The following is a 118668-nucleotide window of genomic DNA, read 5'->3' as shown; positions in this document are numbered from 1 at the left end:
GCGGGACATTTTGGATTCAACAAGACCTTGGAGCTTATTTCCCGAGATTTTTGGTGGCCCCAAATGTGGAAGGATGTGAAAGATTTTGTCCTCTCTTGTGACATCTGTTCAAGATCTAAGAATCCTCGGCATCGCCCTTATGGACTTCTACAGCCATTGCCAATTCCACATCGACCATGGTCTTCAATTTCTATGGACTTCATCACGGACTTGCCATCATCAAACTCATTTGACAGCATCTTTGTCGTGGTAGATCGGCTTACGAAGATGGCACACTTTGTTCTTTGTAAGAAGACATCATCCAGTGAAGTCACAGCAAGACTCTTTCTCGATAATGTGTATCGATATCATGGACTACCAGATGATATCATATCAGATCGAGGTACCCAGTTCATGTCAAAGTTTTGGAGATCTCTCTTTGGGATATTGAAGGTGGATATCAAGCTTTCTTCACCTTTTCATCCTCAAATTGATGGCCAAACGGAACGGGTGAACCAAGTCTTGGAGTAGTACTTACGATACAGCATCAACTATCAGCAATTCAATTGGACTGCATATCTACCGCTAGCCGAGTTTGCATATAACAACACCCTCCATGCGTCGATTCAACAAACACCATTCTTTTCCAACTATGGGTATCATCCGAAGCTTGATTTATTGAGTCCGTCAACAAATAACAATCCAGCAGCTGAAGGATTTGCGAAGCAACTATCAGAGCTTCAAACTATGTTGAAGCTTCAATTATAATCCGCTCAAGAATCCTATAAGACGTCTGCAGATAGATTTCGGAATCCAGCACCTACTTTCAAAGTTGGAGACAAAGCCTGGCTTCTTCGATGAAATATCAAGACCAAGCAACCATGTGATAAGTTGGACTATCGAAGATTGGGACAATTTATCATCTAGAAGCAAATTAATCCAGTGGCATACCGGCTAGAGTTACCGGCTTCTATGAAGGTACATCCAGTCTTTCATGTTTCTCTGTTGGAACCTTATCGAGAGTCATCTTTTCCTGAAAGAGTGCAATGTTTGCCACCTAGTATTGAAATCGAGAACCACGAAGAATACGAGGTTGAAAAGGTATTGGATTCACGGCGAAGGTGGGAAAAGTTAGAATATCTTGTTCATTGGTGCGGCTATGACATTAATGAGTGAACGTGGGAGCCAGCTGAAAATCTTGCGAATGCGCCACAAAAGGTACAGGAGTTTCATCAACGACATTCCGATAAACCTAAATCAATTCGATGATAGCTTCTTTCTGAAGCTTGTTCTCCCAACAATATAAGAAAAGGGGAGAGCACCAGCAAAATTCATAGTTGATGGAGTTATTTTCTCCAAGATAGATCGTAGTTTGGTCTTTTGATATGGATAGCCAAGAGATAGATACTATGCCAGTCAGAGTATCGCAACCGAGTAGCTCACGAAGGCGACCTCGAGATGAAGAACTACATGTACCACGACGACGACGGAGGATACCGAGTAACCGATCACTGGTGATCATATTGGAGATCGAGCTTACTTACGATGGTCAGCCAGAAGGCATGTTTGCAGGACAATTTCACAATGAGGACACGGAAGTTCATGCTTGGTCAGAAGTCGAAGGTGTGGGCCACTACCGTTGGCTTCAAGGGTCGATGAACCACTTGCCTCATAAACAATAGTTGGAGTTCATAGCAGAAGTTATGCTAAAAATCTTCATTTTCTTGCGTTGGTACCGATCAACAACATTGCTTCTCAGAGACCTTGAAGCTAAAGGAGGGGGTGATGTTAGGGACATATTCCTTAGAACTTATTAGAGAGAAGTTTCTAGAACCTTCTAAAAAACAAGCCTCTAGAACCTTCTAGAAGAGAAGCCTCTGGAACCTTTTAGAGAGAAGTTTCTAGAAGCTTCTAGAAAGGAAGTCTCTGGAACCTTCTAGAAGAGAAGTTTCTAGAAGCTTTTAGAAAGGAATCCCCTGGAACTTTCTAGAAGCTTCTTAGTTAATAGAAGTAGCTCGAGAAGCTTCCTAAGTAGGAATATATATAGGGATCGAGGCTGAAGAGTTCTTCAGTCTCGACAACACATCTCTTAGAGTTCTAGCTCACCTTTCTGGTGTTGTTCTTGTACTCATCTGTTTAATCTAGTTCTGCCACTTCTTCTTGAACTTCTTGTTAGATTTCAAGTCTGTATTTTATGTCTGTGATAATCTGCAAGAAGAAGTTGTGCAGTTGAAAGAAGCAAGTAGATCAACGTCACAACCAAATTCAAAGAGTTTTTGTTCTACATGTATGACAAAGATAAGGATTAGTATGCCTAAGAAGTTTGATAGAAGAAGATCAAAAGTTCGAGGATTTTTACAACAAGTCAAGGTCTATCTAAGGTTGCACTCTTTCCAATATTTTGATGGATTTACTCAAGTCGGATTTGTAGGCGCACTACTATCAGGAAGTGCTTTTTTTTAGTTTGCACCTTTGATGGAAAAAGATTCACCTCTCTTTTATGATTTGAATTCATTCTTAGAAGTATTTATGGCTACATTCTGAGAAAGTGATCAAGAACGAGTAGCAGAGATCAAGTTTTTATCCTTACGGCAAGGATTACAATCAGCCACTATATATGCTACCGAATTCCAAAACCTTGCTTGCGATATAGAATGGAACAACAAAACACTTATCAATCAATTTTGATATGGATTGGAGGATAGCATCAAATATTTGTTATTAACAATGCTGAAAGTAAAATCTTTGAAACAATTTATTACTTAAGCCATTGCATGCAAAAATCGTTTATATGAAAGGTGTCAAGAACAAAGATTTGGTTGGAGAGGAAGAAGTCAAGTAATGGCGACTGTTCCTAAGTTTTTTAAAACGTATTCGTCAAAGCCAGAACTAATATAAATTAATATGATACATTTTAAACCTCTTACAAAGTAGGAAAAGACTGGACGTTGTCGTGTTGTAATACGAGTATACAGTGAAAATAAAAAAAATAAAAAAAAAAGAAGAAGGGGAATTTTATTAATATTCAGTTACCTCGAATATTGGGAGCATCGACCAACTCCAGCGCAAATACTGAGTGGTCAGGTTCAGTCACCTCGTTACAGTCAGCCGGGGCATACTGAAATGCTCCGTTCGATTCTAATAACGGGAGTTAGCAGGATGAGAAGGACCAATTCACACGACGGGTTTGAAGAGCCAATTGGATCCAATTTCGAGAATCCAATCCGAGTCCTCTTACCCAATATGAGACCTGTATTGGTGGGGCAATCCAATGCAGTCTAGTTACGGGAAAATCCAGGTCTTACTACGGGCCTCAGCCAGTCTGACGCGAAGACCAATTTGACCCAATTACGCGAGCATCTAGGTTACTACAGGCATCTTACCTAATATGGGACCTGAATTGGTTGGGCAACTCAATGTGGTCCCGATTACGGGGTTTCGATTCTATTTCGGGCTGTCCTGTTCTCTGTGCCGTTTCAGAGAACGTTGTTTACGATAAATGAATCTCTTAAAGGTAAAAACAGAGGAGAAGGCCTTGATGACGTGAGCCAATTTTGGATCTAAGCTCTGACGGCGGGAGCCAATTCCGGATCTAAGATAGAAGATTGAAGAAATTCAGAGGATAAGGTTAGGGGAGAATATAGTTTTAGAGAGGGAGGTTTTTTTTTTTTTTTTTCGGGGAATCGGGGGGGAGCTAGTTTTCAAGCTTTTGCAAGGTTACCAGTTCGGTTTTCATTGGAGGGTTTTGAAGATCAAGGGAATAATAGAGAAAGGAGCTTCATGCTTCGGGTCGGGGAAGGAAAGACATAGAATTTGGATTTTTCTTCTTCGTAGAGTTTTGGGAAGACTGAGGCAATCGCTGCTGAAGTCAGTGTTGTAATGGTGAATCGGGATTTTTAAATGAAGTGGGTTTGAATACTCTTGACTGTTTTGTAAAATCGAATTACGTCTGTGATTGAAGGATTAAAAGGGTGTCTATAGGATTGAGTATGCGGAGTGAATGAAATTTATTGGGTTAATCTAACAAGACAGTCAGTGGATACAAGATCGTAAGTACAAAGCAGTATTGAAGGTTAACAGTTTGGGTTGTACAGGGTTCTCTGTAACGTCTAGAGACCTACCAGTTGGAGCAAAAAAAAAGACTTCGACAAGCAGTCGAAGAGCATCCGTATAGATTTACGGTACATTGTTGCAGTCGTTTATATTCCAGCAGTCAAAAATTGATAGACTGCTTGACTATCGGCGAATCTCCATACTACCTTCTACAACCAGACGCCCGGCGCGTTCTCGAGCAAGAAAGCACGTAATACGACATAAGTGGTGAACCCGACGTGAAAGCTTCAGGTAGAAGGTATTGGATTTCGCTTGATTTTATCTTTATTTTTATGGAAAACGAAAATAAAAATTTTGAAGGATTTTTGGGAGAAGTTTCTGGTGGGGAGTCTTCTAAAGGACAAGGTATGCACATGGATCCATCTATTGCTAGTTTGTTTCAAGCCTTCTCATTTTCAATGCAGCAACAGCAAAGCAATGATCGAAAGGAAGCTTTGGCAACCAAAGCATTGCAAGCAGTGGTCAATAAAATTGATCAATTTGATGGGAGGAATATTTCAAGGTATTTAAGATGTTATGTTCGTGAAATGGAATTAAATCGGGTTTCTGAGAAGAAAATGGTTGCACTATTTGGACTTGCCATGATACCGGAGATAAAGGACCACATTACATCGATTACGGATCGTTGTGGGAATTCATGGGAGGATTTTTCACATGCATTGAAAGACGAATATTTCTTGAAAGATGCTGATCGCGTTACTAAGAAGCTGTTTTTGGAATGGATTGAACGGCCCAATAAGAATTTGCAAGCAACAGAGCTACTAAGGGAATTTGAGAGGCAGTACTCTCAATTATCGAAGGTAGAAAAATTGACATTGGAGCCGAACAAAGTTGATCTATTTCTTCAAGCTGCTGATGGAGAATTGCAAGAGAAATTAGAACCCCTTTTTGAAGACAAAGAAGAAGATGAAGGATTGACAACGAAGTGGAAGAACGTTGAAGATGCGGTGGAGTTGCTTACAAAAAAAGAAAGGAGGAAGGATAGGAGCAATATTCCGAAAACAGTACAAGCACCCAAAGCTCCAGTACGTACAACACCACCGACAATGCCTACAGTTCAACCTTCGACATCCTTGTCAAAGAAAGCAGATATGGGTATGGAAGAAATTATACGAGGAATGCGAGATCTTCAAATCAAATTGGCAAGACTTGAAGAAAATACTTCTATAACCAATTCGAAGAATATTTCAAAACAAGGATATGTACAAAGATGCATTTGGTGTGATGATGCTTCACACACTAGAAAAGATTGCAATGAATTTAATAATATGATACGGCAGGGAATTATTTGCTGGAAAGATGGGAAGATAGCATTGAAAGATAGGGAGGATCTTCTTCAAACCAATTTTGGCAAGGGAGGAATGAGAGCATTAGTTCAAGATTACTTAAAAGAGCATGAAACAGAAGTACGAGAAAGTGCAAGTTATGGTGCTAGAGTAGATGATGAAATTGGTGGAAGTACGGAAACTAGTGAGTTTTGGACTTCTGCCGTTTCTACAATGCAAGAAGGGAAATTACCTCGAGAAGCGTTATTGAGAACTGCAGCTACAATACGAGGTAGAACAGGTTGAGAGGATCCTGTTGAGTCTCTTTCAGTTCATGCATATATTGCTAAGAGCCAACATGAAGCTTTGATGGAAGAAAAGTGACGAGGAAATTTTGATGATACTAGAGAAGGAAATTCTTTTAAGAGGCAAACTCGAGGAGACAAGGCTCGGGAGGCAGCTTCACAAGAATTGCCTATAAACGATACCTCAGCATCATTGGCAGAAAAAACAATGGAGACAAAAGATAAGGGCAAATCAATTGCTTATAAGCTACTTTCTGACATTGAAGCGGCAACAAATTTGAAAGGGGTGTTGGAAGAATGTATATTAAACGCTAAGGTGGAATTCACATTGAAAGAAGTCTTGGAAATTGCAAAGAAGGAGTTTCATGATGTCATCATTGACAGCATTAAGCGAAAGAGGCAATTAATGGGTGAAACTGGAATGAGTCATGCTATTGATGCAAGAATATATAAAGATGAAGAAGAGGTTGATATTGGTTACAAGCAACCAACAAATGGAAAGAATGGGTATAATCAACGAGTACGTTTTGAATATTTTAGTGATAAGGAAATGGAAACTTTGAGCCATTATACTCGAAAGCATTGGGCAAGGGCAACTACTGAGGTATTGGTGAAAGTAGGAGATATAGAAGAACCAATTGTTGCTTTAGTCGACCATGGTTCTGAAATAAATCTCATGTCTAAAGATCTTTATAAGAAACAAAAATGGCCAATTGATATGGAACATGGATGGGCAATACGAGCAGCTAATAACACACAAGGCGAATTAAATGGAGCTTGTCCAAATGTCAAAATTCGGATTGGGGATGTTGCGACGGAGCAACATTTCTTCGTTCAAGATACAACGTCTTATCCGTTGATTTTAGGACAACCTTATATCACAACAACACGGATGAAAACAAAGGTACTTGACGATGGTTCTGCTTATGCAAGGGTACGGAGCGAAGATAGGAGAAAAGCTGTACAATTTCTAACAGTACCTCCTAACCATGAACGGAATCAAGATAGGTTGAGGGAGAAACCATTGCCAAAGATTGTTGAAGGATTTAAGGATTTTGGGGAGGTACCATTGTAAAGCGAGATTATGGAGGTACAAAAGAGGAGGTACTCTCGCGAGATGAAGGTGCCTTTGATGTGAGTTTTATTAGTATATTGGAGAATGGAAATATTATGTATAAGAAAGTTGATGATTTTAAAAGAAAAGAAAGAAAAAGATTATATGATATTGAAGGACAGTTACGCAAGATAGGTACATTACAAGATGATGAGAGGATTTTGGGTGTTTATGAAGAAAATGGACTGGAAGATTCATTGGAATTGATTACATCTATTGGATTAGGGGATAATGATAAGATTGTTGAGATTCATTCAAGAGAGGTTTATACCATGCTTGAATCTTTTCAAGCACCAGAAGTCACTGTAGAGACGAGATATAAAACGGCAGATAAGAAGGTAAAGCCTGTTGCCGGACCATTACCAGAGGATTCTAAAGAACAAATGGGAGAAGCATCAAAAGAAGCAAGTTTAAGAGATCCAATGAGTATTGGACATCAGTTTACTAAAGAGACTTTTGAAGAATTGAAGATTAGTTCTGATGGTTCTTTATTGCCGGAGGAAATTACTTGCTTCAAAAAGATGTTGGCTAAACAAGGTAGATCGTTTATCTTCGAATCTCATGAAATTGGGTGTGTGGATCCAAATATTATAACACCTATGGTTATCTTCACTGTACCGCATGTACCTTGGAATCTAAGACCGATTCTAGTACCGAGGGCACATTTACCTAAATTGGTGGAACTATTGAAAGAAAAGATAAAAATGAAAATATAAGAACCTTCATTTGCATCGTATTCTAGTCGATGGTTTACGGTACCTAAGAAGAATGGGTCACTACTGTTTATTCAAGATATGCAGCCGGTGAATGCTGTAACTGTCAGGAATGCAGGAATTGGACCTATTATGGATGAATTTGCTGAGGCGTTTGCTGGAAGGGCGATCTATTCAATGGGTGACTTGTATTCAGGTTATGATCAATTTCAACTTGCCGAAGGAAGTAGAGATATGACAACGATGAAGACACGGCTTGGATTGGTTAGAATGTGCACTCTTCCTCAAGGCGCGACTAACTCAGTTGCGCATATGATGAATGGGATGAATAAGGTATTGAGAGATTTTATTCCGGAAAAGACTATGCCTTTTCTGGATGATGTTCCTATAAAAGGGTGCAGAGAAGGAGACAAGGATGAAACTTTAGATACGAGGGGGTGTCGCAGATATGTTGTTGATCATATATAAGATTGTGAAAAGATTTTAACTCGGCTTGGAGAAGTTCATCTTACATTATCGGGTATGAAGTCCGTATTTGGAGTGCGAGAGGTTGTAATTGTTGGACATTTATGCGGATCTTACGGAAGAAAACCAGATCCGACTAAAGTTGATGCAATTGGAAGGATGAAAGAGGATTGTGGTTCTTTAAGAGAGATTCGCAGGTTTTTGGGTGCATGTGTATTTCATCGAATCTGGATCCCTCATTTTGCTCACATAGCGGATCCATTATATGAACTGTTACGCAAAGGTTACCGATTTAAATGGGAAGAAAGGCATATTCAGGCAATGCAAAGATTGAAGAAATTATTGATGTCACCTCCAATATTGAGGAAGGTTGATTATAAGTGCAATAGACCAGTGATTCTTACTGTAGACGCTAGTCCAATTATCGTTGCATGGGTTGTGGGTCAAGATGATTCGAAAGGGAGTAGATTTGCAGTTCGATTTGGGGCTAAAGTTTTAAGTATTCGTCAGCGTGCATATTCGCAAGTCAAAAGAGAACTTTGGAGAGTCGTTTTGGCTATGAAAGCTGAAAAGGACTATTTGATTGGGGCAATAGTAGTAATTGAAACAGATTGCTTGCCATTGCTTGGAATGATTATTAACTGTTCAACGCCAGATATTGCAATGTTGAGATGGATTACTTATATTAAGTCACTAAATCCAGAATTTAAGCATATTACTGGAAAGGACAATTTAGTAGCAGACATGCTATCTCGAGCAAGATACGAGAGGGAGGATGAAATGGTTGAAGACATTGATGATGTCGGATTGAAATTCTATTCAATATCAAATCTCAACAGAGAAGACAAGCTATTTCTTGAAGAATCTTATGAAGGAGAATTATTGGATATTGATCATTACTTGAATACCTTGTCTAAGCAGGGGAATTGGTCTACAGAAAAATTCAAACAAATAAGAAAAAAAGCATATGGATTTTTACTTCGAGATGGATTCTTATGGAAGAGACCGAAGAAAGGAATTGAGATGCCACAACGAGTGATAGGCAAAAGGGAAGAAAAACTAAAATTATTAAAAGAGTTTCATGATAGTTTATGGGCAGGGCATAGAGGAATCTGGGCTACTTTTGCTAAACTCAAGGAACGATATTGGTGGAAAAATATGTATCGAGATGTGCTCTCATTTGTAGAGTCATGTGAAATCTGTCAATCGTATTCTAATATCCGACATCGAGATGGTCTTCATCCTACGTATCCTCTGGCTATTCATTTTAAATGGGTTGTTGATTTGGTTATTATGCCGGTTGGGTTATAGCAGATGAGATATTTGGTTTTAGCTCGTGAAGATTTATCAAATCAAGAAGAAGGAAGAGCATTGAGGACAAAATCTACAGAGGGGATTTGTAGGTTTTTGCTTGAAGATGTCATTTGCCGTTACGGGTGCGTAGGAAAAATCACTACAGATCGTGGAGAATTAAATGCACAAGAAGCTCGTAAGTTCTTTGAAAAATGTGGAGTTAAACTATCACTGACTACTGCTTATAATCCGGAAGGGAATGCGAAAAGCGAATGCGGTCACCCGCCGATTGAAAAAGCATTGGTTAAAGCTTGTAATGGGAAAGTTAAAGAGTGGCCACGGCTTTTGTCATTTGCATTATGGGCTGATCGAACAACACATAGTTCGGTGACAAGATATATGCCAGTAGAACTTATGACAGGTCAAAAACCAATTATGCCAATTGAAGAAAAGGTACTTACTTGGAGTATGCTACCATGGGAAGATGGATTGATAAGAGAAGAACTTCTGGCTATTAGGATTCGACAATTGGAGCAAAAAACGGAAGATGTCCAGATAGCATTGGAAAGATTAAAAAGAGCAAGGTTACAAAACAAGGCGCAATTCGATAAGCAACATCGATTGAGACCAAAAGTAATCGAAGAAGGTGACTGGGTACTTGTTTATGACAATAGTCTGGATAATCAACATAGTACTTTGCGGAAATTTTCAAAACGTTGGTTTAGACCATATGTTATAACAACTGTTCATGATAATGCGACTTACTCATTACGGGAGTTAGATGGTACAAAATTGAAAATACCAATTGCAGGGAAGCGAGTAAAAATATTTAAACGAAGACACGCAGAGATGAATATGGAAGACCTTAATGAAGGTACAGAGATTCTGCAGCAAGAAGATGAAAGTGATTTGGATAATGAAGGTGACGAAGACGAACTGGACAAAGACATAGGGGATATATTCTGAATCAAACAGCAATTGGATAAATTGGTGCATACCGGAGGATGCACAGATTCAGAGGGGGTGGATGTCGTGTTGTAACACGAGTATACAGTGAAAAAAAAAAAAAAAAAAAAAAAAAGGAATTTTATTAATATTTTGTTACCTCGAATATTGGGAGCATCGACCAACTCCAGCGCAAATACTGAGTGGTCAGGTTCAGTCACCTCGTTACAGTCAGCCGGGGCATACTGAAATGCTCCGTTCGATTCTAATAACGGGAGTTAGCAGGATGAGAAGGACCAATTCACACGACGGGTTTGAAGAGCCAATTGGATCTAATTTCGAGAATCCAATCCGAGTCCTCTTACCCAATATGAGACCTGTATTGGTGGGGCAACCCAATGCAGTCTAGTTACGGGAAAATCCAGGTCTTACTACGGGCCTCAGCCAGTCTGACGCGAAGACCAATTTGACCCAATTACGCGAGCATCTAGGTTACTACAGGCATCTTACCTAATATGGGACCTGAATTGGTTGGGCAACTCAATGTGGTCCCGATTACGGGGTTTCGATTCTGTTTCGGGCTGTCCTGTTCTCTGTGCCGTTTCAGAGAACGTTGTTTACGATAAATGAATCTCTTAAAGGTAAAAACAGAGGAGAAGGCCTTGATGACGTGAGCCAATTTTGGATCTAAGCTCTGACGGCGGGAGCCAATTCCGGATCTAAGATAGAAGATTGAAGAAATTCAGAGGATAAGGTTAGGGGAGAATATAGTTTTAGAGAGGGAGGTTTTTTTTTTTTTTTTTCGGGGAATCGGGGGGGAGCTAGTTTTCAAGCTTTTGCAAGGTTACCAGTTCGGTTTTCATTGGAGGGTTTTGAAGATCAAGGGAATAATAGAGAAAGGAGCTTCATGCTTCGGGTCGGGGAAGGAAAGACATAGAATTTGGATTTTTCTTCTTCGTAGAGTTTTGGGAAGACTGAGGCAATCGCTGCTGAAGTCAGTGTTGTAATGGTGAATCGGGATTTTTAAATGAAGTGGGTTTGAATACTCTTGACTGTTTTGTAAAATCGAATTACGTCTGTGATTGAAGGATTAAAAGGGTGTCTATAGGATTGAGTATGCGGAGTGAATGAAATTTATTGGGTTAATCTAACAAGACAATCAGTGGATACAAGATCGTAAGTACAAAGCAATATTGAAGGTTAACAGTTTGGGTTGTACAGGGTTCTCTGTAACGTCTAGAGACCTACCAGTTGGAGCAAAAAAAAAGACTTCGACAAGCAGTCGAAGAGCATCCGTATAGATTTACGGTACATTGTTGCAGTCGTTTATATTCCAGCAGTCAAAAATTGATAGACTGCTTGACTATCGGCGAATCTCCATACTACCTTCTACAACCAGACGCCCGGCGCGTTCTCGAGCAAGAAAGCACGTAATACGACAACGTTGCTAAGAGGGATTGTATTTATATTATGGAGAAGCTAAGCATACTGCTCAATATTGTCCAAAGAAGCAACGCAATTACAAAATAAGGAGTACAATTACCAAAGTAGATAATGTGTCAAAAAACAAGTTTTTCTAGCTACAATAAAGTTCATGCGACTAGAATCATGTGCAACACCTAGTAAAGGTCCTATCATCTCCTTAGATCCCTCACCTTGTTTTATAATAGAAGTATATTTAGGACCTAATAATCACAAAGTCTTTCGCTTGTTAGATTTAGAAGCCTTAGAATGTTTTATAAACAAAGATTTTACCAAAAATCAAAAAATACCTTGAGTGAAGAAAGTTAAATCCATACATGTAGAAGTCATAGATGGTCATTCGTTATCTTCTAGAAATGTCATCTATGAATCTATTCTTTTAGATGTAGCAATTAAAGATCATAATATCATAGTAGTATTTAATATAATAAAATCTTCTTTTAATCCAGTTATTTTAGGATTATCATGGCTAGAAAAATATAATCCTCAAATAGATTGGAATTTTTGTACCTTTAATTTTTTTGATAGTATAATCCAAGATTGCATTAGTAAAGTAGAAGTACATAAGTCCAATATGTCCAAACCTTTATTAGTTGCTGCAAAAGAAGGATCATCTTTTGCTATATATGCTACACCTATTTCTAATGGTGAAATAACGTCGAGTGGTATTCCTAAGCAATATCAAGAATTCCGAGACGTTTTTGAAAAAAAGAATGCAGAAATTTTTCATGAGCATAGATCTTATGATTATTCAATTAATCTATAAGAAAGAGCTCAACCACCATTTAGATCAATCTATAGCTTATCGCAAAATGAGATGGTTGCATTAAAAGAGTATATTAATGAGAATTTGGCAAAGAACTTTATACAACATTTTAAATCTCCAACTGGGACTCCTATCTTATTTAAGAAGAAAAAAGATAGATCTCTACAAATGTGTGTATATTATTGAGTATTCAACAAGATCACCATCAAAAATAGATATCTTTTGCCTTTGATTTTAAGACTTCTTGACCAACTCAATTAAGCAAAGATTTATACCAAAATAGATCTACGAGGAGCATACAACTTACTTCGTATCAAAGAAGGAGATGAATAGAAGACTGATTTTCGAACTAGGTATGGACATTTTGAATATAATGTCATGCCTTTTGGACTCATGAATGCATCAATTACTTTTCAATATCTTATGAATGATATTTTTTGTGAGTTTTTAGATGATTTCATTGTTTGCTATTTAGACAACATTCTAATCTACTCTAAGAATATAGAAGTACATGAGCATCATGTTTGTCGTGTTATAGAAACTTAGAGATGTAGGATTATATGTCAAGTGGAAAAAGTGTGTATTCTATATTATTCAAGTTGATTTTTTAGGATACATCATTTCCAATCAAGGCTCTATGATCCCAAGAAGGTTCAAACTATCATAGATTGGAAGATTCTAAGAACAGTACAAGATGTGCAATAATTTTTGGGCTTTATTAATTACTATCGAATCTTCATCAAGAATTTTTCTCAAGTTGTAGCTCCACTTATACATTTGACTTGTAAAAACAAACTTAAGTGAGATAAAGAAACAAAAGCATCATTTGATGCTATAAAGAAGGAATTTATTTTTGCACCAATCTTATATTGCGTTGACTTCTCTAAGATATTTTTTATAAAAATAGATGCGTCAAATTTTGCTATAGGTGTTGTGTTGTCACAAATGGGGACAGATGACAAACTCTACTAAATAGCTTTCCATTTGAAGAAATTTTTAGCAACTGAGATTAATTATGAGATCCATGACAAAGAGCTCCTTGCAATCGTGGATTCATTTCAAGAATGGCATCATTATCTAAAAGGCATTTCAAGTCCCGTTACCTTATATACAGACCATAAGAACCTCAATTACTTCATGTCAATACGTATCTTGAATTGTCGTCAAGTCCATTGGAGCATGTCTTTATCTAGATTCAATTTCAAGATCATTTATCGACTCAAAAAATAACATGGACTATTGGACACTCTTTCTAAACATTCTTATCTTGCACCAAAAGAACGAGATGCATCTTTTGATCAATAAAGATCAATTCTCTTGAAGCCTAAGTAATTTTATCTTCAAGCTATAAAATCAACATTAATTGTTGATTCAACATTTGTGAAGCAAATTTAATCAAGCATGTCCTCTAATTCACTTGTTCAGGATATCAAGGATACTTCTTTTAAGTCCCAAGATACTTCCAAGTTTGAATTCAAGAATAATCTATCATATTTTGAAAGATGCCTATATTTTCCAGAAGGTGAAGCTCGTTTATGTGTTCTTTAAGCTTGTCATGACTCTCCTAAAGCAAGATATTTTAGTTACAATAAAACTTTACAACTAATATCCAAGGATTTTTGGTGGCCACAAATATAGAAGGCAGTCAAAGATTTTGTACAATCTTGTGATATTTGCTCAAGATCAAAAACTCTTCATCATTGACCTTATGGACTTCTTCAGCCATTACCCATTTCATAACAACCATGGACTTTTGTTTCTATAGATTTCATCACAGATCTTCCAATCTCAAGTTCTTGTGACTTTATATTTGTGATAGAAGATCAATTTATGAAGATGGCACATTTTGTACCATGTACAAAATCTATCACATGTGAAGAAACAGCTAAGCTTTTCATTGACAATATCTATCACTATCATGGATTGCCAAAGGATATTATATTGGATAGGGTGACTCAATTTGTATCAAGATTCTAGAAAATCCAATTTAAGTTTTTAAAAGTGGATATAAAGCTTTTTTTAGCTTTTCATCCTCAAACTGATAGACAAACGGAACGAATAAATCAAGTTTTGGAGCAGTATTTGAGATGTACCAATAACTATCATCAAGATGATTGGACAACTCTTTTACCATTGGTAGAGTTTGCATATAATAATTTGGTATATTCTTCTACTTAACAAACACTTTTTTTTGCCAATTATGGTTATCATCCATATCATGATACTTTTAACTTTTCAAAAGTTGATAATCTTACAATGGAAGATTTAGCAAATTACTTGTCAAAGCTACATACAACAATAAAGATACAATTAAAGGAAGCTCAAGAATGACAAAAGACAAATGTAGATGCTTATCGAAAGGAGCAACCACAATATAATATGGATGACAAGGTATGATTACTTCATCGTAATATCAAGACTACTCGTCCTTGTGATAATTTAGATTATCGTAGGCTGAGAATTTTTCCTATTTGTGAACAAATCAATCCTATTGCTTATCGATTAAATCTACCGGTGTCGTATTACGTACTTTCTTGCTCGAGAACGCGCCGGGCATCTGGCTGTAGAAGGTAGTATGGAGATTCGCCAATAGTCAAGCAGTCTATCAGTTTTTGACTGCTGGAATATAAACGATTGCAAGAATACACCATAAATCTATACGGATGCCCTTCGACTACTTGTCAAAGTCCTTTTTGCCCCAGCCGGTAGGTCTCTAGACGTTACAGAGAACCCTAAACAACCCAATCTGCTAATCTCCGATACCGCTTTGTACTTACGATCTTGTATCCACTGACTGTCTTGTTAAATTAAGCCAATAAATTTCATGCACTCCGCATACTCAATCCTATAGAAACCCTCTTAATTCTTCAATCACAGACGTAACTCGATTTCACAAAACAGTCAAGAGTAATCAAACCCACTTCATTAAAAAATCCCGATTCACCATTACAACACTGACTTCAGCAACGATTGCCTCAGTCTTCTCAAAACTCTATGAAGAAGAAAAACCCAATTCTCCGTCTTTTCTTCCTCGACCCGAAGCATGAAGCTCCTCTCCAATTCCCTTGATCTTCAAAAACCTCCAATGAAATTGAACTAGTAACCTTGAAAAAAAGAACTTGAAGCTAGCTCTTCGATCCAAAAAAACCCCCCGATCTGGAAAAAAAACCCCCCCAAAAACTTCTTCTCCCCCTAACCTTATCCTCTGAATTTCTTCAATCTTCCATCTTGGATCCGGAATTGGCTCCCACCGTCAGAGCTTAGATATGAAATTGGCTCCCGTCGTCAGAGCTTTCTCCTCCGTTTTTACCTTTAAGAGATCCATTTACCGAAAACAACTTTCTTTGAAACGGCACAGAGAATAGGACAGCCTGAAACAGAATCGAAACCCCGTACTCGAATCCACATTGAGTCGCCCGACCAATTCAGGTCTCATATTGGGTAAGATGCCCATAGTAAGACCTAGATTTTCCCGTAATTAGACTGCATTGGGTTGCCCGGCCAATTCAAGTCTCATATTAGGTAAGATGCCCGTAGTAAGACTTGGATTTTCCCGTAATTAGACTGCATTGGGTTGCCCGACCAATGCAGGTCTCATATTGGGTAAGATGCCCGTAGTAACCTGGATGTTCCCGTAATTGGATCAAATTGGTCCTTCGCATCAGACTGGCTGAGGCCCGTAGTAAGACCTAGAATTCCCAGTAATTACACTCCATTGGGTTGCCCGACCAATTCAGGTCTCATATTGGGTAAGAGGATCCAGATTAGATTCTTGAAATTGGATCCAATTGGCTCTTCGAACCAAGCTCACCTGTCGTGTGAATTGGTCCTTTCTCTTCCTGCTGACTCCCGTTATTGGAATCGAACGGAGCATTTCAGTATGCCCCGGCTGACTGTAACGAGATGACTGAACCTGACCACTCAGTATATGTACTAGAGTTGGTCGTTGCTCTCAATATTCGAGGTAACTGAACATTAATAAAAGTCCCCTTTCTTTATATTTTCATGGTATACTCGTGTTACAACACGACATCTACCCCCTCTGAACCTGTGCATCCTCCGGTATGCACCAATTTATCCAATTGCTGTTTGATTTCGAAAATATCCTTTACGTCTTTGTCTAGTTCGTCTTCGTCACCTTCATTATCCAAATCACTTTCAATCTATTGCTGCGGAATCTCTATACCTTCATTAAGGACTTCCATATTCATCTCGACGTGTCTTCGTTTGAATATTTTTACTCGCTTCCCTGCAATTGGTATTTTCAATTTTGTACCATCTAACTTCCGTAATGAGTAAGTCGTATTATCATGAACAGTTGTTACTACATATAGTCCAAATCAACGTTTTGAAAATTTCCGCAAAGTATTATGTTGATTATCCAGACTATTGTCATAAACAAGTACCCAGTCACCTTCTTTGATTGCTTTAGGTCTCAATCGATGTTGCTTGTCGAATCGCGCCTTGTTTTGTAACCTTGCTCTTTTTAACCTTTCCAATGCTATCTGCACATCTTCCGATCTTTGCTCCAATTGTCAAATCCTAATAACCAAAAATTCTTCTCTTGACAATCCATCTTCCCATGGTAGCATACTCCAAGTAAGTATCTTTTTTTCAATCGGCATAATTGATTTTCGACCTGTCATAAGTTCTACTGGCATATATCCTGTCACCGAACTATGTGTTGTTCGATTAGCGCATAATACAAATGACAAAAGTAGTGACCACTCTTTAACTTTCCCATTACAAGCTTTAACTAATGCTTTCACAATCGTTGGGTGATCGCGTTCGCTTTTTGCATTCCCTTCCGGATTATAAGCAATAGTCAGTGATAGTTTAACTCTACATCTTTCAAAGAACTTGCGAGCTTCTTGTACATTTAATTCTCCACGATCTGCAGTGATTTTTCCTACGCACCCGTAGCAGCAAATGACATCTTCAAGCAAAAACCTACAAATCCCCTCTGTAGATTTTATCCTCAATGCTCTTCCTTCTATTTGATTTGATAAATCTTCACGAGCTAAAACCAAATATCTCATCTGCCATAACCCAACCGGCATAATAACCAAATCAACAACCCATTTAAAATGAATAGCCAGAGGATACGTAGGATGAAAACCATCTCGATGTCGGATATTAGAATACGATTGACAGATTTCACATGACTCTACAAATGAGAGCACATCTCGATACATATTTTTCCACCAATATTGTTCCTTGAGTTTAGCAAAAGTAGCCCAGATTCCTCTATGCCCTACCCATAAACTATCATGAAACTCCTTTAATAATTTTAGTCTTTCTTCCTTTTTGCCTATCACTCGTTGTGGCATCCCAATTCCTTTCTTCGGTCTCTTCCATAAGAATCCATCTCGAAGTAAAACTCCATATGCTTTTTTTCTTATTTGTTTGAATTTTTCTGTAGACCAATTCCCTTGCTTAGTCAAGGTATTCAAGTAATGATCAATATCCAATAATTTTCATTCATAAGATTCTTCAAGAAATAGCTTGTCTTCTCTGTGTCACGGACATACATATAATTACCTATATGAATAGATAAAAGTATGTAAAAGTAGATTAATTGTGTAATATCTTCTAGAGAAGCTTCTTAGAAGCTTCATAGACGCTGCTTTGACTTTATAGGAGTCTATAGTTGACTTTTAGGTTAGAAACTTGGTCAACAAGTTAGCCATGTGCCACACATGTTGGAAGCTTAAAGAACAAGGTAACTACGTGGTCCATCCATAGAAAACTTGCCTTGCAAGCAAAGGCATGTGGCCTAGAAAGTCAACATATATTGGAGGTCTTATAGAACATCGCCACGTGGCTTCTAGTTAGATAGTATATATAGAGGCAAGAGTGAAGCCCTCTTCACTCTTGTCAACTCCTTTCTTGCTTCTAGTCTAGTTTCAAGGGTCTCTAGTTTTCTTGTATTTTGGCAATAGCCATTCCAGTTTCTTTCTTAATATACATATTTCTATTTTGTCCTATTTCTTTTTGAGAAAAGTCTCACTTACTCTTTAGCTTTCATCGAGTTCTTGTCCCTGACAGATTGACAAGAGTACACTTACAATATCAGAGCTTTGTCTTTTCTTGATTAAGAGTGGATTACCCCTTTTTCTTGATAAGACATAAGCGCATTAGAAGTTGCGGATTACCCTCTTTTAAACTGATATTGTTCTTAGTATTTTCTTTGTTATCAATTCCTCTCTTCTATTTGTTTTGAGCGTTGTTAGACATCTTCTCTTTTCTAAGTGCTACTATGGCAGAGCTTGTTGAAATGAAGAGTGCAATGGCACAGATGCAAGAACAATTGAGGGAGTTAATGCTTGCGATGCATCAACTCAATTTACCACCACAAGGAGCAACAAGAATGGTAGGAAGTGAAGATATAGAGATGATTGGGGCTGCTTCAACATCTGCACCAAACCATGTCCCTTCTTCCAGAATGGAACACCCTTCGAGTGTTAGAGAACCGAGAGTTGCCTTGCCCGAGAAGTTTGATGGTACCAGATCCAAGTTTCGAGGATTCATCAATCAGGTCCAACTAGTGATTGAACTTCAACCCCAGAGCTATCCAACTCCAGGGTCACAAGTAAGATTCATTGGTACACTTCTTTCAGGTTCAGCATTGTCATGGTTTTCATCTTTTCTTGAACGACGAGATCCAATATTGGATAATCTGGAGGCTTTTTTGGCGGAGTTTCGATCCATGTTTGGAGAACATGATGCAATTCGTGTTGCAACCAACAAGATCCGTATTTTGCGACAAGGCAATCGATCAGTAACATTATATGCTTCGCAATTTCGACAACTTGCAACTGATATGAAGTGGGATGATGCCGCACTTGTGAGTCAATTTCTCTACGGATTACAATATGAGGTAAAGAAATTGATGCTTAATTTACCTGATCCTCAAACATTGAGTCAAGCAATTGACTTTGCTGTGAAGTGCGACAATCGACTTTTTGAATTTCGATCCGAGAGTCGCACAAGTGGGCCTCAACGTTACTACAATTCAATGGCAACACCGACGTCTCCTCAACACATACCTTCGGAAGTAGAGGATATGCAAATTGATGCGGTACGTTTCAAACCTCTTACTGAGCAAGAAAAGTCTCGTCGTCGACAAGAAGGATTGTGCTTATATTGTGGAGAACCTAAGCACACTGCTCAACATTGTCCAAAGAAGCGACGTAACTACAAAATGAGGAGTACTGCTGTCAAAGAAGACAGTATGTCGGAAAACGAGTACGTCCAGCTACAATAGGGACCGTGCGGCTGGAATCTTGTACAACTTCTAATAAAGGTCCTATCCTCTCCTCAAAACCATCTCCTTGTTTTATAATAGATGTGCGTTTAGGACCTAATAATTACAAAGCCTCTGCCTTGGTAGATTCAGGAGCCTCATCTTGTTTTTTAGATGAAGAATTTGCTAGATGTCATAGAATATCATTAATACAAAAAACTAAACCTGTACACGTAGAAGTCATAGATGGTCGTCCGTTGTCTTCTGGAGATGTAACTCACGAAACACTTCCTGTAGATGTAGTAATAAATGGTCATAGTAGTTGCGTAATTTTTAATATAATTAGATCTCCCTCTAATCCAGTAATTTTAGGCTTATCATGGTTAGAAAAGTATAATCCTCGAATAGATTGGATTTCTCGTAAACTTGATTTTCCTCAGAGCATTAGTAACAGTTCTATTAACCAAGTAAAAAACCATGAGTCTAGTATAGTAAAACTTGCACCTATAGGTGCAAAAGCATTTATACACGCAGCAAAAGAAGGATCAACTTTTGCTATTTATGCTGCACCTATTTCTGAAAGCGTAAAGACTTCAAGTGGCATTCCAAGTCAATATCAGGATTATCAAGACGTTTTTGAAAAAAAAAATGCAGATATTCTTCCTGAGCATCGCCCATACGATTGTTCAATCGATCTCAAGGAAGGAACTCAGCCACCATTTGGACCAATTTACAGTTTATCGCAAGATGAGTTGGCTGAACTCAAGACATATATTGACGAGAATTTAGCGAAGAATTTCATACGCCATTCAAAATCTCCAGCAGGAGCTCCAATTTTATTCGTAAAGAAAAAAGATGGATCTTTACGAATGTGTGTTGACTATCGAGGACTCAACAAGATCACAATCAAGAACAGGTATCCATTACCTTTGATATCAGGACTCCTTGACCAGTTAAATCAAGCTAAGATCTATACAAAAATAGATCTAAGAGGAGCATATAATCTAGTACGGATCAAAGAAGGAGATGAATGGAAGACTGCGTTTCGAACCAGGTACGGGCATTTTGAATATAATGTCATGCCTTTTGGACTCACGAATGCACCAGCTGCTTTTCAACATCTCATGAATGATGTATTTCGTGAATTCTTAGACAATTTTGTCGTCTGCTACCTAGACGATATCCTGATTTATTCTAAGAATGTTGAAGAACATGAAATACATGTTCGTCAAGTATTACAAAAACTCAGAGATGCAGGATTGTACGCCAAGATGGAAAAGTGTGTATTTCACACTACTCAAGTTGACTTTTTAGGATACATCATTTCAAATGATGGTCTTATGATGGATTCTAAGAAAGTCCAAACAATCATGGATTGGAAGATTTCAAAGACTGTGAGAGATGTCCAATGTTTCTTGGGATTTGCCAATTACTATCGGATCTTCATCAAAGACTTTTCACGAGTTGCAGCTCCACTTACACGCTTGACTAGTAAAGATAAATTCCAATCGAATCAAGAAGCGGAAGCAGCATTTGAAGCCTTGAAGACATCGTTTGTCTCTGCACCAGTCTTATATCGTGTTGACTTTTCCAAGGCATTTTATATGGAAACAGACGCATCGGATTTTGCCTTGGGTGCAGTTTTATCACAAATGGGAACAGATGACAAACTTCATCAGATAGCTTTTCATTCAAGAAAATTCTCAGCAGCCGAGATCAATTATGAGATCCACGATAAAGAACTTCTTGCAATCGTGGATTCCTTTCAAGAATGGCGTCATTATCTAGAAGGTGCTTCTAGTCCAGTCACTGTGTATACAAATCACAAGAACCTCGAGTATTTCATGTCAGCACGCGTGTTGAATCATCGTCAAGCTCGTTGGAGTATGTCTTTATCAAGATTCGACTTCATTATCACTTATCGGCCAGGAAAACAACAAGGTTTGTCCGATGCCCTGTCTAGACGTTCTTATTTTGCACCAAAAGAAGGAGATGCAGCTTTTGAGCAACAAAGAACGGTCCTCTTGAAACCGGAGCAATTTCATCTCCGAGCAGTGAAATCAACATTGACTGTTGATTCAACTTTTCTCAAGCAAATCCAGTCCAGTATGTCCTCAGACCCTCTTGTTCATGATATCGAGAATAATTCTTCCAAGTCTCATGATTCTTCTAAGTTCGAGTTCAAGAATAATCTATTATATTTTGAAGGACGCCTATATGTTCCAGAAGGAAAAGCACGTTTGCGTGTTCTTCAAGCACGTCATGACTTTCCAGCAGCAGGGCACTTTGGATATAATAAGACTCTGGAACTCATATCAAGAGATTTTTGGTGGCCACAAATGTGGAAGTCAGTCAAAGACTTTGTACAATCATGTGATATTTGTTCAAGATCAAAAATTCCTCGACATCGACCTTACGGACTTCTTCAGCCATTACCTATACCAGAACAACCACGGTCTTCTGTTTCTATGGATTTCATCACAGATCTTCCAAACTCAAGATCTTATGATTCTATATTTGTGATAGTAGATCGTTTCACCAAGATGGCATATTTTATGCCATGTACAAAATCTATCACAGGTGAAGAAACAGCTAAGCTTTTCATTGATAATATCTATCGCTATCATGGATTACCTAAAGATATCATATCGGATAGGGGAACTCAATTTGTGTCGAGATTCTGGAGGACTCTTTTCAAGATTTTAAAAGTGGACATAAAGCTATCTTCAGCTTTCCATCCTCAAACTGATGGACAAACAGAGCGCGTAAACCAAGTCTTGGAACAGTATTTAAGGTGTACCATCAACTACCAACAAGATGATTGGACAAACCTTCTGCCATTGGCAGAGTTTGCTTATAATAATACGGTACATTCCTCCACGCAACAAACACCTTTCTTTGCCAATTATGGCTATCATCCACGACTTGATACTTTTGATTTTTCAAAAGTTGATAATCCTGCAGCAAAAGATATGGCAAATCGGTTGTCAGAGTTACATGCAATAATGAAGACACAATTGAAGGAAGCTCAAGAACGACAAAAGATAAACGCAGATCTATATCGTAAGGAGCAACCACAAATCAACGTGGATGATAAGGTATGGCTACTTCTTCGCAATATCAAGACTACTCGACCTTGTGACAAGTTGGACTATCGTAGGCTTGGCCCCTTTTCTGTTTCTGAACAGATCAACCCAGTTGCATATCGGTTACATCTACCGGAGTCAATGAATATCCATCTTGTATTCCACGTGTCTCTTCATGAACCATATAAGACAGTGGATATACAAAGAAGAAGACAAATGCCACCGCCTCCTATAGAAGTAGATAATAATGAAGAATTTGAGGTGGAAGAGATATTAGACTCAAGGCGGCGCCGAAATAAGCTGGAATATCTTGTTCATTGGTGCGGATATGATATTAGTGAGCGCACATGGGAGCCATCCAGGAATCTAGCAAATGCATCAGCTAAAGTCAAAGTTTTTCATCAACGACATCCATCAAAACCAAGATGAAAACCTCTCTTATAAAAGAGACAAGATTGAGGCAAGATAACATTCAATTTCCTATCCTTGTTTGTAACTTCTTTGCATTTTGTGACGCTAATTAGATGGAGAGCTAACAACCAGCGGATTCAACTCAAGAACCTTCGTTTGCTGACTTACCGGATGAGACATTGCGATTGTCACAACCTTCAAGATGACGCAACCGAAATGAAGACCCTCAAGAACGACATGTTCTTCCTCGAATAGATGGTGAGATACAACGCGTTTGGTATCACGACCTTGGAAGAGATTCTCGATGTTTGGTGATATTATTGGAGATAGGAACGACTCCTCATGGTGTTTCAAATGTATTATTTGAAGGAAGTTATGAAGGCCTCAATAGTGATCAAATAACAGGGTGGTCTTCTCGCCCTGGAATGGGACACTATCGATTGCTAAGAGGACCCATCAACTATCTTCGAAGAGAACAAAGATCAGAGTATGTAGCAAATACAATTCGCCGCATATTAGATTTTCTCAATATATAATCACCGCTCCTCGTGGAACTCGTCCCTAGAAGGGGGGGTAATGTCACGGACATACATATAATTACCTATATGAATAGATAAAAGTATGTAAAAGTAGATTAATTATGTAATATCTTCTAGAGAAGCTTCTTAGAAGCTTCATAGACACTGCTTTGACTTTATAGGAGTCTATAGTTGACTTTTAGGTTAGAAACTTGATCAACAAGTTAGCCATGTGCCACGCATGTTGGAAGCTTAAAGAACAAGGTAACTACGTGGTCCATCCATAGAAAACTTGCCTTGCAAGCAAAGGCATGTGGCCTAGAAAGTCAACATATATTGGAGGTCTTATAGAACATCGCCACGTGGCTTCTAGTTAGATAGTATATATAGAGGCAAGAGTGAAGCCCTCTTCACTCTTGTCAACTCCTTTCTAACTTCTAGTCTAGTTTCAAGGGTCTCTAGTTTTTTTGTATTTTGGCAATAGCCATTCCAGTTTCTTTCTTAATATACATATTTCTATTTTGTCCTATTTCTTTTTGAGAAAAGTCTCACTTACTCTTTAGCTTTCATCGAGTTCTTGTCCCTGACACTCTGTTGAGATTTGATATTGAATAGAATTTCAATCCGACATCATCAATGTCTTCAACTATTTTGTCCTCCCTCTCGTATCTTGCTCGAGATAGCATGTCTGCTACTAAATTGTCTTTCCCAGTAATATGCTTAAATTGTGGATTTAGTGACTTAATATAAGCAATCCATCTCAACATTGCAATATCTCGTGTTGAACAGTTAATAATCATTCCAAGCAATGGCAAGCAATCTGTTTCAATTACTACTACTGCCCCAATCAAATAGTCCTTTTCAGCTTTCATAGCCGAAACGACTCCCCAAAGTTCTCTTTTGACTTGTGAATATGCACGTTGACGAATACTTAAAACTTTAGCCCCAAATCGAATTACAACTCTACTCCCATTTGAATCATCTTGACCCACAGCCCATTCAATGGCAATTGGACTAGCGTCCACAATAAGAATCACTAGTCAATTGCACTTATAATCAACCTTCCTCAATATTGGAGGTGACATCAATAATTTCTTCAATCTTTGCATTGCCTGAATATGTCTTTCTTCCCATTTAAATCGGTAACCTTTGCGTAACAGTTCATATAATGGATCCGCTATGTGAGCAAAATGAGGGATCCAGATTCGATGAAATACACATGCACCCAAAAACCTGCGAACCTCTGTTAAAGAATCACAATCCTCTTTCATCCTTCCAATTGCATCAACTTTAGTCGGATCTGGTTTTCTTCCGTAAGATCCACATAAATGTCCAACAATCACAACCTCTCGTACTCCAAATACAAACTTTATATCCGATAATGTAAGATGAACTTCTCCAAGCCGAGTTAAAATCTTTTTACAATCTTGTATATGATCAACAACATATTTGCGACACCCCCTCTTATCTAAAGTTTTATCCTTGTCTCCTTCTCTGCACCCTTTTATAGGAACATCATCCAGAAAAGGCATAGTCTTTTCCGAAATAAAATCTCTCAATACCTTATTCATCCCATTCATCATATGTGCAACTGAGTTAGTCGCGCCTTGAGGAAGAGTGCACATTCTAACCAATCCAAGTTGTGTCCTCATTGTTGTCATATCCCTACTTCCTTCGACAAGTTGAAATTGATCATAACCTGAATACAAGTCACCCATTGAATAGATCGCCCTTCCAGCAAACGCCTCAGCAAATTCATCCACAATAGGTCCAATTCCTGCATTCCTGACAGTTACTGCATTCACCGGTTGCATATCTTGAATAAACCGTAGTGATCCATTCTTCTTAGGTACCGTAAACCATCGACTAGAATACGGCGCAAACGAAGGTTCCAATATTTACATCTTTATCTTTTCTTTTAATAGTTCAATCAATTTAGGTAAATGTGCCCGCGGTACTAGAATCGGTCTTAGATTCCAAGGTACATGCGGTACAGTGAAGATAACCATAGGTGTTATAATATTTGGATCTACACACCCAATTTCATGAGATTCGAAAGCAAACGATCTACCTTGTTTAGCCAACATCTTTTTGAAGCAAGTAATTTCCTCCGACAATAAAGAACCATCAGAACCAATCTTCAATTCTTCAAAAGTCTCTTTAGTAAACTGATGTCCAATACTCATTGGATCTCTTAAACTTGCTTCCTTTGATGCTTCTCCCATTTGTTCTTTAGAATCTTCTGGTAATGGTCCAACAACAGGCTTTACCTTCTTATCTGCCGTTTTATATCTCGTCTCTACTGTGACTTCTGGTGCTTGAAAAGATTCAAGTATGGTATAAACCTCTCTTGAATGAATCTCAACAATCTTATCATTATCCCCTAATCCAATAGATGTAATCAATTCCAATGAATCTTCCAGTCCATTTTCTTCATAAATACCTAAAATCCTCTCATCATCTTGCAATGTTCCTAACTTGCGTAATTGTCCTTCAATATCATATAATCTTTTTCTTTCTTTTCTTTTAAAATCATCAACTTTCTTATACATAATATTTCCATTCTCCAATATACCAATAAAACTCGCATCAAAGGCACCTTCATCTTGCGAGAGTACCTCCTCTTTTGTACCTCCATAATCTCGCTTTACAGTGGTACCTCCCCAAAATCCTTAAATCCTTCAACAATCTTTGGCAATGGTTTCTCCCTCAACCTATCTCGATTCCGTTCATGGTTAAGAGGTACTGTTAGAAATTGTACAGCTTTCCTCCCATCCTCGCTCCATACCCTTGCATAAGTATAACCATCCTCAAGTACTTTTGTTTCCATCCGTGTTGCCGTGATATAAGGTTGTCCTAAAATCAACGGATAAGACGTTGTATCTTGAACAAAGAAATGTTGCTCAGTCGCAACATCCCCAATCCGAATTTTGACATTTGGACAAGCTCCATTTAATTCGCCTTGTGTGTTATTAGCTGCTCGTATTGCCCATCCATGTTCCATATCAATTGGCCATTTTTGCTTCTTATAAAGATCTTTAGACATGAGATTTATTTCAGAACCATGGTCGACTAAAGCAACAATTGGTTCTTCTATATCTCCTACTTTCACCAATACCTCAGTAGTTGCCCTTGCCCAATGCTTTCGAGTATAATGGCTCAAAGTTTCCATTTCCTTATCACTAAAATATTCAAAACGTACTCGTTGATTATACCCATTCTTTCCATTTGTTGGTTGCTTGTAACCAATATCAACCTCTTCTTCATCTTTATATATTCTTGCATCAATAGCATGACTCATTCCAGTTTCACCCATTAATTGCCTCTTTCGCTTAATGCTGTCAATGATGACATCATGAAACTCCTTCTTTGCAATTTCCAAGACTTCTTTCAATGTGAATTCCACCTTAGCGTTTAATATACATTCTTCCAACACCCCTTTCAAATTTGTTGCCGCTTCAATGTCAGAAAGTAGCTTATAAGCAATTGATTTGCCCTTATCTTTTGTCTCCTTTTTTTTTCTGTCAATGATGCTGAGGTATCCTTTACAGGCAATTCTTGTGAAGCTGCCTCCCGAGCCTTGTCTCCTCGAGTTTGCTTCTTAGAAGAATTTCCTTCTCTATTATCATCAAAATTTCCTCGTCACTTTTCTTCCATCAAAGCTTCATGTTGGCTCTTAGCTATATATGCATGAACTGAAAGAGACTCAACAGGATCCTCTCAACCTGTTCTACCTCGTATTGTAGCTGCAGTCCTCAATAATGCTTCTCGAGGTAATTTCCCTTGTTGCATTGTAGAAACGGCAGAAGCCAAAAACTCACTAATTTCCGTACTTCCACCAATTTCATCATCTACTCTAGCACCATAACTTGCACTTTCTCGTGCTGTTGTTTCATGCTCTTTTAGGTAATCTTGAACCAATGCTCTCATTCTTCCCTTGCCAAAATTAGTTTGAAGAAGATCATCCATATCTTTCAATGCTAATTTTCCATCTTTCGAGCAAATAATTCCCTGCCGTATCATATTATTAAATTCATTGAAATCTTTTCTAGTGTGTGAAGCATTATCACACCAAATGCATCTTTGTACATATCCTTGTTTTGAAATATTCTTCGAATTGTTTATAGAAGTATTTTCTTCAAGTCTTGCCAATTTGATTTGAAGATCTCACATTCCTCGTATAATTTCTTCCATCCCCATCTCTGCTTTCTTTGATAAGGATGTCGAAGGTTGAACTGTAGGCATTGTTGGTGGTGTTGTACATACTGGAGCTTTGGGTGCTTGTACTGTTTTCAGAATATTGCTCCTATCCTTCCTCCTTTCTTTTTTTGTAAGCAACCCTACCACATCTTCAACGTTCTTCTACTTCGTTGTCAATCCTTCATCTTCTTCTTTATCCTCAAGAAGGAGTTCTAATTTCTCTTGCAATTTTCTATCAGCAGCTTGAAGAAATAGATCAACTTTGTTCGGCTCCAATGTCAAATTTTCTACCTTCGACAATTGAGAGTACTGCCTCTCAAATTCCCTTAGTAGCTCTGTTGCTTGCAAATTCTTATTGGGCCGTTCAATCCATTCCAAAAACAGCTTCTTAGTAACGCGATCAGCATCTTTCAAGAAATATTCGTCTTTCAATGCATGTGAAAAAACCTCCCATGAATTCCCATAACAATCCGTAATCGATGTAATATAGCCTCTTATCTCCAGTATCGTAGCAAGTCCAAATAGTTCAACCATTTTCTTCTCAGAAACCCGATTTAATTCTATTTCACGAACATAACATCTTAAATACCTTGAAATATTCCTTCCATCAAATTGATCAATTTTATTGACCACTACTTGTAATGCTTTGGTTGCCAAAGCTTCCTTTCAATCATTACTTTGTTGTTGCTGCATTGATAATGAGAAGGCTTGAAACATACTAGCAATAGATGGATCCATGTGCATACCTTATCCTTTAGAAGAATCCCCACCAGAAACTTCTCCCAAAAATCCTTTAAAATTTTTATTTTTGTTTTCCATAAAATATAGATAAAATCAACCAAAATCCAATACCTTCTACCTCAAGCTTTCATATCAGGTTCACCACTTTTGTCGTATTACGTGCTTTCTTGCTCGAGAACTTGCCGGGCATCTGGCTGTAGAAGGTAGTATGGAGATTCGCCAATAGTCAAGCAGTCTATCAGTTTTTGACTGCTGAAATATAAACAACTGCAAGAATACACCATAAATCTATACAGATGCCCTTCGACTGCTTGTCAAAGTCCTTTTTGCCCCAGCCGGTAGATCTCTAGACGTTACAGAGAACCCCAAACAACCCAATCTGCTAATCTCTAATATCGCTTTGTACTTACGATCTTGTATCCATTGACTGTCTTGTTAGATTAAGCCAATAAATTTCATGCACTCCGCATACTCAATCCTATAGACACCCTCTTAATTCTTCAATCACAGACGTAACTCAATTTCACAAAATAGTCAAGAGTAATCAAACCCACTTCATTAAAAAATCCCGATTCACCATTACAACACTGACTTCAGCAATGATTGCCTCAGTCTTCCCAAAACTCTATGAAGAAATAAAACCCAATTCTCCGTCTTTTCTTCCTCGATCCGAAGCATGAAGCTCCTCTCCAATTCCCTTGATCTTCAAAAACCTCCAATGAAACCGAACTAGTAACCTTGGAAAAAAAAACTTGAAGCTAGCTCTTCGATCTAAAAAAACCCCCCCCAAAAACTTCTTCTCCCCCTAACCTTATCCTCTGAATTTCTTCAATCTTCCATCTTGGATCCAAATAGGCTCCCACCGTCAGAGCTTAGATCTGAAATTGGCTCCCGCCGTCAGAGCTTTCTCCTCCGTTTTTACCTTTAAGAGATCCATTTACCGAAAACAACTTTCCCTGAAATGGCACAGAGAATAGGACAGCCTGAAACAGAATCAAAACCCCGTACTCGGATCCACATTGAGTCGCCCGACCAATTCAGGTCTCATATTGGGTAAGATGCCCGTAGTAAGACCTGGATTTTCCCGTAATTGGATCAAATTGGTCCTTTGCGTCAGACTGGCTGAGGCCCGTAGTAAGACTTGGATTTTCCCGTAATTAGACTGCATTGGGTTGCCCGACCAATGCAGGTCTCATATTGGGTAAGTTGCCCGTAGTAACCTGGATGTCCCCGTAATTGGATCAAATTGGTCCTTCACGTCAGACTAGCTGAGGCCCATAGTAAGACCTGGATTTTCCCGTAATTAGACTACATTGGGTTGCCCGACCAATGTAGGTCTCATATTGGATAAGAGGACCCGGATTGGATTCTTGAAATTGGATCCAATTGGCTCTTCGAACCAGGCTCACCCGTCGTGTGAATTGGTCCTTTCTCTTCCTACTCGCTCTCGTTATTAGAATCGAATGGAGCATTTCAGTATGCCCCGGCTGACTGTAACGGAGTGACTGAACTTGGCCACTCAGTATTTGCACTGGAGTTGGTCGTTGCTCCCAATATTCGAGGTAACTGAATATTAATAAAAGTTCCTTTTCTTTATATTTTCACGGTATACTCGTGTTACAACACGACACCGGATTCTATGAAGATCCACTTTGTATTTCACTTGTCTCTTCTAGAGCCATATAAGACAGTGAATATCTTAAAAAGAAGACAAATGCCACCTCTTCCTATAGAAGTAGATAATAACCAAGAGTTTGACGTGGAAGAAATCTTAGACTCAAGGTGGCACCAAAATAGGTTGGAATATCTTGTTCATTGGCGTGGATATGATATTAAAAAAATATACATGAGAGCCATCAAAGAATCTTGCAAATGCAGCAAAGAAAGTTGAAGTCTTTCATCAATGACATCCATCAAAACTAAGATGAAGAATAGCAAACCTTTGTTATAAAAGAAACAAGATCAAAGGAAAATAACATTCTACCTTCTATTTTTCATTATAGCTTTTGTGTATTTGTGATGAGATGGAGCATGAACAACCAGCAGATTCAACTCAAGAGCTTTCATTTGCAGACTTACCAGACAAGACATTGTAATTGTCACAACCTTTAAGACGATGGAATCAAGATGAAGATCCTCAAGAACGACAGGTCCTTCCTCAAATAGATGGTGAGATACAATGTATTTGATATCACGACTTTAGAAGAGACTCTCGATGTTTAGTGATTTTATTAGAGGTAGGAACAACTCTTGACAGTGTTTCAAATGTACTATTTGATGGAAGTTATAAAGGCCTCAACAATGACTAAATAATAAGGTGGTCTTCTCGCCTTGGTATAGAATACTATAGATGGTTGAGAGGACCTATCAACCATCTTCGAAGAGAGCAAAGATCGGAGTATGTAGCAAATACAATTCGCCACATCTTGGACTTCCTCAACATATGAAGACCACTCCTCGTCAAATTGTTTCTTAGAAGGAGAGGTAATGTCATGGACATATATATTTACCTCAATAGTTACTTATATGATTAAGTAGAAGTAGGTAAATATAGAATAATTTCATAAAATCTTCTAGAAAAGCTTCCTAGAAGCTGCATAGATGTAGTTTTGACTTTAGATGTGTTTGTAGGTTAGAAACTTGGCCAAAAAGCTAACCATGTATTCGTAGCTTATGGAACAAGTTATCTCCGTATAGTATCTTGTGGAACAAGTTATCTCTGTATAGTTACTTGTGGAACAAGCCAATTACATGGTGCATACATAAATAACTTGTCTTGCAATATAAGATATGTAGCTAGCAAAGTCAACACATATTGGAGGTCCTAAAGGACATCACTATATAGCTCTTAGTTAGATAGTATATAAGGAGGTAAGAGTGAAGCCTTCTTCACTCTTGTCAATGTCTTTCTAATCTTAGTCTTGCTTCAAGACTTTTTAGTCTTCTTATTTTTGGTAATAGCCATTCTAGTTAATAATACATCACCTTTTGAGTAACTTTCTAGTTTTCTTCACTGATACAAGAGTATATTGAGGATTCTCTTTCTTCGAGATTCATATCCTTGACACCTGCAAATAAAGATTTGATTATACTAAACCTTTGACTTTTTAATTATTTGAAAAAAATCTTAATCTTATTTTGAAAAGAATTTAAATTATAATAAATCTAAATTATTTTAAAATTATATTTTTATAGCCATGATAAATCTAAAATAATTAGATTAAAAAGAAATCTATTTATATTAAATATCACAAAAGTTATTTTAACTATTAGTCATTATTTTTTATAAGAAGATTTTTATAAGTTATATCTCCAAAAGAAAATGGACAACTTTCTATGACTTCTACATGAATAGATTTAGTTTTCTTCACTAAAAATATGCTATGTCTTTTAATAAATTCTTTAATCAAAAAATAAATTGGCATTCATGAATCTAACAAAGTAGAAGCTTTGTGATGTTGAGGTCCTAAACTAATATCTATTCTAAAATAAAGAGAGGATTTTAAAGATAGAATAGGACCTATACTAAGTATTGCACAAGATTCTAGTTGCATAATCTCTATCATAGCTAAATAAACTTATTTTTTGATATATTATCTTCTTTGATAGCCATACTTTTTATTTTTTAGTTGTCTTGTTTTTTCAAAAAATATTAAGCAATGTGCTTAAATTTTCATTAATACAAGTACAATCCCTCTTAACAGCATTAAGTCTTTTCTTGCTTAGTAAGAATTTTGAAATGTTAGAAGTAGCATGATTTGGTATAGATGTTGAAGCAGCTCTAATCATCTTTATATCTTTAGTTCTTGCTAATCTTATTACTTTTTGTTGTGATAAATTATTTGATATATCACAAGTATCAAGTCCCTCAATTGCTCTTATATTTATGCCATTATACTTTTTATTTTAACAATATCTACCATGATAATACTAAAAAAAGATATCTAATATTATTCAAAATAAGTAAGATTGGAGACTTAAGAACAAAGAAAATACTAAGAACATTATTAGTTTAAAAAAAAGTAATCTATAACTTCTAATATGCTTATGTCTTATCAAAAAAAAAGGAATAATTCACTCTTAATTAAAAAAAGACAAAGCTTTGATATTACAAGTATACTCTTGTTAATTTATCAAGAATAAGAATTTAATGGAGGTAAATAAATAAATGAGAATTTTTTTCAAAAAAAAATGACAAAATAGAAATAAGAAAGTATATATATATTCAAATAAAACTAGAATATTACAAAAAAAAGACAAAAAATATAGATCTTTAAAATTAAACTAGTTGCAAAAAAAGAATTAATAAGAATAAAGAAGGCTTCACTCTTACTATCATATATACTATCTAATTAAGAGCTACGTGGCCATATTCTATAGAAATTCTAACACATGTCTAATTTGTGAGATATATATCTTAACTTGTAAGGTAATTTTTTTATATGTCCACAATATGGTTAACTAGTACCACAACCTATCAACCCATGGAACATGTGGTTAATGTTTTGGCCAAGTTTTCAATCTACTGATTAATTTTAAACATGTATAAAGATAAAACCACATCTATGAAGCTTGCAAGAAGCTTTTTTATAAGATATTATCAAATTTATCTAATTTTATTTACTTCTACTTATTTATATTATCTAGATAATTATTGATATAAAAATGTAAGTCTGTGATATTTTGTCTTATCAATAGTTTCATACTTTGTTGTCTTTATATCTCTCAAAGAAATATTTCATCTTTGCTTATTGTATGCTTCAATACTTGTCTTATTATAAGGTTTTACTTATTCGATTTTAGTTTCTATGTCTTGTATTTGTCATAGTAATCGTGAAGAATTATGAATTCAAAAAAAAACTTCAATTATTACTTTAGTAATAAGATAGTAATTATAAAATAATCAAATTTAAAAGATATCACTTCAAAAATTCTATATTATTTTTTATGGTTTGCAAATTAAAATTTATATTAATTAAAAAGATTGTAAGTAATAGATTGATCAATACAATAGCACAAAATATAAAGATTTTTGAACTTGTAAAAAAATAAAAAATAAGTATATACTCTTTTAAATAAAGTTGCAAATTTCATCAAGTGACATGAGATCAAGCTTATATCTATACTTCTTAAATTCAAATCTACTCAAATTTTTAGTTAAAAAATTTATAGGTTGAATTATTATTTTATTAAGCCCTATTTTAATATAAAATCTTTAATTTTTTTATATAAAATATTAATTTGATTTTAAATTTTTTATTTTAACATGAAATTTTGGATTTTTTTTAATCTCAATATTTCTTTAATTATCATAATAAATTATCATAGATTTATTTTTTTCAACTTATAATTTAATAACTAATCTTTATAACCGAATGACTTTATATATAAATTTTTTAAGAGCTTAATATTTAGATTTTCAAAAAAAAATTAATATTAAATTTTTTTTTAAGCACTAAGATAAATATATAGAATTATAGATAAAAAAAAATAAGTAGTGGTAAAAATTTGGTAAATAGACAAGTATTAATAAAAAAAGATGATGGTAGTAGTGGTGACAAAGATGGTTCTTTTGCAAGTTTAAAATTGTCATTATTATTAAAGATTATAATAGATATGGCTCATCTTAATATCTTAATGGTTTTTTCAAATAAAAAATGTAGTATAATGAGTGAAGTAATTTGTAAAAAGCATACAACTTTTAAAACCATAATCCATTTTTGAATAGGATTTTAATAATTTTTTTTTTCTAAACATCGTTTGAAAACTTAGATATGAGGTTGACTTTTGGATTTTGATTTACTTAACTCTAGAGTTGATTGATGGACCAATATTAGCATGCCAAAGACTTAAATTGTTGAGATATTAGGTTTTTTTTTATAAAATATTTTTTAGGAATCTTATGAAGAAAGAGTTAAGAGAAGCGTAGATTGGCAATATGGCATTTTCTTATAAAATAATTGGAACTTAGAAAAATATTGACTTTTTATTTCATGAAAATATACTAATTCTTTTTATAAAAAAATCATCAATGAATTTCAAGAAGTATAATGTTTTACGTAAAGATTTGAATCAAAATGGTCTTGCCACATTACAATTAATGTTACAAACACATATTTTTATTCCAATATTCATCTATATGATTAATTAGAAGTAGATAAAAGTAGATTAATTTCATAATATCTTCTAGAACAGCTCCCTAGAAGCTTCATAGATGCAACTTTGACTCTACATGTATTTGTAATTGATTGATATGTTAGAAACTTGATCAATAAGTTAATCATATATCACATATATTAATAGCTTTTGGAATAAATTAATTATGTGGAGTAAATATAAAAAGCTTATCTTACAAGTTAAGACATGTGTCTTACAAAGTCAACACATGTTGGAAGTCTTGTAGAATATCTTCACGTAGTTCTTAGTTAAATAGTATTTGTAGAAGCAAAAGTAAAGCCTTTTTTATTCTTGTCAATGCCTTTCTAATCTTTAATCTTCTTTCAAGTCTTTCTACTCTTCTTATGTTTGATAATAGCTATTCTAATTCAATATATTACTATCTTTGAATGACTTTCTAATCTTTTCAAATCACAGAAGAGTATATTGAGTTTTTTTTCTTTGAGATTTATTTTTTTAATAATTAATTAGTTAAAATATTTCAAATATCTCAAAGGTTTTTACTTTGGATATATTCTTTTAACTCTCTTATATTAAGAGATAATTGGAATAATTTAGATTTCTAATAGAGATGTTTAAAAATTCTTTTATAGATTTTAAACTCATCATTTTGCATAGTTCTCAAGGATAAGAGTATTTAAGTTAACAATTCTAAAGAATAGAACTAGAATTGTGCTTTGAGTTAGAATTCACTATATAAATTTCAAGATTATACTTAACATCTAAACATCCATTTAATATATCCCTATTTAATTTATAAAAGCCAATACATGTGCTTCTCAATGTAATGGCTATTACTGTTCTTAATATATTTTTAATAATTCATTTGTTCATATCAAATGTTAAGATAGTTTTTTTTTCAACTAAAAATCCTACTAAAATGAGATTTTTTATAATACTCAAAGAATAAAGAACATGAAATATCTTTTTTATTTCTTTGATTTACAAGTGAATTACACTATTGACTTTCTTGATTACACGATGTCTATAGCTTCTTTTTAAATTAATTTTTATTCTTTTATTAAGTATAAATAATAATAAAATTAATAAATAGCATGAATTGATAAATTGCTTCAATTATAAGAGCAACATATATCCTATGTATATGTGACATCAAGAGCTTTGAATTTATTTTTGGATTTATTATTTTTCTTATTCATTTCTTCATTCAAAAGTCTACCTTCTAATTCAAAATATAAAAAAGACTTTCTTTCATTCAAAATAATTAACTTGATCATATCATAATCAATATTTTATAATTCATAATAAAGAACTTTTTTAAGTAAATCTACATCTACTACTTCATTTAATTTGTTGTTTCTTTACCATTTGCTTAGTAAGCAATCATACTATAATTTTTTTCAAATAGTAAAGAACATGTCTATTAGCACATTTATCAAATAATATTTTTGAAATTATATTGGTATTTTAATAAAGTAAAGTATTCATAAGATTTGAATTATTATTTTACTAGCTTCAATGATATGTTTTTTTTATGCTATTATTGATAGCACTCAAGGCAATTTAATTGCCAAACTTTTTTACATCATTCATATAAGCATTTGATGCATTAATTTAGAAATTATAAAGACCATATTTCATGAAAATATTCTTCATACAAAATACCCATGATTAATAGTTTTCTATTATTATCAATTGATAGGCCTAAAAGACTAAGGTTTGATTGGTAACATTCAAACTTAATATGCTTCTTGATATACTCATTATTTGTGTTTGTAATTATGTAGAAATTCTTGGAAATTTGGCTCCTTATGGAATGATATTCTTTGTCTATGTGTATTCAAACTCTTTGTTTGACATAACTAAAATATACTTAACATTCTATCTACCAAACCTTCTATCAATATATATTCTTATATCATATAAAACTATTCAAGTGAAAGAAAAATGGAACTAATTAATATTATAGATAGCATAATTCAAGAATATATAGAAGTCATTTGTTGAAAAATAAAACTAATAAGCTCTATGGAAAAATGACAATAGATATTATCTTCCAATATTTGTATTATCAATCTACTTGCATACACTAGATTAATGACCCTCTAACAAATTACATTACAAGTCTAATTTTATGGAATCTCTTTAATACTTTATGATGTGTTTCCTAGACAATAGATTATATTTGTCACAAATTTTGCTACAACTAGAATTACAAGATGTGTGATTATTTGTTTCTGTGACAATTGATGGATAACTTTAGTAATCAATGTGGTAGGATTGAAAAAGACTTTTTTAATCTCAAAAAGCTTTTTCTATATGTATTAGGCTAATTTGATTTAGTATTTCCTAGACAATTTATGTTTTATATTGTTTGTATTTGTTGAAAGTAATATTTATTTTATATTTTTGAGCTGGAGGGGGAGTGAAGTATGATATGTGTTTTTAAGTTAAGAGCTAGAGTTTTGTATTTAAACATTCAAAAGTAAATGTGGAGGAAGGATATATTGTGAACAGAAGAGTATTGTGGAAAAAATGATTGGTTTTGCATGGAGAGTGAGGAAGGAGAGAGTATGTGTTGTTCAACTCAAGTTTAGGGCAGCTTGTGGTTGCATTAATAAAAATTATGGTAGTATGTGGTGTATATCAAGTTGTGGTGGTATTAACAAAACTTGAAGTATTAATAGCAACATTGTAGTTTTAATGTATTTTCAATGTATTTTTTAGGTGTTTTTAATGTATTGATGATATCTATATAAATAAATAGTAAAATACTAAACAAAAATGATATTTAAATTAGAAACATAATTTTATTTTATAAAATTATTATTGCATTTTTAACATAGTATTAATTTACATAATAAATCTGACAATTATCTTACCGACAAATAATCTAATTTTTTTTGAACTCTTAATTTTTACAAAGTATATATTTTATTTCTTTATTATTATTATTATTATTATCATTATTATCATAATTAAAAATATATAATTAATATTTTCAAAAAAAACTTTAAGATGTAGAAAATGTAAACAAACATGTAAAAGTACTCTAGTAGGGAGGATCGAAATAAATTTTATTCAAAGATCCTCATATCTTCACATAGAAAATAGTGTTTACGAACAAAAACTGTTTGCTTATGATAGTATAAGTGCATGGTACAAACCATAGATAAACAAAAAGGTAAAAGAAATACCAATACAGTGGACTATATAGTAATCGGAAAATGACATATTTTGCAGTGAATCTGTTCAATGTTTAGGTCATTCGAGGATAAGGCATAGTCCAGATGTATCATGGTTTGAAGATTTTTTAAATAGTTTAAAGAGTAAGTGTAATGCTTCTGCAGAAATGGCACACTGCGATATCACCAAAATGTAAGTTGCGAAAACTTAAGAATTGTATGCATACAAAAGTGACATTATGGAGGTGACTAAAGACCATATACCTCCAGTTTGATAGGATGTGTTTCTACTACTTGTATGTTGATTTACTGAAAAATCAATAAATAGCGAAGCCCCGTAAAATGAAAGTGAATTTGGAGTGACAGCAAAAGAAAGAAATAAATAAGTATTCAGACTTGGAAAAATCAAACAACAAAAGAGTTCTAGTTGCATGAGTTCAACGAGAAGGGGCTCATTGATCAACTAGGACTGAAGGAATTCTAATCCTATGGGTCCAGAGGCATCTACTAGTTGCGAGAGCATGTACAGTAGGCAATATGGGTCACTCCTTCGTTGTGTCAGTTCCATTCGTAAAGCATGGGTGCCGCGGATTCCAGACCATGTGTAATTCTCCTTCACACCCAAGTTTACACCGTCTCAGAATATACAGAGCATCTGCATAATCTGGGCGAGAGTGTACGTTGGATGTGATTGACGCAATCGGAGCTACTGAGTGCCTCGTTCAAGTTTCGACCACTTCAGAGCAGCTAAGCCGGGTCGATTCCCGGTTTCTTCATGGTGATTAGAGCAGGGTTAAGCTATTTACACTTTCCTGTGCCTGATCGCGATAGGTCAGACGTCATGTGAAGTAGAAGATGCGTTTTAAATGTAAGTCACATTGGTGACTTTACGATACGGAGGGTGTATTGAGCGTAGCAGCTATGACTTGGCATCAATCTGCTGCAAGTTTCATGTGGCAATCACGTGGGTTCAGCGTGTGGAGGTGAAGACACTGTTAGCTTATTTCGGTAGTTGGTAGCAGTATATCATTGACAACGTAAGGGGCCAATTATTGTTTGTTCAAGCAGATTGAATGGATTCTGCTCTTCAACCTGTGCTGCACTTTGATTAATTTCTGGCCGATTTTGTACAAGATTATGTCGTACGCCATTTACTATCACGCGTAAGTACTATGCAAGTATAGCGATGGGTACGCTGAGATGTTCAGACCTGCATTTAATAAGTAGCTGAGGTGACATTTCACATCACTCGTCTGCAGACTCCACATTCTTCTCCAAAGAGAAAGCTGCGAGGCTACCTGCGCCTTAACTTCGGTACAACATCTAGGTTTGTGTCCACACTTGAATCCAGGATGCGGGCCGAAAGCGCTGGGAAAACGTAGGGAACGCGAAAAAAGTGATATTACGAGGGAAGTGATTGGCAATCATATACGGGAGACATACGGCAGCGCCCTTCTTGAGTTAGCAAGCTATGCCATTGCACCAATGAGATTCGGTTAATCCACCCGACACTTAAAATAATTAAAACAGCCGTAGACGATATCGAGTCCCTTACCTGCGGTGTTAGGGCTGGAACGACATTTTGTCCTGCAATTCAGGTCTATCCACTAATAATTCCCGAGCCATGTCCAGACAGACCGAATCAAGAACACCAAAGACACTTCCTAGTCAATACTTACAGAAACGATCATCAGTGCTTAATCACCACGATTTAAGATATACTCCAAGAGAGTAGAGAGATGATAAGACAATACGAACGGGCGGTGTTATGAAACACCATTATAGTTGTGCATCCAATCACGCAAGGCACGAATCGCTCACTCTTTAGAGGCCTTTTCACCCTTCACTTTCTTCTCCTTCTCGGGTTTGGCAGGCTTCTCTGTACCCGTTCCTCCGGCCGTCTTCTTGGGAAGAAGGACACTGTGAATGTTAGGAAGCACGCCTCCATAGGCAATAGTCACTCCTGAGAGAAGCTTTCCTAGCTCCTCATCATTTCTAATGGCGAGCTGAATATGACGGGGTATAATTCGACTTTTCTTATTATCCCTGCTAGCATTCCCGGCCAACTCCAGGACCTGCACAAGATCAACTTCCCAGTCAGACACGAAAACCACTCAAAAGAACGCACGAGAAGAAAACAAAGAAACTCCACCCTCAATCGTAACCTCGGGTCTCGGATGCTCACCTCTGCGGCTAGGTACTCCAAAACAGCAGCCAAGTACACAGGAGCTCCGGAGCCTACGCGCTGCGCATAACGGCCCTTCTTCAAGTATCGCCCGAGCCTACCGACAGGAAACTGCAGACCAGCCTTGGCAGACTTAGTAACAGATTTCTTCCTTGCGGCGGCACCGGCTCCCTTGCCTCTTCCTGACATGTCGACGAAACCCTAAGGGAAAAACAACGTTCACCAACAGAAGTAATGGAGCAGGAGAAAGGAAGAAGAGTATGAGTGGTAGAGACAGAAAGGAGAGATGAATGGAAGGAGGAGTGATATCTGCGATGCACCCTTCCCTGCTTTATAATTCCCCTGCCTTGCTCCCCTTGGGAACTCCCGGGAACCTTTGGGAACAGGCCCGGAATTCAAATGAGAGAAGGCTTCCCCGTTCTCCCCCCATTTTCAATTTTCGCGTCCCTGGCTGCTGTTTCCCGCCTCTTTTTGCCCGCGCTTCTGCCTCGTCGATGAAGTGTGGATGAATAGTGTGTCGTCGTCGACGTAGAGGGGTCCTTGGATTCCATGTTGGACTAGTGGGTGGAGTTTTGGGGCCATGCGTGACAACACTCTCTCTTCACAATGTGCTGATTTAGCATTTATGTGCATTACAAGTCCTTGGATTCTTTAATTGATGTCCACAACATTTCACTGCAGCAATTACAATGGTGTTCTTGATATTATGCATTCAATTGGTATGAGATATTTACATGAGTGATATGTGTGATAATAATGCTATTTCGAAATAAAATTTTGTTCTTTGCAACTTTGCAAGTTAATACAAATGGGGTTGGTATTTTTTAGTTGTTGCACTTCATAATTACAACGCACAATAACAATTATCACTACATGTGCTGTTAACAGTGTTTTCCTTTTTTTAGTAAGCACGTGTTATAATGGTAATAATAGTAATAATAAATAGAGTATTTATTTATAAATCACTTATGAAAACTAATACTTTTTAATGCTTACTTGGTGTTATTATTAGTGTATATATATATATATATATAGTAGTCATATCTAAAATGCAACAACTTATGATATTTTTACAACCAAATTTTTTATGGATGTTAAGAAGCATAGTTTCATTTAATGCATAGTAATTATTTATAAATAAAATAAAATAAAATACGAAAGCATCTTATTTGAATACAATTATGTACTTTGTTTTTAAATGAGTTGTAAATTTTGAATATAAATTACAAATTACAATATCTTTTCAATAAATAAATATTTCAAAATAACAAAAACATCTATAAGGAAAATGTATTATATATACCAAGTGCAATTATGTCTCAAACACAATGTCCAAACCTACTTCATTTATATTAAAGTTTAATCTTTGTAGGTACACTAATTGTTTTTTTTAATAATAAAACCAACCATTTTGTTTGTTTATATCCTTTTTTTTCTTCTATCATGTAAAACCACATTCAAATGTCATCTAGTGTTCAATTTTTGTCAATGTTGTTTTTTAAAAAGCACTTGTATAATATATCATGTTTGATAATATGATATTTTGTATTAAATATATTTTATATTTTTCTTTTCTTTTCAAACATATAATACTACCAATCCAAATTATATTATTCCAAACAAAAAAAAATAATATCTTAACATCCAAAATTTGTAAGTTGGTTACTTAGCAACTTTTATTTATTTTTGAAGTAGTGAAAAGTCTATGGATGTATATGTTAACCTAATGTACATATATTGACACACAATTATAAGATTATAGAATTTTTAAATATATTGATGTCATTTTATAATTAAAGTTGAATCCTAAGGCACCACAAAGTAAAAATTGATCAATCATAAAATAGAAATTAGTCTATTATACCCACCCTTTTAGAAAAGGTGTCACACAATTAAATGCTCATTTGTTAACAACACTCTGATCAAAGCATCTAATATATTTGAATTGTTTAATTGATATATACATAGAACAATAGTTGAGTGTATATTTATGTAACTTTACAATTGCTTGTTTACATTTATATATATATAATTTATACCATTAAAAATGAACTTAACTATATGATGTAGTTTTTAGTTTTATTAAAATTAAATTAAATTAAATTACTGAATTTGGTTATTTTATATTAAAAATATTAAAATATATTAAGTTCATTTTGAAGTAATTGATCAATAAATATTATATATATATATATATATATATATATGAGGGACAAGGTGAGAGGTCTTAACTTTTAAATGTTTTGATTGGTTAAAATTGAGTAGCCTCTTTAAGGTAGCTTTCTACTTACTAAAAAGAAGTTCAAATGCCCTAATAAGAAGAAAAAAATAAGATGTAATGCATTTTTTTTCTTGCATGACAAGTATAGTATTGTGCTTTGAAATTTACCTTTGGCCCTTGTAACAACGATGGTTTGTAGAAAAAAATCAAAAAGTAGGTTCAGAAAGTGCTTAAAACAACCATTCAAAAAATAGAGTTTTTTTTAGTTACATTTTTATTTATAATTCTTTGAATCAATATATTGACAAATATATTTTATATTTTTAGTAAAAAAAATGATTTGGTTCTTCTCATGATCTCTTCTCACTTTATATAATATCCAAAAAACAAAGATTCAAAAGGAGGGATTTTCTTCACCAAACCATGACATTTCGAAGCAAGACAATACATTCAACATATTATGCGCCCTTAAATGATGAAATTATAATCCAATAAATTAGACAAGACATCACATGAAAAACAAATTATTGCCTATACGTGTTTGAAGCGTTCTGAAGGCAGCATTACAGGTAGACATACAAAAGTAATGACTACAATAAAGTTAAGTATTATAAAGATATATATTATGTAAGAATAGATTCAATATGGTGGATTAGGGTGGATTAGTCTAATGTGAGGATAATCAAGTGAGAGCAAAACCCTAATCACGATAAGGGGGAGGATTAGGGTGGATTAGTCTAATGTGAGGGTAATGAAGTGAGAGCAAAACCCTAATCGCGACAAGTGGGAGGATTATGGTGGATTAGTCTAATGTGAGGATAATCAGGTGAGGGCAAAACCCTAATTGCGACAAGTGGAAGGATTAGGGTGGATTAGTCTAATGTGAGGGTAATCAAGTGAGAGCAAAATCCTAATCACGACAAGTGGGAGGATTAGGGTGGATTAGTCTAATGTGAGGGAAATCAAGTGAGAGCAAAACTCTAATCGTGGCAAGTGGGAGGATTAGGATGGATTAGTCTAATGTGAGGGTAATCAAGTGAGAGCAAAATCCTAATTACGTCAAGTGAGAGGATTAGGGTGGATTAGTCTAATGTGAGGATAATCAAGTGAAAGCAAAATTCTAATCACGATAAGTGGAAGGATTAGGGTGGATTAGTCTAATGGAAGGGTAATCAAGTGAGAGCAAAATCCTAATCGTGACAAGTGGGTGGATTAAGGTGGATTAGTCTAATGTGAGGGTAATCAAGTAAGAGCAAAACCCTAATAGCGACAAGTGGGAGGATTAGGGTAGATTAATCTAATGTGAGGATAATCAAGTGAGAGCAAAACCCTAATCACGACAAGTGGGAGGATTAGGGTGGATTAGTCTAATGTGAGGATAATCAAGTGAGAGCAAAACCCTAATCACGACAAGTGGAAGGATTAGGGTGGATTAGTCTAATGTGAGGATAATCAAGTGAGAGCAAAACCCTAATCGCGACAAGTGGGAAGATTAGGGTGGATTAGTCTAATGTCAGGGTAATCAAGTGAGAGCAAAACCCTAATCGCGACAAGTGGGAGGATTGGGGTGGACGAGGCGGGTGATGGCGTAGTCGCTGAGGAGCTGGAGAGCTATGGAGGAGGAGGGAGAAGGGAGGAGGAGCTCTACAATGCAATGCTCCCTATCCTGCTCTACGCAATCTACGCCCACAGCGGTGCGGCGAACTCGTTTCATAACTAACAACACTCGGGACAGACCGCTTTGCTCTCTCTCTACACGGAGAAGGAACCATGGCGAAGCTTGCATTGCTGCCGAAACATTTCACGAAGAACTTTACCCTCCTTCACAGCACTCCGCCTAGAGTATACTTACTGCGCAGCATGTTGATAGCCGAGGGCAGACTGACTACGTATGTGCTGTTGTCGCACGCGAAGTAGTCGCTCCCCGTGCTGGGAAAAAAAGATCACTACACTTCAAATTTTGGTGAACAACCTAAACTACATTACGGCCAGAATAGAAGTGTAGCATATCTGACGACCTACATGTATAATGTCGTGTGGTTTTTGAGCTGCCCGAGACATTGGAAGGAATAGAAGCAATTCTACGTACCAAACAATATTTTGCGTCGGATCTCACCAACACGACGGATTTGAATGAGGAATTGACCATTTTGATAACGTACCTGAAAAATTCTGAGAACTCAAACATGCACAACACAGAGGTCACTGCGTGCCAACTTCGAAAGATGCGGGTGTGCGTTCGAATAAAATTGTGGTGTCTATAATTACTGAAATCGTGAGCCACGAATTCCGTGGAGATACGGTGACGTGGTGGTCGGGGGATCCATACGTTATCTGGATATGTCGATGTCACCGGGGTGTTTTGTGCTCCCCCCCTACATCGTCTACTTTGCATGTTCTCTTCCATCTACCAGTTGTGTGGAGCTCAGTTGCTACAGTTTACATTGGCGTTCTGGGACTGCAGGCGGTCTTCTTCAACGCAGTACGTTGCTCTCGGGAAGTTTAATTTTGTAGAGAGATGGGGTCGTTTATGGGATTGAAGATGCCAACAAGCTTTAGCGCTGCACCTCTGATTGGCGCAGGAGGAGCTCGTATGGCGCCAGTAGTGGCTGCTGGGTTTACAGTGGCGCCGGAGTTTGGGTACGTGGTTTTGACTGCTTCTGCGAGCGTCATCCTCACTCAATGGCAGATGTTTCAGGTATGAGATTTGTGGCTGGTAAGTTCTTGAATTGCTTCTCAATTTGCATAAGTTGGGTCTAGGCACAATTGATGAGGTAGAAGAAGTCTGCATTGTGGTTCGTGAGGAGGGATCCGGTGATTCGTCGTTTTGACTACGACTTGATGCGCATCATGTGTCTTCAATCCGTCTGGTGTATGCCAATATTGAAGGCTTTGACCTAACCCTAAGAGTATGCAAGCTTAGGATGCCCATGATCAAGAAAATACGGAAGAGTCATATAGGTTTTTTGCTTTGAAATCTTCCCTCAAGTACCGTTATAGTTCTATATCTGCACAGTAAGATTTCGAAGCTTTTTGCTTATCAAATTGAACCTCAAGAGTTGGACGTGTACTTAGAATTTAGTTGAGGAATTACTCATAGTTGGGAATGTTAAAATTTTCAGTCTTCTGCAACGTGGAGCTCGTTGTTTTTATGAATGTCTAGCTTGAATATCTTCCGCAAATGCAGGTGGCTTTCCAAAGGAGGAGGAGTGGTTTGAAGTATCCTAAGGTTTTTTTCTCAAACCGTTTCTCGGAACATCTTTGGGTTGATTCGTCCTAGCTGCTTGTTGGTAATAAATTATGTTGTTATTAGTTCAGTACAGTGAACGTTGCCAAAAGTAATGTTTTGCTGACCTTTGTGCTCACGGATTTATTCATCTCAGATGTACGAGGACGCAGAAGATTCTCTGTTCAACTGTTACCAGCGAGCACATCAGAACACTCTGGAGAGTTACCCTGCCTTCTTGACATTACTTGTCATCTCCGGACTTGCTTACCCAATTACCGCTTCTGTGTAAGCTATACCCCCCCTTATTCTGTCAAGTTGCAACCATCCAATACTTTCGCTCGTGCAACACCTCTGGTTTTCGAACCGATGCGCTTACTCAAGATTTGCACGGTGCAGATTTGGCATGCTTTGGGTGGTCGGACGCGTGGTCTACTCCCTCGGGTTATCTTCGCAACCCATGACTTTTGAGACACGTTTTTCTTGACAGGGTTCGAAGATGCTTCTTGTGCTGCCTGAATTGAGCTTGAACATGGGTCCCTCATACTTTGTGGCTGTTGGCAGGTATTACACTGGAGACCCTTCCAAGAGATTCAGGGGCGCCTTCCATAACTTCGGATTGTGGGGCTTGCTGGTTACATCCATAGTGTTTGGAGTCCGCACGGTGATGCCTCTCTTGTCTGCTTAAGGGATTCCGAATCCCCGTTCTACCTAGTCTTCCTTTGGCAGAGCTTTGGAGCATTGGGGTTATTCTTCTCAACGTCGATGAAACTTCGACGAGGAGTCTCTGCAAACTGGTCGTTCTGCTACGACAAAAATGGGTGCGATCAGGAGAGGCGATGCAGTGAGGTCGGACTCTAACTCCATCTTTTAGAAGTCTTCGTCGAGTTCGTGAAGAATTTCTGATTGACGCAAGTAACTAGAAACAAGTTGTTGAAGGTTAGGCAGGAATGTGGTGCATTGTAGATAGTAGATGTTGGTAGTGGGCCGGTAGGAATCAACATGTGTTGAAGTTGTGTCCTAGAAAAAAAGTAATAAAACCAGTGCTCGAATTATAATTACATGGAAACAAAGTTACTGTGTGATGAAAATATGTGATTATGGAAATATGCGATAGAGAGATGTAAGAAAATCAAGCAATAATTTTCTTAATCAAATGTCTTATGTGCAATTTCTATGCGGGAGAAGAGTAATATGAATGCTGGATATAGTATTCATGGAAAGAACATTTGTTTTCATTGATTGTGTATTGAGGTGGTGTTTTTCTAAAAGCAATCATTTGAAGTCACTATTACCATTTTGTAATAATACTGCAACTGTATCGTTACTTCATATTAGAATAAGAAATCAAAATATATTGATCATTGAATTAATTTTAATCCACATGCCAGTAAATCAGTTTTTAATATTCCACAAAGTTAAACATTGCATATCTGGGGGGCAATGAACTCCTAGTCAAACTGTTTCAAACAAGAATGTGACACTAAATGTAATTCTTTTCATTCTGAATATCGAAATGCCAGTTGCTAAAGCAACACCCCCATATTGTTGATGTGACACCCCCTTGGGTATTATCTATTAAATATCACTAGAATAAAATAATTATTTTTAAGTTTAAAGATAAAAAAGTAATATATAGAATTATTACAAAACTGCTCTGTATCATTTTTTTTTAGCAACGGGAATTAGAAATACTTCATGACTGCTTCTAAACTTTGTTACTATAATGTTTAATTGATGAATTAGTTTGTTTGTAAAAAAAATGTATACTGCAGTGTTTCATTTTCATAAAAAATATCATTATGTTATTATCATTACTATAATTATTAATGATATTACAAAAAATCAATGTGTTGTATTAAGATGTCTTATATAATACAAAAGTACTAAAAACTTTACCTGACAATATATCTAAAGTTCTCTCACACAATAATTTGAGACCTCAAATAAGAACTTTATCATATGTAACCAAAACTTAATAATAATAATTATAAATGTATGAGATCCATCTATAACAATGGGTTTTAGATTGGAGACTGTTTTAGATTTTAATATTGTTTCAGATTAACATTATGATTTGATTTAAAAGACATGTATTTCTTTCTATCTTCTTGCTCGTTAAATTGCTTTTTTACTTGAAAGAATAAAATACCAGCATTGTTCTTAGTTATAATTTTACAAATATTTCTAGTTCAATATTAGAAATCTTACTAAAAAAAAAGAGATGTGGCTTTAATATGGTGATTGTGATATTGAGTATTCTTCTGTCAATCAAATCATGTTGTAGCAATTTATTTGATATGGTTGAAATGCACTTTAAATCAAATGAGGATTTGAAACTCAAGAGATGCCCCAAAATTTACAGAGTTTTTATAAAAGTTGTGGTTTTTGGAATAATAAATGCCATTCATTGATAATGATTTCTAAAATTTGGTTGTTATTGTTTTTGAAGAGTATGCATTTGATTCAAGAAAATAAAGAAGAAAAAAAACATTATGTCTTTGATTCTTAAATAACACATTAACTCTTTGTTAAGTCCTTGCATAAAATGTATTTTTTTTGTTTTGTTTTGTTTTTTTTTACATATTATGAGACTGTCAAATAAACCACGACAATTTCATTCAGTTTTAGCTCTAGTCTTTAGATTGTATATTTCTAATATTACCTAATATATTACAAATTTTATTTATTTTTTAAAAAATAAAATTTAAAATCATAATTATTGTAATGCTGTTTTTTTTTCCTGTAGAAAAGATAATATAAAAATTCAAATTAAATTTTTATAATTAAAAAATATATAACTGGTTTAAAAATACTTCACATATTTAATGTTTATTGACATTTATTTTGGAATCACATAACAATTATAAATAAATAAATAATTAACTAATCAAAGTTGTTTTACAATGTTGAATAGGTGAACCTAAGAGAATACAATAGAACAAAAATAAATTTCCAATCCACGTCACATGAGGCAAGTCTTCCATTCCAAGACACCAACCTCAAGCAAGTGGGAAAAATGAAAAGTGAAATCTAATTCTGTCGATAGGGATGAATGTTCAACGATATTCATCTATCAGCCCGTTAACGAGGACGCTCGACCAATGGAGGGAAGTCATCATCCCACCGACTTGGCTTCATCCGAAGCCCCCATCGGACGAAACCTGCATCTTTCCAAGAAGGGGAACGTCCAAAACTGAAATCTTTCCAAGAAGGGGAACGTCCAAAACTGAAATCTTTCCAACACCCAAAAGGAAATAAGGATGGGCTTGGAGATGAAGGAGCATCCGCAGTCATGTTTATATTCAAAGAATGAAGAATAAGAAGATACTCCGCATCCCCAACAAAGCGGCGAAATAGGAGGAGGAGGAGGATCAGGGCGAAATGCTGCTGCCAGTGACTGCCTCTCATCGATGGAAACAGAACAGAAAGCAAGCAAGAAAAGAAGGAAGGAAAGGAAAGGAAGGTGAGCCAAAGAGAGAAAGGGAGTGAGAGGGAGGAGGAGCAATGTGGCCAGGTTGGCCACATTGATTGCATCCGGTGAAGGAAGCGCGACGCTTTTCCGGCATCACAATCTTCGTGCTGCGCGACGAGGGAATTGCTGTCCCACCTCTATCGGAAGAGAGGGGTGGAAAGAGTTGTCATCTCGCGTGGGGTGCGATGTCCTGCACTGCCTGCACTGCCTTGTATCGGAGATCTCGTTGGAAAAGTATGCGCCATCTGCGTTCCGGGACGGCGCTTACTCACAGCAAGTCGGTGGTTGCCCCCGTCTTTTTCATTCTTGGGTGCCGATCGGATACGACAAACAAGGTTGGCGGGGGGGGGAGATTTGTCGCTGCCAGTTGTCTGGTTGCGAGTGGCAACACTGCAGGTGAGGAGCTTGCATTGGATTTTGTTGTTAATGACGAGGAGCTAAGTTTAGAAGCGTGACTAGTGTTGTGATGTTTGGATTATGAGTCTGGCGCTCGGAGTTTGCTCTAGATGAGGAGTTTGCGCGGTGGTTGTGTTCAGATGAGCGGTGCAGGGGAGAGAGCCAAGTGCCTTTGAGGGGCTGGGAGCTGCGGCTTTAGTTGTTGAAGACTTTCGGATCGTGTGTTGACGGAACAACCGAGAGCAATCATGTTTCGAGGTATGTTTCAACTGTGGTGGTTATGTTGATACTTTTGTTGTAGTTGGAAGCATTTGTCTTTCCGTGGTACAACAATGCGAGTGAGGGCTGGAGTCTGATTTTTCTGTCGCACGAAAACCCAATTATTGCATGCCAGAATGTGATCTTCACTTGAGGATTTGGAAATCCATCCTCTCAGTACGAGAATGGATCTGTCCACCTTTTCCCCATCATAGAAGGTTTCAATTGAATCCCTTGTCCTCTAGTACCGGTCAATGAGACGCAAGGGTATCATATTAATAATTTGATTTCAAGGTTTTGGGATCAAGAGAATCGGACTTTGTTTTCAAATTGAGCTTGGGATTGAGGTTTACGCTTCTCCGTGTTTTCGGTGATAGGAAGTGTCAATAATTTAGACATGGTTGCTAGACATTTTATCATTAAAGTTCATCGGTACACAGCTGCCGTCAGAGCTAAAGTCAGAGGATTTTTTAGTGTGAGTATATATTGTTTCTCTTCCTGGAACCCTTTTCCCTTCCCCTGCTTATTACTCCGCGAACCTGTACTTGTTTCTCCACTTGCCTGGTTACAGTATCTCCGTGATTCACTTCTAATTAGAGCTTGACAGTTTATGGATCGGTTGGTGGTTTGGCACATCTGGAAATTTGTAATATAAAGCTGCACTTGAAGATAATCCATAAATCTACGCATGCAAGTAGGTCTTAATCTGCCGCATACATGTTGAATATTTGAATGCAGGGATTCGTAAATTTGTGCATGAGCTGAAAGAGGATATCTTGCACGATCATGACCATCCTCATGCTTGTGAGCAGCCTCACATCGCTCAACAGCCTCATATTCCTCACCACCCGCATACCAGCTATTCCCCTCATGCAAGTGGATTCATCGGCGCCAGTATCTCCCTCGTTGAGCAGGACAAATACGTACACATGCTATCCCTGTAGCTTATTTCTGTTTCCTTCGATATTCACATGTTGTGTTCTACGCTACAGATTTAGGGCTTCGTGTTTACAATGCCGTGATTTCTAGGGGAATGACGTTTCAATTCGAATGGAAATGAATGGTTCAGGTTATCTTGGACAATGGGATAGTCGAAATGACACTCACCAAGCCTGGTGGGATCGTGACCTGCGTCAAATATGGTGGAATCGAAAACCTCCTTGAAACCCATAACAAGGAAACCAACAGAGGGTAATTTTTCCTGTTCTTGTCTCTGCGCCTCCACTTACCCACTATTGGATACCAGCGAGGTTCACTCTTGCCACGTTTTTAACACGAGGATATGCATTGCAGATACTGGGATTTGAACTGGAGCCCAGTCGGTGGAAGGGATACCTTTGACGTGTGAGTCTGGCGACCCAAGCAAGCTGAGATGTTTTCCTTCATGTTCCTGGTGGAAATTCCATTCGCACTTGCATTTCACCTCACACGTTTTTATTTTTATTTTTATTTTATTTTTTTGTCTTTCGGTGCTTGCAGCATCAGTGGAACCAGCTTCAGTGTCGTGTACAAGGACGACAACAGAGTAGAGGTTTCATTTTACCGACCGTATGACCCAAATTGTGGAGGCATACCTGTTAACATCGACAAGCGGTGACTACCGAAAACCCTCAAATACTGGCTGTTTTGCTGATCAGGAGTCTTCCTCCCTTTATGTAGTCCATGCCGCCCATAGGTCAATAGTCCCAGCCTTTGTTTTTCCCTGAAATGAAAACATATTCTTCTACATTAACTGGCATTGAGTGCAAGGTTTAATTTGTGTTGGCGTGAGTGCCTCACAGATTTGTACTCCTGCGAGGGGTTTCAGGTTTTTACACTTACGGAATATACGACCGACCATGCGGCTGGCCTGCATTCAATTTCAATCAAAATCGAGTCACGTTCAAGCTCCAAAAAGACAAGTAAAAACTCCACATTCATACTGTAGTAGTGAATGTCTCACTATAATGTAGGACGATTCCTTTACTGCTCATGCTGCCATTTTATCTCTCTCTCTCTCTCCATTATCACTTGTGCACTGAACACCCCAAAGGTTCCATTTCATGGCCGTGGCAGATGACCGGCAGAGGGTGATGCCTTGCCCTGAGGACTTGACTCCGACCAGGTGTGAGCAGCTCGCTTACCCTGAGGCACATGTGCTTACGGATCCTGTTGATCCCGATCTTTGTGGTGAGGTATGTCATCTCTTTCACACGGTTGTCTTAAGTTTTAATAATTGATGTGCTACGCGTTGGCTTATTCCTACTTGTTTTGTTTTATTGACAGCAGAGTGATGAAGGTGGGAAGCTTTGGCTGTGCCACTGCAGGTGGACGATAAGTATCAGTACACGATGGACAACAAAGACATGAAAGTGCATGGCTGGGCGAGCGACGACCCTAGGGTTGGGTGGTGGATCATCTCCCCTAGCAACGAGTTTCGGAACGGTGGTCCTACGAAGCAGAACCTAACATCACATGTTGGCCCAACATGTCTGGCTGTGAGTTTTCTGACACTCTCTCGAAATACCTCTCGTGGTCATATCAAATACCTTTAAAACGATATTTGATGGTTTCTGGTGTGACGGTGTTCAGGTAGATCTTGTTGATTCTGAAGGTGAGATATGCGTGTATAACAAGGATACCACTGATCTGCGCAGGTCTTCCAAGGTGCACATTATGCTGGGAGTGATCTGAACCCCGGTTTTGAGGAGGGGGAACCGTGGGAAAAAGTTTTTGGCCCCGTCTTCATCTACCTCAACTCGGCACCGCCGGGTACTCCGCACAGTGCCTTGTGGGAAAACGCCAAGGCTCAAGTAAGTGTACATCTTCAACCGTGATTTAATTGCACATTCTTCATTAAGCTCTAGTAATCTCAGTAAGTTATTTCAGAGGTAGCTTAGATGTGTGGCTTGTGGTCTATACTCAAACGTCAAATTGTGTAGAGAACTGTATTCTGAACAAATGGTTAAAAAGAAATTCCTGCGACTTAGTCATGCTTGTTGTGGGTATCTTGTGGTGTAGGCAGCAGAAGAAGAGTCAGCATGGCCCTACTCCTGGGCTGGTTCACCCGCCTTCTTGAAGGCAGAAGAGCGCGGTACTCTGAGTGGCCGGCTTCTTGTTTCGGATCCGTAAGAACATACAATCTTACACAATCAGCTCCTTTGATTGAATTGGGGATGTACATCATAATACTCTCGCAATTTCTAGCTCACAGACAAGGATGGTTTGAGTATAAACCAACTACATTCATGTGTCCAACAGGTTCCAACCACCCTACACATGGGGAGCTAAGGACGCTTATTTGGGATTGGCGGCTCCAGGCGAGGCGGGGTCATGGCAAACTGAGAGCAAGGTACAACACTAGTCATGTTGATCTGCTTCTTTGCAAGCACAGTTTTGTAGACTGGGGTTAATTTTTGGCACTTGTATAAGATACTTGGAAGTGGAAATGGACCATCAATCACCTCAGAAATACTTGACTCTCTGTTGATTCATCTTTCATGACAACGCTTGGTGTCACAGGGCTACCAGTTCTGGACCCAAGCCGATGCTGATGGGTGCTTTTGCATACGCAATATTCGCCCTGGAGTGTACGACCTTTACGGATGGGTTCCTGGTGTTCCGGGAGACTTCAAATACGCACAGGGTTCCATTCATATCCAACCAGGTTAGTCTTAATGACACTGGTTTAGAATTCTTAATTTGTGATTTTCTGATCGCTTAGTGGGAGATGCAATGCTATCTGCTGGCTCCCGGATTGTTGGCTTTGTTGTTATCCGATGGTCTCTAAGTTCGCTGAATTGGGACTGCATGTATCAGGCGCGGTGGTTGATGTCAGTGACATAACTTACTCTAGTCCTCGAGACGGGCCTACCGTGTGGGAGATCGGCTTCCCTGACCGCACAGCGAAGGGCTTTTTTGTCCCGGATGCGAACCCTAAATATGCCAACAAGCTCTTCCTTAACCACCCAGAGAAGTAATAATTCATTTCTCCACAGTGGTTTTTACATATCAAATAATTGTAATACGAATAATAAGTCACCCTTCACCGGAACGATAGTAATAAGAAATTCCCCTCCGCATTCAACTCTCATATGCAGGAATCTGACATGAAATGGGTGCAGGTGGCGTCAATACGGCTTGTGGGAGCGATATACAGATCTTTACCCTACAGAAGACTTGGTTTACACTGTGGGCCAAAGTGACTGGCGAAAGGATTGGTTCTTTGCACATCTTACGAGGTACGCCAATCCATCCAAGTATTTGAGTTACACGTGTAGTTACTCTTTCTGTGAAACATTATGGCTTTTCCGGACCTGGAGTATTACACCCAACTCGGTGCGATTGAAACAGAGGTACCTATGTGAGTCCTCATCACAAATACTTAGCGAAGGAGAAGCCTATCGGATGTGTGTGATTTCTTATGTGAGGCTGATTGCAGAATGAATCCTGACGGCACATACTCACCCACAACTTGGGAGATTCGTTTTGAGCTTCCCGATGTAGTCACCGGCATCCCTTACAAACTCCGAATCGCATCTGCAGCTGCCAACGTAGGTGCCATTCAGGTGTTCGTGAACAACATGGACCGGACGAAGAAACCTTTGTTCGACACAATGCAATACGGGAAAGACAATGCTGTTGCACGCCACGGCATCCATGGACTCTACAAGCTGTGGAACATCGACGTGGATTCAAACCTTCTGCAAGCTGGCCCCAACGTCATATACTTGACGCAAAGGAAAGCCACAGGGCCTTTCAATGCGATCATGTATGATTATCTGCGCCTGGAAGCTCCTGTTCGTGGCTGCCATTCAGATGTGGATTCAGATTGATTACCCACAACACACTCTTCACTGCCACAGCTTTCCCAGAAGGTCTGTGCCTGAGTTTTCATCATCTTTATATTCCATCGTTGGGTGCTGCTCCTCGTTGCGGCTTCCCCCTCCAGCTTCTTTCATCATATACATCAATTTATGTGAGAAATGAGTACTATTTTTTATTTATTAGCACATTGCAAAGCAGGAATATGATGCTGTTATGTTCCTCTCATTCCGAGTTAGTGGGCGATTGTTGCATAAAACAGTAGAATAGAATTTTGTGATGTGCTTCAAACAACACAAGAAAAATCTGATAAAGTCGGCACTTCTTCGTTATGTTGTAACCCTCTTTGGTAACATAAGTGAAAGTCTAAGGTTGGTTTTTATTTGGGATACATGATCTTTAGCTGTCTGTTCATACATGTGCAGAGTCTGTGACGTGTGCGTTCAACCCAGATGATGTATTCTGTCAAGGACACAAAGTTGCACACATGAATATTGTACATCTGTCGCGGCGTGTCTTTTCCAAAAACGGATATGGTTGGTTTTACATTTTAACAACTTACTGAAACTTGAGAAACTGGATAATTTTATCACAGTATTTTATCTTCGTCCTATACACTTGTGTAAATTTCAATTTTCATAAATAATTGCTCATAGCAGATTAAAGTGCTAAGATGAAAATTTACCAATTTAACAATACAGGTATAGATTTATTTTGAGAAAGCTGGTCTATTCAGTTAACATAGTTGTTCAACGTGCTACATTGTCATTAAATTCGTTCGATGTATACATGCACATATACATGAAAAAATATGCTTTGAATCATTAAATGTTGAAGTGGAATATTGAATATGCTTTTCCTCAATGTAGATCAATTCTCCATCTGTGCTTCCTTATGATGACATTGATAAGCCTGTTCCTATCAGATTTTCATATTCACTTATCGTCACATCCACATATTAATACTTCTACCTGCTGGTTTTCCACCTTACTCAAATATCTCTCAAGAACTCTACATGAACTTTTTATATCCTTTTCTGTACGTCATCATGGAGAATATCGTGGTTCTGATCACAAAAAATAACTGATCGCAAGTTTTGAAACAGACCTGGAGAACACTAATGAACCAGGTGATTTTATGTTTCTAGAGCACTCTTAGAAGAGAGTGGAAAGAAGAGCACACTCTGGTGAAGAGCCTATCTCTACAGCGAAGACCAAGATCGTTGTACAGAGATGTAGGGGAAGAGTCTGCTGATACAATGCCCAGTTATCTTCATTGCTGAATGGCTGCTGCTAAGTTACACTAGAATACAAGATCTTGCATTCTCACTCGGCGAGACTTGAAAGCTCTTTTCCCAATACCGAGAGGATTGCCGAAATTTGGTAGTGAGGATGGGACACCACTTGCAGCATCTCGCCCCCGTCTGACTGACATTTGGTGGAATGGGGTAGACATTACTCAACCCAATATATGGACCACAAGGCATCTTCGAAAAGCTCTGTACATAATCGACAGCTAGACTGGCTACTTGCTACAAAACCGCAAAGTTCACTCGCTATGTGAAAAACTCAGGTTAATTAGTCCCCCGTCCCGATTCCGAATGAACTGCATTGCTACCAAGATGCCAAGACATGAAAGGAATCATAGCTGATAGAAAAGCACCCGGACATTCTTCGTGCGGTAAATGCCCACAATTCTGTATTTCCAGAAGTCTCTGCAGAAACACCATAAAATATGATTAGTGCCATTCCCAATGCGGCAAATATTTTGGTCAGGTCAACACGGATGTGGAAGTTGCAGCGACTGTTTGCAGCAGATACCACGTGTACGTACCGAGTTAGGGAGCTGTGATGTCAAGAACCGGGCATTCTTGATGGGTACCACCTTATCCTGAACCCCAGCCACAATCAAGGCAGGCACGCTTGCTATGGATCCTACCAACTCAGCTGCAGTCGAGACGGGCAATACTGTAGCAGCCGAGGTGGCCTTGTAAACCTCGGACAAGGTCTTGTCCCAATTCTCAACGCAAAGAGGCGCCTGCACCAAAAATTAGGCTAAATCAGGACCAGAGCTTCTGACAAAGATATTATCAACAACTGCCAGATGCCTGACAATCAATAAGAATCAAACAAGTAAAGCTTACCTTGTAAAGATCCAAAATCTCAGAGGTCAATTTTGAGGCATCATGCCAGGCGCGGCGATTAGTGACCTGCGCAATTTCTGAGCGTAGGAGCGGTCTCAACATATGACTACCAAGGCGGGTATGCAACAACGCTCGGGCAGTTGATGAGACGACCTCCTTGTCAAAACTAACACCCACTAGAACCACCCCTTTCACTTCCACCTGCAAAGCATGACACGTAGGGCGTCAAAAAGTAGGCCACTAGTTCATACTTAAGTACTGAAACTACAAAGTCACTGCAGAACTTTGTCAAGACGAAGTACAACACGTCAGCTGGAAATAGATAAAATCTCATTTCGATTTCAATTTTCAAGAAATTTTATTCAATTTTAGATTCTCTTGATTACTTACAAGGAGTTTGTAAGTAAGAAAATCGAAGATTGGACAATAAATCAATACTTTTAGAAAGCAACTCATTAATGAATATCAAAATTTCTCACATGTTACGTGATATTAGATAACTCGACAACACAGTGAAATAGGAATTTATTTTGGACAAATTCATGATGTGCGTCAGTCATACATTAGAGACAGCATGATTGAAGGGACTTGTTTCCAAAGAAGTTGCAGGCTTAACCTGGATATATTCTTTTGATTTCAAAGCCTTGGCGGCAGCCATAAGAGCAAGCGCGCCTCCATCCGAGTGGCCCACAAGAACGACTGAGGTCAAACCTAGCTCTTGGCAGAAGGCAAGGAGCAAATCAACCTGTACCCATGAGAACGTGTATGAAAATATGTACCACTACTAAAATTTCAGAGAGAGCGAGAGAAAGATACAAACAAGCGATTTTCCATGACAAACATCAATAAGCTCTGTTCACGGATAGAGTACCTGGAACTGCAACTCGTAAGGATTTGGTAACCCTTTTTTCTCCCATTCATATCTTTGAAGACGAGTTGTCAAACCCCACCCAGGTCGATCGAAGGCAACAACCCTACAACCAACCTCTCTAGCCACAGTGCCCATGACATTTCTCCATGAAAATACCCCACCTCCAAAACTATGAATAAAGACCACCCCTGATGATTTTTCTTGAGTGTGTCCTTTCCTTGACGGCAAAGACCCTTGATGGGTATGCTGCATAATGGCAGGCCATCCATTCAACGCCGGGGAACTACTCCTCCAGGATGGAGAGCCATATCCTGAGAAGTTCTCGCCTGAATAGCTTCTCAAAAGTGGTGTCCAAATAGTAGTATGTCCAGATCCAGAAATATAAGGGCGCTTATGGGGGTCCCATGCCGAAGAACTTGCTGAACTTTTCGCGGACAAACTCCGTGTGTATGAAGGCAATTCGGATCTTTCGAAAGTATTCTTTAACGGCACTTCAGCAGGCACTTTGCCTTCCACAGACTTGTAGTGTACGCGAAGCCCTTTCAGATTCATGAACAGGCTATCATGATCTGCAAGCAGGTGAGCAGCCAGATCCTTGTAATCTTCCTGTTGAGGATTCATCATCATATTTCTCTCTAAATCGTTCAACCTGGAAATTGTCGGCGAAGAAACTCGAGGAATATGCTGATACAGGCAGCCCATGGACATTAATCTCCTTGGAGATTCTACGTTTGGTCTATCAAAGCAGATCTTGCGCCGGATCTGGCATCGAGCCCTGTAAGCTACAATAATGTGCAGCAATGCGAAAACAGCAGACGAGGTAAAGAGCAATGGCAATGTGGTCCTGTGCCTCCTTTCGCTGAGTGAAACAGGTGACGCCGTGGAAGCTACGAAGTGATCGAGCATAGAAGCCTTCACAGAGAGAAAAATTGTGGAACAAATCCCAGAAATTACGGTGATGCCCAGGTATGGACCATGGCAGAGGTTCGGTGCACCACAGACGGTATAGGCGCCTGAAGATAAGAACACACTATGAGTGGAAGTAATACCGAAACATATGAGGAATATTTCAAAAGCTTCAAATAATATACGAAGCACATCTTGTACAAACTCAAGATAATTGAGGGAGAATCTGATCGATGAGAAAGTTATTATATAATGGTAGAATACGGGTGTTTCTAAAGAGTGGGAAAACGTACAAAGAGCAGCAAGAGAGCGCCCCAACGATAGTAGAGGGATATCGACGAGGGACCCCCGAAAGCTGTATGTTGCCCAATCAGCTCTGAAAGAGAAACACAATTTGCAGCAAGTAAAAGCGGAGACGACGGTGAAGATGTCTGCGATGCAGAGAAGGAGAGGACCGGACGACAAAAATAGTGACCCCAACATGTTAACAATGAAGAACAGAGTCCGCCCAGCTCTTTTCAGGTTTTCCAGGCTGCCCCTTCCAGAACCCTTTCCTGCACCCATGATGAAAGGTGCTCACGAACACCTCACAATCACATCGACACCAAAACTCTGACGCAACTTGCTCTGCAACCTGCAGCTTCGAAAGCACCATAAAACTTCATTTCTAATGCAACCCTGTGCTTCTCTCCATTGCGTAGGGGGATGTGGGCTGCAACTCTCCGAAATCGTTTAGAAGGCGAGGCTCGATTGCCTGACTTCACTTAGACCGATTAGTCGACGTTGGATGCTGAGAGAATAGCCAACGCCAGAATGCCACCACCCTGTACACACCACTTAATGTTAGCCTTGTGCTAGCGTCCAATCAGAACTACAAATTAAAATACTTAATTTCCACAACGGAAAAGCTAATGTTACTCTGAAAAAACCCACCCCTTCCCCTTTTAACAATCTCAGACACCTGCTTTCGGTTAATTCCAAGACAGCTCCTAAGTTTTCACAACTAAGTTGTGCAATAATAGAACTATACACCGTAAAGAATCTCCTCGCACTGCGCCTGAAGTTCAGAAAGCACCAATCAATCAAGAGGAAAAAGAAGAGTACGAAAATAAACGGCACTAAGACTCTTCCTTCCTAGCATTTAACCCCATTGCAACATTTTAACTGATCGAGTAGATAGAACGCGACAACGTCTTTCCATATTCACAGATAGAAAGGAAACACCAAGGTCGGCTGGAAGAGCGTTCGAACGCGTTTCCGTGTCTAGGAGATCAGACCACCTTCTCAAACAGGCCCGAGCAGGATAATTTCTCCTCCGCCTGACTACAAGACTACCCAGCTGTGTCGCCGTCTATGAACAATTCAAAGATGCTTGGAACTATCAATATCTTAAAAACGATTAAACATGTAGCTCGAGCACAACCACCTCACAGAATGAGCTTTCACGGAATTAAACGGCGCAATTCTTTCCAAGGCTACGACCACATTGCAGGATCCTAGTCATATTTTCACTCAACGATAGAAACAAACCCTCACAGCATGCAGTCCCCATACATTGCTGGACAGGTAATCGATAAAATTGGGTAGATAAGAACCTCCTCGGCGAATGAGGAGATGGAACAACACAGCAAAGCGAGGCGTTATTGAAACCTCACGTAACTTCAATTCATTCCTGCTACCCCGTTCGAAGTCAAAAATATGTATAAGTAAGACAAGCGTCACATGGATCTCCAACTATTTGGGCAAAAACATCACGACTAGATAACAATTGGCAATTATCGCAACCAGCTCCCCAGAAACCTGCGTCAAGCAGGCGATTCACAACAGCACTCATTTGCATTCTGCAATCGCAGTCACTAAGGTTCAACTCGCGTCGAGAACCAACAAGGAGACGACCATGCTCGTCAAAAATGAAGCCAGTCTCATTGCATCCGTCAGTACCTCTCCCTTCAGTGGGTCGCAACCGCCACCAGATCAGAAATGCTCGACGCTGCCTCCGATCAACACAATGCCCGTCTTCCTTGCAAGTCGAACTAGCGGAGCCACCTCGAGGGGAGGAGAGAGGGAGGATACATAAGGCGACTCGCTTGCTCTTCTTCACTGGGGGGGGGGGGGGGGTCTTCGACATCCAACCGCTGAATCAGAACTCCATATCGCAGGAAAGAATGAGGAGGCCAGAAGGGGGGATTGAAATCGAAAAATACCAAGGGATGATGACAGAGCGACAGCAGGGATGCAGCCTAGCGCCCAAAGCTGCGAAGCTGTCGCGCTAGGCTATGGAGCCATGCCCCGCCCAACCTTTAGTCCCAGGTGGCGGTGCTGGATCTGCGCGGGAGCCCCAGAGGTATGAAGCTTGCAACAAAGGTGTAAACAATGCGCAGCGCATGCGGTCTCTTCTTATTTTCCAGAAACCTTCCCCTCGCTCTTCCGTCGCCGCAGGAAGCGATCTCCCACCTGCCAGTGGCTGCGCGCGAAACATCCAGCTCGTCAGTTAATAGTGCGCAATTCCCCTTCCAACCGTGTAATTTGAGAGGAGCCCATCTGGTTGCTATTCTAATGAGCAGGGTCCAAGAATAAATAGCTCACCCGGAAGCCGTCCCAGCCGCTCGCGTTTGCTGTATCGGTGTCTTTTAGTTCTTTAAGTGCGAGCCCTCACGCACATGGCCATAGAGCCCGGCTTCTTCTCGGCATTGAGAAACCTTCCCCTCCTGCTGCCAGTGACTCTAACAATCTCAAGTCTGTCCGTTCTTCCGGGAATACTGCAACCGAGGAGATGGAGGCGCTAAGAGAATGGATTTAGAGTGGAGATTCTGACAACACTGACACCGAGGGCGACACCAGGCTAGGATCGCAGCAATCACAGAGCCTTGCAAATGGATTATTGATTCATTCCAGCATAGTCGTGTTGGTTCCAATGCTTCCGAGGAGTAAGAATTCTAGCTCTTCCAAGATTCGCTAGGGGGCTGTTTCCATGGAGCTGTCGACACGCTAGAGTCGAATGCGTCACAACGGTAACAATGCAGTTTCAATTTCGACACGGAGGACATCCCTTTTAAGATTTTCCTCTGTTTAGTTTGTTTTCTTCCTTCTTTTCAGTTTTCGGAAACTACAAAATAAATAACAAGCAAATAAACACAGACTGAGCTCAGCCCAGTCTCGTGGGAGACAGAGATGGGGACAAATGGAGGGCGCGCATCGATGAGAATGGATGATAACGATGATGGTGGGTTTTAATTCATCCATCTATCCATCCATTCATAGCGCTCCGCCTGGATGCTCGCTCTCCCCACACGCAACCAACCCCCGTTCTGCAGCCGTGATCGGTGTCGCAACTCTCCAGGTACGAGTTTCATCCGGTTCTCAATCGGGATGCTGGTTTGTGTCGTCGGTTGACGTGGCCGTTTCTTGTTGGTGTGATTTATGCACATGGAACTCAACTAGTGTTTATAGATTGTGGACAGCTAGATTCAAGTAAGTGTTGTAAAATTAACCAAAAAAATAGATTGTGAAGTTTTGTCTCCGAACTTGACTTTAGGTCAACAAGTAATAATAAGAAAACGTGGTTTAAAAAGTCAATAGTTATTTTAAGTTATGAAACCTTGAGATTTACAAATTCACCTCACAAAAGAAGTACTTTATGGATATATTATTAGCACAAACTCGTGTTATTGTGCCCAAAATTGGCTTAAAAGTGGTTCATGCAAATTTCACATGATTTCTTTCTTTGAGGACATCTTTTGTGAACTACATTCTCTCGCATCGGAGTTTGTTTTTAAGAACTTCCATTAATCACAATTTGTTGGCCAATGGAAATGCAATTTCAAGTCCTTTATTTATCTCTTCACTATTTGTCTTTCACATCGGATGCTTCCTTCGTTATTGTCCACATACACACAAAAAATATATATTTTATAAAAGTAAAAGTAAAAAAGTCACTGTACGAGGCAAAAGAAAACAAAAAGTAGTCTCAGTATGAAACGACGAGTATTTACTTTCTCGAATGAAGAAACATGCAAAAAAAGGACATGGTAATGAAATGTGGGGCACTTCAACCCCAGGCTCGGAAACGGATGTTCTTGTTCCCAACAGTAACCACAAAGAAGCACTGGTAACCACAAAAAAGCGCGGTTACAATTTGAATTTGAAGAAAGGGACGCAGAGAGCAGTTATTACCGTGCCGCCCTTCAAAGCCTCCGCAACCAAGCTCCACACAAACGGCCTACACCGAGGTGTGATAGCAAAACAACATTCGCAGCACTGACGGAACACATCCACCCGATAGACAGCTACGATTATAGTTCGAGATTGGTTGGTGTAAGAGGAATCAATCAGTCAGGGTGTTCTAGGGCTAGCAAGGCGACCATTGCATTGTGCGAGAGGAGGGGCTCCGACACTCTGAGAGAGGCTGTTGGAATGATTGACAACTTCGCGTAGTAATTGAAAGCGTATGCACTGTAACCTAGATGTGCGCCGTCGTGGTTCGGGAGGGTAGTGCGAATGTTCCGAGATCCGATGCAAGCGTTGGATTCCTTAACCCTGGGAATAGGAGTTCGGTGTAACGAACTGGCTGAGATGACGCGCAACAATAGCTCAACAACACCAAGCGCAGATCCTCAGGGAATTCTGGGAGTTTGTGAACCGGACAGCAATCAGCGGCCCTGAGTTTTTGGTCCCCGTTAATCAGGAATGCACCATCCACAAATAGATATTTCCATTTGTACCGTTCTCACAAGTTTTGGCTAATTTGCATCGTCTCGCTGGAAGCTTCACCTCAATTGCTGGCATCACCGCTCCAAACGGAGTTTATGCGCGGATTTGGTTTCAGTGATTTCTGAGGTTCGTGATAGAAATTTGGCTAACTCTGTTAAGAACTCCAGCTTTTAGGGGAGACGATGGACAGCTTAATCACGAGTTAAGCAACGTAATTGAAATCCAATGCATTTTTATATGTTGTTTGTGACATCTCCTTACAATTCTCTCTAATGAAACCGTATCTAATTCTGAAATGTGCTCGATCGAGAGAGCGCGGTTATCTTTGACAGAAAACGGGAAAGCAATACGGTTTAAAAGAAGTTGTATACACAAAGGAACATCTGTCGTGTTTCATGGTCAGTTTTTCATACTGGCTGTACTGATTATAAACTATAGTAATACGTTTCCAAATCCGTAAAAATACTCCGTCGCGGAGCTAAAACATCTCGACAGCATTGGATAGACATACTTTTGACCATTCAGGAGTTTGTTTAAAAGTATAGCACCTAACTGCGAACTTGTATATTATGTTGTTTTTCGGAGCTTGCAATGTTTCATACTCTGTTACTTTGAATATGTGCTTAAAGGATAAAGTCCTTACAGTACGGGCCTTGTTGTTTTCAGTATCATAACTAACAAAAAAAAAAAAAAAAAAAAAAAAACTGAATGTGAAACATTTCACAAACATGAGGTTCGAAAACAACATCAAACTATCCTAGGCATTGCTGCTCCGACAATGAGATTCCAAGCATGCATGCAGTGGAAGATGATAAGAAAATAGTAACATGAGAGACACTTCATTGTTCTAAAACATGGTTTTATAAATCCACAAAACCCGTTATGATGAAGAATAGAATAAATGAAATCCACAGAATCAGCTTAAAAATGCACAAAAGGAAACAAGAGGTGGTAGCGCTAGGAGAAATCTTGTGGCGATAAAATTTGTATGCGTACCCATATGTGTGTGTGTGTGTTTTTTTTTTTTTTTTTTTTTTTCATTCACACGAAATATTTGTATACGTCAATTCAAACAACCGTGAAATGAAAGTGCATTTGTATACGTCAATTCAAACAACCGTGAAATGAAAGTGCATATATTAACAGACAACTGAGGTATTTACGCTCACACGTTAGTAATCATACCAATATATATTTAAATTTATTGTACGATTTTAAGTATACAAACGATAGATAGATCAACTATATACAGAATATTATAAAATTTCATGAAAGATGAGCTGTCACAATCTGGAAGAAGCATACAACATGCAGAGTAGGGAACAACTGAAATGATAAAATCTCACAATGCCATTAACATGAACAGATTGGGTAGTGATTTAGAATGTTTGATGGGTACTACTTGAATGCGACATTTTAACACCTATTTATTAATGTAAAGGAACTGAAAACTTTATGCGAGAAGATTATGATTTCACAACCCTAAGGTCATTCGATAATTGTTATGCACAGTTTGCAGTTGTATGAATTCAAAATAGATTTTTTAAATATCTAACCAGATCATTTTCAAGAGTACGGACCTATTAGAAGCACGAGAGTCTTGATAAATCCATATCATACAATTCAACAGAAAAGAGCATTGATTCTCTCGGTGCATTGCAGTTAATACACTTTAAGCATTCGTTCACTTATCTTAATGCAATTTCTCCTTGAAAATAGCATTGTAACTCATTCAAACCGAAACCTGCTTTAAGAACATGGATGTAAAAAGAACTCTAATCTATTTTTCCCATTATGAGCATCAAAAGAATAAAGATATGAACGCCAACCTCACCACCATGAAAATCACACATCATCACTCCCCATGCACACTTAAAAAAAGACAGTGGAAAGAGGAAACAGAAGAGGGACGTAAGGAAGGCACAGATGCAAAAGGAAGCACAGTATGAATGAAATGCTCCAGAATAATAATAATGCGCGACTGGGGAGGCAACAATCCTCTGCGAGTAACCATCAGTGTCAGGGAGGAAGGGAGCTTCAACAGGACACACACACACACACACAAAAATAAAAATAAAAATAAAAATGGTGCAACCATGAACAGCAACGGAGGATGCCTAGTGTGCGAGGGAGAGAACGGGGAGGGGATTAGCTGTGCAGCTTGCTGTATTTGCAAGAGGTTTTGAGGCAAGTGGACGGAGTTTTCCAGACGGAGGTGAAGGTGGTGGGGGGATTGCGCCACTGCAGGGATGCCATGTTGATCTGGCGCCCGTCGGGGTCTCGCCCGTTGTAGTCGAAGACGATCGACTCGAAGCAATTCCACCAGAAGGCGGACGCATTCCGGAAGCGCGTGAGGAAATCCTGGGAGCAGTGGTCGCAATTGTTGTCGCTCTGGATGAAGACGTGGGGATTGAGTTGGAATAAGAAGTCGAGGAATTTGTCGCGCGGGGAGAGGCGCGGTGGTAAGCAGTTGGTGTCGGGCTCCTCGGATAGCCGGTGGAGACGAAATTGGCAGATGACTGCTAGAAGCTGCACAATTCAGTACCACACTTCAAAGTTCAGAAGCCTCACCTCCTGAACCTTACCATAGACATTGGCGAATACACTAGTCTGTACACCACAACATGGCACACTGCAATTGGAACATACAGACGGGGGAATATGAGGATTGGTTTCCTTCTGTAAGATTCACCTCGCCGTCATTAAGCCTCCTGAGTGACGCATTCGAGCGCTTTTCGCACCATATTCACTTCCACATGCAAACCGAGAAGGCCGGGAAATTTCACCAGCCTCGTCATGAAATCACTACTTTCGGAGTTGAGTTGACTTCGCAAGTTGTGCTCTTCCCGCTGAAGATCCCTAATCATGGTCATCCTCAGAATGGACGGTGGTCCACCCGAGCGGCTGACGAGGGCGTCGATGAAGATGGGCCATTCGATACCTTTGCCAGCGCCGATGTCAATGATGTGCAATCTGCTCTTCCCCGCGCAGACTTCCAGCAGGGTTTGGCTCATGATAGAGTAACAGTTTTGATGCCAAGGGACGTGTTCGTGAAATTTCACAAGAGCACGGTGTACCATTTTGGGTCCCAAACTTAGCTCCTGATCATAATGTTTCGGACGCAAATACGTCTTGGCGGCTTCCAAACTTCCTGTAATCCTACAAAAAAGTGCCCGGTGCCCGTAAGCTGCGATTCGCTGGTTGGCATCGCCAACTACGGAAGCAAAATCGTTCAACACCCACATGAGATGCTGCGTTCTGCTGACGTTTTGGCTCTCTATGGCGGCTGCGCAGAGATTTAGCAGCTGTACAGCCCAACTGGATTCACCAAGGCTTTGTAAGCCTGACCGGCCGGGTGCCATCAAGGTGGAGAGATCATTGTCGACTGTGGGATCGGACTCATTGTATGAACTACCCCCAGAAGCGCAAGCCACTTCCCCATCATCTAAAACCTTACGATATTGTTGATGACTAGTCTGCATCTGATCTTCGAAATTGCTTTTCGGTCGGGAAGACCGTTGCGCAGCTGCGTGGTTTCCACCTGTGCCGGTGGTGGAAACGGTGTCGGAGGCTGTATCTTCCATGGAAAAATCCATGCAGTCCGATCTGACTTCCATAGCAGGAAGTTAAAATCCTGGATCCGAGTCCCGGACCATTTCAGAAAGACGGCGAACTTGGCCCTGCCCAGCAAACCCGTGAGAAGGATTAAATTCCTGCGATTGCCTTGTAGACGTGGGAGAGGAAGTATTGCCGTATTCAGCTGGGACGCTACCAGAGCTCTCGGCGACTCCGGGTATGGGATGCGAGGGCATGGTCCAGGCTCTGTGATCTGCCACCGGCCTAGAAGTAAGCGGTACTTCATTTGACACTGAAATTGAGATATGTGCGGGGGGGTCATGGAATCCATGAACCACCTCAATCATATTGTTGTCCCCCGGAACATCGTTGTATTGCACTGACGTTTGAGCAAGAAAATCTGATTCCAAACTCTGCCAAACGTTGTCATATTGCTGCAAGTTATTATCGCTCAGCGTCCCATAGGGTTCGTGAGAGACAGGCGGTTGTGCTGGTGGTAAATAGCGGTAGTCCATGTGCGGGGCGCTGAATTGCTGTACAGGGTTGAGTTGAGGTAAGAAATTGCTGTCGGGTCGCACCATGTAATTTGGTTGCGGGACGGGTCCGCAGCTGAGATTGCTGTATCCATTTTCTGATAGCGTCTGTCACAAGACATTTACAATCAGTATCTTATCTGTAGATTTGAGAAAAATGCCGTCAATCAGTGACAGCAGACGCAGAATACAATGCATCACGATCACTTAAGCAAAGAGGAGATGAATCAATTTACTTGCAGGAAGTCAGGGCTACTCTAGGGAAGGAAGCTGTCGGGATTACTTACGTGCGAATTCTGAGGCGAGACCTGAAATCCAAACCAAACTCGTTAGAATACTTGTTGTAAACTACATTTGCGCAACTGCAGTGTATCTTAAAAGGTTGTATGACTCACCAAATAAACGTATTCAGGTTCTGGGTTGTTATATGGATTAACCCAGGGTTGTGCGGCACCGCACTGAATCGGATTACCTCCACTTAAATCCATGACTTGCTGGCCACCTCCTATTACATCATTCCCAAACATGGGAAAATTGGGGGCCGCGAGTTCGTATGCATTTCCACCGGATCCGACAGAACAAGTCGGTCCCAATTACGTAACTAGCAATCCCTCAATTGCTGTTTACGTTGCGGCATGTAACTTCTCCAGACCTAACGTATATAAATCCACTGGCCATTCTCATTACAGGTCAATGTACACCGTCTATTGTTTCTCGACACAATAATACAAGGCCACGTTGAGACACGATTGAAGTTCGAACTCTTACAGATCAGCGAATACAGGAATGGAACTCCAGGATGTGGAAGATGAGCCGCCGCAGACCTCTGAGCCACATGAAACCGTGCCACACGCAATTCCATCAAATTCATGTGACAGTCAAATAGAATTGAAGATCAGACGATTCAAAACTCCGGCATACTGATAAGAAAAGGGGCAGTGGAAGTACCTGCATTTTTGTGATAATGGATGCCGAGGGACATCCACTTGGCGTGATGTCTGCCAGTTTTGGTCAGGTATTAGATGTCATCAAAGGTGACACTTAGTTTCCGCAGTAAAGCCCTATATCACAATACGGTTTATGTAAACTCAGCGCTGGTGAAAAGAATATAGAATGCCCACCCTCATCACAGTAATGCTTGGGAATCAGAATCAGCTGTCGATCGTGCCTCCTCCAATGGGTCTAGGATCAACCTGGAGGAAGGAAAACTCAGGAAGCTCCGAAAACCATGCTCATCCATGCTTCTTGCCTTATCGTTCATGCATCGGGAGCTGCGCTTGCCAACGTAGAAACAACTTGCTTATAGTCTTACGACGGTGACAATCCTAATTTGTATCATCTTATTGCCCCTCCCACGTGACTTCCTGCAGACTGCCTCTATTACCACTTGGGTCACGCGTTGCCTCCAAAGTCTGAGTTCAGTCTAAGATGGCTAAGCTCCGCCATACAAACACTCAGTGCTCTGAGAGCACAATGGTCTCCCCGCATCAGAATCTGAGATATACCATCTGGGCATCGACACGAGGTTGGTCCAGTGCCAATTTCAGCCATCTTCAAGAGGTTCTCTGTTGGTAATTCCTGAACCGTATTTCCAATCAGACAGATGCAAATCGGATGGTCTAGTCGCAAGAGTTGATAACTTCCCATGCACATCCGAAACCTTGCGTGCACCGAGCATATGCTGGCGCAGAGTTCAAGGCAAACCCAATCTGGACTGAAAGCTTCAGATCCGGGCATGCAGAATGTCAAACCACGGGAAAGCAGATACCAACCTGAGGCTTCGGATGAGTGAGTTCTCGAATACTGCAGGGCATCGTGCCAAAAGGACCCAAATGAATCGCCAATTTCGACTCGATTATCTTTCTCGCATGAGCCTTCTGTTCCGGAACCGACGGATGAGCAGTAGAACCACAGTAGCACATTACCAAGTGCCGCAGGGATAGCCCCCACTGCGTTCGTACGTCAGGGAGCTTTGATGGCGAGTCAAAGGGAATCTTGAAGGAAGGATGAAACGTCAATTGTCGGCTTCAGAAGATGCGACCATTTCCACCCCTAAAAGCTAGATTCCTACCATGCACATCCACACCCACCCCTCTCCGTCGTCTTGATCCCTGAGCATTAGGCTGGAGCACTCCAGATATGGAGAATGCATGCTTTCATTGACAGCCGACTGTTAGCAAGCCCCGCTCCTGCACAGATGAGGAGCTCCCAACGAGGGCTCCTTGTAAGCGTCATTCAACGAAACCGCAGGATGAAAACAACCAACATCACCAAGACGTAGAGTAAAAAATCCCTGGGGCCCCCCCACTGTAAACGGCAAAGCGTCACACAATCGCAAGGGGGTACATCCCGCCGACCCAATAAAGGAGGTTAAGCTTATTTGGATGGAAAAACCGCACAGTGCGAGTCGGGCGTCGTCCTCCAACTGTATGCATGATTCCAAGGAAGATTTTGGCCGAGATGAAAAAGGTAAAGCAGGATCCGATCAATTAGCTGTTGCACCTCGAGGCTGTGCTGGATACAAGTGGGCGAACTGCCGTGCCCCGGAGGCTTCGATTCAGCATCCCCCGTAATTCCCTGAAGAATCCCAACGAATTCTGCATCTGCGTTGTGGAGATAGATTCCACCCCATCTTTAAACCCCTTCCTACCCACCAGAATGATCCCACATCCCCACCCATCGTCACCAGACAGCCTCCACACTCGGGACCTACGCTGTAAGTTTTTCAAGAGTAATTGTATTTATAAAAATGCAAAGGAAAACTTGATTCTTAAAGAATTCGTGGTTCGTGCAATACGACATCCCTTCAAGATCTGAATGCAAGATCCATCAACAGGGAATGCAGGAAAGCGAGTCACATCCGTGCGCTTGGTTGCAGGACAATACAAGTAACTAGAGTGCGATCACTTGCGCATTCATATCGAACATGCCTTCCATTAGTCTCATGGTTCACTAGGCATTTTTCAAGTGGATGTGGCGGATCGAAAATCATTCTAGCAACTGTCAAGCTCCGTAGTTGAAACGACGATTGGAAGTGCGTGCAAATCATGGAATCTAGTTCAGGTCTTGTTCATCCAAACGGATCACCACTGAGGCGGTACATGATTTGCGTGAAAAACGAGGCTGCTGCAGGCTCGAAAATCCGGTACTCAGTTTTATTATTAGAGGAGAAACAAGCCAAGTCGATTCATTTACCCGTGAAACCTCGACAATCCACTGTTCGGGAGAAAGCGGCGAGTATTTGGGCGCTCATTTCGGACCCTGGCAGGCAGGAATCTGGGTCGTGGAGGGAGGGCCCACGCGTGTCCCCCGAATCACCAATCCAGGCTCAATGACCACCAACGCCTGCCCTTCCCCCTTCCCTTGTTTTAGCGCCTCCTGCTTCGCTTATCCATCACCCAAAGGATGGACTGGATCGTCACCATTTCTACTGAACCTCCATCGCCATTTCTAGTGAATCTCCACTCATTTGTCACTACTTTCATTTGCTCTTTTGCATCCTCCGAAGCACTGTACTACTTCTTCTGTTGGGTGGGTGACTTTACCTTGACCCCCCCCCCCCCCCACACACACACTTTTCCTTCAAAAGTCTTCCATACAAGCACTCGTTCTTCTTCGCTATCTCCCTTCGGATTCTGATCTTACAAGCTAATCTCTAAGAATTGCTACTTGAGGACTTTGTAGTTTTGACCCACTGCAATTTCACTTTAAAGAGAGGTTTGAAATAGGTTGTGACTTTAGCAATGAAAGTTGTTACAATGTGTTGAAGCTGTGTTTATAGTGGTGACGGCAATGGTTTTTTGGTACCAATATGGCTGCATTAGGGAGTGCTGAGAATCCAATTCAACATGATGAATTAAACTTGGTAATAAAAATAATCAAACGTGACTAAAGAATAAATAATACTTTTTGCAAAAAATCCAATGTATTATTAATCCATTAACTGTGTATGACTGTTGGAAGAATAAGCAAAAATGAAATATGTATACATATACACATGAATTCTGTTGTTATATACATTTAAAACGTTCTTAATTTGCAAACTCCACTGAAAAATGGGTATTGATAATATGAACCACTTCGATGAATATTGATTCAAATATATATATTTTTTCATTCAAAGCTTTCTACGTGTGGTGTGGTCATAAATGACGATTTGTTCATATTCTCCAGACTTGATCTGTAAAAATAATTTTAAATTAGCTGTTTTAGAATATGTTTTACTACCAACTTGAATGACATCAAAATATGATATCATCATAAAATTAACAAAAATATTATATATACATGTTCAAAAATTAGTGTTGACAGTGTTGCTAGAAATATTTCCGCATATGTATCATTTTAATTTTTAGTATATACATTTTTTATTAGTTTGGGATGATTTTCGATGAAATATTTTATGATACTTATGTCATTTGATACACAAAATAAAGGTTCTCACTTCTATTTTCCATTTCAATATCTACAAATAGAAACAAATATTAAATTGAAAAACACATATTCATATTTTGAGTGTTTTATTTTATTTTTATTATCCAGTTTACTTGTGTGGAATATGTACATACAATTATGTTAACTTTAAATAAATTTATAATTTAATTAATAAATTAATAGTTTCAAGGAACGGTGAAGAGGATTTGTCGTACCACAGTGCGTGTAGAGTTGTCACCAGGAGTAGGAAGCTTAGGATCCATCTGCACAATGACGAACTAAATGTGTATGAATACTGATGGATTGATGTCATATTTATTACAATAATGTTGGCACTGAAGAGAATTGAATTGATAAATTGACCAGCAGTTTTTACCATGGACTTTCTTTGTCATTAATACTTAAATCATACAAGTCAACAGTATGACACATTTCACAGAATCAACTGTAAACAAATAAGTATACTTATATTTACTAGAAAAAAATCATCTCACAGTAGTCTTGTTTTTTTGGTATTTTAAGGAACACATTACAAGTTTTAATTTAACATTAGTTTGACACCATTAAAAAAAACCATCAAATATTAAACATAATTTGACTGAAATATATTTGATGATAAATTTACTTGTGTCTAAATTATCCTTGTTTGAGATTTGAAGATTTTTTCGAATTAAAATACTCCACAGTTAAAAATTAAATTAAATTAAAAAGTTGGTTGTTACACTCATGACTTTGCGATCAATTTTGTTTTTGAGCAGCATCCCGTTCTCATTCTCAGCTATCACCTTCATTTTGCGACCAAATCATGAATAGGTCCGAGTCAAGATAATACAAATATGAATTTGCAAGAAGATAATTTATAATATCATTCTAAGTAAGTAGAGGCCAGCAACTTTGAGAAATGAAATGAGAAATGTACATGCCAATTCGATGTTGAAGTTGTATGAGAAGTATTTGTTGTCCTACACACATCATACATTTTAGCTAAATTTAAAGAAAGTGGTTATAGATCTATTAAAAATCAAATCTTTTCATTTTCTAAATAGGACGAAACATTAATAGAACGGGGGAATGAATCGGTGCATAATTGCTTCGGGAGGTGAATGAAACTCACCTTTAAAAAACATTTGAGTGTCCAATATATTGCTAAAACCAACCTGAAAGCTGTCCAGAGAATGTGCACTACCAATTATAGTAAGAAAGATCGTAGATTTCTGGGAGGAGCTTGCGCTTGAGGAGAAACACTGGTTTCAAGTCTTGAGTCCTCATTCGCTCAGCAAAATCAATGTATCCCGACACCTAAAATTCATTCACCAAGTTTTGGTGCGACAAAAGAAAGAAAAGAAAGAAAAATGTCATGTAAAAAACAAAGATGAAAAGGAAGAAAAAGAGGCAATTTGCACTGTTCGATTGTTTTCTTCTCTAAAGTTTCAGCGTGTTTACCTCGTGGCCGGCTTTGGTGTAGTCTCGGATGAAGACCACTGTCTGCAGTGTTTGTATCGGAAAAAAAAGTATTGTACATATATGGAATAACAGAGGTTTGTCTAGACTTGTGCCTTTAATTTCAATGAATGATCAGACGAAGAAAGGATACACACAACTTGCCTTCAATTATAGGTCGCTCTCTGTCTTGTAAGGCCTGCACACAACAGCTTTTGCTTTAGTAGAGACCCATCAAACCCACATTTATTATATGAAAGGCTGCAAGTACCACAAAGGAGTTATACCTCGTTGAAATATTGAAAACTTTCACACATGCGAATGATTATAAACTCGTAAGTAAATTTAGACACTTTATAACCTGATTTGTAGAACCCAAAAATCCAAAACAAGCATTTGTTTACTAAAGAAACAGACTCGACAAAGATTCGGATGTTCGATTGAGGTGGCAACAATTGGGATGGTAAGATTTTGTGGAGTTTTGAACGAATTCTGCAGTCACGAAAGTGGGAGCCTATGACTTCCTCACACAAGGCTACATTCACAGTTTACTAATCAGTTCATTTTCGGCATCACCTATGACAACTTCTGAATTTTGTAAGCTCATTCTAACCCACAGAAGTTGCTCATGTCATGGTCAGTGCCAATAACACAGTGAAGTAGACATGGAGGACCCATAGGGAATTACGGAGCTTAGCTCCATGCAAACATTGAGCCGGAGAACTGGTAGCTCGAATAAACTGCTGCATTGATTACCTTGAGAAACGGGTAACCAGAAACATCCTTTCCGGCACTGAACAGCTTCTTCGGCACTTTGACGATTGTCTACAACATGGGATTTGATTTTGTACTGAAGCTTGAGTGCAGGCAATGCGGGGTTACTTACAACAAAGAAACACATTGATTATCCAAATGACATTGTTCAGCTGACGTCATTCATTCCTCTTAAATTGTTAGAATCTGGCAAACGATAACATGTCCTGTAAGAGTATCACTCATCAAAACCTGACATATGTTTTTTTTTTTTCTTTTTTTTTTTCTTTTTTTTTTTTTTTTTCTTCTTCTCCCTTCATTTTGTTTTTCATTTCTGTATTTAGTGGGGGGGGGGGGGTGTGGCGGAGAGCAGACGTAATATTTAAAGAAGTTAGTACTCACAGGAATGCAGTTTTGTAAAATAGACTACATTAATGCCCCAACAGTAATCTGCAAGTCACGATATCTTGGTAGCAAAATCTCAGAATTTCAGTTAACTTTGTGTGATGCACTTTCCCACCTAAATCCTTCCAACTCATGCAAAGAAATTCAAGGTGTCTGGCAAACAAACCACGATAAATCCTCCGTCTATGTCCGTGAAGAAACCCTTTCCTTCTATTGCCAATGAATTTCTTTAGAATGAACAAACACATCCTATGTTAGGTACAACAAGAAAGTTCAACTTTGCACTACCGCTTGACGAGCAGCTTCAGCTTTTACTTTGTACTGGGCAAAATCATCCCTTGACATGACTTCTGCATTGCTTCTGTACCTGTAACAGTTTTACAAGGGCCAGTTGGTAAAATTTGGTAACGGCCTATATTTAGTCATACAGCTAAAACTCGTTTATGGCATTGTGGTTGTTTTCTTCGTCACTTCCATATTCTTACGAGTTTCATCTTTTTGGATCCTCCACAATGAAGTGTATGGAACGAGGAATGAAGGCAACTTTCAACCTCCCTCTTGATCCGCACATGAAATGAGCTTTCGGCAACGGAATTATTCGCATGAACCAGTTTGTATGAATGCACAGTTTCTTAGACTTAATCGGTACGTAACGAGTGACGTTCCCGTACCCTATTTCGACGAGCTGGCGAGCAAGCTCCAAGTCCTCCAGATAAAACAGATCCGTCAATGTGATTTGACTGTCCAAGTAGTCCTCATATCTGCACCATCCCCATCTCCACTTTTTGTGATAACATCTCCAACACATCCAGCAGGTCGTCAGGTTGGATGTTCTCAGCACAAGCAAATCCAAGCCTCCAAGCCCGAATAATGCCAAATTTTCGAACTTTTCGCGCTATCAAACTGCAAAAAGCTCATCACAATTGCCCTCTCGAAATCCTATTTCCGGTGGATCATGTGAGCAGCATCAGTAGATGTGATTTGTCGCTAGGGAGGGGGAAGACTCACGATTGGAATTCATTGACGATGGCAATGCCTTGCGTGGTTGTGAAGGCAGGAAAGTCTTCCTTCTTGGTACCCATCTTGAGGGGTTTGCGTCCTGATGCCGCTGCCATTTCCATCGTCTCTCTCTGCTGCCAGTGCCAGTGCCAGTGTTCTTCGTCACGCCGAATTTCTTACCTTGACACCGAAACCTGCCCATCCATCGACGCCATTCCAGCAATCTATGCGTGATTGTCTACCCATCCATCAATTCATGCTTTCTATCTGCTCCAAACTTCATGTTTTCCTGGTCTCGAACCCTGACATTGCCGAAACCCTAATTCTGCTTCTTGTTTCGGTTCATGTGGGTGTTGGTAATCTCCGCTCGCTGCAGCATGAGCTTTTAACTACCTCGGAGAGTGTGAGTTTGTATTGAGTTTTGTTGACGTGGTTGCAGAGTTCATTTGTCAGTGTGTGTGTGGAGATGCATTGTCTATAAAAACAAACACGGAAATATTAACATGTCTGATAATTACAACTTGCATTGGTAGAATGTAACTATTGTTGGTGTAGTATCTATCCATGTTGTTTTTGTGATTTTCCTTTTTCCTCTGGTTAAACATCAAATAGCATAAGGGAAAAAAAATATGAATACATGTAAAATTTATAAAACACTGTGTATGCATGTATTGTGAAATAACTACTGTGTGTGTTTTCCACAATTGTTCAATTCAACCACTTACTGAACATGTAATCAACATCAATAAAACTAACTTGATGGGGTTTGCATGGGAATAATATGTTGTATGATTAATAGACTATCAATGTTAAAATCTCCTTTATTAAATAAGAATTGATGGATATTTGTTTTGATGACGAATTATACGACTAAAAAAGTTGTTTGACATTTTGTAATAACACGATGGTTTATCTTGCTGTAACAATGTGCTCTCTTTTGCTACCACTATTCCTTCCGTATCTTGCTCTGGTTGTGTTCTAATTATTTTGTTTTATTTTAAATCTACATGTTAGTGTATCCCACTGATATTTGTTTATCAAACATAAAAAAGTGTACATCCACTTTGAGTTGAATGATGAGGTTGAAAACCTGACAAAAAATGAAACCATAACACATACTCATATGTGTACATATATACTTACTGTACAATTTCTAGTAACTCAAAATTGAAATTGTTTTGGGTGTATCTTGAGGCGTCAATGACCTTTCAACATTAGACAACACATCTTTATCATGCTTACTAATGTATCCTATTGGTCCTTTGCATGTGTGTAAGTATACATACATGACTTTATTTGACTTTTCTTCTGTTGGATTTGTTACAAGTCTATTTAAAGCCATGGTGTATAACTGTGGTGATTTGGAAATTGACTTAGTTTCCCAACAATGCTCCTCCAAACAACCCAAACATCAGATCCGGAGCTACTTGGCAATGCAAAAGTGGTGACTAATCTGTTTGTTTAATAATAGTGTCAGTTGTACAACTTTCCCCTGCAGATGGTACCGATACACCCTGAACACTCGGCCTCTTCAGCTTTCAATGGGGGAATATGGACGACAGCCTCTCCCCAGCTCCGGGTTCCGTCCTTCCTACAAATTCTACTAACAACTAATTGTTAAGAACTACAAGATCTGCTGCAAGTCTGCATCTTGTCGTGCCAGCTCTAGAAGCATAGGATCGTCGAAGAACTTGTTGATGCTCACATCTTCACTCATTCCCTGCACGCGCACAGAAATAACGTATATTCAACAATGCATCTCCGAAGTTATGAGTAAGAAAAGCAAAAACTGAACCCAAAGAGTGTTCCGCCAGGAGTTACTTTGTTATTAAAAGCCGATAAACTCACACAAAATACACACTAATCATAGCTCGAAGCATCAGTTCAACAACAAAAGTTAGCTGATTACACCTGGTGATACGGAGGAGTTAGCAAACGTGACAATCAATCGAAAATCGATAGTTGGAGGAGAGACCAAAAAGGTTCATTACCTTTCTACGCCTCGTTTTGACCATAAATTCACGAGCCAGGTGTTGAACTGGAGCTGGCTCCAGAGGTCGCAGCACAACTGACTTGTCAAGAGGATCACCAGGTACAATCGACCAATGATCAAAAACAGATACACAGAAAGCTTGTCCTTGTGTATGATACCGAAGGTCAGTTTCGAAACCAAATGATTCAATTACTGGTAAAAACGCCTGCAGTCCCACACCAACAACCATAGAAGTACTAAATGGCTGGCACGAGAAGAAACACCCTATGTGGTTCAAAGTAGCAAAATCGTAGCTTCTGAAATTCGTCTAATCGATTGAGTGATCATAAAGAAATACTACTGAAGTGAAGTTGACGATTGAGCAACACACAGGAAACACTACGCTACTGCTCTACACATGATTTACTACCCAAGTTCAATCAGTAGTGGCACGCTAATGATCAGATTCGATCAAATTGACCGTTACGTTCTATAACTAGAGAATTTCAAAGCTGAGACAAGTTGCTACCTTAACGATATATGCTGGAGTGCCGGGTTTCGGTACATCTGCAGTGACATGCCCTCTTCTCCTCGAAAGGACAGTGTAGATTGCTGACATGCAATCTGCGGGTGTTTGAATCTGTGGTAAATAATATATATCAAGGTTAGAAGCCTTCCTATTGCAGAAATCAGCCACAAACCTGTTTAAGATAAACATTACTAGCACATTCAGATAGGACCGACAAAAACACTCAAGTACCTCCACAAAATAGACAGGCTCCATGAGCCGGGGAGTCGCCATAAGGAAAGCTGAGTATGCAACACGTCGAGAGGTTGGAATTATCTGGCCACCGCCCCGATGTAGTGGCTCTTGAGCTATAGCGGCATCTAGAATTTTGAACTTCACATTGCGTATTGGTTCATCACACAGAGGTCCTTCACGAGCTCCCCATTGAAACCTGCATAAATCACTCATCTAAATAAGTCTATATTGCTTTTCCTAACTAAAAAACTTTATCTCCTCTACTTATAGCAGTCGCAATGCTGATCTTTGGAGGAGTTGCAAAGCACAAGGAAATCTAAGCAGCTGACATTAGATTCAAATTAGCCAATGTACGGCACATCGAATTAGAACTTCACTTCAACTTGGAATAGCCTCCATAAAATACCGGGTGGAAGATATAAATTACAAGACGACCCAAAGTGGCAGTTAACCGCATGTATTTAGACTATGGCTTACCCTTGGACAATAGAATCTTTCACAGAATTCAGAAGGCCTTTGTCCACTTCACTTGGTAATGTATCGTCCAGCAAAATGTTTGGTCCCTAAAAAACACAAATTGTACACCCCGGCATTACAAAAAGAAACCTAACATTGCTGAGGATTCGAACATAGTAAAACTTTAATCAAGCACAAGATCCAAGAAGTTCCTCATCAGCTCTTGTGAAATAAACAATGGTCATCGAAGAATTCGCAGATTGTCTTCAGCTTACTAAAATATGACAACAAACTCCAAAAGGTAAATAAATTGCCCCAAATACCTGTTTATCTGGACCGAAGGCCCAAATTGACCGGGCTGCTAAAAGATCCCAGTCGTACTTTGTTTGGAAAAAATCACCCAAACGCTTTCGAGGCCAGTCTAATGATACTACTCCACTTTCGATGTCTTCTGCTAGCCCCTTCTCTAACGGCTCAGCTATCTGGAGACATAAATGGTAATTTTAGTACTTCATAAGCTTTATCGTCATGATACATAGAATTCGAGTTATTTATTTCATAGAAAAGGAAAAGAAAGTAAGAGGAACATAAGGTATACCATAGTCAATTTGTTTTTCTTATTTGGCGTCTCAGCAAAACACTTCAAAGAGGACGTCTCCACCACAGTCTCACAAAAAGTAACGACTGGATCGGCCACCTGGTTGCCACATAGTAGCAGCACTGTCAGAATGATAAGCTTCAAAGAAATTTCAACCTTAAACCACTTCCAAAAGAAAGCATCTAAAGGGCATTCTCCCGACTCTCAACCCGAGAGAGAGAGCGAGAGAGAGCGAGAGAGAGAGAGAGATTAAAATTTCCTTAAGGATATCACAACCAGAAAAGCAAACTTGGATCATGAAAGAGCTTGTATACAATCAATGGACTAAAGAGAGATAACGTACTTTGACTTCTACTTCTGAGTACATTTCACGTAGATCTTTCATAATAGAGTCCAGGAATATTTCGCCAGTGCCCAATATTGTATGCTCCCCCGACTCCTCAACCTTGGTGATAGCGAGTGGGTAACTCTTGCTAATCTTCCGGAGTCCTTCCACCATTTTAGGAAGCTCACTGGGATTGAGAGGCTCAGTCGCAGTCTTCACCACTGAGAGAGTATTGAACTGTAATGGACGGAAAATATATACATCCTCATCATGAAATTCATTGCAAAGAGTTGCTGTTTTGATAATTGAAGCATCGACTCCTTCAATGAGAACCCAGGACCCCGCTGGAGCTTCCGTCACTGGAATGCGGTAGCGAGCTTGATAAACCCAAAGTTTGGTGACTTCCTTAACAGCCATATCTTCTTCATCATCTGGAGAATAACCTTCACCTAGAACCCTCACACATTGCCCCGTGCGGATGGTACCACTTAATATTCTCCCAAATGAATCAAAAAGGCTGCAGTCAGCTTTCGGGTAAAGCTTGGTGACGTTGACCATCAATGGTCCCGCCGCGTTGCAGTCGCGCATAGATTGTGCAAGTTCAGTATCTTGAGGGCCAATATAGGTGTGCTCAACTTTCGTAACCGCAGCATCTTTAGCTGAAGGGATGTGCTTCACCAGCATGTCAGTAAAACCTGTCCCAGATCCAAAAACTGAACTGCATGCTAGCTTAAGAAGTGGTTTCACATTTAGCTTGTATGCCGCATTACTTAGGGTAACTCCCAGCTCTGCCAAAGTCCTTTCCACACTCTTACGATGCTCCCCGATCACCTATGCAAGAAAAAGCTGAAATTTTAAACATAAAGATAAAAATAAACGAGCAACATCAACTTGAACTCGAGGTTATTTTAGCAACTGAACCTGTGTACAAAGTATCTTCCAAACCAAAACAAATAAATACAAAGATTATATGCCACTTTCTGCACCTGAAACATCAAATGACAAAGAGCAAACCTGGCTATAGATCTTGTACAGAGGTTCCAATATGAACTGCACAAATGCACGCTCTCCTCCACCAGGAGGGGGTTTTTTCCTAAATGTACGAGTATCCGGATGGTAATAAGTGTCACCCCAAAGTTTTGAAGCAAACTTAGCAGGATCAAAAGGAATCCCGTGAAGCTTGACGTAGAGTTTAGCAAATGACAAAAGCGTAAACGACCACCCAGCAGTGGCACTTGCAAAGCACACGTTTCCAATCATTGGATCAATTAATGGCACCCCGTCCACACCAGATGAATATAGGGATATGAGGTTATTGATCTCTTCAAGGGTATGACGAAGCTTGTGATATGCATCTGTGGGAGGTAGCTTCAGCTCTGTAATCAACCGATCAACCTGCATACACATACACAATCTAAATACATAATTCATAAGTTTGGTAAAACTAGCCGCTACGATTATTCTAAAAGAGAAGTTATTGATGATGGAAGAAGGGATAGACATTATTATCCCAAGTTCAATGTGATCACTAGTGACATTACTCTGGGAATTGTTCTATTCAATTCAGGATACTGGTTTACAAACTACATACAATTCAAGGTATTCACGAATTTGAACAATAGAGAATACTTGGAAACACAAGAAAAGAGGTTGAAGATGACATGCACCTTATTAATAACAACCACAACAGGAAGTCCCTCTTGCATAGCATGCCTGATTGATCTTTCTGTATTAACCTACTCTCCAAAATGAAAACATGAGATCAGTATCATGCAAGAATAAATGGAAGGCCTCTAACTAATCATATCATACAATTTGTATATCCGCTGAACACTCACCAGGGTTTAGAGTTTGAGACTTCAACTGCATAATTAAGCAAAATCCTATAAGCACCAACACCAGAAGAAACATCTCCTAGATCACCTCGGAAAGCTATTCATGACCAAGACACAATAAAATACAGACAACAAATGCTACTCCAGCATTTCCCATTCTAATCCTATGCAAAAAGACCCAGCCATGACGCATAGGAGCCACAAAGCTCCGACCTTAACTGTATTGTGGCATTTAGAGATAGAGTTCAAAACACTAATACATAAACCAATATCTTATGTAGAGTTGTGATAATCATATTAAACTGCAACCGGGACTATTCATGAAGATTCAATTGAGTGAAAACGTTTTCATTTCATCAAGTATCTTGTTCACTTAACGTGGATGATCGCCCTCAGGTTCTTGGTAAACACAAAAAAGAGCCGCTTACCATAACACCTTCGACTGCATCAACAACAAGAACTGCGCCATCCGCGAGGCGAAGAGCAGCGGTCATTTCATCTGAGAAGTTCACGTGGCCCGGCGTGTCCATTATATTGGCCAAGTATGATTTTCCCGCACTGTCTTCCAACACAAGCGACATAGGAACGGTCTTGATTGATATTTGACGCTCTTGCTCATCGATCCTAGTGTCCGTGTACCGCAAGTGCTTTTCGCTAGTAGGGTCCAATGTGTTCACAGCGTGGGTTTGTTGGAACAACATGTCCATCATCAACGTTTTCCCGTGCTGCAAATGCCCTATCAATGCCACATTCCTGATCAACGTAGGGTTTGCCATCAATCCTATCAAAAATTCCGTCGATACATATGTCTGCACCTCCTTCGCTACCACCTCAAACTTCTTCAGGTTGATAGGTTTAATGATAGGTTCTTCGAGAGGTTGCGCGTCCTCGTCCATAACCAACGTCTCCACCCCCTCGCCGTACACTTCCATGGCAGTGGGATAATACTTCTTGTCTTCCGCCAGCACCACCGCCCCCTCGGTATCCATGGCATCGTCCCCACGGTCGTCAATCCCATTCTCCAAATAACCATCATCATGTCCATTCTCTAATCCTCTCTGCTCGTCTTCTTCCTCCTCCTGCTCAGAGTCCTCCTCGTCTGTGTCCAACTCCGGCCCAATGTAGTTTCCAAACTCATCATACAAGCTGTCATCCATGCTTCTCCTCCTCCAAACCCCTAAACCTCCCACAAATTAACACCGCTTTCACTACCTCCCCAATTCACACAACCTTCAAAACACTCAACAACATGCATCAAAAAATAACGTAAAAAAAAAAAAAACAAAACAAAAAACAAAACAAAACAAAAAAACCGAAAGTGCAGTCACGCAACGTCTTCAGATGATCAGACAGGCCCGGAAAAAACCAAAACCTCAAAAACCCGTAAATGGGTTTTCTCAGACGTGGCAAGCCAACACTCTCATTCAAAGAAGAGCGGGAGAACACAGACATCCTCAGTCCAGCACATATTCGACACTGCCGAACATCCTCTCACTCACAATTCTCTCCCTCTGTGCAAAGGTTTTACATCCATCCCTGAAGTGAACAGTTCTTTTGTCCATCAGGGATATATATATATTTTTACTGTTGCTCAGTCTGATTCTGCTTCTCCAAGCCCAGCTGCTCTTGTATAGCTCGTCGTCAGAATTGGGAATCAACTGCGCCTCCTGATTCTGTCCTCTTTTAAGCTTCTTGTTGCACGCAGATGAGCTTCTGGGTATCGAGGGGTTTTTATTTTCTGCAATAATGAAAACATGGAACCATCGCACGATTGGTTCATGAAATTTGTCCGGTTTCTGAGCAGGTCTGTGAGAATTGTTGCGGTTGCCAGGTAGAGCAGGTTTGGTGCCCAACATGAATGCTATACCGTAAACTTAAGAGGCTTGTTCCTGTAAAATCCAGCATTACAAGAAATAATCGCCAAGGAAAAAACTATCCATGAAGAATAAATACTTTCACCCATTCTGTTACAAGGTCATCAAGCTAGCATCTTTGCAAGGAAATGCAACATATCACACAGAAAAATAAAATTTTCCCGTTCAACATATTTTATCTCCATCAAAAAAAATTGAAAAATCCATTTTTCCAACCATGTAAAGAAAAACCCTTCAAAATTCTCCAGAAACTAAAAAAGTGAAGTTTTCAGGTGCATGGAGTCGGTTTCACGGTGGATTTAGATGAGAAATGACGAAAGAAACGAATGTCCTCATTCATTGCACAGCAACACAGAGGACAGAGAAAGAGAGAGAGTATTGGAGAGAGCAGAGGCGGAGGCGGGGGTTCGTCATTTTGCCTGTGAAGGGATTTGGGTGCGTGTGTGTCTGTCTGTGCGGCGGTGGACCCGAAGGCATGCCATTGCGGGTTAGGTTGAAAGCAAATCGATCTCTGCGTCGCTGTGTGAGGCGAGTGTGAGTGAGCCCGGACCATTGGAGCAGACGCGAGGTTTAGGTAAGAAACGAGGACGACGTAGTGGCAGGGATGGCGAGTATGGCGATGGTAGACGAGCCGCTCTACCCCATAGCCATTCTCATCGACGAGCTTAAGAGCGATGACATACAGCTGCGGTTGAACTCGATCCGGCGATTGTCTACCATCGCCAGAGCCTTGGGAGAGGATCGTACACGCAAGGAGCTTATCCCGTTTTTGTGCGAGAATAACGACGATGACGATGAGGTTTTGCTGGCCATGGCCGACGAGTTAGGGGGGTTCATCTCGTACATAGGCGGGGTAGAGTACGCGCACGTCCTGTTGCCACCGCTCGAAAATTTGTGCACCGTGGAGGAGACTGTGGTGCGTGACAAGGCCGTGGAGAGCCTGTGCAAGATTGGGGCGCAAATGAAGGAGCGCGATGTCGTGGAATGGTTCATTCCGCTGGTTAAGGTCTGCGTCGCTGTTCCCTCTACGTCTTCTGTTGCGCTGGGTTTGTGCGACCTTTTTATTTATTTATTTATTTATTTTTACCCGTGGTTGTACGATCTCGGAAGTTTTGGTTGGAACATTCTTTTCTTTGGGGAAAGATGGTTTACCAGATTTATAGTTTCTGATCTCTGTTTTAGGTTTCGTATTTTTTTGTGGGGATTAATCAAACTGAAATTCTACGAGAGTTACTCTGTTTCGAGTATGAGTCCTCGCTGAGGAGGATCAATGCAGCGTATGCGAATCGACTCATCAATCGGCATGTGTTGCTGCAACTAGCAAGTTTTTTGATCATTTCGACCCTATGATTATTGGCCTTGCTTTTGTTGACATGTTCTGTGGACGATAACAGAGACTCGGTGCTGGAGAATGGTTCACTGCAAGAGTTTCAGCCTGCGGTCTTTTCCACATTGCTTACCCTAGCGCCCCTGATCTTCTTCGAGCTGAGTTGCGCTCGGTTTACAATCAGCTCTGCCACGATGATATGCCCATGGTGCGACGATCCGCGGCGCTGAATTTGGGAAAATTTGCGTCTACAGTTGAAGCTATGTACCTGAAGACTGATATTATGACCTTCTTCAGGGATCTCACACAAGATGGTATGCATGCATTTCGAGAGGGTTTTATGTCTTTGTACAATCTTACCAGATTTCCTAGTGCTGAACGCCGAGTATGGTAGGTGGCTTAGAGCAAGGCATGGATCAGCTATGGAGTCAAAATTGCAGTTGGTGTATTGGTTCGACGAATTTCTATTAGATATGAACTGATCAGCGATTGATATAGCGAAATCTTACTTGCAGATCAAGACTCAGTGAGGCTTCTAGCAGTGGAGGGTTGCGCTGCATTAGGAAAACTGCTGGAGCCGGCTGATTGCGTGGCAAATGTTCTTCCCGTTATAGTGAGCTTCTCACAGGTAGGGGATTCGTAGACTATTTCTCCACACACCTACTCCTGTCCGGTCGTTCTCCTGAAATTATTCTCAAATGGCATACCCATTCTGTAATTGGACATATATAGTGCTAATCAATGACATCAAGAACAATGTGGTGAGACAAAATGGAGTTGCACATGAGTCGTACGACTGCGTTTGGTTCATCTGAAATTGTATTCCATAGCCATCTCTTGGCTGCTCTTGGCATCGCATTTTCTTAATTCTCAATTCTTCGTAGTATTGTTGTCTTCACATTTGAGAACTTTGAGTAGACATGACGTCCTACGATGTCAGCAGGGTTTTCCTAGAAAATAATACCTGAAGTGGGCAGGTGTTGGTGACTAACCTAGAGTGGGACACCTTAAATGAAGAATGTTACTCCGTTGCTAGTTTTTGAACAAATTGAAAATTTTCTTTCTGAGATGGTTCTCTGCAGTAATTCTTCTGAAGAAGTCGTAGCTTTCGTATGGTGTTCGCTTTATTGTGTTCTTTTCAATGCTGTAGTCCTCAGCTTCTTCTATTTGGGAAGATTCCAGAGTTCCTATCGGATTTATCACACTAAGTTCAAATGTAGAGTTATCTTATTTTAGTTTCTCGATTGCCTGTGGACTTCCAGGACAAGTCATGGCGTGTTCGTTACATGGTAGCTAACCAGTTGTACGAGCTATGTGAGGCGGTCGGGCCAGAGCCTACCAGGTGCTCATCTAGAACTTTCTTCTGCAGCTATTATATTAGTGCAGGATGAGATTTCTTATTTCTGGCTTTGTAGGCCATGCTGGGAGATGTTTGTCTGCTTGTCAGGTTAATGTTTCCTTCGTTTTTGTCTAGTAAGGACAGAGTTGGTCTCTCAAAGGTGGAAAAGCTTGCACTCAATTTTTGAGAAAGGGAATTCAATCATTTTTAGCACTTCACTAGAGGCTTGCTTACGATCGTGTCGATGTTTGTTGACGACTGAACCTTACATTCGGAAGTTCGTTGAGATTCGGTACCGATGCCTGTCATTTTTTCTCTATCTGTAGAACGGAGCTTGTACCTGCATACGTACGCCTACTGCGGGATAATGAAGCTGAGGTGCGTATTGCGGCGGCAGGAAAAGTCACTAAATTTTGCGGGATCGTCAGCCCCCAAGTTGCCCAGCAGCATATACTTCCCTGTGTGAAGGTATCTCTTCTAAGCTCAATTGAGGACGCTACTTTCTGATGCTATCTGCTAACAGATTGGATGTCTAGTGCTATTCAACCCTTTGTCGCTTTTTAACTCATACAATCAATGTGGAGATTTCAGGAGTTGTCAACTGATTCATCGCAACATGTACGAGCTGCACTTGCATCGGTTATTATGGGAATGGCTCCACTGTTAGGAAAGGTCAGAGAAGTTAACTCTTGGATTTTCCTGTTAGTACGACAACCTTGTATTTTATTAACCTTGCGAATCAACTTTGCCCTAGATGACACTTCGCTGGCAATGTTTGGCAGTGTGGTCTATTTTCTTTCGAACCAACAGTTGATACGGTGTGTTCTCTTTGTGGTGACGTCAAAGCTCTAGACTAAATGTCGTTTAATTTTCCATCAACTCATTCCTGGTGTCAATTTCACAGGAAGCCACCATTGAGCAACTTCTGCCCATTTTTCTAGCTCTCTTGAAGGACGAGTTTCCAGATGTACGACTTAATATCATCAGCAAGCTAGACCAAGTCAACCAAGTAAGTAGTTAATTCTGTCAACAAAGGATATTATGATACATGTCGAGATCCTTTCATTGTGATGGGTGTGTTGACTTCATGTCTCTCCGGTTTGTTCATGAATGTGGTTTGCTCTATTCTGGCGCCGACGGTCTTTGACAACGGGGAAGAATATCCGGGAATCTGAAGTTAGTACTTTTTGTTTGCAGGTGATAGGCATTGATTTATTGTCTCAGTCACTGTTACCAGCCATTGTCGAGTTGGCTGAGGACCGACATTGGCGCGTTCGTCTGGCCATAATTGAATACATACCTTTATTGGCCAGCCAATTAGGCGTTGACTTTTTTGATGACAAATTGGGAGCACTGTGCATGCAGTGGCTTGGAGACCAGGTTCAAACTTTACCATCTAGTAGTACATTTGTGGATTTGTTACGTGGGATCCATTCTTCCAAGTTGTAGGAAGAGTCTTTCCTTGGAAAAGATGGTGTTATATGGACACAGAGTGAGACGCCAGCTTATCATTTTAAATATCTACGTATTTGAGCCCATTTTAGTCCAATCTCATTAAAAGCTAAGCTGCACAGGTCTTTTCTATCCGAGAGGCAGCGGCCAACAATCTAAAACGGCTTGCAGAAGAGTTCGGTTCGGAGTGGGCATTACAACACATTATTCCGCAGGTACTTGTTCACTTGGGGTTTGATCTTGCATCGAATGGGACTTATGAGTTTCTTATTTACTTCTACTCACTCCAGTCTAGTTTTATCCTTGTGGACCTGAAAGTTTATAAACCTTGGATGGGAAGGGTGTATTCAAGTGAAGTTTGTATGTCACATGGAGCCAACGGTTTTTGATTACGTGGTGAGTGCTGCAGGTTATGGATAAGATTAATAATCCTCATTATCTTTACCGTATGACGGTACTAGTTGCAATTTCCCTTCTTGCTCCTGTAGTTGGCGCAGAAGCCACTTGCCAGACCATGTTGCCTGTGGTGATTAATGCTGCAAAAGACAGGTACACTTGTATGTTCTTTTTGTCGTTGAATTATTCAAATGTTACATGAACATGTATCATGTGTACATGTGGGGCATAGGGTAAATCTTGAGTGTTGAGCTTACTCTTTTATCTTTTGGGATGACAGGGTTCCAAACATCAAATTTAACGTCGCCAAAATGCTCCAATCTATGATTCCTATAGTTGAATCCACAGTAAGTCCACAACATTCTTCCTTCCTATTTGCTTGTGATAGTTGTTACTACCGCACCAATTCGATATAATGAAATGGTGATATTAATGACGTTAAGTGCTTCGGTTTTTCACTCATATCACAGCAATAATTGGTCCCTCTTTTTCCCGTTCTCCTCCTCCCTCCTTATTGGGTCTTGTCGAATCGTCAAATTAGCCTGATCTTGTCCTTGCGATATACTTGCAGGTTGTGGAGCAAACAATTCGGCCATGCTTGTTGGAACTTCAGGAAGACCCTGATGTGGATGTTCGGTTTTTCGCTGGGCAGGCCCTACAAGCCTGTGACCAAGTTATGTGTGCTTAACACGATTTATATACCTATGACTTCATTCGCTCGATGGCTGCAGTGTTGTTTCCTGCAACCTCGGGGTAGTGTTAACGTGATGCTCTTGTTAGTCCCTTTGTTTTCCTGCACCGGTTTTCAAGTGAATCGTACCAGATGTGAAGTGCAAATTTGGCTTCTCAAGGGACCCATACCAGTTGATGAACGAAATTATCGTAAAACTAGGCAACCAGCAGGGGTCTCCCTCAGGCCTTCATCTACTGTGGGCACATTAGTGAATGTGCTTTTATCAAGTCTGATCCACACTTGTTTTTACTGTTGTACGCGCATCTACAGGAGGGAGCTAGTGAAATGAAGCCTGACCTCTCAAGTTGAGACTTGTTTGAGGATGATGATTTTGTGGTCAGTCTCGGAATAGCTGTATCTGTTAGGTGATTTGCCAATCTCTGATTGGGTTGCCCAATTAGCATTGACCTGGCTGAATCAATCAGTATATAAACATTTTTCTCAGTGTGTACCCTTGTACTTCTTTGTCTGTTTGAGAAGCCACTTCAGTGCTGGTTACGAGACGGAGTGAATACTGCAATTGAATTGGCAACACTTAAGAAAGCTCTTATTACCCCTTGCGTGCATTTGAAACTACAAGCAGTGTATTGGTCAATAGATCGCGAGATATGTGTTACAGTTCTGGAGGCTTGCATGCGAATTCTTACACGGTCACGGATCCATTCTCAAGAGGTGCTTCGAGTTGGGCTGGGTGGAAACTGCAGGCAGAGGGAACCAAATCAGATGCTTTACAATGGCTTATCAGAATTGCATAGCTTTGGTAAGAGATGATCCAAGAGGTTTGAAGACCTGCTTGAGAATTGCGGTTCACATGTTGAAAACCATGGAAAAGGAAACTTCTTTGCGGGTCATCTTAGGAAAAGGATATGGAAGAGAAAATTGTCAAGTACAGATACTTGACATTGTACTATGTCAACTTCAAATCTTGACTTTGAAGTAATGGAGACAGTTAAGTACAAGACTAAATGAACAAAAATAAAGATGAAAAAATGATTTAGAGGCAATGATAAATAGGTATGGAAAAAGGGATGAAGAAAGCAATGTTGGAAAATCCATAAGGACAAATAGATGAAAAGATCCAAATTGCATTGACACCCCTTAATGAGCATATGATATCTTGCATAAAATCCAAGTGTTTTGCAGTTTATGGAATAGATCTACAATAAGAATTTTTGTATCAATTAATCTTTTTAGAATAATTGTTCTTGTATTCACAATCCAACTTCTTTTTTATCCCATAACTTATTACTTTCTACAATAAGCAACAACTTAAGCGATTTTTCTGTTTATTTTGTTTTTGTTTTGATTTTAAATTTCTTTACAAGATTTTTTCAACTTTTTTTAATTGAGTTTCATTTATCTTTTTTTTTTTTTTTTTTTTTTTTTCCTTCTTAAGAGAATCCAAAATTTGTAAAATTGATAGAAAAATTCATATTAAATTGGATAATCTTGTAAGTTGTTATGATACTCTTATGTTAGGTTGTTAATAAGATGATCCACAAAATATTGTGGTTTGTATTCTAAACTTGCAAATGCAAAATTCTAATAAACTTCAATACTGTTATTGGTTAGTATTCGATTAAAAATGCTTCATGCAAAAGTTGTTTGTCAAGTTAGATTGCACGACATACATTCCATTCATCGTAGTGACGTTGCTGTTGCGTAAATGCATGTTCGGTGAGGTTCTCCGCATGGGCTTGAACCTAAGCTTGGAGGCGCTTGGCCGATGTTATTGCTGATCTTGGCACTCATCTTCCCATCTCAAACCAGGAATTTGATCGTCTTTTGATAGGTTTTTTCAGGATTTCAGATACATCTCTGCAGTAAATTCAACCGGAGAAAGTACCAAACGTGTCTGCTAGATTATCCTTTTGATAAATCGGGTGAGTTTAGAATTCCTTAGAATCCGCATCGGACAATCTTCAAGCTTACAACCGACGATGTTAAGTCCTGCTCTTCTGTTGTTGATGATCTGTACCTACGGAGTAGTCTGATTGTACCCTTACAACTGTTACTCGCTGAACCTCATGAAGTACTGATGAGATGGCTCTGATGTGGCGGCAGGTTCAAAGGCGGCGAATCAACCCCCTTGAAACCCTCTTGATGAAACTGTTTCCATGAACTTCCTAATTAGAGTGCAAAACGACCTGAAATCGCTTGATAGAATGGGATTGTCTTGAAGGATGATACGTGGGTTACATGCCAGTGATGGTAAGGGTAGTTATGTGGTGCATCCAAATTAGCGTTAAGGCGAACCCAAGTTCTGCCAACTTCCGAAGCTTGCACTGAATTCAGACACGAATCGCATCTCCCTTTGTAGAAAGCGTAAGAAATCGTTGATTTGCATTCGAGCAATTTTGTTTAGGTAACCACGGATTCGAACTTAACCGTAGAGTTTTTGAATCGGGTGCAGGCAACAGAGCTCTCATCTTCCACAATTAGAAACTCTTGTCGCTACATGAAGCAGACCGTGTAAGTTAAAGAGACTGCGAATGTCTATCTAGCGCTCAGATATACAACACTGATAAAAACAAATCACGTTCTTATTAAGTATGCTTTTAGGAATGGTCTATCGTCAAGGTACCAACACGAGTTGCAGATAGAATCAGGATATTAGAAGACGGTGGCATCGTAACAGCGAGCCTTGAACAAGACTCCGACAATAGATTAAAAACTCATTTACAGTCCATCCGAAGATTGATCCCATCACAGGTACGCCATCAACACACACCGAATCCACTTCACTCTACTTTTGCTACAGATTTTTTTTTTAATTGTTTATTCCAAATCTGTGAAGCTCAACGAGGTTCATCGAAGCGTTGAACAATTTATCGCAAATGAGAGGATATTTTTATTCTATGATTTATTATTTATTTATTTTGGGAAAATCAAACATATTAGTTGTAAAAGAATTGCTATGTAATTATATATAAAAATACTATCTATCCAAACCATTTCAAAGGCATTGAAACACTGTGCTTTCAACACTATGTGCTACGAACCAAAGGAGTCTTGAGACTTTAAAGGAATTGAACCGTCGTTTCCACAGAGCACCCCATACTTGTCTTTTCGTGTATAATTTGTGCATTCAAAGCCCAACGTTTGCGACAAAAGTTGTTGGATGTGGTTCGCAACTTCATACGAAGATTTCCCACCGGCACATGTAAGCTCAACCGGTAATTCGTTGAGGAACGTAACCTACAAATCCCACCATTCCAACGATGTTGCCAAACACAGACTGTGCCAACTGTCTAGTTTGCATTTAAGACAAACACACACACAAACAAGTCTTTGTTATGAGTAATAATGAACTAGTATGGTCTAATTTTCAGAAACATGATATATAGAAGGCTACCTCATAGATAGGGTTGGGATTCATGAAGAAGTAGAAAGGGTCCAAGCATTTCCACCCCTGCGCGGTGGTGCCGTGGAACATGCTCATGCGCGTGTTCATCGCCACAGGTACCAACTGGTTCGACAGCTCCGCGAACAGCGCGCTGAATCGCAGCAGATACGGCTCCCGACAGGTGGTGCCCTCGGGGCAGATCGCAAGGTCTCCTTCTCGCAGCAGAGACCTGATCTTCGCCGCGTCTTTCTCCCGATTCCTCTTCAGTGCCACTGTTTTGATTGGGGACAACACCTCCGACAGCCGGCTTATGCTGTACGTGACGGCCGTCACGCGCCGCTTCAACGCCACGCCCACCATCACGGGGTCTAGTAGCGTCCTATGCGAGCACACGTACAGGTAGCCTCCTCGTCCGGGGCCGTCTTTGGGCTCTGGGGGTGGGGTCCCACGAACCACCACCCCAACCCCAAGAAACTTGTATACCAATTTCAACAAGTGGAAGGGAAGAAGGATGCCAGCCAGGATCCGAAGCACGGCCAACACAGCGCCAATCGGGTACCACAGCAGTATGATGAGCGCTATGCCTGCTGTGGGCCTTTGGATCAGGCGGCCGTCGTGAAACACCAGCAGGTTCATTAGACTTTCTTTCGACGCTGCCAGTATTGTGTTGCTCGGCGGAACGATGTATCCTTCCTACGCATTCCAATCATAGAGTGTAGTTTTATTATTTTACTTGTTTATTGTTGTTAATTCATGGGTTTTAGAGACTTTGGATGAGAGTGGTCACGGAGGCGATAGTGGTGGATGTGGGCTTTGGAACGCACTTTGCAAATGGACATGAAGTTGTGGTCGGACGGACGGTCTCCGAGACCCACGTCAGGAAGGTTCAAGCCTTGGAATTCTTGCCTCAGCACAATTTCTTTGTTTCTCCCGGTTAGAACCCCTGGGTTCATCAACAAACCAGTCGCGATGCCGCCAGAAGTGAAATGCAGCTCCGTCCCCAACACACCGTCCACTCCCAGATACGTCTTGGCGAAGGTCTCCGCCATGATCCGCGGCGTCGCCGTAAGTATGTACCGCTCCCCAAACGAAGAAAAGATTCGCCATGTGTCCGGATGCACGTCTTCCGCGTAAAACTTTGGCAACGTTCCGCGTGCGATGGCTTCGATACCGCCGATTTTTAGGCCCGCGAAGGTGACAAAGATCAGGAGGCGAATGCCGATGGATTCTGAGACGCAATGGTACAGAAGCCAACACAGCGGAGAGCACAAGAGGAGCACAAAGGCCCGGGCCACTCCTCCAGCTTCGAATGCCACCAGCATGAAGTAGGGGAACGAGCTTCGGCTGCGAAGAAGAGTTCCGTCGAGATCCGAGACAACCGTCTGCTTGCTTCTGCCTTTGTCACTGCACTTGTCGATGGTATCGAAGGGATCTCTCTTCATGAGTCCTTCAACTGGTTGAAACTTCAGATCAGTGTTCTCTCAACAGAAAGCGTGGATGGAAGTGTATAGATTAGGGCAGACAGCGGAGCTTCTTCACGATGTACGTATATGTGAATGGAATGGTTGTTTACCTGATTTTTTGCCGACTTTCTCCATATTCACATCTAGAATGAATTCTCATTCTATTCGGAACCCTGACATTGAGAGATTCAGAAACTTGTCGGAAGTTTTGTGACGATGGTGGTATGAAACTCACGACAAGGCTGTCGAGCTGAGTTGTCTCAAGCTCCCTGACAAATCATCTTCCACAACGTTTCTCTCAAATCAGGTCATTGTGTTGTATAGGTAATGATTTTGTATACTTTTTAAGGACGTTTTAAAATGAAATGATTCTGAGAATGTAGTAGTTAACTGTGCGTAATAATAAACTGGAAACCATTTGAATGTGGGATTTTTCAGAAGTTGATCCAAGAAGGTTTAAATGGTACACCTGTAAGGCAGATATGTCTCACTATCGTAAATTAGAGACATTTTGTTTTTCTTTCTTTCCCTGAAAAGCTTTCATCATAGGAACATCTTTAGAAGCTCTTGTATAACAATCACAACATGAACCCTAATGGAGAGATGTTTTGGTAATTTTCAAAAAATGGGGTCATAAATTCCAGTAACCAACCAAAACCCTTGATTTAGAATTGAAAAGCGCACACGAACACCACCCACATATCCATCTGTACACTTGATAATACAAAACTTCCAATCTTTTCTAATTCCTTTTTATTAACTTATTTTCGAAACCATGGAGTGCGAAATGCATTTAGAAGTTTCAGACTACATAGAAGACATGTCGAAAAGTTAGAGGAGACCTGCAGCCTGGTGAACGAGGAGCAGGCAGAGAGGTAAATAGCTGCAAGGGAAGTGAAAGAGCGTCAAGGAGAAAGCTTGTTATGAATCACAGAAGCTAAGCAAATATGCCACAGCGTCTGGCTGGGTCTCGCTCGCTGGCTCTGAATGGCTTGCTCTCTCTCTTGCTCGATCGTTAAGGAGGGGTACCTCAGAAGCGTTGAAATGGGAGAGGGCTCTTTCACACCGAAGTGCACCCTTTGGACTACATTCCACTGGTTGCACGCCGCTTCGACAATAAACAGCGCACCTCTTGGTGGGGCCAGGCACAAAATTCGGTCCTACAGTAAATCAGGCAGCGGGAGGAAACGTGCGGTAATGGAGGAGGAAACGAGAACGTTTGAATGAATGAGGGACTGCTGGAGAGAAGTCAAGGGGGAGTCGGTACTGCTTCGAGGGCAAGGCTCATCAAACAATTCAAATCCTCCTCGTGTGCTCCGCCGTTGCTGCGTTTTTTTTTGACACAAAAACAGGTTTTACCCAATGCATTGATAGAGTGAACACATGGTATAAAACAACAAGCTTTAACTCCTAACATCCATAAATAATGAGTTAATAGAACTATGTGAAATAACTGTTATTGTTCTCTACTTGTTTATATTTTTGTGTATTTTGAAGTTTTATTTAATTATCTTTAGCATTCTAATGCCAATTGAGTGTATTGCTATCCATGATTTGTCTCATTTCTTAAGAAGAATAGTCTCATGTTTAAGATGTTTTAATTTTATTTTAATGGCTTTTCAACTAATTTGTTTATATTTTTTTATACTTCTTTAGATGATACAAGAAATTATTCTATACCTCTTTTTAAAAGATAATTTTTTTGTTGAATCTATACTGTCCACAAGCAATTTTTTTTTATAACAATGACTAGATCTTATGAAGGCATTTAAACCAAAGAATAATATTTTTGGCAAAAAGAACTTGCTCCTATATGAATGCTTTTCTAAAGACATTGTTTCCAAGGATTAGATGTTAATTTATATATGAATAAGGTGTTGCAATTGAAAATGTTTTAAGTGCTTTAAGAAACTTCTAAAATTTGTATATAATATTCTCATGCTTTTGGAAGGAGTAAAAGATATAGTGAATATCCACATGTAGACTAATTTAGACCTTCATGTATTTATTAAGATATTATAATATACATATATAATTTTTAAATTGAATTCAATAAATTTATCAAATTTTACAACAAATTCAATAAGTTTAATCAATGCTTAAAGATCTAATAAGTTTAACATCAATTTATTTATTTCATATTATAATTTATAAAAATTAGTTGATAAGTATAGCATTATTTTACTTAGTATCACTTATAAGTTTTCAAAATTTTAAATCATATATAGATATTGAATAATTTTATTAGATAAAGATCCAAATCTTATTGGTTGCAATATAAACTGTATCATATTTTTTATATATAGATTAAAATATTGCTAAGAAAGCCTCAAGTTGTTTAAGAAATGATAAAACCATAATAAGAAAAAACTTAAAAGTGATATTTTAATAAACTTAACATGTAATCTTGAAATTGAATAGCTTTGAGGTTGAAGTTCAATCACCAATTATACTTGGTTGATAAATCCTCAAAAATTTGAAATTATATCATCGAATTTCTTAAGTAAGGTAATTGTTCGTTCTTTAAAAGTAATAGTAATGCTTGTAGGATGCTCTACAATAGGAAAAAATGATGGTATGTGTATAGATATTAAAGTAGCACCAACCATCTTTGTATCTTTATTTCTAACTAATCTTCATATTGCTTGTGGTAATAAAGAAAGTTTATGCATTACAAGTATTAATTTTTTAATTTGTTCTTTCATTGATGCCATTGTACTTGTTATTTTTACAAATTTGGCCATAATCACATAATAAATAAATAAAAAATAATATTACTTATATCAACAAATAAAAAATAATTAAAAAGAAGATATTTTTTTAATAAAATTAGTATAAAAGTAGGTAATCTACAACCACTAATATAATTAAATATTATAAACAAAAAATAATTTATTTTAAATTAAGAAAGATAAATCTCTATTATTATAAATATATTCTTATTAAATTTTTAAGAATAAGAACTTAACAAATATAAAGAAACAAGCAAGATTTAAATCAAAGGAAGATGAAAAATCAAAAAGAAAAAATATGCATATTCAAGAAAAAATTAGAATAGCTATTATCAAAGACAAAAAAATTAGAAACTCTTGAAACTAAATTAGAATAAAAAAAGGCATTGAAAAGAATAAAAAAGACATTATTATGGCCTCTATATATACTATCTAACTAAAGAGGTACATAGGAATGCTTTGTAGACTATGTGACAAATATTAAACTCATACAATATATTTTCAACATGTTGTCATGGACATACATATTTATTCTAATATTTTTCTATGTGATTAAGTAGAAGTAGGTAAAAATAGATTTATTTCATAATATTTTCTAGAAAAGCTTTCTAAAAGCTTCATAGATGTTGCTTTGACTTTATATGTATTTGTAATTGATTATTAGGCTAGAAACTAGGTCAACAAATTAACCACATGTTGGTAACTTACGGAAAAAGTTAGTTATGTGGAATACATATAAAAATCTTACCTTACAAGTTAAGATATGTGTCTTACAAAGTCAACATGTTTTGGAGGTCCTATAAGACATCACCACATTGTTGTGATACAGAGAGTTTGCCTTAAGAAAGTGCTGAGCTTCTGGCTATTATTAAATGCTCAACTAAGCCTCTAGATAAAAGAAAAATCAATTTTATATATGAAATTTTTCCTATAGGGAAAATTACATCAATACATAAGCCTTAACTACCAAAGATCACCAAAAATGTGATAAAAATATTATAAAAACTTATATAACTTTAAGGTGATTTTTTTCCAAACTTCAACAACTCATATCTCCAAATTGGACCATCTAAACAAATCCGAATTTTATATAAAATAATGATATACTTTTAAAAACTACCTCAACAAATTTCAATTATAAATTCATTAAAAATCTTGAGATATTGCCAAAATCCTAACAATAACTTCAAACCCTTACTTATATATATCTATGTGCAAATTTCTTTGTATCTCACAAATCAAGTACCCAAATACTATAAAATTTTGATATATAGCTTTTTAACTTAATAACACACACTTTGAAAAATTTTGAGCCAAAAATTCATCTTGAAACTCAAGATATGGCTCCAACCATTACTATCAATAAAATAATTCACTTACTGCCTTTGAATTACATATGCTATCTTTGACTCTCTATAACTTCTTCATATAAACTCCAAATACAAAAATTCCTTCACAAAAGATGTAGATCTTAGAATCAAATTTGTGGCTGCATCTTCTAATCTCCAAAGTATATCAAAAACATCCTTGTATTCTCAAAAAAGCAATAGTATGTCTTAAACAACACCTTAACTTCAAATGGCTATAACTTCATCACCCTAATTCGAAATCTTCTAAAATTTGTACAAAAATTGTAGTCCAAATCCTAAACCTAATAAATCTTTCTTTTGATTCTCAAATGCCCCTGTTGAAGTTGCCAAAATCCTTGTTATGGACATAGACAGCCTGTTGAATATCCATTGGGTATGGCTTTCAACCAATAGAGATAAAGATCTTTACCTTTTGCCTTCATTCGACCATGCCTTGATTTCATCCCTCTCCATAAGCCTCTTAGTAGTTTAGATTTTCATTCTTAGGCTTCTACCTTCTCTTAAAGTTTTATACTAAACATCAAAATCTTATATAGTTTAAATATTATAATAAAAGTAGATAAAATTCAAAATAAAGTTTTTTATATCCATTCTTTTAAAATTAATTTATCAACCATTCTAATACACATTAAGAATTATGAACATAAAATATGTTTTAACTAATTTTTACATACTTTAAGCATTTATAATATGACAATGTAGTTCCTAAGTAAGTGTATATATGGAGGTAAGAGTAAAGTCTTTTGCATTCTTATCAATGCCTTTCTAATTCTTAGTCTTGTTTCAAGACTTTTTAATCTTCTTATTTTTGGCAATAGCCATTCTAGTTCAATATTATATCATATTTAAATGATTTTTTAGTTCTTTTGAATGACACAAGAGTATATTGAAGATTTCTTACTTTAAGATTCATATCCTTAACAATTTGATAAGATTGCTTACTTATTATTTCTTTCTTATTTTAAAAGTGAGTGGATTATTTTACTTCTATTATCTTCAAAATACTTTGAAGATTGTGAATTATCCACCTTAAAACAAACAATCTTTTTTTCTAACACTAATTTTTTTCTTAAAGAAAGTGGATTATTCTTCTTTGTGGAAATTTTCATTTGATATTAGAGGTTGCAAATCATCCTCCTTTAATTTAACTTTTTGAATTTTTTGGACTTATTTATGGAAGAAAAAACCATGGATGTTATTATTAGTAGAAGTGAAAATAGATTTGTAACTATTGCAAATCTTTATGAGCTTGTCAATACTCTAAGAATAAAAATCTCCCATATTTCCAACGTGAATTATGGAGGTACTATTCCTTTGCCTATAGAAAAAGTTCAAAGTTTGCGTCAAGAAGTTGTATAGCTAAAGGAAACAAATAGATTGACCTCACAACCAAATCTAGGGAATTTTGCTTCTACAAGTATGATAAAAATAAGGATTAGTATGCTTGAGAAGTTTGATGGAGCAAGATTAAAATTTCAATGATTTTTGCAACAAGTCAAGCTCTATCTAAAGTTGCATCCTTTCCAATATCCTAATGGATTTATTCAAGTTGGATTCATAGGCACACTTCTATCACAAAGTGCTTTGTCTTGGTTTGCAACTTTAATAAAAAAGGATTTACAACTTCTTTATGATTTGAATTCATTCATAGAAATGTTTATAGCCACATTTGAAGAAAGTAATAGAGAAAGAGTAGTACATGCTAAGCTCTTATCTTTACAGTAAAGATCATGATTATCTACTATATATATTGCTAAATTTCAAAATCTTGCTTATGATGTAGATTAGAATGACAAAATCCTTATCAATCAATTTCAATATGGGTTGAAAGATAATATTAAAGATTTATTATCGATAATGCCAAAGATAGAATCTTTGAAGAAATTTATTCTTTAAGCCATTGCATGTAATGATCGATTGTTTGAAAGATATTAAGAATAAAGACTTGGCTGGAGAGAATTAAGTCAAATAATGATAGTAGCTTCTAAGTTTTCAAAAACTTATTTAAAGCCAGAACCAATGCAAATTGATATGGTACATTTTAAATCCTTCATGGAGCATAAAAAAAATTGATGATATTAAGAAGGTTTATGCTTATATTATGGAGAAGCTAAATACATTGCTTAACATTGTCCAAAGAAACAAAGTAATCACGAAATAAGAAACATGGTTGCGAAAGAAGACAATGTATTAGAAAATAAGTTTTTTTTAGGTACAATAGGGAGTGTGTGACTAAAACCTTGAATAATTCTTAATAAAGGTCTTATTTTCTTTTTAGATCCCTTACCTTGTTTTAAAATAGAAGTTTATTTAGGACCAAAAAATCACAGTCTTAGCTTTATTAGATTTAAGAGCCTCAACCTATTTTATAAACAAATATTTTGACAAAAAATAAGAGATATTATTAATCAAGAAAATTAAATCTATATATATAGAAGTCAGAGATGGTTGTTTGTTATCTTTTGGAGATATTACACATAAAAATATTCCTTTAGATATAGCAATTAAAGATTATAATAAGATAGTAATATTTAATATAATAAGGTTTTTATTCAATTTGATTATTTTAGAATTATCTTGATTAAAAAAATATAATCCTCAAATATATTAGATTTCTTGTATCTTAATTTTTTTGATAGTTTAATCCAAAATCTCATTAGTCAAGTAAAAATACATAAGTCTAGTACATTCCAAATCTTTATTGACAATTGCAAAAACTTTCATGAATGTCACAAAAGAAGGGTCATCTTTTGTTATATATGCCATGCCCACTTTTGATGGTTGAAAGACATAAAGTAATATTCCTAGCTAGTATAAAGCTTTCTAAGATATTTTTGAAAAGAACAATGCAAATATTTTTTTAAAGTATTTTTCTTATGATTTTTCTATAAATCTTCAAGATAGAGCTGAACAACCATTTGGATCAATCTATAGCTTATCACAAAGTAAGTTGGCTGCACTCAAGAAATACATAGATAAGAACTTGGCTAAGAATTTCATATTTCATTCTAAATATCCAACTAGGACTCTTATCTTATTTGTGAAGAAAAAAGACAAATCTTTCTAAATGAGTGTAAACTATTGAAGATTCAACGAGATCTATTTTTATATAGATCTACTAAATGTGTGTAGACTATTGAAGACTATCAAGAATAGATATCTTCTACCTTTGATTTCAAGTCTTCTTAATCAATTCAATCAAACAAAGATCTATACAAAAATAGATCTACAAGCATATAATCTGGTACACATTAAAAAAAGAAATAAATAGAAAACTATATTTTGAACTAGGTATGGACATTTTGAGTATAATGCCATACTTTTTGGACTCATGAATGCACCAATTACTTTTTAATATCTAATAAATGATATCTTTTGTGAGTTGCTTGATGTTTTTGTCATCTATTATTTGGACAATATCTTAATCTATTCTAAAAACACAGATGAGCATAAAATTCATGTTCGTTGTGTATTACAAAAACTATAAAATACAAGATTATATACTGAGTTAAAAAAGTCTATATTCTAGATCACTTAAGTTAACTTCTTGAAATACCTCATTTCCAATGAAGGGCTAATAATGGATTTGAAGAAAGTCTAGACTATTATAGATTTGAAGATTTTAAGAACAGTAAAAAATATGCAATGCTTTTTGGACTTTGCCAATTACTATCAGATCTTCATTAAGAATTTTTTCAAGTTGCACATTCACTTATACGTTTAACTTATAAAGACAAACTTAAGTGGAGTAAAGAAGCCAAAATATTGTTTGATGTTTTAAAAAAAGAATTTATTTTTGCACCAAACTTATATAGTATTGACTTCTTTAAGGCATTTTTCAAAGAAACAGATGTATGAGACTTTGGCTTGGGTTTAATATTGTCACAAATAGAAGCAAATAATAAACTCCATTAAGTAGCTTTATATTTTAGAATTTTTTTAGTAGCTAAGATTAATTATGAGATCCACGACAAAAAGCTCCTTGTAATTGTGGATTCATTTTAAAAATGGCATCAATATCTAGAAGGCACCTTAAGTCCGATAACTATGTATATAGATCACAAGAACCTTGAGTACTTCATTTCAGCATGTGTTCTGAATTGTCGCAAAGCTCATTAGAGAATGTCTTCATTGAGATTTGATTTCAAGATCACTTATTGATCCAAAAAAAAAAAAAGATTTGTTAGATATCCTTTCTAGGTGTTTTAATTTTATACCAAAAGAAGAAGATGCATCTTTTGATCAATAAAGAATAATTTTCATAAAGTTGGGGCATTTTCAACTTTGAGTAATAAAATCAACATTGATTGTTGATTCAACCTTTATCAAGAAAATACAATCAAGTATATTATCTAATTTTCTTGTTCATGATATTAAGAATAATTCTTCTAAATCTCATGATACTTCTAAGTTCGAGTTCAAGAACAACCTATTTTATTTCAAAGAATAATTATACATTTTAGAAGCTGGAGCATGATTATATATTCTTTAAGCTCATCATAGCTTTTCAACAACCAAACATTTTGGATACAACAAGACTTTGAAATTAATATTGAAAGATTTTTGGTGGCTTCAAATATGGAAGGCAATCAAAGACTTTCTATAATCATGTCATATTTTTTCAAGATCTAAAATTGCTAGTTATCAATTTTATAGACTTTTTCAGCCATTACTCATTTCAAAACAAATATTATCTTTTGTTTTTATGGATTTTATTACAGGTCTTCTAATCTCAAATTTTTATGATTCTATATTTGTGATAATGGATCGTTTTACCAAAATGGCTTATTTTGTACTATGTACAAAATCTATTATAGATAAAGAAATGGCTAAGCTTTTTTTTGACAATATCTATTGCTATCATAGATTATCTAAGGTTATTATATTAGATAGGAAGATTCAATTCATATCAAGATTTTGGAAAATCTTTTTCAAGATTCTAAAGGTAGATATAAAGCACTCTTTATCTTTTCATCCTCGAATTGATAGGCAAATAGAATGAGTGAAACAAATATATGAGATGTATCATCAATTATTATTAAGATGATTAAATAATTCTTTTTTTATTTATAGAGTTTACGTTGTCATATTACGTGCTTTCCTGCTCGAGAACATGCCGGGCGTCTGGCTGTAGAAGGTAGTATGGAGATTCGCTAATATTCAAACAGTCTATCGGTTTTTGACTGTTGGAATATAAACAACTGCAAGAATACACCGTAAATCTATACGGATGTCCTTCGACTGCTCGTCAAAGTCCTTTTTGCCCCAGCCAGTAGGTCTCTAGACGTTACAGTGAACCCTGAACAACCCAAACTGCTAATCTTCGATGCCGCTTTATACTCACGATCTTGTATCCACTGACTGTCTCATTAGATTAACCCAATAAATTTCATTCACTCCGCATACTCAATCCTATAGATACCCTTTTAATTCTTCATCACAGACGTAACTCGATTTCACAAAACAGTCAAGAGTAATCAAACCCACTTCATTAAAAATCCCGATTCACCATTACAACACTGACTTCAGCAACGATTGCCTCAGTCTTTCCAAAACACTATGAAGAAAAAAAATCCAATTCTTTGTCTTCTTTCCCTACCCAAAGCATGAAGCTAGCTCTCTGATCTTTCAAAAACTCCCCCAAAAAACTTATTCTCCTCCCTCTCATTTCTTAATCTTAATTCTGAATATCTTCAATCCTCCGTCTTGGATCTGGAATTGGCTCCCACCGTCAGAGCTTGGATCCGAAATTGGCTCTTGTCGTCAGAGCTTTCTCCTCCATTTTTACCTTTAAGAGATCTTTTTACCGAAAATAACGTTCCCTGAAATGGCACAGAGAATAGGACAGCCTGAAACAGAATCAAAACCCCATAATCGGGATCACATTGAGTCGCCTGACCAATTCAGGTCTCATATTGGCTAAGAGTCCAGTAGTAAGACCAGGATGTTTCCGTAATTGGATCAAATTAGTCCTTTGCGTCAGATTGGCTGAGGCCCATAGTAAGACCTGGATTTTTCCGTAATTAGATTGCATTGGGTTGCCCGACCAATTCAGGTCTCATATTGGGTAAGAGGACCCAGATTAGATTCTTGAAATTGGATCCAATTGGCTCTTCGAACTAGGCTCACCCGTCGTGTGAATTGGTCCTTTTCCTTCTTGCTGACTCCCATTATTGGAATCGAACGGAGCATTTCAGTATGCCCCGGCTGACTGTAACGGGGTGACTGAACTTGGCCACTCAGTATTTGCAGTGGAGTTGGTCGTTGCTCCCAATATTCAAGGTAACTGAACATTAAGAAAAGTCACCTTTCTTTATATTTTCACGGTATACTTATGTTACAAAACGACATCCACCTCCTCTGAACATGTGCATCCTCCGGTATGCACCAATTTATCCAATTGCTGTTTGATTTAGAATATATCCTCTACGTCTTTGTCCAGTTCGTCTTCGTCACCTTCATTATCCAAATCACTTTCAATCTCTTGCTGCAGAATCTCTATACCTTCATCAAGGTCTTCCATATTCATCTCTGCGTGTCTTCGTTTAAATATTTTTACTCGCTTCCCTGTAATTGGTATTTTCAATTTTGTACCATCTAACTCCTGTAATGAATAAGTCGCATTATCATGAACAGTTGTTACTATATATGGTCCAAACCAACGTTTTAAAAATTTCCACAAAGTACTATGTTGATTATCCAGACTATTGTCATAAACAAGTACCCAGTCACCTTCTTCGATTGCTTTAGGTCTCAATCGATGTTGCTTATCAAATCGCGCTTTATTTTGTAACCTTGCTCTTTTTAATCTTTCCAATGCTATCTGCACATCTTCCGATCTTTGCTCCAATTGTCGAATCCTAACAGCCAGAAGTTCTTCTCTTGTCAATTCATCTTCCCATGGTAGCATACTCCAAGTAAGTACCTTTTCTTCAATCAGCATAATTGGTTTTTGACCTGTCATAAGTTCTACTGGCATATATCCTGTCACCAAACTATGTGTTGTTCGATCAACTCATAATGCAAATGACAAAAGCCGTGGCCACTCTCTAACTTTTCCATTACAAGCTTTAACTAAGGCTTTCACAATCGGTGGGTGACCGCGTTCGCTTTTTGCATTCCCTTCCGGATTATAAGCAGTAGTCAGTGATAGTTTAACTCTACATCTTTCAAAGAACTTACGAGCTTCTTGTGCATTTAATTCTCCACGATCTGCAATGATTTTTCCTACGCATCCGTAGCGGCAAATGACATCTTCAAGTAAAAACCTACAAATCTCCTCTGTAGATTTTGTCCTCAATGCTCTTCTTTCTACTTGATTTGATAAATCTTCACGAGCTAAAATCAAATATCTCATCTGTCATAATCCAACTGGCGTAATAACCAAATCAACAAACTATTTAAAATGAATAGCCAGAGGATACGTAGGATGAAGACCATCTCGATGTCGGATATTAGAATACGATTAACAGATTTCACATGACTCTACAAATGAGAGCACATCTCGATACATATTTTTCCACCAATATCGTTCCTTGAGTTTAGCAAAAGTAGATCAGATTCCTCTATGCCCTGCCCATAAACTATCATGAAACTCCTTTAATAATTTTAGTTTTTCTTCTTTTTTGCCTATCACTCGTCGTGGCATCCCAATTCCTTTCTTCGGTCTCTTTCATAAGAATCCATCTCGAAGTAAAAATCGATATGCTTTTTTTCTTATTTGTTTGAATTTTTCTGTAGACCAATTCCGCTGCTTAGTCAAGGTATTCAAGTAATGACCAATATCCAATATTTCTCCTTCATAAGATTCTTCAAGAAATAACTTGTCCTCCCTGTAGAGATTTGATATTGAATAGAATTTCAATCCGATGTCATCAATGTCTTCAACCATTTTGTCCTCCCTCTTCTATCTTGCTCGAGATAACATGTCTGCTACTAAATTGTCCTTCCCAGTAACATGCTTAAATTCCAGATTTAGTGATTTAATATAAACAATCCATCTCAACATTTCAATATCTGGCATTGAACAGTTAATAATCATTCCAAGCAATGGCAAGCAATCTGTTTCAATTCCTACTACTATCCCAATCAAATAGTCCTTTTCAGCTTTCATAGTCGAAACAACTTCCCAAAGTTCTCTTTTGACTTGCGAATATGCACGCTGACGAATACTTAAAACTTTAGCTCCAAATCGAACTGCAAATCTATTACCACTAGAATCATCTTGACCCACAGTCCATCCAATGGCAATTGGACTTGTGTCCATAGTAAGAATCACTAGTCTATTGCACCTATAATCAACCTTCCTCAATATTGGAGGTGACATCAATAATTTCTTCAATCTTTGCATTGCCTGAATATGCCTTTCTTCCCATTTAAATCGGTAATCCTTGCGTAACAGTTCATATAATGGATCCGCTATGTGAGCATAATGAGGGATCCAGATTCGATAAAATACACATGCACCCAAAAACCTGCGAACCTCTGTTAAAGAATCACAATCCTCTTTCATCCTTCCAATTGCATCAACTTTAGTCGGATCTGGTTTTCTTCCGTAAGATCCACATAAATGTTCAACAATCACAACCTCTCGTACTCCAAATACGGACTTCATACCCGATAATGTAAGATGAACTTCTCCAAGCCGAGTTATAATCTTTTCACAATCTTGTATATGATCAACAACATATTTGCGACACCCCCTCTTATCTAAAGTTTCATCCTTGTCTCCTTCTGTACACTCTTTTATAGGAACATCATCCAGAAAAGGCATAGTCTTTTTCGGAATAAAATCTCTCAATACCTTATTCATCCCATTCATCATATGCGCGACTGAGTTGGTCGCGCCTTGAGGAAGAGTGCACATTCTAACCAATCCAAGTGGTGTCCTCATTGTTGTCATATCTCTACTTCTTTTGACAAGTTGAAATTGATCATAACCTGAATACTAGTCACCCATTGAATAGATCGCCCTTCCAGTAAACGCCTCAGTAAATTCATCCACAATAGGTCCAATTCCTGCATTCCTGACAGTTACTGCATTCACTGGTTGCATATCTTGAATAAACCGTAGTGATCCATTCTTCTTAGGTACCGTAAACCATCGACTAGAATACGGCACAAACAAAGGTTCCAATATTTTCATCTTTATCTTTTCTTTTAATAATTCCACCAATTTAGGTAAATGTGCCCTCGGTACTAGAATCGGTTTTAGATTCCAAGGTACATGTGGTACAGTGAAGATAACCATAGGTGTTATAATATTCGGATCCACACACCCAATTTCATGAGATTCGAAAGCAAACGATCTACCTTGTTTAGCCAACATCCTTTTGAAGCAAGTAATTTCTTCCAGCAATAAAGAGCCATTAGAATCAATCTTCAATTCTTCAAAATTCTCTTTAATAAACTGATGTCTAATACTCATTGGATCTCTTAAACTTGCTTCTTTTGATGCTTCTTCCATTTGTTCCTTAAAATCTTCTGGTAATGGTCCAGCAACAGGCTTTACCTTCTTATCTGCCGTTTTATATCTCGTTTCTACAGTGACTTCTGGTGCTTGAAAAGATTCAAGTATGGTATAAACCTCTCTTGAATGAATCTCAACAATCTTATCATTATCTCCTAACCCAATAGATGTAATCAATTCCAATGAATCTCTCAGTCCATTTTCTTCATAAACACCTAAAATCCTCTCATCATCTTACAATGTACCTAACTTGCCTAATTCTCTTTCAATATTATATAATCTTTTTCTTTCTTTTCTTTTAAAATCATCAACTTTCTTATACATAATATTTCTATTCTCCAATATACCAATAAAACTCGCATCAAAGGCACCTTCATCTCGCGAGAGTACCTCCTCTTTTGTACCTCCATAATCTCGCTTTACAGTGGTACATCTCCAAAATCCTTAAATCCTTCAACAATCTTTGACAATGGTTTCTCCCTCAACCTATCTCGATTCCGTTCATGGTTAGGAGGTACTGTTAGGAATTGTACAGCTTTCCTCCCATCCTCGCTACGTACCCTTCCATAAGCAGAACCATCGTCAAGTACTTTTGTTTTCATTCGTGTTGCTGTGATATAAGGTTGTCCTAAAATCAACGAATAAGACGTTGTATCTTGAACAAAGAAATGTTGCTCCGTCGCAACATCTCCAATCCGAATTTTGACATCTAGACAAGTTCCATATAATTCGCCCCGTGTGTTATTAGCTGCTTGTATTGCCCATCCATGTTCCATATTAATTGGCCATTTTTGCTTCTTATAAAGATCTTTAGACATGAGATTTATTTCAGAACCATGGTCCACCAAAGCAACTATTGGTTCTTCTATATCTCCTACCTTCACCAATACCTCAGTAGTTGCCCTTGCCCAATGCTTTCGAGTATAATGGCTCAAAGTTTCCATTTCCTTATCACTATAATCTTCGAAACGTACTTCTTGATTATACCCATTCTTTTCATTTGTTGGTTACTTGTAACCAATATCAACCTCTTCTTTATCTTTATATATTCTTGCATCAATAGCATGACTCATTCCAGTTTCGCCCATTAATTGCCTCTTTTGCTTAATGCTGTCAATGATAACATCACGAAACTCCTTCTTTGCAATTTTCAAGACTTCTTTCAATGTGAATTCCACCTTAGCGTTTAATATACGTTCTTCCAACACCCCTTTCAACTTTGTTGCCACTTCAATGTCAAAAAGTAGCTTATAAGCAATTGATTTTCCCTTATCTTTTGTCTCCCTTGTTTTTTCTTCCAATAATGCTGAGGTATCCTTTACAGGCAATTCTTGTGAAGTTGCCTCCCGAGCCTTGTCTCCTTGAGTTTGCCTCTTAGAAGAATTTCCTTCTCTAGTATCATCAAAATTTCTTCTTCTCTTTTCTTCCATCAAAGCTTCATGTTGGCTCTTAGCAATATATGCATGAACTGAAAGAAACTCAACAGGATCCCCCCAACCTGTTCTACCTCGTATTATAGCTGCAGTCCTCAATAATGCTTCTCGAGGTAATTTTCCTTCTTGCATTGTAGAAACGGCAGAAGCCCAAAATTTACTAGTTTCCGTTCTTCCACCAAGGTCATCATCTACTCTAGCACCATAACTTGCACTTTCTCGTGCTGTTGTTTCAAGCTCTTTTAGGTAATCTTGAACCAATGCTCTCATTCCTCCCTTGCCAAAATTGATTTGAAGAAGATCCTCCCTATCTTTTAATGCTATCTTCCCATCTTTCCAGCAAATAATTCCTTGCCGTATCATATTATTAAATTCATTGCAATCTTTTCTAGTGTGTGAAGCGTCATCACACCAAATGCATCTTTGTACGTATCCTTGTTTTGAAACCTTCTTCAAATTGTTTGTAGAAGTATTCTCTTCAAGTCTTGCCAATTTGATTTGAAGATCTCCCATTCCTCGTATAATTTCTTCCATCTCCATATCTGCTTTCTTTGATAAGGATGTTGAAGGTTGAACTGTAGGCATTATTGGTGGTGTTGTACGTACTAGAGCTTTGGGTGCTTGTACTGTTTTCGGAATATTGCTCCTATCCTTCCTCTTTTCTCTTTTTGTAAGCAACCCTACCGCATCTTCAACGTTCTTCTACTTTGTTGTCAATCCTTCATCTTCTTCTTTGTCTTCAAGAAGGAGTTTTAATTTCCCTTGCAATTCTCCATCAACAGCTTGAAGAAATAGATCAACTTTGTTCGGCTCTAATGTTAATTTTTCTACCTTCGATAATTGAGAGTATTGCCTCTCAAATTTCCTTAGTAGCTCTATTGCTTGTAAATTCTTATTGGGCCGTTCAATCCATTCCAGAAACAGCTTCTTAGTAACACGATCAGCATCTTTCAAGAAATATTCGTCTTTCAATGCATGTAAAAAAACCTCCCATGAATTCTCATAACGATCCGTAATTGATGTAATATGGTCTCTTATCTCCGGTATCGTGGCAAGTCCAAATAGTTCAACCATTTTTTTCTTAGAAACCCGATTTAATTCCACTTCACGAACATAACAACTTAAATACCTTGAAATATTCCTTCTATCAAATTGATCAATTTTATTGACCACTGCTTACAATGCTTTAGTTGCCAAAGCTTCCTTTCGATCATTGCTTTGCTGTTGCCGCATTGATAATGAGAAGGCTTGAAACATACTAGTAATAGACGGATCCATGTGCATACCTTGTCTTTTAGAAGAATCCCCACCAAAAACTCCTTCCAAAAATCCTTCAAAATTTTTATTTTCGTTATCAATAAAATAAAGATAAAATCAAACGAAATCCAATACCTTCGACCACAAGCTTTCACGTCGGGTTCACCACTTTTGTCATATTACGTGCTTTCTTGCTCGATAACGCAACGAGCGTCTGGCTGTAGAAGGTAGTATGGAGATTTACTAATATTCAAACAGTCTATCGGTTTTTGATTGTTGGAATATAAACAACTGCAAGAATATATCGTAAATCTATATGGATGCCCTTTGACTGCTCGCCGAAGTCCTTTTTGTCCCTGTCGATAGGTCTTTAGACATTACAGAGAACCCCGAACAACCCAAACTACTAATCTTCGATGCCGCTTTATACTCACGATCTTGTATCCACTGACTGTCTCATTAGATTAACTCAATAAATTTCATTCACTCCGCATACTCAATCCTATAGATACCCTTTTAATTCTTCATCACAGACGTAACTCGATTTCACAAAACAGTCAAGAGTAATCAAACCCACTTCATTAAAAATCCCGATTCACCATTACAACACTGACTTCAGCAACGATTGCCTCAGTCTTTCCAAAACCCTATGAAGAAAAAAAATCCAATTCTTTGTCTTCTTTCCTCGCCCAAAGCATGAAGCTAGCTCTCTGATCTTTCAAAAACTCCCCAAAAAAACTTATTCTCCCCCTCTCTCATTTCTTAATCTTAATTCTGAATATCTTCAATCCTCCGTCTTGGATCCGGAATTGGCTCCCACCGTCAGAGCTTGGATCCGAAATTGGCTCTTGTCGTCAGAGCTTTCTCCTCCATTTTTACCTTTAAGAGATCTTTTTACCGAAAACAACGTTCCCTAAAATGGCACAGAGAATAGGACAGCCTGAAACAGAATCGAAACCCCATAATCGGGATCACATTGAGTCGCCCGACCAATTCAGGTCTCATATTGGCTAAGAGTCCAATAGTAAGACCCGGATGTTCCCGTAATTGGATCAAATTGGTCCTTCATGTCAAATTGGCTAAGGCCCGTAGTAAGACCTAGATTTTTCCGTAATTAGATTGCATTGGGTTGCCCAACCAATTCAAGTCTCATATTGGATAAGAGGACCCGGATTAGATTCTTGAAATTGGATCCAATTGGCTCTTCAGATTAGGCTCACCCGTCGTGTGAATTGGTCCTTTCCCTTCTTGCTGACTCCCGTTATTGGAATCAAATGGAGCATTTTAGTATGCCCCGGCTGACTGTAACGGGGTGATTAAACTTGGCCACTCAGTATTTGCACTGGAGTTGGTCGTTGCTCCCAATATTCGAGGTAACTAAATATTAATAAAAGTCCCCTTTCTTTATATTTTCACGGTATACTCGTGTTAGAACACGACAACGTACAATAATTCAATACACTCTTCTACTTAATAAATAGCTTTCTTTGCCAATAATGGTTATCATACACGACTTCATACTTTTTACTTTTCAAAAGTTGATAATCCTATGGAAAAAAAATTGACAAATTATTTGTCAAAGTTACATGTAACAATGAAGGCATAGTTAAAGGAAGCTTAAGAATGATAAAAGATCAATGTTGATGCCTATTACAAGGAACAACTATAATTCAATGTGAGTGATAAGGTATAATTATTTTATTGTAATATCAAGACTATTGTCACAAACATACACATGTAAGTCAATAATTATATGTATAAATAGATAGAAGTAAGTAAAAGTAAGTAAAAGTAAGTAAAAGTAAGTTAATTCTATAGTATTTAGTATAAAAGTTTTTTAGAAGCTTCATAGACGCTGCTTTGACTTTATAGGTATCTTTAATTGATTTTTGGATTAAAAATGTGGTCAACAAGTTGGCCATGTGTCACATATGTTATTAACTTGAAGACCAAGCTAACTATGTGGCCCACACATAGAAAAACTTGCCTTGTAAGTCAAGGCATGTATCCAACAAAGTCAACACATATTGGAGGTCCTATAGAATGTCGCCATGTAGCTCTTAGTTAGATAGTATATATAGAGACAAAAGTGAAGCCTTCTTCACTCTTATCAACTCCTTTCTTGCTTTTAGTCTAGTTTCAAGGGTCTCTAGTTTTCTTGACTTTTGGCAATAGCCATTCCAGTTTCTTTTTTAATAAATATATCAAGTTATTTTTATTTTTTCATCTTTCTATGAAAGAAGTCTCACTTGTTTATTTGTCTTTATCATATTCTTGTCCTTGATAGATTAACAAGAGTGTACTTACAATATCAAAGCTTTGTCTAATCTTGATTAAGACTGGATAACCTCTTTTTTTTAATAAGACATAAGAATATTAGAAGTTGCCGATTACCTTCTTCTAAATTGATATTATTCTTAGTATCTTCTCTATCCTCAAGTCCTCTCTTCTACTTGTCTTAAGCAATATTAGACATCTTCTCTTTTCTAAGTGTTATCATGGCAAAATTTACTTAAATGAAGAGTGAAATGGCACAAATGGAAGAGCAATTAAGGAAGTTAATGCTTGCAATGCATCAACTCAATTTACCATCACAAAGAGCAACAAGATTGGCAGGAAGTAAAGATATATAAATGATTGGAGCTGCTTCAACATCTGTACCAAATCATGTCTCTTATCTTATGGTGGAATGTCCTTCTAGTGTTAGAAAACCAAGAATTACCCTACCCGAGAAGTTTGATGGCACCAGATCAAAGTTTAGAGGATTTATCAATGAAGTAAAACTTGTGATTGAACTTCAATCTGAAAGCTATTCAACTTGAGGATCACAGGTTAGATTCATTGGTACGCTTCTTTTAGGTTCAACATTATCATGGTTTTCATCTTTTCTTGAATGACGAGATCTAATATTGGATAATCTAGAGGCTTTTTTGGCGAAGTTTCTATCCATGTATAGAAAACATGATGCAATTCGTGTTGCAACTAATAAGATCCATATTTTACGACAAGATAATCGATCAGTAATGATGTATGCTTTACAATTTTGACAACTTGCAACTGATATCAAGTGAGATAATGCTGCACTTATTAGCCAATTTCTCTACGGATTACAAATGAGGTAAAAAAATTAATGCTCAACTTACGTGATCCTCAAACATTGAGTCAAGCAATTGACTTTGCTGTAGACTGTGACAATCACCTTTTTGAATTTCAATCTGAGAACCATACAAGTGGACCTCAACGTAACTTTAATTCAATAGCAACACCAACATCTCTTCAATACATACATTCAAAAGTAGAGGACATGAAAATTGATGCAATATGTTTTAAACCTCTTACTAAGCAAAAAAAGACTCATCGTCGTCATAAAGGATTGTGTTTATATTGTGGAGAACCTAACCACACTGTTCAACATTGTCCGAAGAAGCGACGCAACCATAAAATGAGGAATACGGCAATCAAAGAAGATAGCATGTCGGAAAACATATTTGTCCAGCTACAATAGAGACCGTGCAGTTGGAACCTTGTTCAACGCTTAGTGAAGGTCCTATCCTCTCTTCAGAACCCTCTCCATGTTTTATGATAAATGTTATTCTATGACCTAAATATCTCAAAGCCTCTGCCTTGCTAGATTCAAAAGCATCAGCATATTTCTTAGATGAAAAATTTGCTAAAAGACATAGCATACTTTTAATAAAAAAAACTAAACTTGTTCATGTAGAAGTCATAGATGGTCGTCCGTTGTCTTCAGGAGATGTTACTCATAAAATCCTTCCTATAGAAATAACAACTAATAGCTATAGTAGCTTTATAATATTGAATATCATTAGATCTCCTTCTAATCAAGTCATTTTAGGTTTATCATGGTTAAAAAAATATAATCCTAAAATAGATTAGACTTCTTGTAGTCTTGACTTTTTTGAAAGTATAACTAAGAGTATAGTTAATCAAGTAGAAAGTCATAAGTCTAGTATAATTAAACCTATATTTGTGGGTGTAAGTGCTTTCTTGCATGCTACAAAAGAAGGATCACCTTATGTCATTTATGCCATACTTGTTTCTATAGGTAAAAAGTCTTCAAGTGTCATTCCAAGTCAATATCAATATTTTCAAGATATATTTGAGAAAAAGAATGAGGATACTCTTCCAGAACATCATTCCTATGAGTGCTCAATTGACCTTCAAAAAAGAGCACAACTGCCATTTGGACCAATCTACAATTTATCTCAAAATGAGTTGATTGAACTCAAGGAATATATTGAAGAGAATTTGGCCAAGAACTTCATACGCTATTCCAAATCTCCAATAGGAGCTCCAATTTTATTTGTAAAGAAAAAAGACGGATCATTACGAATGTGTGTCAATTATCAAGGATTCAATAAAATCACTATCAAAAACATGTACCCATTATCTTTCATATCTGGACTCTTTGATCAGTTAAATCAAGCTAAGATCTATATAAAAATAGATCTATAAAGAACATACAATTTGGTATGCATCAAAGAAGGAGATCAATAAAAGACTGCATTTCGAACAAGGTATGGACATTTTGAATATAACGTCATGCCTTTTGGACTTACAAATGCACGAACAACATTCTAACATCTAATAAATGATGTCTTTCGTGAGTTTTTAGATGATTTTATTGTTTGTTACCTAGATGACATCTTAATCTATTCTAAGAACCCAGAAAAATATGAACTTCATATTCGCTAAGTATTACAAAAACTAAGAGATACAGGACTCTATGCCAAGATAGAAAAGTGTGTATTTCACACTACTTAAGTCAACTTCTTAAGATACATCATTTCAAATGATGGACTTATGATAGATCCTAAGAAAGTTTGAACTATTATGGATTGGAAGATCTCAAAAATAGTAAGAGATGTCCAATGTTTTTTGGGATTTGCCAACTACTATCAGATCTTCATCAAAGACTTCTTTCAAGTTGCAACTCCACTTATACGTTTGACTTGCAAAGACAAATTTCAATGGAATCAAGAAGCACAAGTAGCATTTGAAGCTTTGAAGACAACCTTTGTTTCTGCACCAATCTTGTATCGTGTCAATTTTTCTAAGCCATTTTTTATGGAAACAAATGCATCAGATTTTGCTTTAGATGTTGTATTGTCATAAATGACACCTGATGATAAACTTCACTCAATAGCTTTTCATTCCAAAAAAATTTCAGTAGCTAAGATCAACTACAAGATCTATGACAAAGAACTTCTTGCAATCATGGATTCGTTTCAAGAATGGTGCCATTATCTAGATGATGCTTCTAGCCCAGTTACAGTATATACGGATCATAAGAAACTCGAATATTTTATATCAGCACATGTTTTGAATTATCGCCAAGCCCATTCGAGTATGTCTTTGTCAAGATTCGAATTCAAGATCACTTATTGACTAAAAAAATAACAAGGTTTGTCAGATACACTCTCTAGATGATCTTATCTTGCATCAAAGGAAGGAGATGCTACTTTTGATCAACAACGGATAATTCTCTTAAAGCCAGAGCATCTTCATCTTCGAGTAATAAAATCAACACTAATTATTGATTCAACTTTCATTAAGCAAGTTCAGTCAAGTATGTCTTTTGATCCTCTTATTCATGATATTAAGGAAAATCCTTCAAAGTCTAATGATACTTCTAAGTTTGAATTCAAGAAGAAACTATTATATTTTGAGGGACGCCTATATGTTTCAGAAGATGAAGAAATAGCTAAGCTTTTTTTTGACAATATCTATCGCTATCATGGATTATTCAAGGATATTATATCAAATAGAAGAACTCAATTTGTATCAAGATTTTGGCGGACTTATTTTAAGATTTTAAAAGTGGATATAAAACTATCTTTGGTATTCCATCTTCAAACTGATGGACAAACGGAGCATGTAAATCAAGTTTTGGAGTAGTATTTAAGATATACTATTAACTACTAACAAGATGATTGGACAACTCTTTTGCCATTGACAAAGTTTGCTTACAATAATACAGTACATTCTTCTACAAAACAAACACCTTTCTTTGCCAATTATGGTTATCATCTACAACTTGTTACTTTTAACTTTTCAAAAGTTCATAATCCTACTGCAAAAGATTTGGCAATTCATTTATCAAAGCTACATGCAACGATGAAGGCATAGTTAAAAGAAGTTCAAGAACAACAAAAGGTCAATGCGGATGTCTATCGAAAGGAACAACTACCATTCCACATGGGTGATAAGGTATGGTTACTTTGTCACAATATCAAGACCACTCGTCCTTGTGACAAGTTGGACTATGGAAGGCTTGGACCATTTTCTAATTCTGCACAAATCAATCCAGTTACATATCGTTTATATTTACTAGAGTCAATGAAAATCCATCCAGTATTCCACATGTCTCTTCTTAAACCATACAAGACAATGGACATACCAAGAAGAAGACAAACTCTACCTCCTCGTATAGAAGTGGATAATAATGAAGAGTTTAAAATGGAAGAAGTCTTAAATTCAAGGCGGCGCTGAAATAAATTAATATATCTTATCCATTGGCACAGATATGATATTAATGAACGCACATGAGAGCCAGTAAAGAATCTTACAAATACAGGAAAGGCGGTGGAGGCTTTTCATTGACAACATCCATCAAAATCAAGATGAAACCCTTCTTTATAAAAGAAACAAGATCTAGGCAAGATATCATTCTACTTTCAATCCTTTTTTGTAGCTTCTTTGTAGTATTGACGCTCAAGAGATGGAAAACCAACAACTAGCAAATTTGACTTAAGAGCCTTCGTTTGTTGACCTATAAGATGAGACATTTCAATTATCTCAACCTTCTAGATGATGCAATCGAGATAAAGATCTTCAAGAACGACATGTTCTTCCTCATATAGATGGTGAAATACAACCCGTTTGATATCACGACCTTGGAAGGGACTTTCGATGTTTGATGATTTTATTAGAGGTAGGAACAACTCCTGATGGTATTCCAAATGTTTTATTTGAAAGAAGTTATGAAGGCCTCAACAATGATCAAATAACTGGGTGGTCTTCCCGTCCTGGTATGGGACACTACTGATGGTTGAGAGGCCTTATCAATCATCTTTGAAGAGAACAAAGATCAGAGTATGTGGCAAATATAATTCGTCCCATCATAGATTTTGTCAACATATGATTATCGCTCCTCATGGAACTCGTCCCTAGAAGGAGGAATAATATCACGGACATACACATGTAAGCCAATAATTACATGTATAAATAGATAGAAGTAAGTAAAAGTAGGTAAAAGTAAGTAAAAGTAAGTTAATTCTATATAAGCTTTCTAGAAGCTTTATAGACATTGCTTTGACTTTATAGATGTCTTTAATTGACTTTTGGATTAGAAACGTGGTCAATAAGTTGGCCATGTATCACACATGTTATTAGCTTAAAGACCAAGCTAACTATATGGTCCACACGTAGAAAAACTTATCTTGTAAGTCAAGGCATGTGTCCTACAAAGTCAACATATATTAGAGGTCCTATAGAACGTCACCACATAGCTCCTAGTTAGATAGTATATATAGAGACAAGAGTGAAGCCTTCTTCACTTTTATCAACTCTTTTCTTGTTTCTAGTCTAGTTTCAAGGGTCTCAAGTTTTCTTGGCTTTTGGCAATAGCCATTCCAGTTTCTTTTTTAATATATATATCAAGTTATTTCTGGTTTATCATCTTTCTATGAGAGAAGTCTTACTTATTTATTTGTCTTCATCATGTTTTTGTCCTTGAAAATTATTTATTCTTGATATAAGTTGGACTATCATAAGCTTGGACCTTTTTCTATTTGTGAACAAGTCAATCCTATTCCTTATCAATTACATCTACTAAAGTTTATGAAGATCCATCTCATATTTCACATATTTCTTTTTTAAGCCATATAAAATAGTCGATATTTCAAAAAGAAGACAAATGCCACTTCCTCTTATAGAAGTAGATAATAATCAAGAATTTGACGTGCAAGAAGTCTTAGATTCAAGGTGATATCAAAATATGTTGGAATAACTTATTCATTAGGACAGATATGATATTAGTAAATACACATGGAAACTAGTAAAGAATCTTGCAAATGCAGTACAAAAACTTGAAGCTTTTTATTGACAATATCTATCAAAATTTAGATAAAAAATAAAATAAATCTTTATTATAAAAGAAATTAAATTGAAGAAAGATACATTCTACCTTCTACATTTTTTTGTAGCTTCTATGTATTTATAACATTAAGGAGAAAGAGAACCAACAACGAGTAGATTTAGCTTAAGAACTTTCATTTTTTGACTTATCAAATGAGATATTGCAATTGTCACAATCCTCAAGACGATGTAATTGAGATGAAGCTCCTCAAGAACGACATGTCTTGCCTCAAATAAATGGCGAAATATAACATGTTTGGTATCACAACCTTAGAAGAGACTTTTGATGTTTGGTGATTTTATTAGAGGTAGGAACAACTCTTGATAATGTCAAAATATTTTATTTGAAAGAAGTTACAAAGGCTTGAAGAATGACCAAATAATAAGATGGTCTTCTTGCCCTAGTATCGAACATTATAGATGGCCGAGAGGACCTATTAACCATCTTTAAAGAGAACAAAGATTAGAATATGTGCCAAATATAATTCATTGTATCTTGAATTTTCTCAATATATAAAGATCGCTCCTTATGGAACTCATCTCTAAAAAGAGGGGTGATGTCACACACATACATATTTATTCTAATATTTATCTATACGATTAAGTAGAAGTAGGTAAAAATAAATTTATTTCATAATATTTTTTAGAAAAGCTTTCCAAAACCTTCATAGATGCTACTTTGACTTTACATGTGTTTGTAGTTGATTATTAGGCTAGAAACTTTATCAACAAGTTAACCACGTATTGATAGCTTGTAAAACAAGTTAACTATGTGGTATACATATAAAAAACTTGTCTTGCAAGTTAAGATATGTGTCTTGTAAAGTCAACATGTTTTAGAGGTTCTATAGGACATCGCTATATAATTCCTAGTTAAGAGTATATATGGAGGCAAGAGTGAAGCCTTCTTCACTCTTGTCAATGCATTTCTAGTTCTTGGTCATGTTTCAAGAGTTTTTAATCTTCTTGTTTTTGGCAATAGCCATTCTAGTTCAATACTATATCATCTTTGAGTGACTTTTTAATTCTTTTGAATAACATAAGACTATATTGAGGATTTCTTTCTTCA

At 38.0% G+C, this 118668-nt stretch overlaps 10 protein-coding genes across 23 annotated transcripts; 3 read left to right on the top strand and 7 right to left on the bottom strand.

The window, feature by feature from the left end:
• Positions 1–39456: 39456 nt before the first annotated feature.
• On the bottom strand, positions 39457–40460 carry LOC112283354 (histone H2A-III). The gene is made up of 2 exons (XM_024521943.3): positions 40151–40460; positions 39457–40040 (listed from the first exon to the last, which is right to left on the bottom strand). Exons 1-2 carry the CDS (start codon positions 40337–40339, stop codon positions 39783–39785), a joined length of 447 nt encoding a protein of 148 aa, XP_024377711.1. The 5' UTR covers positions 40340–40460; the 3' UTR covers positions 39457–39782.
• A 4319-nt stretch (positions 40461–44779) lies between these two features.
• On the top strand, positions 44780–46658 carry LOC112283304 (uncharacterized). The gene is made up of 5 exons (XM_024521846.3): positions 44780–45069; positions 45559–45600; positions 45755–45885; positions 45997–46041; positions 46162–46658. Exons 1-5 carry the CDS (start codon positions 44890–44892, stop codon positions 46283–46285), a joined length of 522 nt encoding a protein of 173 aa, XP_024377614.1. The 5' UTR covers positions 44780–44889; the 3' UTR covers positions 46286–46658.
• A 2431-nt stretch (positions 46659–49089) lies between these two features.
• On the top strand, positions 49090–55142 carry LOC112283301 (uncharacterized). The gene is made up of 17 exons (XM_024521842.3): positions 49090–49468; positions 49609–49726; positions 50465–50649; positions 50796–50917; positions 51020–51070; positions 51206–51319; positions 51508–51627; positions 51759–51900; positions 52033–52203; positions 52363–52518; positions 52727–52833; positions 52967–53057; positions 53228–53372; positions 53525–53681; positions 53830–53946; positions 54147–54582; positions 54955–55142. The coding sequence occupies exons 2-16, from the start codon at positions 49717–49719 to the stop codon at positions 54538–54540; spliced, it is 2082 nt and encodes a 693-aa protein (XP_024377610.1). The 5' UTR covers positions 49090–49468; positions 49609–49716; the 3' UTR covers positions 54541–54582; positions 54955–55142.
• Positions 55143–55578: 436 nt separating this feature from the next.
• On the bottom strand, positions 55579–61465 carry LOC112283303 (uncharacterized). Its single transcript, XM_024521844.3, has 8 exons — positions 61036–61465; positions 60391–60913; positions 58743–59273; positions 57544–58556; positions 57289–57417; positions 56673–56873; positions 56363–56566; positions 55579–56243 (listed from the first exon to the last, which is right to left on the bottom strand). Exons 3-8 carry the CDS (start codon positions 59011–59013, stop codon positions 56103–56105), a joined length of 1959 nt encoding a protein of 652 aa, XP_024377612.1. The 5' UTR covers positions 59014–59273; positions 60391–60913; positions 61036–61465; the 3' UTR covers positions 55579–56102.
• Positions 61466–64561: 3096 nt separating this feature from the next.
• LOC141044381 (protein NODULATION SIGNALING PATHWAY 1-like) lies at positions 64562–66776 on the bottom strand. The gene is made up of 2 exons (XM_073534536.2): positions 65852–66776; positions 64562–65688 (listed from the first exon to the last, which is right to left on the bottom strand). The coding sequence occupies exon 1, from the start codon at positions 66774–66776 to the stop codon at positions 65862–65864; it is 915 nt and encodes a 304-aa protein (XP_073390637.1). The 3' UTR covers positions 64562–65688; positions 65852–65861.
• Positions 66777–66785: 9 nt separating this feature from the next.
• LOC112283381 (uncharacterized) lies at positions 66786–70810 on the bottom strand. Its single transcript, XM_090251555.1, has 6 exons — positions 69041–70810; positions 68390–68846; positions 68217–68266; positions 67664–68094; positions 67556–67576; positions 66786–67376 (listed from the first exon to the last, which is right to left on the bottom strand). The coding sequence occupies exons 4-6, from the start codon at positions 67793–67795 to the stop codon at positions 66786–66788; spliced, it is 744 nt and encodes a 247-aa protein (XP_090107681.1). The 5' UTR covers positions 67796–68094; positions 68217–68266; positions 68390–68846; positions 69041–70810.
• A 423-nt stretch (positions 70811–71233) lies between these two features.
• Positions 71234–76172, bottom strand: LOC112283929 (uncharacterized). Of its 3 annotated transcripts, none has more exons than XM_073534537.2 (12): positions 76025–76172; positions 75309–75774; positions 74972–75061; positions 74589–74667; positions 73899–73967; positions 73297–73341; positions 73146–73187; positions 72889–73001; positions 72622–72664; positions 72425–72487; positions 71918–71965; positions 71234–71448 (listed from the first exon to the last, which is right to left on the bottom strand). In XM_073534537.2, the coding sequence occupies exons 2-12, from the start codon at positions 75419–75421 to the stop codon at positions 71386–71388; spliced, it is 768 nt and encodes a 255-aa protein (XP_073390638.1). In that variant the 5' UTR covers positions 75422–75774; positions 76025–76172; the 3' UTR covers positions 71234–71385. The 3 variants fall into 3 exon arrangements, with proteins under 3 accessions (XP_073390638.1, XP_073390639.1, XP_024379106.1); XM_073534538.2 differs by having other exon boundaries at positions 76056–76166; XM_024523338.3 differs by lacking the exon at positions 76025–76172 and having other exon boundaries at positions 75309–75992.
• Positions 76173–76741: 569 nt separating this feature from the next.
• Positions 76742–82846, bottom strand: LOC112283928 (110 kDa U5 small nuclear ribonucleoprotein component CLO). Of its 2 annotated transcripts, XM_024523337.3 has the most exons (12): positions 82621–82818; positions 81677–82425; positions 81081–81149; positions 80428–80808; positions 79432–80244; positions 79089–79187; positions 78814–78972; positions 78512–78597; positions 78032–78230; positions 77801–77911; positions 77291–77497; positions 76742–77019 (listed from the first exon to the last, which is right to left on the bottom strand). In XM_024523337.3, exons 2-12 carry the CDS (start codon positions 82403–82405, stop codon positions 76924–76926), a joined length of 2949 nt encoding a protein of 982 aa, XP_024379105.1. In that variant the 5' UTR covers positions 82406–82425; positions 82621–82818; the 3' UTR covers positions 76742–76923. The 2 variants fall into 2 exon arrangements, with proteins under 2 accessions (XP_024379105.1, XP_073390983.1); XM_073534882.2 differs by having other exon boundaries at positions 77291–77367; positions 81677–82846.
• A 703-nt stretch (positions 82847–83549) lies between these two features.
• On the top strand, positions 83550–88816 carry LOC112283747 (uncharacterized). The gene is made up of 12 exons (XM_024522829.3): positions 83550–84128; positions 84517–84763; positions 84965–85077; positions 85712–85791; positions 86115–86256; positions 86380–86460; positions 86693–86797; positions 86986–87168; positions 87363–87455; positions 87650–87789; positions 87917–87983; positions 88208–88816. The coding sequence occupies exons 1-12, from the start codon at positions 83727–83729 to the stop codon at positions 88322–88324; spliced, it is 1770 nt and encodes a 589-aa protein (XP_024378597.1). The 5' UTR covers positions 83550–83726; the 3' UTR covers positions 88325–88816.
• A 2401-nt stretch (positions 88817–91217) lies between these two features.
• On the bottom strand, positions 91218–94227 carry LOC112283748 (glycerol-3-phosphate 2-O-acyltransferase 6). 11 transcript variants are annotated; one of them, XM_024522833.2, is made up of 6 exons: positions 94021–94227; positions 93648–93715; positions 93289–93459; positions 92540–93168; positions 91725–92408; positions 91218–91567 (listed from the first exon to the last, which is right to left on the bottom strand). In XM_024522833.2, the coding sequence occupies exons 3-6, from the start codon at positions 93311–93313 to the stop codon at positions 91364–91366; spliced, it is 1542 nt and encodes a 513-aa protein (XP_024378601.1). In that variant the 5' UTR covers positions 93314–93459; positions 93648–93715; positions 94021–94227; the 3' UTR covers positions 91218–91363. The 11 variants fall into 11 exon arrangements, with proteins under 11 accessions (XP_024378601.1, XP_024378605.1, XP_024378598.1 ...); XM_024522837.2 differs by having other exon boundaries at positions 93289–93447; XM_024522830.2 differs by having other exon boundaries at positions 93648–93707.
• Between the last annotated feature and the right edge of the window lie 24441 nt (positions 94228–118668).

The sequence above is a fragment of the Physcomitrium patens genome, chromosome 6 (genome assembly GCF_059467195.1).
Source record: "Physcomitrium patens ecotype Gransden chromosome 6, ASM5946719v1, whole genome shotgun sequence".
NCBI classification, from domain to species: Eukaryota; Viridiplantae; Streptophyta; class Bryopsida; order Funariales; family Funariaceae; genus Physcomitrium; species Physcomitrium patens.
Note: the sequence above shows the minus strand (reverse complement) of the source record. Positions and strands in the feature narration are given on the sequence as shown.

Excerpts from the sequence above, each read along its gene's own strand:
- LOC112283354 (XM_024521943.3), bottom strand. The coding sequence starts at position 40,339 with ATGTCAGGAAGAGGCAAGGGAGCCGGTGCCGCCGCAAGGAAGAAATCT. Across the intron at positions 40,041-40,150 it reads TGGAGTACCTAGCCGCAGAG|GTCCTGGAGTTGGCCGGGAA; the intron begins GTGAGCATCCGA and ends GATCTTGTGCAG.
- LOC112283304 (XM_024521846.3), top strand. The coding sequence starts at position 44,890 with ATGGGGTCGTTTATGGGATTGAAGATGCCAACAAGCTTTAGCGCTGCA. Across the intron at positions 45,886-45,996 it reads TACCCAATTACCGCTTCTGT|ATTTGGCATGCTTTGGGTGG; the intron begins GTAAGCTATACC and ends TGCACGGTGCAG. Across the intron at positions 46,042-46,161 it reads CGCGTGGTCTACTCCCTCGG|GTATTACACTGGAGACCCTT; the intron begins GTTATCTTCGCA and ends GGCTGTTGGCAG.
- LOC112283301 (XM_024521842.3), top strand. Across the intron at positions 50,650-50,795 it reads TCGTTGAGCAGGACAAATAC|GTTATCTTGGACAATGGGAT; the intron begins GTACACATGCTA and ends TGAATGGTTCAG. Across the intron at positions 51,628-51,758 it reads TTCAAGCTCCAAAAAGACAA|GTTCCATTTCATGGCCGTGG; the intron begins GTAAAAACTCCA and ends AACACCCCAAAG.
- LOC112283303 (XM_024521844.3), bottom strand. The coding sequence starts at position 59,013 with ATGGGTGCAGGAAAGGGTTCTGGAAGGGGCAGCCTGGAAAACCTGAAA. Across the intron at positions 57,418-57,543 it reads CTTACGAGTTGCAGTTCCAG|GTTGATTTGCTCCTTGCCTT; the intron begins GTACTCTATCCG and ends TCATGGGTACAG. Across the intron at positions 56,567-56,672 it reads AGATTTTGGATCTTTACAAG|GCGCCTCTTTGCGTTGAGAA; the intron begins GTAAGCTTTACT and ends TTTTTGGTGCAG.
- LOC141044381 (XM_073534536.2), bottom strand. The coding sequence starts at position 66,776 with ATGGAAGTCAGATCGGACTGCATGGATTTTTCCATGGAAGATACAGCC.
- LOC112283381 (XM_090251555.1), bottom strand. The coding sequence starts at position 67,795 with ATGTTTGGGAATGATGTAATAGGAGGTGGCCAGCAAGTCATGGATTTA. Across the intron at positions 67,577-67,663 it reads AACCTGAATACGTTTATTTG|GTCTCGCCTCAGAATTCGCA; the intron begins GTGAGTCATACA and ends TTTGGATTTCAG. Across the intron at positions 67,377-67,555 it reads TCTCGCCTCAGAATTCGCAC|ACGCTATCAGAAAATGGATA; the intron begins GTAAGTAATCCC and ends GTCTTGTGACAG.
- LOC112283929 (XM_073534537.2), bottom strand. The coding sequence starts at position 75,421 with ATGGAAATGGCAGCGGCATCAGGACGCAAACCCCTCAAGATGGGTACC. Across the intron at positions 73,968-74,588 it reads CTGAAGCTGCTCGTCAAGCG|ACAATCGTCAAAGTGCCGAA; the intron begins GTAGTGCAAAGT and ends CCCATGTTGTAG. Across the intron at positions 73,002-73,145 it reads ACACCAAAGCCGGCCACGAG|GTGTCGGGATACATTGATTT; the intron begins GTAAACACGCTG and ends AATGAATTTTAG.
- LOC112283928 (XM_024523337.3), bottom strand. The coding sequence starts at position 82,405 with ATGGATGACAGCTTGTATGATGAGTTTGGAAACTACATTGGGCCGGAG. Across the intron at positions 80,245-80,427 it reads TGTACAAGATCTATAGCCAG|GTGATCGGGGAGCATCGTAA; the intron begins GTTTGCTCTTTG and ends TTTCTTGCATAG. Across the intron at positions 78,598-78,813 it reads CCTTCGGTCCAGATAAACAG|GGACCAAACATTTTGCTGGA; the intron begins GTATTTGGGGCA and ends TGTGTTTTTTAG.
- LOC112283747 (XM_024522829.3), top strand. The coding sequence starts at position 83,727 with ATGGCGAGTATGGCGATGGTAGACGAGCCGCTCTACCCCATAGCCATT. Across the intron at positions 87,456-87,649 it reads TACAACACATTATTCCGCAG|GTTATGGATAAGATTAATAA; the intron begins GTACTTGTTCAC and ends TGAGTGCTGCAG. Across the intron at positions 87,790-87,916 it reads ATTAATGCTGCAAAAGACAG|GGTTCCAAACATCAAATTTA; the intron begins GTACACTTGTAT and ends TTGGGATGACAG.
- LOC112283748 (XM_073534868.1), bottom strand. The coding sequence starts at position 93,313 with ATGGAGAAAGTCGGCAAAAAATCAG. Across the intron at positions 93,169-93,288 it reads GAAAGTCGGCAAAAAATCAG|TTGAAGGACTCATGAAGAGA; the intron begins GTAAACAACCAT and ends AGTTTCAACCAG. Across the intron at positions 92,409-92,539 it reads ACTTCATGTCCATTTGCAAA|GAAGGATACATCGTTCCGCC; the intron begins GTGCGTTCCAAA and ends TGGAATGCGTAG.